At 33.2% G+C, this 144,179-nt stretch overlaps 1 protein-coding gene and 1 long non-coding RNA gene across 4 annotated transcripts; both read left to right on the plus strand.

The window, feature by feature from the left end:
* Positions 1-30,240: 30,240 nt before the first annotated feature.
* Positions 30,241-40,621, plus strand: LOC143234979 (uncharacterized). 2 transcript variants are annotated; one of them, XR_013018877.1, is made up of 4 exons: positions 30,241-30,575; positions 30,705-30,910; positions 39,163-39,287; positions 39,894-40,621. It is a non-coding gene; the product is annotated as an uncharacterized LOC143234979 (long non-coding RNA). The 2 variants fall into 2 exon arrangements; XR_013018876.1 differs by having other exon boundaries at positions 30,241-30,910.
* A 26,161-nt stretch (positions 40,622-66,782) lies between these two features.
* On the plus strand, positions 66,783-119,372 carry LOC143233140 (uncharacterized). Of its 2 annotated transcripts, none has more exons than XM_076469080.1 (6): positions 66,783-67,504; positions 85,869-86,162; positions 99,822-99,919; positions 110,324-110,799; positions 115,485-115,913; positions 117,915-119,372. In XM_076469080.1, the coding sequence occupies exons 1-6, from the start codon at positions 67,451-67,453 to the stop codon at positions 118,004-118,006; spliced, it is 1,443 nt and encodes a 480-aa protein (XP_076325195.1). In that variant the 5' UTR covers positions 66,783-67,450; the 3' UTR covers positions 118,007-119,372. The 2 variants fall into 2 exon arrangements, with proteins under 2 accessions (XP_076325195.1, XP_076325194.1); XM_076469079.1 differs by having other exon boundaries at positions 66,784-67,504; positions 115,485-116,261.
* The last annotated feature ends 24,807 nt before the right edge of the window (positions 119,373-144,179 follow it).

Raw genomic sequence — 144,179 nt, forward strand, 5'->3', positions numbered from 1 at the left:
ATGTCTGAACAGCAGTTACTTTGTATCACCAGTGCCTGTAAAATGGCAGGTGTAACAAACACATTGGCATATTCTGTCAGGAGCATACTATGTTTCACTTTCAGTTTCATAAACGGATTACACACGTTTGTGAATGTGAGCTTCATAATATTTATTTTGGTTTTAATGACGGGTTTTCCATAATTCGGATACGTAGAATTTGAAACTAGTATTCATTTTTTTTTCTATCACGTAAGGACTTTTTGAATATCGGGAAGGAAAACTCATGCTTTGATCAAACTACTATTTTGTTTACCACGACGAACATTTTTGTTATTAATTTTGGGTTCTAGAGTGATTAATAAGATTCTCACGTCGCAATTAATCTACAGAAGCTGACATCCAGTAGTTGTCAACATTTAAAACATTACAAAATTTGACCAGTTTTCAATGAAATGATTTGCTTATGAAAAAGTACATTTGACGTTTTGTGAAAAACCTGTACGTGATGAAAAAATGGATATCATTTTTAGATTCAGCGTACAGGAATCACTGTACAAGACAATAAAACCATCGCAGGCCTATGTTATCAGCATGTTTTATCAGCAACTTCAGAAGCTCTGGAAGCAGTGAGTTCACACGTGGACAGAATGAAGTAACACTAACTAAACAGTAAGGCTTAGTTAATTCTTAATGTTTACCATTATGCTAACAGTCCCAGTGCACTAATAATGCTGTTAGTTTATAGTTAAGCACGAAACTATACGATGGCCTATCTATGCATCAATGTTAACTGAAGCACAGGATGATGACCACATTGCATGATAAAATCTGTATTCAACTTCAGACTCTAAAGAATGCAACTTCACCAGAATGAACACGTTCCTAGTTTTTACCCATCGTATCCTGAGAGTACGGTGAATCCTACCCGTTTAGAAACACCATTGCCGTAGATTTATCTACACTTTGGTCACAAGACACTCAATCAGTTTGATTATGAAAACGTTTTGATTGCTAGAACTCATCTACCACCTTATCCCTTTGGCATGTGACTTAGAAGTGCCTTCCAGCTAATGAATTTCAGACGCGCTAAACACAATGTCAGCACACTTCTCGTCCCTATATATCTTGCTCGACAGCATAAAATGTGAGTTATCGCCAACATTTTGTCTCCACTTTGAGTAATAAAGGCTGACAAATAATTTCAGTAGCTAAAGAAACTTTAACCTTGTAAAAAGACCAGGTAGCTTTACCTGATGAGAAAGAACTATACATCGAAAAGTAGCAATCTCTGACCACAAGCCAGCACCAAGACATGTCTCTTTCTCTATACTATAGATTCTCCTTCACAATAAATATGAGTGTTAATAAAGAAAAGCGACATGCGTTTAGAATACATATAAAAAATTCCTGCCTTATAAATTCTTACATGGCACCATAATTAGTTTATTTGTTTTTGTTAATTTCGCACAAAGTTACACAAGAGCTATCTGCGCTAGCCGTCCCTAGTTTAGTAGTGTAAGATTAGAGGGAAGGCAGCTAATCATCACTACCCACCGTCAGCTCTTTGGTTACTCTTTTACCAATGAATGATAGGATTGATCGTCACATAATAACACCCCTACGGCTGAAAGGGTGAGCATGTTTATTGTGACGGGGACTCGAACCCGTGATCCTCAGATTAAGGGGCGACTGCCTTAACCACCTGGCCATGCCGAGCCTAATCAGTTTGTAACAGTTTCATTGGTATATATATATATTTATTTTGATATCGATGTTTATTTCAGTTAAATACAAATTTAGAAACGAATATATGTTATAGTGTTAAATGTGTACTGCAAAACTCCAGCCTATTCCCTAAATTTTTAGAAGATTGCCGTGTGTAAGAATTAACAATGTATGTTTAACGAAAGCACTAGCTAATTGCTGGGTCAGCTGAACTTTCTAGAATCTTGCCTTAACGTTTATAAACCGACGCACCGAGAAATATAGTATATTGTTGGTTTGCTGTAGTTGGTATAATATAATCCTCGGAAGATACAACTGTGATTAACGATTGTTAATTGGAAAATTACAGATATGTTATCAAGAATATTTATAGATTTTGAACATTACAAACAATTTAATTCCAGTTGATTACCATTAGTCTTTAGATTTCTGCAAAGACGTATAACTTCGGCTGTAAAAAACTCACGTGCGATCAGTGAGCAATAACTAGCTAGCTATTTACCCGTTAAGTGAACTGTATCAGTATTAACTCGAAAGAAATTTGCTCTTCGTGAAACGTCTATAAAATATTTAGTTCCAGACCAGGTAGAAGAGTCAATATTGTTTGTAAGTTTGTAAAACTTTTGCAAATAAATCATTACATGTAACAACCGTTATTATAAACTGTATTGTTAAGGAGGAAAATTGTGTGTATTAATGTTGTTGGCAAACATCACAAATTTGATTTTTTTTTCATTTAGTTAACTAATAAATTAAAATTAAAATCTAACTCAGTTTTATACTATTTGAAATAGTGATACGTGACATAATAAGTTGGTGGCTCGTCCGAGATATATTATAATAAATAACATACTAAATTGTGGCTCAGTTGAAATATATTATGATACATAACAAGTTATATCTAATCAACATCGTTAGTGGATGTTGACTCAAAAAAGATAGTTCGAGCCCAATAATAACAAGATAATCGTAGAACTTGCTCTTTGTTTATTTGTTTATAGTTAACCATAAAACTACACAATGGGCTATCTGTGCTCTGCCCACAACGGGTATCAAAACCCTTTTTTCTAGTATTGTAAGTCCACAGACATGCCTTGTGCCATTTGTTAGTATGAATGTATGTTAAATTACCTGTAACAAAAACACAAGAGGAAGGTTTTGTACAGAAAAACTATAGGAATATTTGTTTATAAAATATAATGTATCTCAGGATCTCAAAAGAACAAACCATACATAAATTTCATGTTAATTTAGGTAAAACAAATGTACTTAAATTGAATGCAGCCTTACATAAATTAGAATGAAAACAGATAAATCAGGCTACATCTAACATGTTGGTGTTTCATTTAAGAAACTTGCTAACACCACCTAATCGAAAGAATATTTGCTTGCTGATATTCAAAGCAAGTTTTCAAACAAAGTTAACTTTAATCATTCTTCACTTCATCTAGATAAGCTAGGACACATCAGAGCTTTGTCAGTTACACTCAAGGAGTGTTGTAATGTGGATATTTCTTCATCTACTTGTGCACTTTATAACGGCAACGTTATAAGGTTGATAAGTTTGGTTTAGTTTGGTTTAGTTTGAATTTCGCGCAAAGCTACTCGACGGTTATCTGCGTTAGCCATCCCTAATTTAGCAGTGTAAGACTAGAGGAAAGGTACCAGTCATCACCACCCACCGCCATCTCTTGGGCTACTCTTTTACCAACGAATAATTGGATTGACCGTCACATTATAAGGGTGATAAACTAGCTTGGATTGTACTTATCGTAAATCTACTATCTTAGACTTTAGTTTCACACGCCCGTAATTGGATTGTGTTAAATATAGTAGTGTAAGGCTCGAAAGAAGGCAGCTAGTCATCTCCACTCATTTTACTCTTAAAAGTTACTCTTTTACTAGCAAATAGTGGAATTGACCGTGACATTATAACGTCCCCGCGTTTGAAAGGGCGAGTATACTTGTTGAAACGGAGATTCGAAACCATGATCCATAGTTATTGAGTCGAGCATCCTAACCGCTTAGTCATTCCAGGTCCCAAGCCTGTAATAACTACTGATGTTCCACTTGTGTTGTGAATGAGATGAAGTTTGACTGTTTTGTACAAGGCGTAGTGAGTAAAGCACAGATATCCCATTCTGTAACTTTGCGATGAAAGAAAAGAATAAACCCACATGACGGTAGAGCTACGTTAGGAACCGACCACACTTATAATAACATATATTATTGTTTGTAAGTTTTCACTCTAACGTTCTCATATCTCTTGAATTATTTGAACAACAGTATGTATACTTCACTTGATTAACGTGTTACAGAATTTTGCTTATTTTTTAGTTACATCTTACGATGACAGTAAAAGTGATGGTTTATAATGCTAAAATCAAGGGTTCAACCCCAGTAGTGAACACAGCAGAGACAGCTCATTGTGCAGTTTTATGCCTAATAATATACAATCAAACAATTTATTTTACCTGCAATAATTGGCTAGAAACGTTTTAATTGAAACCAAATATAAATTAATTTATATGTGTATTATACAACATGTGGTACATTTGATTAATTTATTTGATGTGAGAAACATGGTAAAGTTTTGTCGAAGAACCCGACAGAGATTGTTTTGTGAATCCAAACAGAAAAGACAGTAGTATTTTATCGTACGTAAGGAAAATATATTCTACCACTTTAAATATTTAAATCGTATATTAATCCATGTAGCTAATTTATTTTTCGAAATTCGTTTTGTGTGTGTATATATTGTTTGAAAAACTAGAAAACCGATAAAGCCGATTCGCGTAGGCCTTCCTTCGGTCGAATATTTTCTCTATTGGTGATAACCCGTGAAATTTAACTCGGAGTTCGTCATTCACGAAACTGGATGAAAAACCAGATAAAGGAAATAACAGTTTGGTTATCATAGAATGGGGAGGAATGAAAACACACGTGGGAAACAGAGTAGCACAGTAATGTGAGTTGAGACCCAAAAGAAAGGTCTGGTGTTTGATCCTACTGCTGAGTGACAAGCAGAGGTGGTCGTTTACAATGTGCACATACATGCGCGTGTGTTCGTGTGTGAATGCTAGAATAACATGGCATACCTTGAACCAGTGCTACATCTGCTAATGTTGATACTTAATCCATTGCACAGGAGTTTTCTAGGTATTTCGGTTGTATCTTTTAGCTGGATATATTTCACTTTTGTATCATGCTTATATGTGAAAATCTTAATATAGACGCACTTAGTGGACAGAGTGGAGGTTGAACGTAGAAACAGATTTTAAAAAATTTATATTTAGGAACAATGGACTCGAGCGGGTGCTCAGAAAAAAAAAAGTTTTATCATACACTTGTATGTGTGAAAAGATAGCATTTATACACTGTAGACATTAAAATAAGCCTTAAAAATACATACTGTGCACATCATTTCGAAATATGTTTGGACTGTTTGATTTTAGTATATCTTTTGACTGTTTTAACTTTAAAAACTTAAAAGGCGAAAGTACCTGTTTTTTGTTATTGTGTAAGAATGTATGCTGATAATTAGATTTTGTTTTCATTATTAGAATACAATATGTTAATAAAAATCTCAGTGATCATACATATTTTCAAATATTTAAGTAATTATGTTAATAGAATGATCGATTTTACAATGTATAACATATTGTTAGTGAAGCTATATGATTTTAACAAAAACACATTCATTCAACAACAAAATATCAAAATATCAACTACCGTTATTGTGTTGTTGTTTTTTTCGTGTTTACCCTCATTTAACCTTCTCCTCATGTTGAGCGGCTTACAGGTAAGTCTGAGGGCTTATAACGCTAAAAACTGGGTTTCGATACATGTAATGGCCAGAGCACAAATAATTTTGTGCTCAAATACAAACAATCTGCTCATTACAGTTGCAAATAAAATGTTTAAGTACTTTTTCACATTTAGCTGTCAATTTTTCCGGCTTTTCCAAATAAGTGTTTTTATTCTATTAATTTCTGACCATCTCTTTGTTGTTCATTGTACTTCTCTTTTTTTTGCCTGATGTAATGTATTATGCCTTTATTTTAAAGTAATGAACCATAAAATACAACTTCACGAACTTATTTTGGTCAGATCATTCTCGAAAACCTTTATTATTAAACTGGCAAGAACATTTGCTGAATACTAGATTCAGTTCGAAGTCGAATTGTGTAATTATACCTGCGGTTTTTATTTAAACCTAAATAGTTGACATTGTAATTTAATAATAGACATTAAAATTCCTTATCTATTCCTGTATATGAAACGTATAGTGAAATCAATATCTCAGTGAACATTTAATATTCCCTGCTTAAATCCCAGGAGGTAAATCAATACTGATAAAGTGTAGTTTTCTTCCTACTGTTCCACACTTATTTATAGTTTTATTCACTACACATACGTTCGTTTTTGAGATACCATTTTCAAAATTCTGGTAACTAAATATTGTTTAGAAATTAATTTGAGCTATAAAATACACAGGAAAGCAGTTATGTGTTAATAGATCTAGTGTATGTGTGTCTAACTTACCTGAACAAAATACACGAATGTATGGAACGTAACTTACTGAGGCTTTTGTATTTTTCATTACACTTGAAAAAGAACTTAAAATAATTTTAAATATTGCTTTCAAAAATTTCTGCTCAACTTGTAATCACAACAAGACAAATAAAACTGACAATTTTATATATATACTAGCGAAATTACCCGGGTTCGCTCGAGTTATCAGGCTGATTTATTCTACGTGACTATGTTAGTATGTGTGTGTGTAAAAAACAACAAATATTTTTTTTTTCAATTTTGTAGTTTATACATGTCATCTTATGTTTCCAGAACATAGACAAACAAAATGTAAGGTTGTATGTTTGTTTCTAAGCAACATAACATTAAAGCCATCATTGGAACGCTTTGTTACTAAAACGTGGCCCGGCATGACCAAATATGTTAAGGCGTGCGACTCGTAATCCATGGGTCGCGGGTTCGCATCCCCGTCGCACCAAACATGCTCGACTTTCCAGCCGTGGGGGCGTTATAATGTCACGGTCAATCCCACTATTCGTTGGTAAAAGAGTAGCCCAAGAATTGGCGGTGGGTGGTGATGACTAGCTGCCTTCCCTCTAGTCTTACACTGCTAAATTAGGGACGGCTAGCACAGATAGCCCTCGAGTAGCTTTGTGCGAAATTAAAAAAAAAACAAAAACTAAAACGTAACGATTTTTTCTATGTATCAGAGGTTGTTATATGAGGAACAAATGTAGTTTCTATTCTCTGCATGTCTGTAACTTCTATTTGTAATATAAGGAAATACACCATTAACTGATGTTTGATATAATTTTTGTGATAGTGTAAATTCTAAATGACCGACTTATGCATTCCATCGCGATGTTGAAAAAAAAAACAGTGTTCATTGATTTATTGACCAAACAAAAAAACTATTGATTAAACCAAATTCCATATTGAATGCCATTAGAAAAAATCTCTAGCTATTATTAGATAGTTAAAAATGGTCACTGATGCACCAAAAACTTAGAACCGATATTGTTAAAAGAAATAATACAATGATAATTTAAAAAAACAACGATAGAAAACTGTCAATGTTACACACACAAAAAAAGTCGATTTTACTATAGTTGAGAGAATTAATATTCATTGTCTTGCAACTAAGAAAATATTGTTGGTTCACTGAAAATGTGAATCTCCGTGAATTTGGTCCATATACCAAAATTTTAATAACAATATTAACACTTTTTTTATATGTATTTATAACTTCACAAAAAAATGCGCGTGTTAATCTGATTTTCTCTTTTTCTGTTTCTAGTATAAGGAATCAGCTTATTTTTTGTCTCTGTTTTTTTGTGTAGTTTTTCTCTGGCTTGCCTCATAATGCACACACGTGGATAAGTGATAATACCAAGCGCAAACTCTCATGGTCCTATTAGTACAGATACAAAATTTTAGATTTATAGGTTTTCTCTTCTTGGAACTACAGAAATAATATATTCTTTTCTGTATGGTTTTTCTCTAGTTTGCTTCATTAAAAAGATAAAATGCGCCTGCGCAAACGTATGAATAAATTATAGTAACAAGGTGCACACTCTCATGGTTCACTTTATACATATGCAGTATTTCATGTTTCCAGGTTCTTTTCTCTTGGAGCTTCGGATGCACACTGCGCACATGCGCAGGTGGGTGTCTGTCTATATGTGATTTCTATTTGTAATATAAAGAACCATTTCTCTTCTATATGTTTCATTTTTGCTAGCTCTACTCATTAACGAGATGCGCATGAGGATGCACGAACACATATGAATAGATAATACATAGGTTTGGTTTGGTTGAATTTCGCGCAAAGCTACACGAAGGCTATCTGCGCTACCCGTCCCTAATTTTGCTGTGTAAGACTAGAGGGTAGGCAGCTAGTCATCACCACCCACCGCCAACTCTTGGGCTACTCTTTTACCAACGAATAGTGGGATTGACCGTCACATTATAATGCCCCCACGGCTGAAAGGGCAAGCATGTTTGGTGCGACGGGGATTCGAACCCGCGATCCTCATATTACGAGACGAACGCCTTAACCCGCGTGGCTATGTTCTGCTAAACCAGCAAACAACGGATGATAGGTGAACTGAAAGTGTTGATACAACATCCTGCCCGACATGGTCAGGTGGTTGTCATTCGACTCGTAATCTGAGGGTCGTAGGTTCGAATCCCTGTCACACCAAACATGCTCGTCCTTTCAGCCGTGGGGACGTTATAATGGTACGATCAATCCCACTATTCCTTGGTAAAAGAGTAGCCCAAGAGTTGGCGGTGGGTGGTGATGACTAGCTGCCTTCCCTCTAGTCTTACACTGCTAAATTTGGAATAGCTAGCACAGATAACCCTCGAGTAGCTTTGTGCGAAATTCCAAAAACAAAAACAAAATTTGCTATGGGTGCAAAATTTCGGGTGTTTAGGTTCTTTCTTCGTGGACTTATGGTGGACACACTTTTTTTGTATGTGGTTTTTCGCAAACTTTGTTCGTTAAAAAGATGTGCGTACTTATGTGGATAAGATGAGTAATATCCAGGTGCAAATCTTCAGTATCAGGTTTCAAGATTCTTTTCTCTTGGAAATATGGCGTCACATATACTTTTCTGCGTGGTATTCCCTAACTTGCCTCATAAAGAGATGCACATATGCACGTACACAGGTACACACTTTCACTTAGTATGTTTGCAAAATTTCAGATTTTTAGGCTCTTTCCTTTTGGAGTTATGGCTGTCACACACACATACAGACACGTCCTTTTATTATTATAGATATAATATTTCGTTCTGCGGCGAAACAAAGGGTCTGAAGGGCCTATGCTCTTTTATGTGCATGAACTTCTCTATTCCCTACATCTTTTTCCTCAAATTTATATATACAATTACTTTCTTTTTTTTATCCCGCAACTCTTTTCTCTGCCATTCATTCATCAAAATATATGAAAAATATATACAAAAATTAAAACTGTTACAGTTTAAAAATCATTAGAATAGCCATTCCTTAAAACTTCTCTTGCGTGGGTCTGGCGTCGATTTTATGAGCTCTCTTCTTCAGTGACCAGTCTTTATTTACAAAACAAACTTAGTGGAAGTTTTCTATGATTTTCAGTTTGGAAAATAACCAATGTTTGCACGCAATTTACCTGAAATTTTAAAACTCTCACACAAGTTGTTAGACAAGCTTAGGAATCTCGATAGTAAGAAACTATTATCAGGAACAAGAAAGTGAAACAAGACTATTACGTCATATACTTTAAAGAATCAGCTTCTTTATTGGTGACCGCGAAGTAAACACTTCGCTGAACAAAAAGTAACTTCGGGGAGAATTCCTCCTAAAACTTTGCTTAATATTACATTTTCAATTTATAAGATGATAAATCAATATTAAAATATTAATAACACATTTTGATTTCTATCTTCATGCTCTATGTTTATTAAGCGAAAAGCCATCAGTATTGTGGTCATCGTAGGAGTCTAATCCCGGATTTTACGTTATAAGACCTCAAGCTCACCGCTAAATCCACTGGAAAAGGGTGATGTGTTAGACGAGGTATTAACTCCTTTTAAAATTGGTTTGATTATACAATAATGTTGGAAACAAAAGTTATTATAGATGCTTCTCAGTTCTTGTATTCTGTATAATACGAGTTGAGTGCAGCTCAGTGGTTAGCATATCGGACTGCGGATCCAAGGAAATTTTGCTAGCGCCCATACAGCAGACAAGAAACCACACTCCTCACTTAGAGACCGTGGATACTTAATAAAAGTGACGATCAATCCCACTGTTTCATTAGAGTAACCCGTGAGTTGGAGGTGTGTGGTGCTGACCAGCTGCCTTTTATTTCGTCACCAGTTCAAAACTAGGGATGTTTAGCGCAGGTAGCCATTGGTAGTTTTACACAAAATTTAGCAAATGTCTTTAAAAGAGGCCTGGCATGACCAAGTTGTTATTGCGCTCGATTTGTAATCTGAGAGTTGCGGATTCAGATTCCCGTCACACCAAACATGCTCGTCCTTTCAGCCGTTGGGGCGTTCTAATGTTACGGTCAATCCCACTATTCGTTGGTAAAAGAGTAGCCCATGAGTGGGGGGTGGGTGGTAATGACTAGTTGCCTTCCCTCTAGTCTTACACTGCTAAATTAGGGACGGCTAGCACAGATAGCCCTCGACTAGCTTTGTGCGAAATTCAAAAATCATTCAAAAACATTAAACCCTCGTGCAGCTTTAAGTGAAGTTCTAAAAAGTAAAAGAATAAACGTATTTTAGTGCATTGCATCACGGTGTTATTTTAATCATACATGACGTATTGCTATTTCTATTAACACGTTGTCCGTGCGCATTCGTAAAAGTATTATTAAAATTTGGTCGTTACTGTAATTCCTAGAAAGAATTTGAAAGTAATGAACGTGGCACAAAAACAAACAAGTGAATAATCAGTATTTCTTACAATAGCTAGGTTTTATTTAATCGTTTTAATTTTTAATTCATAATATAAGAACTTTCGTTTTTACAAGAACAATTTTCGATAACTCTTTTAAGTCCATGAATGTTTGGACTCTAGAGAAACTGCTTCATTTTTTTTCCTACCTTTTCAGTGCCAGTTGAAAGTTCAGTTGCCCTTTCAAACAAGTAACAGCGAAATGTTGACAACTGGTTTTGATAACAGATATTTTTATTACAGATATTCGCTTATAGCAACAGGATTATCTGTAGTCTCTCATTTTTAAATAGATGCACCAGAGAGACAGCAGATAGTCGACGATACCTAGATCCGAATCTTGGACTTCTATAATCGAATAGTGAAATTTAATCGTCATTCTCATAATGCACCCTCCCGTCAGTGGCACAACGGTATATCTGAGAATTTACAACGCTAGAAACTGGGTTTCGTTATCCGTGGTGGACAGAGCACAAATAACCCACAGTGTAGCTTTGCGCTTAATTACAAACAAACAAGCCTAACATACCCAGGTCATCAAAGTGCATTGACCCACTGTTTTGCGGATAAACAGCTAAGCACGCTAATTACATTTTCGCACCCAATAGCCTCTTGAAAAAAGATGATATGATTAATAAATCATAGGCGTTGTTAAATATATAGAGGAATTGTCAATGTGAAAAATATGATATTTGGAGTAAAGCAGAATAGGAAACATGCGGAATGCACATTGTCGATATCTGTGTTGCTGCAACATTTTCTGCCTCATGTGTTACAAATGACTGGCCAGCTGTTTCCATCTTTCAGTATCACCTGTAAAGGCCAGTTATTGCTAGTTATTGTTAAAAGTAATTGGTACAAAATTCAACTCGTATGCCCATTTTAATTGGTTTTCGCTTTCAGCTATGATTTAATTGATATTGTTTCCCTCAGAAATAAAAAACGAACTGATGTTAAACTACAAGTAAACGACAGAAACCTGAAATCACAAAGACACTATTAAAGTAAAAAAAAAACAAAACAATTCTTAGGTGGAAAACTTTCCTTTTGTTTCAAAAGATCTTGATAGTGGATGTATGTAAAATCAAATAGAAGCATATGAATATTTATTTATTCGACAGATTTACAAATAATAAAAATACTTTCAAAAATTTACAATCTTGGTACACGTTTTATTAGTTTCAAACAGAGTGATCATATTTTTCTTACAGGTCAGTTCATGATGTATTTTTATTTTAATTCTGAATATAACTAATTCTGAAGATTATATCTTTTGATAGAATTATATGAGGATTTTTTATGATAATTAGCGGATAGTATAAAACATTCACCATCCATTGAGTACTTTTGTGTTGGAAAGATATTATTGTAAAATATATCTCAATAGCCAGTTATGCTGTGTGAATAAACATGTGTTTAGAGTTCAGATATTGATAAAACCGAGTGCTCCATAACCGCAGAAGTGCACTTATAATTCACTTTCCTTTGTCGAAAAGCTGCTATTATCATAACAAAAAAGGAATTAACATAGCTTAGGATCTTGCCAATCATGTTCTGGTAAATAGTGTGAAAGAGCAAACAGATAGAGGCAACAGTATTCTGTTGGGAAAAGGCGTGTTTTCTCTCAATTCGTCTCACGTCCGGATTTACTTGCTCTTTCGGTGAGAATGATTTCGATACGGTTGTCACAAACAGTTCAGCGCTTAAAACTGACAGGAGTTTGGAAACTCCCTCCAGAATCAGCAGTGAAGTTTTATCAAGAAAACTGACAAAACAAAGAGAAAAAACATATCTAAACCCAGGTGGCCTTTTATCCCTAGTTTGGGGATCTATAAAACATGTATACCATTGCATCTTGTTCATCAAGTGGATTTAAACGGGTAACATGTTGCTGACACGAGTCTTTACGCTTTTATATCCAAACCTTCCACTATAATGGCGTTCGTGTTGTGTACCTTTTTTAAAGAAGAGATTTAACACACAATGCTGACAGACTTAGAAACGTTTTGTTTGGACGTGTCAATCAAAGTTTAACATGATGTTCCGATCAGAAAGTAGGTAAAACGTTTTGAAAATTCTAGCGATATGAAATAAAACCGTGTCTTATCAGGAATAGGGCGTGCACAGAAGTTAAGCTTCTTTTAGTAACCGGAAACATCTTTATTTTAGTGCATACCTGGTTGAAAGCCAGCATCAGTCATGTTTTACACAGCACTTTCTTTGTTCGGATACTGTGTTGAATACGCGTAATCTTTGCGCTTCAAAAACTTGTCATGCTTTTTATTTTTTCAGTTAAAGCACGTACTTACTATTTCATAGATTTAAATAGATTTTGTATGCAAAACGTAATATGACTTACAAATAGACACAAAGAAAAAATAAAGTTTTAAGAGAAAGGCATTTTAAAATTGTTCATTAGAAGCACATTAATGTAATGTGGTTTTCACCTACGCTTGTGAAACGTTTCATGAGTTTTCAAATAATAAATACAATCTGATTAATAGTTTCAATTAAATGTAAAATACTTAAATTTGTTGGTAATGCTGGATTTATAAAACAAATGGATTTCTGTTAAATCAACTTCATCCTGCTATTTACATTTTTATTTTTCATGATGTTGCATTAAACCGCGCCACGTCGCCACTACATTTTTTTATGTTTATAACTGTTTAAATAAGTGCTTATTTGCGACACCAAGTATTGATTTTTTTAATATCCTATGTCGAACAATAGCTTCAAGTATTGATAAACTTTGAGCTTAAAATACGAGTTTATCAAATTATAAATTTCACCCAACTTATAAAATAATAATAATTTATTTTCAAACGCAAGACCCCCCCCTCAAAGAATCACACGGTTCACAAGTTCGTGAAATCAAAATGTTTTTTATGCGACAACAATAAATTTATTTCGATACCCGTACATATATTTCCATTTAATAGCAATCCTTTCTCAAATCTATGAAGTCCAATAGATCACTTGCTAGATATAAGTTAAACATATTTTCAACAGACTTTAACTCAGCTTCGTCATTCTATAACATAAAAGTTATTAGCTCTATCAGAAACATATTTGTTCACTCAAAAACAACATACACACAAAAAAATCATGTTAAAAATTTAACATTAAAGATTGTGATTCCTTCATGATAATTATGTTGCTTGCGATTAAACGTTTGTCAAACTTGTCATCTTGGAATGTGGTGTTATTTAATTTGCACAGTGCATCGTGGAGTTCTTTCTGGTAATTATTGTGTTTTTTGTTTGTTTAAATTTATCATCACGTGTAACATAATCGTGTCAAATTTGTCAAATTTTAATTTGTAAGGAACAAAACAAAAGAATCCGAAAGGCAATATTTTAATCATGCCTGAGTACAGTATCTTGGTAAGACCTTAAATATAACCTAAACAGGATTCCTTTTATTTGTCTCGTGAAGCAGAATGAGTATAAGTCAGTTGACAACCACGTAGAACCTTTTACCCTGTCTACATATTTGTGTCGCCGTTCAGAGATGAATGAACAGATAAAAGATTTTAAGAAAAGGAAAAAAAAAAGTTTTGTAACATGGATTAGTGAAGCAACTATGTGAAGTGAGAGTGATAAGAGATTGTTGGTGCTTAGAAAGGGATTAGGAATTCGAATACTCGTGGTATTTTTCAGGCTGAACACTTTGTGAGTGCAATTAATATGGAGAGTTGTGTATGATTCTAAAAGATACGATCAAAGAACAATTTTTCGATTTTTCCCATTACTACGGATTAACACAAGGAAACATGGAGATTAGATGTGAGACAAGCATGCTCAAGAGAGTTAACACCACGAGGTACAATAGCATGACTTGTTTGATACACGATGCTCTGACATTTTTTTGCCAATAGAGGCGCCAAGCTCGACAGTATCCTTGTATGGATCACATTAGCAATGATATGGAGTCGTGTACTAAATTGTTTATCGTAACGCTTTAATAATACTTATTGTGAGATCAAAATTAACAATAATTTTAACATAGGTATTGTGAATTATTTAACTTATATAAAACTATGTTTAATACATTCAGGGTATGATTGATCAAATTCTCTTTAACTGAAACTGCTATTGACAATAAGGTGTTCCTGTAGGTTGTACAGTGCAACACCTCGTATACCTTCAAACACTTAGTTGCATTTTAATGCAAATTAGAAATTTTCAAAAGAAAGAAGTATAACACTTCGAATTTTCTATCAAATTAAAACAAATTATTAAATGAGATATGTTATCACAAAAAAGTTGTTTGGATATATATCTCACGACTAAATAGTTTTCCGAGATTATGTTAAGCAGAAATTAAATAATAAAATCGTAGTATTATTTGCACCTAACTAAAAAATCACAAGGAAGAATATGAAAATCCTATTTTTGTTCAAATTAATGCTAAGAATAATTTAAAATATAACAATATTTCAGTATATCGGTTTTCTATTACAGATACTGTAAAATAAAGAAAACGCACTCAATGAGGTATTATCATAAATTATAACAACGTGAGTGTTTTCTTGTAGCAAAGCCACACCAGGCTATCTGCTGAGTCTGTCGAGGGGAATCGAACCCCTGATTTTAGGGATGTAAATCAGTAGGCTTACCGCTCTACCAGTGGAGGACTTATAATAATAATAATAACCAACGAGTGTGGATCTACAACAACAACAAAAATCAAAAAATAACTTATATTTCAGAGAGGAACGAATGAATACACTGGAGAATATAGCTACGATAGACAGATATACACAATTATATAAAAATTTGCTGGATATTATATTGTTCATCCACACTTTGATTTTGGTCGCGTGCCTCAAATACTATTTTTGAATAAATGTTGCATTTTATTAATACTGAAGTTTCCCATTAACTTTCTGACTCGTGTTAGTGGATTGAAGGTTGAAACTTCGACTTGTGTATAAGTTATAACATGATTTTACTTTCATTAACAAATGCAGTATTTACGGCATCTCTTAATAGCAGTAAAATCATTTTATAGCTGATAGTTATAATTAATATATCATTGTATCAGTTTCATCATTATGACTTCAGTTGTCATTTAAAATTTTGACCAATAACGAGTGAATTACACCTTATTTCTTTGGTGTGGAACTGGTTAAAAGACCGTATTTTGATACCTGAAGCAACTCTTTGACCCGTATTATAACTATTTATATACTTGACGAAACCCGATAACACTGATTTGATTTTAGTTGAGTTGTCTGGAATTAAACACAAAACGACATAATGGGCTATCTGTGCTCTGCCCACTACGGGTATCGAAACCCGGCTTCTAGCGGTGTGAGTCCACAGACATACCGCTGTGTCACAAGGGGGGAATTAATTTGAGAACACTGACAGTGACAGAAGTCACACGAAAGATATGTGATGCCAAGAAGCTATTTTTTTCAAATTATGATGTATACCTTGATAAATTACGTGTTTTACGGACGTCTGTTCACTCAGTATGGAGTCTGAAGAAAATCTCGTAAGAACACTTACTAGAAAATAGTTATGGGTCTCGGTCACTTATTGAATCTTTAACGACAATTGGTTTGCTTCCCTCTTATTACTCCCAACAATTTATATATATTTTTATCTTAATGAAACCAGGCGACGAGTAGAAATCAACTAATATCTGGCTGGAAATTAAAAAAACAAACAAATGAAGAGTCCAGCTTTAATAGTGACGATAGGTTTCTATGTTATTAATAATGACAACTTTTTCTTTTTCCAACCAGTATAAGAGTTGAGTATCAGAAAAATCGGTTTCTATTATCTCCGTATCAACCTATTTGTGAATTTTAGTGATTTTTTTATGTTGATTCGTAAATGCCTTAAATAAAATTGCTAATAATTACGATTCATTTATCTAATACAACAATAACAGTCGTTATTCGTGAAATTGACAAAATAAATATCATCTCAACCATTTTTGGGCCTGTATTGCTCTGCTGGTATTGTGCGAAAGGCCTCGTCGGTTTTGAATGTGACAGTTTCAGTGTAAGAGATATATTTTTACATATTTATTTTTTGCTTTCATTCGTAAGTTTCTAGAGCTTCTGTGAGAGCAATGATTGGAATTTCATACAAATTTGTAAAAGATCAAAAATAATTTTATTGACCTTATAACTTACTACCATTTGTATTTATATATTTACACGAAACCAGTCTTGGCATGAAGTTTGCATCAGGTGACAGTTAAGTGAAGAGTTGTTTTTTTTTTGGGGGGGGGGAGGATTTCGCGGAAAGCTACACGAGGGCTATCTGCGCCAGCCATCCCTAATTTAGCAGTGTTAGACTAGAGGGAAGGCAGTTAATCATCACCATCCAAGGCCAATTCTTGGGCTACTTTTTTACCAACGAATAGTGGGATTGATCGTTACATTATAACGACCCCACTGCTGAAAAGACGAGCATGTTTGGTATGACCGAGATTCGAAACCGCGATCCTCGGATTACGAGTCGAATTCCTTATCCACCTGGCCATGCCGGGCCTTTGTTTGATTGAAGTCATAAGACAAAACTTAGCCGTATAATTTATATATTTACAGATTTTATTAATAATAAACCTCTCCGTTGCTTGCAAAATTTGTACGAATGATCTCTACTTTTTCAACATCTCTTATTCTTACGTTTACTGTAACAATTTTTGTAATTGTTTATTTTTACCTGGTTCTATGCTTCACAGGTTTACTTGTTACGTTTCATATTCTGTTTTCCTTTTTCATTTATACTTTGTATTTTACGTTCAGTAATGTCTGTCATACCGAAAATACTCTTCGTATATCTTCTCCCTTTCTCACTTATTTTTCTATTTGTTTGCAACTTGATCTTAACTTCCCTGAAATTAAACCCCTACTGTTTTCAATTAGCAGCATCATTCAAACATTTCATTCGTCACAGAGTCAGAAGATCAAGCAGTGGTCGTTGCCTCAAACTGTCAGCCGTCCAGCCCACTGGTCCCGGCTTCTCCCTGTACTGTCGTGACTTGATGAATGCAGCCGTGCAGTGGGATGGCACTAAACGGATCTTCATTAGTTCTGCCTCCACTCTCAGAGAATATTGATTTACTGCTAATAATGCGAAAGATAAAGTCCACGCCGTGCATTCGTAGATTAAATAACGGAACATTTCTTCCAAATTCCAAAAATTATAACTAAAATTCAGAAAAAAGGAAAGGAGCAACATTTATTATACGTTAACAATTTCCTATCCCTCTAGTGCAGTATCATATTAACCTTAATGAGAGCATGAGTTTTTGTTGTTTTTTTCAAATAACGTTTTTTCAAGATAATTTATATTCGTGCCATATTGTTTTTTTTTTCAACTCACTTTTTATAAAAAAAAACACTTTACAAATAAAATTCATAAATGTAATCATTATAACGTTCGCAAAGTGCTTTTCTTGTGACAGTTTGATTTATCTATTTCCGACATGCAATCTAATGACATTAATTTTTTGTCAACCGAGTATAATGACGTTAATATTGTTACGATCACTTTTTTTTTTTTTTGGTACATCTATTCTTGTGTAATTGTGGTTAAGGCACTTGACTCGTAATCCAAGGAGCGTTTGTTCGAATTCCCATCACACCGAATGTGCTCGCCCTTTCAGCCGTGGGGGCGTTATAATGTACGGTCAATCACACTATTCGTTGGTAAAAGAATAGCCCAAATGTGGGCAGTGGATGGTGATGAATAGCTACCTTCCCTGTAATATTACACTGCTAAATTAGGGACGGCTATTGCAGATAGTTCTCGTGTAGCTTAGCGCGAAATTCAAAAACAAATCTTCTGCAATTTCTCGTAATAGAAGTTTGTTTTTATTCATGACCAAGTGTGTTAAGGCGTTCGATTCGTAATCAGTGGATCGCGGGTTCGAATCCCGGTCGCACCCAACATGCTCGCCCTTTTAGCCATATGGGCGTTATAATGTGACGGTCAGTCCCACTATGCGTTGGTAAAAGAGTAGCCCAAGAGTTGGCGGTGTGTGGTGATAACTAACTGTCTTCCCTCTAGTCTTACACTGCCAAATTAGGGACGGCTAGCACAGATAGCCCTCAAGTAGCTTTGCACGAAATTCCAAAATTTTGTGTTGTTGTTATTCAATTCTTGTTTTCATCTGTGCTAGCCGTCCCTAATTTAGCAGTGTAAAGCTAGAGGGAAGGCAGCTAGCCATCACCACCCACCGCCAACTCTTGGGCTTCTCTTTTACCAGCGAATAGTGGGATTGACCGTCACATTATAACGCCCTCACTGGCTGGGAGGGCGAGCATGTTTGGCGAGACGGGGATGCGAACCAGCGACTCTCAGATTACGACTCGCATGCCTTAACACGTTTGGCCATGTCGGGCCGCTATTCATTTCTTACCTATGCATTTTCCCCTTCCAAATTTATCAATTTCATAAATTTGTTACTGTTTTTATTAAACCTCGGTGGACTCAGCCCGATGTGGCTTAGCTATAAGAAAAATACTCAAAATGCACACACTTTTTTAAACTTTTCGCACTAAGCTACACGAAGAGAAACTGACAGACTGAAGGAAAAAAAACTAATCAACAGAAGCACCCAAAAAAAAATTTGATCTATTCTGATCGAATAATGAGGACTGAGCGTCACTCAAAAAAGCAGCCTTAACACCAAAACACGATTATTTTGGCAGTAATGAGACGCGAGCCGTAAATTCTATTATGGTATTCTGATACACTAACAACTAGGCCACGCCCAGCACTCATTTAATAAGAATGTGCGTCTTATTATTGGTTGTAAGAAAACGTAAGTTATTTTAAAATAATCAAGTACAAGCATATTTCTTTTCCTTGAAAAAAAAACAATAACAAAACATGTCATACTAAACCGAAGGAATTATCCTCAATCTGTACTCAAACAAAGCATAGTAGATAGTTATTATTCAATTATTGTTAATATCCGGCTGTTGTGTTGAAGTACGTTGGTACACAACGCTTTACATTAAAAATAATAAGTTCTCAAACAAGATTTCGCTTCACTATTATAATAAAGAAAAAACAACAATATTGCAGACTAAACATTTATTGTTCAACAAAGCGATTATAGTAGCCTTGACTTTTGAACTTCATTGTTTCAAATACCTAAATTTCTGAATGACGAATCTCGCAAATTAACTAACAACAATTATTTGTCGTTGAAGAACTTTATTGAAACTTTCACTATGTGTTCAGAATATTCTCACAAAACCTTTATACAACGCTGGTTTCCTTGATAAATATATATCATTCACAACTTTGGTTTCTGAGATGGTTGTTTGTTTTTGGCAGCCTCGAAGACCCTTTGCCAAAAAACAAGTTCTGCCGTTACTTATTGGGACAGGTCGTGCGAGAGCGTAAGAGGTCCGCGCAGAACTGCAGGGTTCAGGCAACTTCTTTTAGCCTCAACTGAGTGGGTTGGCGCCAGACCCTTGGAAGCCATCAAGTTAAGACAAAGAAATGAAATTCGAGGCACATAACCTGTCTTAGTGATACATGACTATGGTGTTCCTACCGTCACCTTGGGAGCGGCTGATCTTGTCAGTCGGGGACCTGACAACGGGTGGTGCACTGGATCCTCTAATGAAATTGCTTGAAATTACTTATCAAAACAAATTTTAATGTGATTAATGCATTGTCAGACTTAATGTCGTGTTTATTTCTATCCTACCCATACAGCCGATTTACCTATTCATCAAAAATTTAGTTGCATAAGAATGTCTCTGAGTAACAATTTTAAACATTCTAGAAAACCTCAATAAGTTTTATTTCTTTTTCATACCTGCTTAACTTATGACTAAAGTCTGTTTTCATTTTCTGCTAAAGCAATACATACTAAATTAATTAAGGTATAGAAGCCAGGGAATTACTGTAAAACGCATTTCTAATGAATATAAATAAAACAATACACTTAGCTGAGACTATACCTATATCTAGTGTTATGATTAAAAATAAAAAATAACTGTTAGATTTTTAACAGAAAATAACAAGTTAAGGTAAATTGTTTTGGTTTGGTTTGTTTTGAATTTCGCACAGAGCTACACAACTCGCCGTCCCTAATTTAGCAGTGTAAGACTAGAGGGAAGGCAAGCTAGTCACCACCACCTACCGCCAAGTCTTGGGTTAGTTAAGATAAATGAAATAAGATAAATGTCAGATTTTTTCAACTATTTGGTTTAAATGCATGATTTCACTCTTGGTACTTTAAATATAATTTTGTTAGTTGCGTCAGTGAAAATGTTGTTAATGTTATTGCATGATAATTGAAAAAAATTACATCTATTTGGAAGATCGAACTTTTTTTAAAATACATTTCAATGTTTATGCAAAAATATACTAAAATAGTGCATAGTTTTCACTTTATCGTGGGTTTGTTTGTCTTGTACTATTTTTTGTCTGCATAAACAGCTATCAGCAAAATGCATAAGACAAAAAAAGATAATACTATTGTCTTAGCGATATCATAACAGCATAAACATTTTAGGCCAAAAGTAGCTTTTACGACTAACAAGACATCCAAAAACGTAACCAGCAAAACCGGTGTTGTTTCATTCGGCAGAAATCAACTATTTTAGAATATTTCTACCTATTTGCCCAGATTCTTTTTTATTCATACATATATATGTAATATATTGGTGATATACAAAAAAGAAATATTGATTTTTTTTTCATTATATACGACACTAGAATGTTTTCTCGGTTGAAAATACTGAAGATGTTTTATACATATGGGTCTTTCAATCTTTAATCTCTGAATGTTAGTGAAAAAAAAATAATTAAACTTACGTAACTCTGATCAGGGTGTGTGTGCTTTCATATAGCAAAGCCATATTGGGCTATCCGTTAAGTCCACCGAGGGAAATCGAACCCTTGATTTTAACGTTGTAAATCCAATAGACTTACCTCCGTACCAGCGGGGTACGTTATTCTGATCAATACATATTTATCAGAAGAAAAAATCTAAATATCGTTTATAAATTCCTTTACAAATAGTATTTTAAATTAATTGAAATTTTTCATCGAAAAAGGAAGAAAATAAAGAAATGAAATCTATATAAAATAAAGTTTATATTTTACTTTTAGACAATAATAGAACCTAAGAATCTCTGTGGAGTATTATCGATAAATATAAGAATTATTCCCTTTCACCATATACAAGTAGAGCACAAAGACTTAGTATGATTCTCAATAAATTTATTTTCTAGGGTGTTGAGAACAGAGCACCAGCCTTTTTGTACCATTTATTTCCCACACAAAATTATTCCTTCCCGTTCTAAAAAAAAAAGTATTCATTTTGGTAATATCCCTGTGGCTGATGTTCCTTTATAGACAGCATGGTACCACTCTTAATGATGGCGCTGTGTGAAGTCTTAACAATTTTTGCAGATACCTTTTTCTTGTAAATAAATGTTTTCCTGTATTTTATATTTAAAACTAGAACGAGAAATAAGTGTGACTGATTTCCTTTGGATATTAGCAGGTGATGGTAAAGTGCAAATGGACCAGATAGGGACTAACATAAGGCTGATATATCCGTTCTATAGTACAGCGCCATATCATAAGCAGTCATTGAACACCCCTTACTGTTATGTTTCTTGACAGACTTTCTCAGCCATTACGTTTCTGCATTATGTAGGGTATTTGACTACCTTTAAATAGATGTATAACTACTATAGAAACAGAAAGATTATTAACCATAAAGTTCACGTTATTAGTATGAAGAATACTTCAAAGATATAAGTTTGATAATGAATACCTTATATATCTTGAAACTAGACTTATAAGTTATATATATATATATAAGAGACATGGAATCGAAAAGCAAAGCATTATAATATGTTAAAGTCATATACATTAGCCACACAGGAATTTTCGGTAAAGTTAAACACTTTTTTTTTTAAATATAACATTGGTTTAACATGCAAATATTAGTGCACAAACAGACACCATTCCAAAATTCGTGAATGTTTGTTATGATAAGGGCTGATTTTTTTTGGCAGTGTTGAAGGGTTTTTAAAATCTATATATGTTCACAGGTATAATTTATTAATATAACTGCACAGTTAAAGAGCATATCGTCTCAGTGATACATTATTATACCTGAATGCTTGTCAGGATAAATCTCACTTTTTCACAGTAACTATTTACTCTAATTTAACAAAGGCTATTCAACATGCACATAATGCGAAATGAATACTTTTGGCATGCTTATTTTCGTACACATATATCTAAACAGATGCCAGGGATGCAGGTATTAAAAAGTAATGCAATTAATAAGGTTGTGGGCCGCCTTCATCCGTACTTCAAGTCGTAGCACGCGAACAATTCGTTTGTTGAAAAGTAACCCGTACTAGTGCGTCATTAAATGCCACTTTCGTTTTACGTCTGCTCTAAGAATTTTTTATTAACTTATTTTCTAACTACGTGCCTTCTCGCTCAGTTCAGTGCTTGTTCGCAGCGTAGAGACGATAACATCGAAATGGCTGTCAAACCTGAATCGTTCATCCGTTGTTATCCACATAGATTCAACCTTTGAGGATCCACCTTAGTTCCTTTTCCCATTTTCATCGAAGCTGGTTCTGGTTCAACCAGTTTATTTCAACTTGTGGAATTACACAGTAAAATAGATGGAAAATCCTGCTTTATTTATATATATATATGTCACATTCCACATAAATCGAGTCTTTGGAAACATTTAAAAGGAAATAAGAACATCAAAAACAATGTAGCAAGTAAAATAAATATTTAATATTTTCATGTGAGGATGTATGATACAAAAGCAATAGATTGATTACACTAAGAAACCGGAGAGGTTCCTCTGTAAGTGAGATAGTAAGATACTGGCGATTTATATCTTCTGTTACAACTGTAGCTCAATTAAAGACATTATAAATTCAAGATTTCCACTAATGATAACTATATCACTTGAAATTATTTAGGCCCGACATGGTCAAGTGTGCTAAGGCGTTCGACTCGCAATTCGAGGATCGCGGGTTCGAATCCCGGTCATACCAAACATGCTCGCCTTTTCAGCCGTGGGGGCGTTACAATGTGACGTTCAATCCCACTATTCGTTTGTAAAAGAATAGCCCAAGAGTTGGCGGTGGGTGGTGATGACTAACTGCTTTCCCTCTAGTCTTACACTGCTAAATTATGGACGGCGAAATTAACAAAACAAACTATTTAAAAATGTGATGTTTTTCAAAGAGAAAGCCGTTGTTTAGAAATAGTCAGTTTAATTATTCTAGATATCAGATTTTTTCAAACGAGGTACAAAAATTATGAATTCGTTTTTGTATGCTTTCGCTAAAGAACCTATCTTTTGATGTCAGTTTGATCTTAATGTTTCCAAGGTATCAATCCAACACATATATGGCCAACATAGATACATAAGTTATGAATACCTCTTCGTTATTGTTTCACATATGTCGATATGTTTTTAAGACATATTTTATGATATGGGGAAAGCAGAGTCTAATAATTAATTTTTAATTGAGTAATTAATATAAAATGCTAGATAGAAATGTATCCATATCAGTAAAACAATACCTAAATGCAAAATATTTAACTATAAAATCATATCGATAATCAAGTAACCAAACACTGAAATCAACATATTTTTAGAATAATAACAGACCCTTAAAAATACTGATTTTAAATGTTTCATTTAATACACAGCTAAGATAAAAGTTTATATTGACTAAGTAATTTTATTTGCTATTTAAGTAAATGGTTCCTTCATATAAAAATATGTAGATTTGTCGTAATTTTTCTTTTTTTGAATTTCGCGCAAAGCAATTCGAGGACTACCTGCGCTAGCAGTCCCTAATTTAGCAGTGTAAGATTAGAGGGAAGGCAGCTAGTCATCCCCACCCACCACCAACTCTTGGGATACTCTTTTACCAACGAATAGTGAGATTAACCGTCACATTATAACGCTCCCACGGCTAGAAAGGGTAAGCATGTTTGGTGCGACAGAGATTCGAACCCCGGACCCTCAGATTACGAGTCGAACGCCTTAACACGCTTGGCTATGCCAGGCCGTTTTATATACATAAGTTCAACACTAACAAGTCTCAGGTTTGGTGTCGTAATTACGCAAAATAATCTAGGAATACAATTACGAGTTTTTTTTTCAAAAAATAGAACTCAAATGTATATAATGTTTGTTAATCTTCTTACTTTCATTGCGGCCCTCCATGGCCAGGTAGTTAGGGCACCCGACTCGTAATTCGGGGGTTCGAATCCCATCACACCAAACATGCTCGCCCTTTCATTAGTGAGAGCGTTATATGTGAGGTCAATCCTACTATTCATTGGTAAAAGAGTATCACAAGAGTTGGTGGTGGGCGGCGATGACTAGCTTGCTTCCCTCTAGTCTTACAATGTTAAATTAGGGATGGCTAGCTCAGAAATTCCTCGTGTAGATTTGCGCGAAATTCAAAAAACAAACTTTCATTGCAACTTCTTTTCATATAAAATAAGCTCAGATGGTTAATTATTGCCCATAAATAATTTACAATTATTCTAGAGGAACATATTGTGAAATAACGTCATTCAAGTTTTATTTTGGTAACAGAGCTGACGAAAGAGTGAGTATCATATGGTTAAAATCGTAAGGATTACACCAGCCTACAAGACGGTCCATTGGTGAAACAACAGCAAGTCTTCAGATTTATGACACTACGATCAAGCGTTCGATTCCTATGGCAAATACAGCAAATAGCCTGATATGTCTTTGTTATAAGAAACACACATTTTCTTATACGAATTTCCTAATCAAAATCTAATTACCTGCGTTGTTATTTTTCAGAAACTTAATAAAATTTCAGACCTAAATTCTGTAAGCAGTCATAATTAATAAATAATACATAACATATTTTATCCTTGGCAATGAAAGTCAATGTCTTTATTACTGTGTGTGTGTATACTGTTTGTTTGCTCTAATGCTAAGTAGAAATTTACACAATGAGGTATCTGTGCTATGCCTACCACGGGTATTGAAAACAGGTTTTAACGTTATAAGCTTTCAGACTAACTGCTTAGCCACTAAAAGGCACTTTTATTTTTGGTGAGTTGACACAGTTTCGGACTCTACAAACATAAAATTCTTTTAAGCAGGATTAGCGTAAATTAATCAATAATATTTCTTTCTTTATTTGCTATATTCACCAGCAATATGAAGTGTGGAGGATATTTACTAGACTACCCTCAAATTGAAATTCTTTAAAGCAGGATAGAGGGTTCGTTGTTTCTCTAGTAGAATTATTTTTGTCTATTCCCATTTAAATTTATTCCATATCTAAAATAATGACACCAGACATTTTAGGCAGTTCAACATGCGTATACATGACATTTTAAAATTCATTTATGTAACTAAGTGGAAGTCCTCAATACCCACGGCACTTGAAATTTGTTTTGGCAGGATTAGAGAGAATTAATTTCTGATACCTATATTTTCCATTTTATTAGTCATATTTTTGTGACCCAGCACCATCAAGCATGGGGCACGCATATATCCGATTAAATTTTATTACTGATCATGTCCTTTACCAGTATAGGTACGACATAGTCATATGTTAAGGCACTCGACTCCTAAGCCGAGGGTCGCGAGTTCGAATCCCTGTAGCACCAACATGCCCGCCTTTTCAATCGTGGGGACGTTATAATGTAATGGTCAATCCGACTATTCGTTGGTGAAAGAGTATTCCAAGAGTTGGCGGTGAGTGGTGATGATTAACTACCTTTCCTCTAGTCTTGCACTGCTAGCGCAGATAGCCCTCATTTAGCTTTGCGCGAAACTCATAAGAAACTAAACCTTTACCCTTAAATTAAAATTCGTTTCGGTAGGATTATAGCAAATTAACATATGAGACACTGACCGTGGTCAAAATACATCAATCGAAACGGTTTGACCTTTTCAGTCCAGAAGTGTATTTATATATCGGATTGGTCAAAAGATCACGAAGGTATGGAAAAAATTCGGCGACATTCAATGAGCCGCAATGCTGCGGCGAACAATCATGTCTACAGAAAATGTATATATTAGAGATAATATTTTCACTTTAATGTAAGTAATACGTATTTACTTTTTAGATCATTTAACCTTCACTTGCTTAATAAAACAAATGTCGTGAATACATTCAACTATTAATTTATTCGATTAATACCGTAAATTTATAAAGAACTATGGTATAGCTTAAACCTGCAACCACCTTTGTTGTGAAAAATGAAATTAATTTATAAAAGTATAGAAAATGGAATGTTTAGATTGTTTTCCAGGATTCACATTTGTATTTACAGAAATCTCTGAATGTAAGTATAAAGATACATCGTCATATATACATTTAAAGATAGTTAAAACAAGTGAAGACATTGTAAGTTCTGTTTATGTTTTAAGCAATAACTTGTCATTAGCTGTTTTTCAATTACACGCTATGGAGCTACTAATAGAGTTTGTTTTAGAATTTCGTGCATAGCTACTTAAGGGCTATCTGGTGTAGCCGTCCCTCGTTTAGCAATGTAAGACTAGAGGGAAGACAGTTAGTCATCACTACCCACCGCCAACTCTTGGGCTACTCTTCTCCCAACAAATAGTGTGATTAACCGTAAGTTTATAACGCCCCTACGGCTGAAAGAACGAGCATGTTTGGTACGACGGCGATTCGAGCCTGCGACGCTCAGATTACGAGTCGAACGCCTTAACCCACCTGGCCATTGCTAATAGAGAATAAATGTTGTAACAATTTTCGAGATAACTTAAAATTAGAGAGACTGGTTAAACTTCCATGACTTAGTTTTTCTCTTTAGAATAAATGTTACTATTTTTATGTGACATTTACTACAACTGATTATTTACTTAATGTTTACAAGAATACAACTTAGTGATAGTTATGCGACTTCATTTTATTGAGTAAAGTGCAGCCTAATTTTTTAATATACTTGTTACTTATAATTTTATGTCAGTTATATGTAATTCTAAGATTATTGAACCCAATCATGAAATATTTTGTTGGTTTGAAATCTAGACTTTTGCAACTTTGTCTTCAGATCTTGTTTCTTTCTACTGTGTTTAGTGTTTGAAACAAATTGTACTGTGTTTAGTGTTAAACATGTTTGAAACAATTTCTGTTCTATGAATTTGAATTTACTCTTTTGTTTATGGCTTTATAACTAGGACTTAAGATCATTTTTTTTATCGTTTAATCCTAAAACAGGACCACACACACATGTTTTCTGAGGTTTCATTGAACTTGTTATAAGATTAAATGTGACTGGCTTTACGAAACCAGTTTGTCAACTTGTTTCCCAGAATGGAACACATTAAATCTTTAATAGCTGAAAAATAACGGAAACACCTAGGATTGTTCTTTAGCTTACAACTATATCTTTCCTTAACAATAAACCCATCTACATGTAACATAACATTCAGCGAACACATGTTGTTGGGACGCGCTGAAGCTGGCAGAAGTCATGAATTTATGAAGACTAATAGAAGCAAAACTTAATTGTTTTTACTATAATTTTAACTTTGAAAAATATCTACGGAATATAATATTACCTAGCTGTAAGGCTGAAAATAATTTTTTCATCATATTTACTGATATAACATGAGTTTTCAGGAAGCTTTTTTATCTCCACTGGAGACTCGCACTGCGGCAGAAAAGCTATTACCACCTTGCCATATGATGTAATTTTACATCAATTACAAATTTAGGCATCACTTTTGTCAGCTTATAAGCAGTTAATAGGTATTTTCTGTTACGTGCCTTTTTCAATATTGGAAGATAAATGAACTACAAAAAAACAACCTTTGATTCCCTGTAAGTACCAAATAACTGTAACGATTGATAATTATTATATTGTTTGTTTTGAATTTCGCGCAAAGCTACTCGAGGGCTATCTGCGCTAACCGTCCCTAATTTAGCAGTGTAATACTAGAGAGAAGGCAGCTAGTCATCACCACCCACCGCCAACTCTTAAGCTACTCTTTTATCAACGAATAGTGGGATGGACCGCACATTATAACGTCCCCACGGCTGAAAGGGTGAGCATGTTTGGTGCGACACTCGGATTACGACTCGAACGCCTTAACACGCTTGGTCATGCCGGGCCTAGTTATCATACACGTATAGCAAATTACAGAAAGTTAACATTGATGTATTAAAGCGCTTAGTTTTTGTTATCTCACAGGTTTGAAATTTGTTTACTTGAGAATTTTATAAAAAAAGAAAAGAAAAATAATTTTACTTATGTCTTTATCGTAAGCACGAGATTAAAAAGTAGGGACAACACCATAGTAACCACAATCTGTACACGTGTGTAAAGCCTGATTTGTGAAACATGTTGATGAGCACATTCCTATGATATTTCACTTGAAAAGGGTTATGTCAAATGCAGAGTTCAGCATAACTAAAGCACATTAATTGTTAGAGAAACGATCGCGTATTAGACAAAAACATTGTAATCTGAAGAAAAATGACTGCTTTCACACACAGTTAAGAGCTAATAAATCAGAATAATAAGATACAAGTGATGTAACTTTTGTACAAAGGTAAAAGCATTGGGATATGTTAATATATAATGCTACATACACATACGACGTCCATTAATGTTTCAATTTCATTAAATCTGCTTTACAGTTAAAACGTTACAGTGTAACGACAAGTTAATTATTAATTTGGGTGCACTATATTTCAGTTTTGTTTGCTCTTGTATTTTATAATGAATATTTGTTACGGTGAATTTCTCAGCTAAATGCAACATTGATTAGTTGAATTTATCTCGTATAATATTAGTATTACTACTGTAGTCACCATTTAAAAAAAAATCATAAAATAAGTTTAACAGGACTTTGGAGTTATCATTTATGATGTGATGGGCTTAATCTGTATGCTTTTGTCATGATAAATGGGCGATATTGTACCTTACGTCATTGTTCAGATATGAGTAGGTGTGTTGCGCGGAATTGCTTTTCAGTCTCATTGTTCAAACTTATTCAATACCAGCAGCTGAAGTGAATACGTTCCACTTCTGTTTCAGTTGTCATCTCGGTTACTGACTTATTAACATTAACACTTTATATACAATTCGAGTTACCTACGAAATGAAAGTATATATTAATAAATATATACATCATTATACACGAATATAAGCTATATTTAAATAACTATATGCATTTATATGTGTGTGTTTAATTATAACTACCAGCATCCATGTCATAGATAACAACTCATCTTAGAAATCAGACTCGTACTGTAAATATTATCAAAATTTGTTGCATTGAATAGATAAAGGAGAAACAAGGCCGTTTGGTGAAATCGAATGGAAGATATATTACGTTTCAAAGTCTATACACCCCTGACTCTTACCACGATATCAAATACGTATGTAGGTGTGTCAATATCAATCAAGGGTGTCAAGAGGGGGAACTAACCCCCTGCTGAGGGCAAAACAAATGAGCTTCTGCCCTTGACAGTTCCTCTGTGCTTGTGTACGCCTGTGTATTTAGATCCGAAACTCTTTACTTGTAGTGTCAGTCACTAGGTGGTTTCGAGAGAACACGCTAGACTCGATCTAGCTTCACAGAATACAACAAAGCTTTAATTGCCTATGTTAACAAATACAAAAGGACAGAAGTGTGTGGTAAACAGTTTGTGATACGTCCTTAAAGATGAAGCCACACACAATGTTGACTGTGTTGACTATTATATAAACTTAGTTTTCTAAGAAAGGCTTACCACATAAAGTAAACACTAAAATATTTATAGGATCGTTACTGCAGAGAAAATTAATCAGATTTTCAACGAGTGCTACGTGTATCTGACTTCAAATTATATTGGAATTTGCTTGAAGAGAGTATGTGAATGAGGTTTAGAAGTGTAATTTTCTCTATAGACATTTTGTATTGACCAATAACTTACCACATAAGCACAACGACTATCTTGTGTTTAGTTTTGGCTTACGTTCATTTTGATTTTATTTCAGAACCACCACGTGCAAATAAAATCAATACTAATACTGGCGAGAATTTCAACTACAGCCTGAAGTTCCTTCAGTGTAAACAAAATTAATCTATAAATCCTGAGATTTAGGTATGTAACAACTCACTCTGAATCTGCTGTTATTATTACTCAAACCATATGGATTTGTGGAATACATTACAAATAATGCAAAAGAAGCAACAGCTAAAGGTTAGTTACTTTTATAGATATATACCTACGTACATATAGTGCCTGAATCATACTGAGTGTGCTTGGAAAACTATACAAATTACAGCTTTGCTTTTTGTCGTAAGTATTTAAAACTCGTATGGAACACTTTCTGTATTTAAAAAGAAAATTATAGATGGTGATTCAGGGTGACTAACAACAAATTTTAATTTTTCAATCAAATTTATTTTTGTTTAATTATTAACTGATATTATTAACTACAGTTTGTAACGACGTCACATGACACGAGAAACGATTTCATAATAATCTTGCAGTATCAGTTATATATATTCATAAATATATTCCACGCATTTGGAACTGTAAATTATACAGTTCTTTCACTATATATGTTTTATACTCAAACGTATTTTCAAATTTCTGTACATGAAAAATCAAGATTCACTAATACAAACAACTTAACTTACCCACTATCATTCTTATTTACATAATTCTCTCTTTTGAAAGGGAGGAAATGGTTTATGAAACTAACTGAATCTTATGTATGTTTACATATTTTAGCTTTCATTTTTATTTAATGAAAAAAGTATTTATTCCTACCAACTCTGTTGTTTTCTAATCTATTGTGTATCAGTTAACATTATAGACAGTTCATGCGATCACATAAAAGTTTTCAGAAAAGTAATTTTTGTATGTGTTACCAGAATAGCAATCGTAATAACGTGAGGAGAACAAGGAATGAGTAATCATAGTATCATGAGAACAAAGAAGGAGTAATCGTAGTAGCATGAGAACAAGGAAGGAGTAATCGTAGTAACGTGAGAACAAGGAAGGAGTAGTCGTAGTATCATGAGAACAAGGAAGAAGTAATCGTAGTAACGTGAGAACAAGGAAGGAGTAGTCATAGTAACGTGAGAACAAGGAAAGAGTAATCGTAGTAGCATGAGAACAAGGAAGGGGTAATCGTAGTAGCATGAGAACAAGGAAGGAGTAGTCGTAGTATCATGAGAACAAGGAAAGAGTAATCGTAGTATCATGAGAACAAGAAAGGAGTAATCGTAGTAGCATGAGAACAAGGAAGGAGTAGTCGTAGTATCATGAGAACAAGGAAAGAGTAATCGTAGTATCATGAGAACAAGAAAGGAGTAATCGTAGTAGCATGAGAACAAGGAAGGAGTAATCGTAGTAACATGAAAACAAGGAAAGAGTAATTGTAGTATCATAAGAACAAGGAAGGAGTAATCGTAATATCATGAGAACAAGGAAAGAGTAATCATAGTATCACGAGAACGAGGAAGGAGTAATCGTACTGTCACGAGAACAAGGAAGGAGTAATCGTAAAAGTATGAGAACAAGGAATAAAAACACTTCTCAAGGATATTGTTTAAATTTATTCACTTATTGTTATGTTTGTTTATTTGCTTTATCAACAAACATCTAATACAACAACAAAAATCTAACAAACAAACAAACTAGAAAACAAGAATCCAAAAAAAGATTGAGAGGGAAGGGAAAGGGTTGACCACGCCTCAACCCCTCTCCCCACAGACACAAAATTCAGCTTCTGAGCTTCCCGAGCAGTCACCCCTGTCGGCCCCTTAAGTGAAAGCATAAAAAAGCATGAATTTTTACTTTTCACATATATATTTAAAACAAGAACTTTAAGAAGAAAGAACGGGTTAAATTTTAGATTGATCATAGATAGATCTCTAACAAAAACACTACCCATAAAGAGCTCACAAGTTAAATTTTAGATTGATCATGTATAAATTTCTAACAAACCACTACCCATAACGAGTTAACGGGTTAAATTTTAGATTTATCATATATAGATCTCTAACAAAACCACTACCTATAACGAGTTAACAAGTTAAATTTTAGATTTATCATATATAGATCTCTAACAAAACCACTACCTATAACGAGTTCTGTAGTTACACGAAAGCATCCCAATTACTTCGAGGCTCTTTTACTGAAAAACGAGAAACAACTGATATCGATTTTATTCAATCGAATAAAATCAAACTGACTTCAATAGCAACTTTACAAATGAATAAATTTTCATTGCCATTTGGATGTGTCCAGTTAAAACACAAAATCTAAATTAGTCGATACTCAAATGACGTAATTTGTGTTCGACAATTATAGAAAAATACTGTAAATGAACAGGACCAGGGTTAATACATATTTTTCATGATAGCAAATTCAATAGTTGCTTCATATCCCTCCCAGTGATAAATGAACATTTATGAGGTTAAAAAACCGGGTTAAGATGCTTGTGGTGGTCGCAGCATAGATATCCCGTCATTTAGCTTTATACTTAGCAACAAACGAAATTTTCTTCTTAACTGCCCTGGCATGGCCAGGTGGTTAGGGCGGTCAACTCATAATCTGAGGGTCGCGGGTTCGAATCCCCGTCGCACTAAACATTTTTGCCATTTCAGCCGTGGGAGCGTTATAATATGATAGTCAATCCCACTATTCGTTGGTAAAAGAGTAGCCCACGAGTTGGCGGTGGGTTGTGATGACTACCTACCTCCCCTATAGTCTTACACTGCTAAATTAGGGACGGGTAGTGCAGAAAGCCCTCGTGTAGCTTTGGGCGAAATTCAAAAACAAACAAACAAAATAAATTATTCTTAAATTGTTTGTTTGGAATTAATTACAAAACTAAGCAATGAACTATTATTATCTGCGCTCTGCTCACCAAGGATATCGAAACCTACTTTCTAGTTCTGTGAGTTCCCAGACATACCACTGCACCAGTGAGGGAGACTTCATAAATAGTCGAAATGTTATGTTTCTATGATATCTCTATCCATTTGAGCTGGTTGATACTTTAGGTATACAAAATATTGTGCACGATATAATTTGGTATTCAGTGGCTGACATTTCTGTACTTCTCCAGCGTTTTCGAACATTGTTGAAACTTCGAGGAACTCGCTTGAATCGTATAAAAGAAGCTTATTAGCCTACAGACAATTGAAAAAAAAAATGACAGAACAGCTACAGTCAGTGTGCTATAAGACTCGAAAGCTATAACTGTGATTAATGTCTATTAATCAGAAAACTACATAATTGGACCAGGAATGTTTATACATTTCGAACATTACAAATTTGTCACCAGTGAAAACTTACAAGTGCTTCAAGTTTAGCAAATAATTAAAGGAAATGTACAGGTACATCAACAAATAATTAATTTGTTCTCCGTAAACGTCGATAAAGTATTCAGTTCTAGACAGGATATAAGGACTCAGTATTGTTTTTTGTTTTTTTTTGTAGAATTAAACACAAAGCTACACGATAGATTATTCTTGCTCTGCCCACCACGGGTATTAAATCCCGGCTTCTAGCGGGTGAGTCCACAGACATACCGCTGTGCCACTAGGGGCTTGTAACTTTGAAAAATCTCGTATATCAATTATCATTTGTTATAACTAATAGTAATAACCGTTATTATAAATTGTATTTTTTGTTTGTATATTAAAATATATTTGTGTTAACACAGAAAATTCTGTGTATCAATCATGTTAGCAAATAATATAAATTTGATACATATTAACAATTAATTAACTTCTAAATTGAATTTTCCTATTATTGAATAGTTATGCGTTAACATACGTAACGTAATAAATTGGAAACTCGTCCGAGATGACTTATAATGCATAACACTGATAGTGAAGTAACTACATGTAAGTGTATCGTGAACGACTACACCAAGTTTAGAAAGTACAAACGAGTAATAACGTTAAAACTTTTTCCTCGACTAATGTTTTATTTGTTTAGTTACCGGTTTGTTTTACTTTCGCGCAAAGCTAAACGAGAGCAATTAGCGCTAACCGACCCTAATTTAGTAGTACATTACCAGAGGTAAAGCAGATAGTCATTACCACCCACCTCAACTCTTGGGCTACTTCTTTACCTCATATAAGGGGATTGACTGAAATATTATAATGCCCCACACTGCTGAAAAGACGACCATCTTTGGTGAGATGGGCAGTCCAACCAGTGACTTTCGGATTGCGAATCAAGAGCCCTAATCATTAATTACCGGAACGATACTTAATGCACATAGTGGGCTAAATGTCCAGCGAAACCGCCATGTATAAGACAGAGAGTATATATAGACGTTCATGGTTTTAATGTACGAAATAAATGGAAGGTAGACAGTTGACAGCGTTTGCCGCCTGAAGCATCTGCTCTTAGCCAAATAGTGAGATTGACTGTAACCCTTAAAAGATTCCCACACCTGAACTTACAAAGCTGGTTTTGGGCAGCACTGAATGAGGAGCACGTGACCCTCGTAAAACTGTCTGGTATTCTTTCAACAAGTGCATGTTCCGGCCTCAACACTGACTGGATTCTAAATTTAAGAAGAACATCTGTCAGTAACTTTTTGTTGAAATGATAGTTAGTTTCTCTTCTTAATAGGCAATAATAACGAGTACACCTAAAAAAAAAGATATCTTACCAGTTATTTATGTTTGTTTTTGGATATCGAGCAAAGCTACAAGTGGGATTACGTTTAACTTATACCCTAGGATCCCTTTTTAAAAACATGTGCAGCGTGTTTAAAAAAAATTAATTTAAAAAAGTTATGTTAATATGTTTTAGTTATGGCTTGAATATTTTATGGTTGTATTATAATCCCACGTCGTAGCTTGCACCCTAGGATCCCCTTTTTTGAAAACAAAATGTGCAGCGTATTAAAAAAAATACATGTTCATATGTTTTAGTTTATGGCCTGAGTATTTGTGGTTATATTATAATCCCACGTGGTAGCATGTACTCTAGACTCCCTTTTAAAAATAGCGTATTTTTAAAATTTTAAAAACAAATTTTTTCCTTAATATCACGTCAGTGAGTTTTGGTTTATGGTTTGAATATTTTATAATTATAATATATATATTTCAACGTAGCAGTCCTATGTTTTAAAGTAACGAACTACAACGAAGTCTGTTAGTCAACATCACCTACCGTCAATTTTCGAATTAGGTATCCTTGTTTGACCGACCGTCAGTCACTTTTATATTGTACCCACAGCCTAAAATCGTGTTGCACGTTTTCTTTTGGAAATTCGACGAGTATCGGGAACTCTCGTATTAGGCGTAACGACATAACTACTAAATCACAACAATTTCGTACGTTTATGTACGTGTGTGTGTGTGTAAGCAAAATGGCAAAAATTATTTTTTTTTGCTGACCTTACTGAGAACTTAATTTTAGAACAATTTTCTGAATTTGATTGTAATATGTGATCACCGTGTATTAATCTAAGAGATGATTAGTTTTTTGTATTTTCTTTTTAATTCTTCGGATTACTTCAACTTTGTCCCTCATTATTTTTCAGTCTATTTGAAGTTGAAGGTGACTTTCATTTCACAGTGCTGACCATATCTGTAGAGAAGCTTTAGCTAAGATTAAGTTATAACAAAATATGTTACACAGTAACTTTATGACAACTTTTCAGGTTAGTTTTGACATCCAGTGGCACAATAGCATCTTTGTGACTTACACCACAAGAAACCTCTTTTCGTTTCGTTACTCGTGGTGGGTATTTTTGTGGCTAACTTAATTTCAACAATATTTGTTTGTTTGTTTGTTTGTTTTGAATTTCGCGCAAAGCTACTAGAGGGCTATCTGCGCTAGCCGTACATAATTTAGCAGTGTAGGACTAGAGGGAAGGCAGCGAGTCATCACCACTCACTGCCAACTCTTGGGCTAATCTTTTACCGACGAATAGTGGGATTGACCGTGAAATTATAACGCCTCCACGGCTGAAAGGGCGAGCATGTTTGGTGCGACCTGAATTCGAACCCGCGACCCTCGGATTACGAGTCGAACGCCTTAACAAACTTGGCCATGCCGGGCCATTCAACACTAAATGTCTTGGTTATGTGTTGCAACAACAACAAAAAAACATTAAATAAGAAATATTTAATTTAATATGTCAGAAGTAGAAAACGAGTGTAAAATAAATTTAATATACTTTAAACCCAGGTAGCTTTTAACATGATTAATAAATATGAGAAGTAGCATGTTTCTCTATAATGTTATCGCTGGAATGCATTTCATGTGTCCGAAATTTATAACAGTTTTACAAGGGAGTTTGCTGTTATATACAAAGCTCACAGTGAGCTAAATGTGTTACACAAACTGCGAGGATTGAACTCAAAAGCTTACCTCATAACCCGCAAGCTTGTCGTTGAACCATCTGGTTTAACGTTTGTTTGGTTTTTGAATTTCGCGCAAAGCTACTCGAGGGTTATCTGCGCTATCCGTCCCTAATTTAGCAGTTTAAGACTAGAGGGAAGGCAACTAGTCATTACCACCCACCCCCAACTCTTGGGCTACTCTTTTACCAACGAATAGAGGGATTGACCGTCACATTATAACGCCCCCACGGCTGAAAGGACGAGCATGTTTGGTGCGACCGGGATTCGAACCTGTGACCCTCAGATTACGAGTCGAACGCCTTAACCCATCTGGCCATGCCGGGCCCATCGGGTTCAAATTAATCACTTAATGTTTCTATTTTTAAATTCTATGATATCCTGTACGCTTAACCTGGTATAATAGTTAATAAGAATGTTTTTGTGTTTAAACATTACATTTTAATTTGGTATAACAATTAATAACGTTACTGTTTTAACATTACATATTCAGTGTTTCATTCTATTCAAAACAATGAGACGACTTTCGTAATATTATAAAATGATTTTTAACTTCATTAATATGTTTAAAAATTTACTTTATTTTAAATCAAATACTATCATAAAGGATTTATTAATAAAATTGTAAATTACATCCAATGGACAACTCATCAAATGCATTGTGATATCTAAACACATACTTGTTTTGTGGAAAAATTCAGGTTTTATTAAAGCCTGTACAGTTAAATTTGATGCACTATAACCATTGCGTGTGAAGACATTATCACTTCAAATTTCTTTTTTATATCCCTATGAATAACTTAGAAAATGGTCTTCAACCATGCTTCCTTGTGTAATGTTAGTAGACTCCTTTTGAGTAATAAATGACGGGTAATCTCTCAACAGTGAAAAGGAAAATCATATTATAATAAGAATGCACCAGATAAAATGAAAACAATGTACGCCTGTCATCCAGCCATCAAAAATAAACCTGCAAATCAGTGTTGGCTTACTTGGACCGCCCAAACCTCTCACCCATCCCACGTAAGCATCAGACTAGCGTCATGCCATCCATCATCGCCAAATACTCGAATACTCACAATTAACCTAATCTTGTTAGTTCCCCTATTTACAGAAGATAACAAACAAAACAATATTGATGTAGACGTGATGACTCTAAACTTTAGGCAGGGGAAAAATAAACCATGTGAAACTGCTTAGTTGAAAGAGCCCAAGGTCACGACGAGAATGCCCCTTTACGATCTTATCACAAGTTCTACGAGTCCCCTACCCCAACTTTATCTGTCGTATGAATTCATTCCCTTTCACGACTCAGAGACTGTCTGGACAGAGGCATCTGTAAAGTTGATATGCCAATGTGTGTTATTATTAAAAGTTTGGAATAAGAACTAATAGATAGTAAAGGGTGTTTTTCTTCTTTTTTTTTAGGCTGGACTCCCACAGTTTCACAAAAATCTTTTAAGAAATATTATCCGTCACCTTAAGTTAGTTAAAGTACTTAGATATGTTAAATGTAATGTAAAACCTGAGTACCTTTTTTATTTTTTAATATTTGTCATGTTTCGTCCTCTGTTTTGCTGAAAACATAGTTGCAATCTGTGATTTTTTTAACCTGATGTCATTAATCACATACCATTGAGCTGCACTTGACTCTTATCTCGAGTCTAGAAGTAAGTTACTTTCTGGTTCACTAGTTTAATATTGTAGAAATAAACATAACTAGGCTAGTGTATGATTTAAAATGATATAATGGTTTGTGCACAAAGAAAATATCCCATTGCCAGAACTCGCTTTAAAGAACACACTTTTTAAATTTATGTCGTCTGTGTGTTTGATTGGAGTAAGTGCATCGATGAAAACATATTTAATTTATAATTAATCTTCTGTTGTAATCAACTGGTAGAAGGGGTTAAAGTGAAAACCAATCTTTTATAAAGCCTAATACTGAGATGAATTTGGGTTTTATTACTCATGGGCTACTACTATGTTCTATATACAAAATATTAGGTATGCTTTTTGAAAATTGTTTAACCTTTAACTTTTTATAGGACATATCGAGAGTGCAGCCTGGAAATAAACTCGTGTGTATATGTTTTCTTATAGCACAGCCACATTGGGTTATCTGATGAGTCCACCGAGGGAAATCGAACTCCTGATTTTAGCGTTGTAAATCCATATACTTACCGTTGTACCAGGGGGGTAAATGAAAAAGTGGACTCAGATAATCTGTAAGCTATTATTTTGTGAATAATTTATAATTTCCAAAACAGTATATTAAAAAACTGATTTATAATACACATTATCAAGTTGAAACATATCATAAAATTAGTTCAAGCTTTCTACTATAAGATCAATGCACTAAAACTGCTTAAAATTGCACATGATTTTTTGAAACATTGTTTTATTTCTATCTCCAAATTAAATCTTTCGTCATATTGCTATATTTCGAATAAAAACACAAACCTATCGCTATTTACTCTCATACAATAGATGAAATTATGTTTTTTCCCAGAGACAAGGTTTAATAAGGACGTGTGATAAATTTTTCAATCAACAATTAAAGTCTGAAATCATCTTTCTGTTTCAGAAACACAATTTATAATAATCGTTATTGAAATTCGGAAGCCAAACCATAAGAATGAAGAACTCAATATCTTTTGGATTGTTTAAAAAAGACAGCAGTCAAAGTTGTAAACGAAATCAAGTTGTGTTCAATGTACATTTAATTGAAATACGTAGCATAGATAATTTGTTGTTCAGTTTTATATAGATTCAATAGATTTATTATCATCGACGCATCTTAGACAATAAAATTTGATGTTTGATATTTTCAGCCTGAAAGGCATTGCTTGCAACACTAGGGCTAAACGGCCATGACAGAGTCCTCAAGGCACAGACATAACCATACCAAATTTGGGATTACTAGCCGAAAAGCAAGAGATTCACCAGAAAGCATTATTGGCTTTTACGTCTGGTCTGGGAGAATAAAGAGTACAATCTATGTATGGAATCCCATAATTTATTCACTCAATGAAAAGTAAACTATAAATAGGCTTAAGTAAGTGAAACCAAGTTTTCGCAATGTACTTATAAAATCTTACACATTACATTAATGCACTATTTACTTGATCCGACCTAACAAAATGCACATATTCTTGTTTGTTTGTTTTCGAATTTCGCACAAAGCTACTCGAGGGCTATCTGTGCTAGCCGTCCCTAATTTAGTAGTGTAAGACTAGAGGGAAGGCAGCTAGTCATCACCACCCACCGCCAACTCTTGGGCTACTCTTTTACCAACGAATAGTGGGACTGACCGTCACATTATACACCCCCACGGCTGGGAGGGCGAGCATGTTTAGCGCGACGCGGGCGCGAACCCGCGACCCTCGGATTACGAGTCGCACGCCTTACGCGCTTGGCCATGCCAGGCCTGCACATATTCATACAATATATATTCATTCATATATTTGTTTCCATATCTATTAGATGCCATGGCCAGGAGACTGAAGCACTCGGCTCGTAATGCAAGGGTCGCGGGTTCGCATCCCCTTCACACCGAACATGTTCGCCCTTTCAACCATAGGGGTGTTATAATGTTACGGTCAATCCCACTGTTTGTTGGTAAAAGAGTAGCCCAAGAGTTGGTGGTGGGTAGTGATGACAAGCTGCTTTCCCTCTAATTTTTACACTGTTAAATTAGGGACGGCTAACGTAAACAACCCTCGAGTAACGTTTCGCAAAATTCAAAACAAACAAGATACCATGGAAAAAGGAAAAAAAAATCATCTTGGGTGGCAAGTTTTGTTTTTCTGGGAAGCACACACACTCACATATAATGCAGTAGTGACACCATTATTAAACACCACCTTTATTAAAGCATAGCCAGTAAAATCATACAATAAGTTGGCTAATAACTAACGTCGGGTAGTTACCCTTAAATTCGGTTATGTAATGTTTTTAAAAGTGTTAAACTATACAATGTATCTCGAAATAAAGTTAAGTATAAAAGTTTGGTAGATCACGCTTACTGCATTTATTTTTAATATAAGATACATTTTTCTTACTGTTAATAATTTTGACCCCATTTGTTTGTCTAAAAGTATTTTATTTAAACACTTTTATCGAGTTTAACTATTCAGTATCGCATATATTCTCCCTTGTTATTCTGATACCTTAGTAACAAAAAACAATGAATTTTCAATGGAATGTTACTGGTGTGATAATTCACTATATTCACATTTTATCCTTTCATAAGTATTATTGAATAGGTTTTTAGTCAACTAAAAGATAATCTACACCTTATATGAACGATTTATTAAACTGTCCACTTTATTACCTCTTTGAGATTCACGAGAAACTTTAACCATTCAAACAGTGTAATGCTGCCATGTGTGCCCTACGACTGGAAGCTTATGAGGAAACACATGTATCATGACAAAATTTGTTAAACGATGTAGATCGAAAGGACGATGACATTCAAACAAAGGAACCGTTAATGTTCCGAGTGATGAACTACTAACAATAAAGTTTAAGACAGTATTAGACACAAAATGTCACCCTAAACCAATTCGAAATAAAGTTTTCATCTATAGGAAAAATACTGGTATGAAACTCGATATTCCTTCCGTTAGAGTTACAAGACAATAAATAATGATTTCAAGTGGACAAAATACCACTCGCTAAAAGTTCAAGCTTTCAATAATACCTCGCCTTCTTCGGCTATTGTCGTAAGATATATTTTATTTTTTGGCCATATATTTCAATTGACTTTAGAGATAGACTTAAATTTACATACAGTTGAGAGTCGTGTAAAATAGTCAAGATATGTATTTTAAGATTAACCTCTCTATCAGACTTATCCAGTTAAGCCTCAGCTTGAAAACAAATCAGAATTTTATCTGAAGAGGGCGTTTGTGGACCTTATTCAATATTCTTTTGATAATCGTGTTTATTTGAAAGAGAAATACTAATTTCAAATGCTCATTCTCTAACACTTGAAGACGTTAACTTTCAACTACTGATATATGACACACCTTTTTGAAGATAATTTTATAAAACTAACACTTGAAGACGTTAGCTTTCAACTACTGAAATATGATACACCTTTTTAAAACCAATTTTAATGAATTTAATTATTGTATCCAACCAAATAACATATAGAGATCGATTACGATCTATAAGACTTCAAACTGTGCATATTGAACAAATACAAAAATCATATAATATTGCAGAAAGAAGTATAATAAAAATATTTTGTACTAAGTATTGCACAAAACTTATATAAAACATACATGACAAATATTTTAGATTAAGTGTTCTGGAACGCCGTAAAATGTAAAATGTGATACTGAAACATATATATATATATACTGGAACTTACAGAATAATAATACCCGTTGTTTAAAAACTATATGTTTAAAATCTAGGAAGACAACTTCAATGTTACCAAAAAGGAGACTGAAACTGTTGCTAACCATACTAAGTGTTAAAACATACATCAACGATATCTCATAAAATTATTCTCATCACGTCCAACTTAATGTTAATATACACACAGCCAAGCCTTTAGTTTGGATGCAATAAATGCCAAAATGTTTATATTTGTATAAAACATTATACCATTTGAGTTGTTGGGGTATTTTTAACATAATAGATCACTGAGTGAGGTTATAATAGCAAGACGTTTTTGCTCCCTCAGTGGTATAGCATTATGTCTACGGACTTACGACAGTACCGTGTTTCTCCGAAAATAAGACAGGGCTTATATTAATTTTCACTCCAAAATATGACACTAGGGCTTATTTTCGGGGATGTCTTATTTTGATATATTAAAAAAATGAAGTTACAAAGTAAAACTGTTAAACTAACCATTTAAAATAAACTATTATTAAACTATTAAACTAACTGATTAATACTTAAACAAACTAATTAACTAACTATTAAACTAATTAATAAATTAATTTTTTTTTATTTGTTTCCTCTTCCTGCCACTCTTAACTAGGGCTTATTTTAAGGGTAGGGCTTATATTAAAACTATCCCCAAAAATCACACTAGGTCTTATTTTATGGGTAGGTCTTATTATCGGAGAAACACGGTAGAAACCAGGTTTCGATACCTGTAGGGGGCAGAACACAGATAGTTCATTGTGTAGTTTTACAATAAAAAAAACTCAAACAATAATAATTATCAGAAAAACATATACTTAGGCATATTAATCTAAATCATAATTCTTGAAATACCTTGCACGATAAAAAAAACAGAAACGCTTTGAAATATTGAAAGTAAAGCAAAAGTCATGAACAGTGTAGCAGATAACTTAGATAATGGGATGACATCTTTGAAATGAGACTTTTGTAATGAGCGCTAAATGTAATAAAATTTCAAAAGAGTCTTTAAAAATATTACAACGTTACCATAAAATTGGGAAATGCCGTAAGACCAATACTAAGCATATATCAGTTACACTTTTGTTAGCCTTCTGCGTGTCATTACTGTTATAAATTTTTAAACTCGGCACTTAGAAGTTCACATCCTAGTTTATACATTCAACTAGTAGCGACCTCTGAATATTTACAATGTCTAATTTTCTGAAATATAATTAAAAAATAAGTTGTTCGTTATTAATACTCCGTGGCTAAACCTTGAATCATATATCTTATACTAGCAGCTGGAAGTCAGGTTAAGAAAAAAACGACACTAAGCTACTGATGACTGACAAATGATGAATGAACTCAGTTGGAGTTGGAAACAGTTATATTATTCACAACCTACACTTCGCGTTGTAAAATCATTTAACCTTGCTTCAGTAGTCCGTGCGTCGCATAAAAATAACCATGCATGTACGAAAATACAAGAGTGAAAATGGCGACTTTGAAAATAAATGTTCTATGAGAAGAACATATGGCTTTCTTGTCAGATATGATTGCACTGCCCCGCAACTAAGTGTTCCAAAAGTTGTCCTCAGCCATATAAAACTGATCAAATGTTTGTGCAACAATTTTGTCAGTTTCACGGTTTGGAAATTTTATGTACCTGCATTATTCCTTGCAAGTATCACAATATTATTCATCCATACAGATTAATATAGAACTCCATATGTGTATTACTTTGTTCCAAACATATCGTTATTGGGAGTTGGCATGTGCTATCCGGAAAATGCTATTGTTATCTTTATTTAAAAAAAAATGGTGTTTTTTACTGTATTGTTTACGTGACAAAACGTTTTAGGATAGTGTGTAAGAAACTATTAAAATCATTCAGTTATCTAAACCTATACTTAATATAAATGGCAACAAGTCCTCAAGATATAATAACTTTTAAGGAAATAGTTTTGTCGTATAAACGTAAAATCAACAATATTCAATAACATTTAAGTACTACCAATATCACATTCAGCATCTACTCTATACCCATTATTTAGAAAAGAAAACCAGCTGATAAAGAGCACCATAACTGTAACCATATATCACCATTTCGTTATACAACCAGATAAATGTCAGAAAAAGTGCTATTAAGATTGTGTTTCAGCTATAGAAACATCACCGTTATCCATTATACTTTTATAAGAAATGACTTTAACTGCGGTTTCTGTTTGGTATTGTATGAAACAATGTTGACATTTTAAGCTCGTGATATCATTTATATTGTTTGAAAACAATGCTTGCATTACTTTGTTCATAAATGCAAATTGTTTAGAACATTTGTGAAAATTTAGTAGCACAGTTTTATAATAATATGTTCGCATTTTTATATTAAATTTTTTGTTTTTGAATTTTGCTCAAAGCTACACGAAGGCTATCTGCCCTAGCCGTCCTTAATTTTGCAGTGTAAGACTAGAGGGAAGGCAGCTAGTCATCACCACCCATCGAGAACCCTTGGGCTACCTTTTTACCAACGAATAGTGGAACTGACCCTCACATTATAACACCCCCACGGCTGAAAGGGAGAGCATGTTTAGTGTGACGAAGACTCAAACCCGCGACCCTCGGGTTACGTGTCGAGTACCTTAACCACCTGTCCATGCCGGGCCTTCAAAACCAGTTTTTCACTTTCTTAACACGATCTGAGGTTTAAAGTATTGTTCGTATCCTATACAGTTCAGTTTCACAGACGACATCACATTGTCTAATGAAGTTTTTTATTATTTTCTTCTTTGGAATAACATCACGACCACTTCCAGCTGATTCACCTCAGCATGTACATTATGCCACTTAAAGGGATGATTGAAGAGGTTAATGCCATCTTTGGATTTGCGACTCTCCTAAATGTCTCCCAGGTAAAACTCCCACGCTTCATACATCCATTATTATTCCATATAGGTATCCTTAGCTTCTGAGTTATTCCTTCTCTTAAAGTTCTAACGTTATTCAAAGGTGAATTAAACAAAGTTAACAAATAAATACGTAAAATAAATCACTTATATATCTCAAGTAGGGGTCCGGCATGGCCAAGTGTGTTAAGGCGTTCGACTCCTAATCCTAAGGTCGTGGGTTCGAACCCAGATCGCACCAAACATGCTTGCACTTTCAGCCGTGGAGGCGTTATAATGTGACGGTCAATCTCATTATTCGTTGGTAAAAGAATAGCCCAAGAGTTGGCGGTGGGTGGTGATGACTAGCTGCCTTCTCTCTAGTCTTACATTGCTAAATTAGGGACGGTTAGCGCAGATAGCCCTCGAGTAGCTTTGCGCGAAATTCAAAACAAAGAAACAAATCTCAAGTATAAATATCGTTATGCTTTATATAGCTTCTGATATCGGCCTGAGAGCAATTGTTTAGTTAATTTTGTGTGATTTATATATATACATATATATATTTACCACTAATAACTAAATTTGTGTTTTCAGTTAATATCTAAGTATTTTAAATTAATATTTACTTGTAATTTTTGTTCAGTCTGCCATTGAACAATGTAAATAAGCTACGTATTCAAGAATTCTCAATATGCAAAATAAAACTGTACATTTAAACTTTTCACTCTTCTTTAAAATGTAATTCTTTTATAAAAGGGTAGCTCGCAAGTCGTGGTGATTGAAGCGATATACTCGCAATGTATAGATTGCAGGTTTGAGTCCCAAGACCGACCATGCTCATTCTTTAAGCTGCAAGATCATTATAACCTTTGATTAATCTCTCTTTTTGTTGATGAAAAACTTCCAAGAATTGGCGGTACATGGTGTTCACTTCCCTCTTGTCTGTCATTTTTAAAGTAGAGGCGGTTAGAGCAGATAGCTCTCGATGTTTTATGTGAAATTCAACAAGCAAACCAATAACGTTTACTATCTCTGTTTTGTTATTATTTATTAAATATTGTTTCAATGCTTTAAAACTATATAGGTAAAACACTAACAATACCGCTTCTGCAAAATTAGGTCATTAATTGAGAATAATATTTATTGTAAATTCATTTAAGGTAATATTGGTAAATTTTAGTTTTTCATCATTCAAAAACTACCTGAATAATTACAAACATTGGCTAACACTATTACCATGCTTCATAGTAAAGATTAACTTTTAAACTTAAACTTACATAAATGTTTGGTCGACCAAACACGGCAAAATGTGATCGTAGCGTGGTCTATCTGCTTCAACTTGTATATTTTGTAAAGGTCTAAAATGAAAACGTCGCTACAGTTATGGTTCAACAACAATAAAAAAATTATTCACACAAGAACACACTTATAAATAAATTCAAAATATACCGAACACAGATAACAAACGGGTGTCTGGCCAGGACGTCACATCAATATTAGTAAACAATGTATCATATATATTAATAAATCAATAATAATGTAATCAGGAAAAGATAAACTTAATTCCTAAAAGTAAAAGCAAAACATATAGCAAATACAATAATCCAATAATACCTTTGAATGTCAATAACAATATTTATTGACAAACGGTAATAACTTCAATAATTATCTCGTGACTCTTTATCTCTGCTTTTGGCAGAATATTTTTCAGTTTCTCAATATTCCTTACATGTAACTCCATTGTAATAACCGTTTAGTTTGAAAATTGTTTTCTTTTTTTTACCGGACCCGGCATGGCCAGGTAGTTAAGGCACTCGACTCGTAATCTGAGGGTCACGGATTCGAATCCCTGTCACACAAACATGCCCCCCATTTCAGTCTTAGGGGCTTTATAATGTCACAGTCAATCCCATTATTCGTTAGTAAAATGGTAGCTCAAAACAACCAGTGGGTGGTGATGACTAGCTGTCTTCCCTCTAGTCTTACACTGCTAAATTAGGGACGGTTAGTGCAAATAGTCCTCGTGTAGCTCTGCGTGAAATTCAAAACAAACCAATCGTTGCTACCGTCAGATACTCTACATCTGTTTTATTTTGTTTTGCTTTAGTTTCTTTTCCGTGTGCTGTCTTTATCAAAATACATTTTCAAGATTTATTAAAGTTATGAACTAATTCGCTGAGTAATTCAAAATTTAATTCTCTTCAGTAAAGTAGGGACTTAGTCACTTATGTCAGATAAAATTAATTTATTTCTTCATGAATTTTCATTTTCTTGTGACAAGAAATATTGCATTTTTTGCTTTCTAGAATCTACCTCTCTCGTTATGTTTAAGAAAAACAGCTTAAAATAGTTTTCATTTGCTTTATATTCCAAAGTCAAACTGCTTATTATTTGTTAATATGATCTGTATTGTTAACAAGCATAATATGCATGATTTGTTTATGTTATACATTCACTTGATCAAAAGCACAAGGTTTGGTCTCATACATTATTTACTAAATTACCTTATTTATTAGTGTAAATTACCGGTTGACACCACTGTTTTGTTTTGTTTTATTTTATACTGGTGGCTAATTCAACTGTTGTTTTGAAAATTGGGCTTATGTAGTAATAAAACTTTGATTTTGAATTTCCAAGTTACAAAAAAAATGCGTAAAAGTTTGCAATTATAATATCTGCGACCAATCATTTTTGCGGGAATTTTTAAGCTTCTTTGTTAAAGTATATTTGGTTGGGGATTAGCAATAGAAGTAGCTACATCTGTATTATGCCTTTAAGTAAAATTACCTCAAATGCAAAGTAATTATAGGTATTAATTCTTTCCAACCGTAAGATTTTTGTAACGTTGGTATTGTTTATGTGCGTAAAAGTTTGATTATAAATTATGATACGTATGCATGTTATAAAGGTTTTACACATATTTGATATATATATCATTCAAGAATTTTTGTTCTAAATCGCATTCATATTTTTAGAAATACCTGGCATGTTTCCCACACTTTACCGGTCACGAAAAGTAAAGGAATTTAACTTTTTATAGGTAATAAAACACAAAAGAGAAGGAATTTCTTCTCATCATATTGTCATACCTGAGGTTAGCAGCAAAAAAAAAAGATATTTCTAAACACAAGTAATAATAAAGTCTAACCCAATATAACAATGAATTATTACACATACATATATATGTATATGTATTGCTTTTGTTTGAAAAACTGTAATTCAAAATTAATTTTGCTGCTGCGGTTCCTTGAAGATTGTAATTTCTTACAGACATTTTTTAAATGTTTTCTTTCATATTAACTTGGACTAACGTCTCCTCGTTGACTGGGATTTCAAATATACACTGTAAAATTATTAAAATGGCAACGCAATATTGTTGTTTTTTAAACAGTGTATGATTTTTTTCTTAAGATTATTAATTATTTGAAATACTCATTGATTAGTAGAGATATTTACAAATGAAACATTAAGTGAGCGAAAATTTGTAGCACGCTTTGGACTTACCGAATCAAAAATATTTGTTTCCAAACAATTTTTCATGAGTACAAATTTTATTTTTTATTTTTTGAATTTAGTGCTACATACATCCTGGTTAAATTCTTGTAATAGGTGTTAAAGCATGTTACACCTACAGGATACTCGGATATTCATCATACAAACAAGTACCAAACTATAAGTATTGCAACTAGTGTATTTAATATGTACAGAAGTATTAACGATGGCATAACATTTTCATTTTATGGAACAAGAATCACAATGTCTGTTTGTTTTTGTCAGAATCATCCTATCAGCCCAAACGAAATGACCAGATATTGCATTATATACAGAACAGTTTGTAGAATAACTGAAACCAAAGTTTATCACTGGTTAAGAAAGTTCATTTTCTTGACTAATAAGTTAATTTATTCTCATAAATATCACCAGATTGCATTAGTACACGTGAGCATGTAAAATTATTAGGTTTCATTCAAATGTATTTCGTGTTGGTAAATTTACCTGTTAAGAACGCACAATAGCAATACCTTTACACTATTTAAAGTCAACATATTACATGAACAATCTATTTCGGTTCATTTACAGCTTCGAATATTCCCTATTTTGAGACAGGAAGTTGAACAAACTTTATTTCTCGGTACATTCCTATTGGGATGGGCGTGGTTTAGTTTGCTTACATGCCGTATTATATATTCGGGGATCGGAGGCAAACAACCTATTGTCGTAAATAAATAAATAATAAAAAATAGTAATAATCGTGCTCCGCATTTTGAAGTCGTAGAATACGTTGCACGAGCGATGGTCAAATTTAATCCTACTATTAGAGTAGTTCAAGAGTTGGCGGTAAGTGCTGTTTGCTAAGTGCCTTATCTCTCTTCCTTAAGTTAAAAATTAGACACTATAAACACAAGTATTTCTGTAACAATACAAATTCCAGGAAAATTATAGAAGACAGGAAATAATTTAGGCATAATAAAATAACGTTTTCCAATTTTCAGGTATATCTGTTTCTATTTAGTCATTATGAATGTTACTTACAATGTTAGTTTTTAAAAATATTACATATAAATACAAGCAATATCACCGCCCTGCATAGTTTTTGCTTACTTGGAAATAACAGTTGTTTATATATGAAGAAAGTACGCTGAATCCGAAAGTGTTCAGTTGTTAATGTCAGGTCAGGTTTTCCCACAAAAGCCGGCAAACGAAATTATAAATTTCATTTAATTTTCTAATTAATTATACTATATTCATACTTTCAATATATTAATTATATTTTAATATTAATTATATTTTCACATTAATTATACTTTTAGTAATAACTAGTTTGGTTTGCTTTTTTCACTTTGAATTTTGAAATTTAACTGTAATAAGTATAGTTGTATAATGGATTGTAGGAAGTGCAGCTATAGTCTAAATATATTCTGCTATATCTGTGGCAGTTTTGTAACTGAAAAGCAATAAAGTTAATGACTTTGTGAAAAGCGCCCTCTATGCATATTTTGGGAATGAAAATGGGCGATCAAAACAAGGATTGAGCTCCTCGTGTTCTCTGCCGTTCTTGTGTTCAGAATTTGAGATATGTTTGTTTGTAAATTGTTTCATTTAAAAATATGCACATTTATTTCTTCATATTTTAATCATATATTCTAACTGGTTTTTAGCAGAGGTAATCAATCATCATACATTCAGGTACGATGGAAATTTACTATACTAAAGAATTTTTAAATGTAACTTGTGAAATACTCAGACCTGATAGAGAAGAAAGAAGGTCATTTCCGAATTCAAGGGCATCAAATTAACTATAATCAGGTCTTAAAACTAAATCAGCAGGAAAAAAAATTTCAGGTGCAGGCTAGTGTAATAAATAATTTACAGAAACTTCAGACGAAGTAACTGGTATAACTATACCCATTCTCTTTAGTTTGTTGAAATAAAACATACACTAAAGGGAACAACATTTGTACATGGTGTTTCTAGCCTGTTTATTTTGGAAAAATCTTTAATTTTTCAGCCTTATACTCTTTCTTCAAAACGTTTCGAATTGATCTTTTAGGATCACTATTCTATAAGAATCTGTAGACTGTCGTTTATTGGCAAGAACCAATCATTAAAAGGTTTATTTTATGGGAGAATGAAGATTTAAAATATATTTGGTAATTCAAGGATTTCGAGATTTAGTGCAAAATGAATTCAAAACACAAATTATGTGTTTAATTATATTTAAATTATACTTTTCATCACGCTTTCTAAGACTTATTATGTATTCATAAGATAAAAATAAAATATATGAAAAATATAAAATTTTACGAAAAATTATTGTTCTGAACGTTTACAATCGAAACCCAGTTGCACTGATGAAGTATATATATATATATATACACACACACACACATAAATATATATATATACATATGCATGTAGTTCAAAACTGTTTTCAGTCGAAAATGTAATAGATAACATATAAACCACTGGTCTTAATTCTAACTGGAAAGCCAGATAATGTTAATAACACTTCCTGTTTGAAAAAGTAGAAAGTTGAGTTTAGATACAATACGCACACAACTATTTCCCACATATAGTGACATTATTTATCGTGGACTTACCTGGACTGATAACAGCACATAAAAATCGTCCCTTTTGTTTTTAACTAGTCAAACTATTTTAACTATTTTAATAGTTTTTAACTATTAACTATCATGGTATGATAGATAATACCCACATTACTTTAAATGCACTTCATATTACTCTCCATATCAAATATATGAGAAGAGTAAAGAGTTAGGGCCCGGCATGGCGAAGTGTGTTAAGGCGTTCGACTGGTAATATACGCACCGTGGTTTCGAATCCCGGTCGCACTCAACATACTCGCTCTTTTATCGGAGGGGGCGTTATAATGTGACGGTCAATCCCACTATTCGTTGGTAAAAGAGTGTGCACTGAGTGGTGATGACTATCTACCTTCCTTCTAGTCTTACACTACTAAATTAGGGACGGCTAGCGCAGATAGCCCTCATGTAGCTTTGAGCGAAATTAAAAAAAATGAACTAAAGAGTCATATTTTAGTTTTTCCGATTTCAGAATAAATTGCGATGTATTTTCTAAAATAAAAGATGTACTGATATAATGAACGTATATATTCATATAGTTAATAAAATAAGTCTTATAATGCATTTTACATTGCCAATTTTCCTTTGGTCAAATGAAATACTGTAGTAATTAAAACCTGAATTTGTTAGAGACCGCGTAAGTTGTAAGATAGGTCATTCGACTTAGCATGATGATCGTGAAGTAAATAGTCATTTAGTTAATTTTATAACATTGATCTATAAATATGTTTTTATTCTTTCTACGCCTGAATGAATAAACTTCGTGTGAAATACAACTTTCCTCAAAAGAAATATATGAAAGAAAGATCCAATTTTATTAAAAGAGGCTTAAGTTGAAAAAAAAGATTATAAAGTATAGACATTTTGAAATGAAACATATATGTAATGAGTTTTTGTAAAACAGATGAAGACAAAATAAATCGGGAAGTTTACCAAAAAAACTAAGGAAAAACACTCGCTATATTAGTCTCATTGTGAAATGAATAATTAAGAAAGAAAAAATATGTAAAAATATTAACAGTGTTCTTCAAACATTAATTCTTGACGTTGCTGAGGTCCTGCCTTAAAAATGTAGCTAAAAGAACAGAAATTACTCAAGCAGTTGCTTTCCGTATTGTGTTCAAACGTATTACAGTGGACAAAACGCCCTGAGAAAGGTAGGAACAGAGAAGTTGCTTTTATTTAAAATATTTAGAGAGCTAACTAAAAGTAGAAAACTTAAAAAGCTCAATAATTGCAACCAGTTTATTATTATTATTGTTTATAAAGATTTCTAAAGTGTAATACTGATGAAAAATTATTTTTAAGTGTTCATAGCTATCAGAAAAACCCTCCATTGGTACAGAGCAGTAGATTTGCTAGAAACCGGGTTTCGATATCCGTGGTGGACAGAGCTCACACAGTCCTTTGTGTAGCTTTGTGTTTATCATCAAAAACGAGCAATTCGAAAAATATTTATTATTATATTCTATTTTCTACAAAAATAAATATCTGTAGAATACACAATGTTAATCACAATTAATAATTGTTATCTTGTGTTTTGTTTTCTAAATTCCAATACAAGTAAAAATTTACTGTGCAAAATAAAACAAAATGAAATATGTGCCTATAAATTTTTGTGTGTCTAAATATTGAAAACATAAACAAACGAAACAAAAACATTGGCAAGTTTTCGAAGTAGATGATGAAAATGAGGACCGCTATATCAATGAATTTACCCACGTTCATGAAAATTGTGAAAACTTTATTACTACAATATGTATTGCTTTGGTAAATATTTTAATCACACGCATGTTTATTTGTAAATTCGAATTTCAAAAATCAACTTCGTTATTCGAAATCAAATATGTACATTTTAGAGAAAATAATAAGCAAAACCTAAAACCTATTTATAGGCAATATTATAATTATTTCACTTTTTATCAACTAATTGTGTTCAATAGCGTATGTTATGTTTTTCGTATATTAGTATATATACGCTTTCTTTTTTTTTCAGACTAGTATTTTATCTGTAATCTGGTATTTAATTTCAGTTCAAAAAGTTAAATAATGTACTTACTGTAATCTAACTTAACGTTACTGTTTTTTATAGAAACCACAATAATTAAGATCTGAACATACAGTATATCTTTTGTAGCCTCTTATTATAAAGGATATATCGCCATTTTTTTGCTTGAATCGCAGGCTTATGCAAGCCATATTCCGAAGCATGTTATATAATTAGAAGTCTGAGCTATCCTTAAATTTATTTGTGATTTACATACTTTACTGCGAATTCGTACTTCGCGTCCCTTACTACCAAACAAAATTCACTCCGGACTTTGGAGAGATGAGTGAGTTATAAGAGTGACGGGCAAATCTCACTAATCGATTTAAGTAACTCATCAGTTGAGGTAGGTGATGTTGACTAGTTGCCTTAGCATGAGAAGCGTTGCGTGAAATACAAGAAAAACATATTTCTAATTACTGTTACCATTTAAATCTGTTCTTTCTAAACATCCGATTGAATTCGAAAACTCTCTAATGTTGCATTTTGTTATTTGAATATTACGAACTAATTTTTTGAAATATTAATGATGGAATTTAAGAAATTCCTAAATGTCCATGTCAAAGATTCTCTTCCTTTTTTTTAATACTTAATACTAAATAGGTATCTAAAACTTAGTGTTATCACAAATATAACACAATTTCATGTAATTACAAGAGAGTTTATTAAATTTTTTTCATAAAACAATCTTTAAATGCTGATTTAACTCTCTCAGTTCAGTGTAGAATTTAAATTATGTTTTTTAACATCATGAAATTAAAACTATATACCTACCATAGACCCCTCTGAATAAAACGAACAGAGTATATATGGTAAGTAGTTATAATTTTCTTAAATCATAAATACTGGGGGCTAATACTAATCATTGTTGAAGAAGATGTGTAGCATCACAACCACTGACACCAAATCAAGAAAATGAGTTTTTTTTTTGTCGTATCTAATCTGAATCTTATATTATATGTTTTTGACATTTATATAAATTAATGCTGAATTAAATAGCATACCGTTTAAAAATCCGTTTTTAGATCATGTTTTATCGAAGTAGTTGTAATAAATTAAAAACTTTTTTTGTTTGTTTGTTTTTTTGGAATTTCACACAAAGCTACTCGAGGGCTATCTGTGCTAGCCGTCCCTAATTTAGCAGTGTAAGACTAGAGGGAAGGCAGCTAGTCATCACCACCCACCGCCAACTCTTGGGCTACTCTTTTACCAACGAATAGTGGGATTGACCGTCACATTATAACGCCCCCACGGCTGGGAAGGCGAGCATGTTTAGCACGACGCGGGCGCGAACCCGCGACCCTCGGATTACGAGTCGCGTGCATTACGCGCTTGGTCATGCCAGGCCAAATTAAAATTACTTCCTAAAATAATTCTACTGGAATATTAAGTTTAATATAATACGTGTTTTGTAAATTCAAGAATCATTTCATCAAATTAAACGCATTTTTCATAACCAGTTTTTTTTAATATTTCGAAATGTATTCATAATGCTTTACTATGTAATCTATACTTATATGGAGGATTATATATATATATATATATAGTCCTGGGTATTTTAAAAATATTTTTCGATTAAAATTATTAACTTATTAAATGGAACTAAATTATTGAACTGAAACAAAGCTAAAATAATCATGCATTATTAGAACTTTAGTCTTGTTTGTTATAATGGTACATAATTTTTTCTTGCATACACCTGTAAAAAATAAACATTATTTTTAAATGAATTTTAATGAGTTATCGCAATGTATATTGATGATTAAACGTATTTTTGTTAAACTTATGAATGAAAGGTTCTTAAAATGTTCAACAAAGAACAAAGGTGGGAAGAGCTATAACTTGTTAACTGGACAGAAACCTTAACCCGTATTATTTTGTATCTAGTTGCTTTATCGCTCTTAAAGGTGAAATACAGATTTAAAGCATTTCTGATCAAAAATAAACTTGTATCAAAATAGGGAGAGTAAGAGACTGTATAGCAGGTAGTCCTGTTAATTACACTTTTATTTATGCAACTTCAATAGCAAAGATTTTGAGAGTTCTTGGGTCTTGCGTTCTTTCAGATGTCGATTTTTACGACATTTTTGCGAACGTGATTTCACCGTTTCATCTGATTACACTAATTAATTTCTTTCGTAGTACGAACTAACAGCTTCAACAACCAACTGAACTTTAATCTAGGAGACCAATATATAATTATGTCTATATATATATTAAAATGTGTTCCTATAGCTTTATTTATATATATTGGGTTGAGGAATAATTCCTGAGCGTTTTTTCAAGTTAAACACATATATTCATAAATGAAATGCTTTCGCAAAATATTTCATGTCATTTGGTGGATAATTTTTTGCTCTAATAGATGGTGTGTTTGATTTTCATATGTCTTTAATTTTTGCTTTCACTTTCAGCTCATTAAATGGAATGTCAAGTGGACAAAATCGAGCATTTTCGACACCATCTGCTTTTCGCATTTAATTTCTTGCAATTTCGTTTAAAACAATGCATACTATATACCTAGGTATTACATGAAATAAAGTATCATAATAAATGTTTTGAGTGTAATGTGTTCATGCATTGAAGTATTGTATAGTCTTGCATGTAATGCTTGAATGAAATTATTTAAAAACGCTCACGAATTATCCCTCAACCTAATATTACCCATAACGTAAGACAAACAAACAAATCAGAAACAAATGTCCTATTTTAACATTTGAATATGAAGAAAAATTGAGCTTTTAAAGTACAACTCTTTAAAACAAACAAAACAGACTAGAAGTCCTTGATAGAGCCTTTATCATATCCGTTGTTTTCTTTTTAAAAAATCTAAAGATATGACTTAATTTGTACATGTAAATAAATAAAGCTATAGGAACACGTTTTAATATATATATATTACCCATAACGTAATTAAACTTTTCACATAAATTTGAGTCGAATGGTTGAATATTTGGTATTTAAAATAACAGAAAACATACATAATGTATGTGTCAGTTGGGCAAAGGAGAATATTTAAACATTTTTGTTGGCTACGAAACGTACACAAGTTGATAGAAAGGAAGATCCGAATGAGAAGGGCTCTTATTTTAATGATATTACAAACACCATTTGCTTAGATATTTACATGTACAAATTAAGTAATATCTTTAGAGTTTTTAAAAAGAAAACAACGGATATGATAAAGACTCTATCAAGGACTTCTAGTCTGTTTTGTTTGTTTTAAAGAGTTGTACATTAAAAGCTCAATTTTTCTTCATATTCAAATGTTAAAATAGGACATTTGTTTCTGATTTGTTTGTTTGTCTTCTGAATTTCGCGCAAAGCTACAGGAGGGCTATCTGCACTAGCCGATCTTAATTTAGCAGTGTTAGACTAGAGAGAAAGTAGCTAGTCATCACCACCCATCGCCAACACTTGGGCTACTCGTTTACCAACGAATAGTCAGATTGACTATACATTATAACGTTTCTACGGCTGAAAGGTCGGGCATGTTTGGTGCGACTGGGATTCGATTACGGGTCGAACGCCTTAACTCACCTGGCCATGCCGGGTCATGTGTTTGGTGTGAAAGTTTTCTTTTATTCTGTTTTTATTACTTGTAAGGGATTTTTTTCTCTTATAACGCAACTTTAATTTTTATTATTTCAAAGGAAATAAAATAGATCGTTTTGATATTTTTTCGATAATTAAAGTGCGTAAAATAGGGAATAATTTGTATTTGAAAGAAGAATTAAATTATATAAAATTATTCCCTAATATTAGGGAAAGAAAAAACTTACATGTCATTCTGACGCTGATTAATGGGTTGAAACATTAACCATTTTTAGGACATTAGTAATAGAACCAGGACATGCCTTTAATAAACTATTCGTTTCTCCTCGGTGGACATAGCAGATAGCACGGTGTAGCTTTGGTATAACAAAAACACATACACACTTTAATAACTAAAACTAGGAATTTTTTAATTTACTTATTTTTTTACATTTATCAAAACAGTCATTAATTTTATTTAAACATTTTTTTTCGTTTTCCTAAAAAATAAATGAACTATTTCCTTGACATGAATGTTCAATGTTATGTTCTATTAAACGTGAATACTTGACAACTTTATTACGTTGTATGCTACCCAAAATTACTGAGTATTTGTCTAAGTCTGTAGATTTGATATTTGCTTCCAACTGACACTAGAATTCACAATGATCAAAACCATATGTCTACTGATGAGTTTGTATAACCCTAGCAAGAAGGAGGAAGTAGAAGGTTGTCCTTTCTGTCAGGTTATAAATCATAATTAGTTGGTTTCTCTTTACTTTTATATAGTGCACAACGTTTAGAGTCAATGAGCCATAACACCAGACAAATGACCTGGTAAGCGTACTTGTATAAAACGTAGTTCACTGGACCAATGTGAGTAAACCGAAATATGGACCAATATATTTACTATTACATTTTGAGTATACGGGTCACGTGTGCGTTTCTTATTAACTGATAAATTGTAAAGATCGTAAAATCGTTTCTTATCTTTCATCTAACATATAACTGAAGTATTACATTGCAAGGCCTTTTTGACAACTGCGTTTAAGAAACAAACATAGGCAAATTCATAAGAATTACAGTTAATATACCTAACTCTTAAGTTTTGTCTTCCTCACAAATGACTAGGTAGAATCTAGCTTGTTAGTTTTTAGATGATTTTGCTTACCAGATAAAATAAAATAATAAAATGCGTTGTTCAGAAACGAATGTTTAGAATTTTTTTTTAAATATATACAAACCTTTTTACTGTTTAAAAATCAACATTTAATCACGTATTGCTATCAAAGGGTTTATGCTGTGTGTAATGGACAAAATGGCTCAAATACGTTGCTACAAAGGCAATCAACGTGTCTAAGAACTTTAGTTCAAGATTAGAAGGCTGCAGTCGTATCTCTTTGGTATGTGGATTGGCCAAACAGAAACAGTTTATCAGTAGCTGCAGGGGACAAACAGAATGATGAATTTTATCTTAGGGCAAATGAAGATAAGATGTTATTTACTTTGGTTTCAGATAAGTTGTAATTTCAAAAGCTTGGAAAATACTGCAGCAATACGAAAGTGTTACATAGTAGTGTAATTTTTGCCGCTTAAAGTCAAGACTGTTTCCCTGTGCTTAAATAATACACGACAAGTTTCTCTGTGACTTCGTACTACATCCATAATGTGACGTGATTTCATTTATTTAAATTTGAAACAGATTCATGGAACGTCTCATAGAGAAACATAGTATTTAAGTATAATATACCAGACTTTTTTATTTTTTAATTGCCGGTCTGGACGTGGCTGAGTGGTTAGCGTGACGGACCATACGTGCGCGAGTCACTGGTTCGCGTCTTATGGATTCAAAACTCTCGTCATAGGATGACTACGTCTCTTCATACGATTAAAAATATCCAAGGGTTAGAGGTGGGGTCTCTCAGGCGGTTGCACTAGCTTTATTATAGAAAGTAGACTTTGTATGACTTTACGCTATTATTTAAAATGAATGAATAAAAACAACTTTTATTGCCCAACTTTCAGAATTTATATGATGTCGCATTACAGTACATAAAGCGTGAATTATATTCTAGAGAAATAAATAATAGACCTTCATAATTATCTCGACTTGAAATGAGAGAGAGATAAGGCAAAGCGTCTTTTTAACATAATATTCATGAGAAAATCTGAAATTTGTTTATAATGACTATTACTACTGTTACACAATTGAAAACCACAGAGGTTTCTTGGATCTTACGTACAATGCCTAGAACTGTGCGAGGAGAATAATCATTACACTAGTGTTTCTTACATAGTTGTTACAGAGGTTTATTATACCTTACGTGCAGTACCTTGAACTGTAAACAATATCAGTGTTTTGTATTGTAAAAAAAACACCTAATTCTCACTATACATACAAGTCTCTTGTATGGTAAACAAACAATTTTCGCTATATATAAAGTACAATACCGCATAACTACAAGATAGTATCGAAACTTGTAGACGATTTTCAGCCATTGGTTTCAACTGAGGGCTTAAAGCTTTATTTGTTAAGCAGTTCAACGAAAGGTTTAATGCTATTCACCCAGAAGTTTAATCGTTTGATATAAATTAAGCCACAGATATTGTAGGCAATGAAACGTGCTCAATTACAATCCGGTTTTCGTTGGACTGAACTAATTTTATATCATTTTTGTTGATATCCGCTATTTTCTAGGAAGTTGATTATTGAGAGTTTTGTTGTTTGTGTACTGGTCTGCTCACCATGAAAACTGGAAAAACTAATGCGCTGAAAACTTATTTCAAGCATTATGAAAACTGAAGCAGCTTTAAACAAAAACAAGTTTCTGACTAAACAGGATGTGTTTTAATTAAACCCTGACCACACCTAACTCCGAAACGGTGAAGCGTTATTATTGAGCTCAATCATTTTTAACACTATTCGTTCTGTCTTTTGAACAATACAAAGTGAAATATTTCTATAATATAGTTGCTCTTGAATATATATTCTAACAATTCACAACAGTAGGCAAGTATTGTTTATACGTTAACTGTTCTTCAAATTAGAAACTTACACATTTCAATTATTTTATGAATAAACAATATAAAGCTGGCCGGGCATGGCTAGGTCAGTTAAGGCGTTCGGCTCGTAATCCGAGGGTCGCGAGTTCGAATTCCCGTCGCACCAAACCTGCTCGCCCTTTCAGCTGTGGGAGCGTTATAATATGACGGTCAATCCCACTATTCGTAGGTAAAAGAGTAACCCAAAAGTTGGCGGTGGGCGGTGATAACTAGCTGCCTTCCCTCTAGTCTTATACTACAAAATTAGGGACGGCTAGTGGTGTAGCTTTGCGCGAAATTCAAAAACAAACAATAAATCTTTCAGAACTGTTATTAAACATGATGATGCTAATTTAGGTATGAAGGAACTCAGCTATGTCCCAAAGCATAATACTGAGGTATGAAATTAGAAACCGGAATAAATCGTTTTACTGAAAATTATCTATTCATCATTTTACAACAATATTCCAACCACTGAGGAACGACAAACTGATTATTTAGGGTAGTTTTACTTTTGAGAGATCATTATACGAGAAAAAGAGAAACCTGAGGAGGTTATTCTGTAAAAACAGGATTTAAAGTTTCATTATTATATAAATTAGTTGGATAGTAAGTCACAGCATTAATATGACGTATGTTTTACATAGATTGAAACTTTCTCGATAAAGAGTGTAAGTGACTACAGATTGAAGATACATATCAAATTATAACAACATTACACTCAAATGTGTGTTTAGACACAATATCAACTACATTTTGAAATGTACAAGATTGATTTGTACTTTGAAAGACCTAATCCTATCTGGTTTGAGCAAATATTAACTTCTAGGCTGGGCGTTGTTCTAAGTATAAATGAGACTAAAAGTGCTTTCAATTCGTGTTTGAATTTACTTTTTTGAAAATAAACATTTGAATTTGTAATTGTGCGTGTTTTTGTGGCACAGAAAAACATATTTTCTTTTCGCTATTGTAAGTGTTTTTTGTAACTCTTTTACATGCTTTAACGTATGAAGAAAGAAATATAGAAAACAGATTTTTACTATAAAAGTTGCATAACTTTAATAGAAAAGGTTTTCTATTGGACGAACGTTTCTTAAAATACGTAAACATTGCCTGAGGCATAAACTGATGTAATTCAGCAAAACATTTACACGAGTTTTTCTCAGCAGAATTCGAGGAAGTAATTATGTACAAGTTTCTTCTGTTACAATTTAGTAGCTTGTTTATACGACTTTACTTCAGTTTCAAACATAGTCACGTTTTTTCTTCCTCTTTCCTCACACCAATTAATCTTAATGAGACAGTGGTCCGTTGCTTTCGCGCTACTTTCTAGCCAATCTCTCAGTAGGCCCGGTATGACCAAGTGTGTTAAGGCGTTCGAAACCCCGTCACACCGAACATGATCGCCCCATCAGCCGTGAGGGGCGTTATAATGTGATGGTCAATCCCACTATTCGTTGCTAAAATAGTAGCCCAAGAGTTGGCGGTGGGTGGTGATGACTAGCTGCTTTCCCTCTAGTCTTACACTGCTAAATTAGAGACGGCTAGCGCAGATAGCTTTGCGCGAAATTCAAAAACAAACAAACAATCTCTCAGTGAGCCAGTAATAAACAGTATACGTTAGGAACGACAAACGTTGGAAGAAAAAGTGAATTAATATTGCGGGGTTGATTGTTAGACTCCCTGTATTCACATCCAATACGTCCGATGAGCGTATTCATTTGCTAAACATTTTTAGCAAACTTTTAGGATAGTTGAAGCTCAAGTAATGGTGCAACATCCACTAAACAATTATTTAAAAATAACATAACTCTATTACAATAGATTTCCGAACACAATAATTTCATTTCATTCTACTGTCCGATATATAATTTCCTTCAGACTAGTTTCAGGAAAAACAAAACTTTTACCTTTATTCAAGTATTATATTCTCAGATCAGTCTGTTGTTTTAAAATACCTTAAAATAGCAAAAATCGTTTACTTCGGGGTTGAATAGTCCTGCAAAAGAAAGAATCAACCATTTAAAAAAACGTTGGTTTTGATATATATACAAAGTACAACCATAAAATGGACATTCAGTTTCAAGTAGATATTCATAAAATTCTGTTTAAAATTAGTCAATAAAAGTTCTAAAGTTATTTAGGCTATGAATGGATTCCATCTCAAGATCTAGCATTAAACAATATAAACTTTCAGGTCAGCCTACGGTCACACACTATTTTAGCTGATAAATATCTTTCCATAATGAGCTTGTATTTTTCTATCAAACCGCAAGTTCGGACTCATAGAATTACCTGGTTATTTTAGATTGTTCTGAATTTCGCACAAAGCTACACGAGGACTATCTGCGCTAGTCGTCCCTGATTTAGCAGTGTAAGAATATAGAAAAGGCAGCTAGTCATCACCATCCACCGCCAAACTCTTTTACCGACGAGTAATAGGATTGAGCATAACATTATAACGCTCTCACGAGTGAAAGGGCGATCATGTTCGGTGTGACGGAGATTCGAACCCGCGACCTTCAGATTACGAGTCGGTTGCCTTAACCACCTCGCCATGCCAGGCCAGGCTCCCTAGTAATTACTACTATTCCTAATGTAATTAATGAGTTTAAAATGTTTTGATAAATTTTCGTATAAAAAAACAACAATACCACATTAACGTTGCTTGTTTTAATATTAAATTTAGTTATTATTGATCAAACGATAATATGGATAACATTTACTGACAGGTAAATGCTGAAAGTCTCATAATTTAAATTATTCCGTTCCAGTTTAGTTTTATCCAGTTGCCAAAAGTAACAGTGAATTTTGTTTTTGTATTAATTTTTATACAATGTTATTTTTATAGTTGTTAAAATTGCATCAGATTTTATTGTGCGTACAGTTACGGTCACATATATAGTAAAGTTTTATTGTTGTTTGTAACTGCACAGAGAATAACTAACATAACTATATTCCATATATGTGATTTTATCGAAATACACGTTCAGGCATGTTAAGTAAAGTTACATGAATATTACATTAATAGACGTCATTATCACGCGAATAAAAAATATTATGCAAGTATTTGAACTGATTTTCTTATACTTGTATTTACCATAACTTCAAGTTATTGCCGTAAATATTTTAATATTGGTGTCCTTAAAAGAGAAATTATACACAGAATGTCAGAGGTGTAACAAACATAATCGCTTATTCTGGACCAAAAAGCTGTTAATATTTCACGAACATCAAATTTAGTCTGTAGTTTGTCTAAAGAAAAAAATGCTAACAAGTTGGCAAAAACACTTCATGTGTTGCGGTGCAAAATCATATTGTTGTTTACTAAATCAATAACGTGGATATTAAATCTACCTAAATCTCTATTAGATATGTACTAAAGGTGTGGTATCACATTTCGATACGATACGTCAATTCGTGATACGATTGTATCGATACTTCGTTCGATACGATTCATGTATCCCCGCGAAACTTCAGTAAACATTATATAACTTTTGTACAGAAAAAGTCAGAATTCCTTATAATGTATCTTTGCTAAAAATGAATGATTTAACAAAGGAAGATGAATATTGAGTACAGCATGTTGTCTTCATTTGTGTTATAAAAATTTTACATGCAAAGTAACACAACAAATTAACAATAACAAAATAGGTAGGAAGATTTTAATTTATTACTATTCTACTTTGTTTGTCAGTTCTCATTTAAATGGTGGAACCTGATAATTTGAAAAATCACTGCAAATTGAAGTACTTAAATAAGACAGTGTTAGTAATATAGGTAATAAATTACAAACTGTCAAACTCTGGAACAAACCTTTGGTAGGACTTATGTATTTAGATATGTATCGTATCGACTACTCTGAAGAGTTACACCCTCTGTTATTTATCTTAAGGAATGTCTATGGACGAATGTAGCTGCAACACGAGATTTTTTTCTTTAATCGTTGTTTTTATGCTTGTCTGACAACAATAAAAAATAGCAAATACCCGTATATAATACAAATACATGATATGAGGTAAAACACGTTCGTATTTAATTCTATGTTTAGATGCAACTACATCTCTAAAACACCGAGAAGTTTGAGTTAAAATAGTTTTATTATTTCATTACACTTCGAAATACAACCAGATACAACTACTAACTATTCTATCAAATACAAGAAGAGATTCAAGGATTTTCATGTGGGTTCAAACTATATTTCATGATTATAGTTTATTAACTATTCCGCCAAATACAACAAGAGATTCAAGGGTGCTCATATGGGTTACGGTTGTGTGTTTATTTTAATTATTCTGCTAACTACAACAATAGGTGCAAAGGTGTTGATGTGGATTCAAGCTATATTTCCTGGTTGTTTATGTTTATTACTAATTACTCGGTCAAACACAACGGAAGGTTCAAGGATGCTCGTATGTGTTGAAGCTATATTTTGTGTTTGTATGTTAATTATTAACTATTTTGCCAAAAATAAAATTCAAGGGGGTTGAAACTGTATTTTATGACGGCCTTCGGAAAAGGTGGAACTATTATATTAATGCTTCATATTTTGGTAATTTGGCAAAATTCTGCTAGATTAAGTCAAATGTAAGAACTAATCTCCTTATAAGAGCCGTACAACTGATATAAAGATGTACTACCCATTCAGCAGAGATATTACTAAATGATAACAGTTGTTACATTATATATTATAATATCCTAAAAAATACTATTGCATGAGCATGTCTTATTTTAACTATTTATATTGAATTGTATTAACCCCTTCCCTAGGAAAGATGTATAATAATGCCTCTGGTAAGCAGTAGATGGTCTGGTTTGTTTATGTATCAAATTAGCGGCATACGAAGAGACACATTATATATGATAATATTTCAATTAAATCGTTATGACCTAATCACACTCAAATAAAAAAACAAAGAGCGAGAAAAAAATAAAAATGCCTTGACAACATTATTAAAAAAACAACTCTTCGCACCAATTCCCTCAAAGTTCGTAAAATACTGATAAGAAAATTACGCCGGTAAAAAAAGAAAAACAACTCACGGTTTTAGAGTATATCTCTATAATCCCTGCCCAGAACGAACCGTATGAAGTGGGTTTTAATACGAATTGACTTGTATATAATTGTGCAATTTGTTGCAAGCTAAAAGGATTACATAAAGAAACCTTTACCAGTCAATAGAAAGTCAGTTTAATGGCTTCATTTCTCGTGGCTAATACAGTTGTGGCTTTGGAACTACGTTATGTCTAACTTTGCTGCTTCTCTTGAGTGAACATTGTTCTTTACCAAACAGGAGTTTCAAAACATCATTCTTGATCACATTCAAGAGAAGAACAATATACAATGGATTCAGGTTACTCCTACCTATTGTTAGAGCTTTTTATTTTGTTGTATTCTTCGCGTAGCTAAAGTTTTCAAAACTGAGAGAAATATTATGGTACAAAGTTAAATTACAGTCGCGAATCATTATGTTAATGAAAACAAGCACATGGCTTCCGGTAAAAATATTATACACATGTATTGTAAACCAGTTTAAACGTAGCGAATTCACTAATAGCAACCAGATTCATGTACAAACCTATAACTTCGAATTGTTAATGATTTCAAATAGAAACATCTTCCAAACCTGAATTAAAATAATTCTATTTTAGGTAATGTCTGATTAGTGAATGACGTATTTTGTTGCTTTTCTGATGAGAAGCGATGTTGCTTAGAATAATTCCTTACTTAAAAGAAAGAAAGGTTCACGGTCTGATATCAAAAGAAATAACCATTCTTTTTCACCTATGACTGTAAATTTTGTATATACTGAAGATGAAACGTGTACCAGTTAAACCAAGTTGCAGTCCTACGTTTCTGAAACATGGGAATGAAAAATACTTGTATAAGAAATTTGTTTTTCTCGTCGAAGAGCATCGTAAGAGACTAAAATATGTATACATACATTTAACTAGTGAATAAAATTAACCTAAGTGCTTCTAGACTTTGAATAAATTCTGACTATTCGCACACAAACAGAGATACTGTACATACGTTAACATACGTAAGTGTTCCCTGTTAAATATACCATTTTAGTTTGGGTTGGAACTAACATCTCCTTCTGTTACTGAAATATAAATAACTTAATATTCTAAACTAGTTCCAAACAGAAAAGGAGATGTCTGTTTTTAACAATTAAATAAATCCAGTTTGTATTGGAACCAACTGTTCTTCCAGTTAATACAACAAAAATATCTCGTTAATTCAAAATTACCTCTGAACAAAGATTGAGATACATTTTTTTTAATTAAAAGACTCAATTTAATTTTCACTAGAACCATTATTTCCTTCAGTTAATAAATTAAAAAGAACTTGATATGTTATACTGGTTTTAAACTCGGTCCGAGATTTATAACAGCTACAGAAAAAAAAAAGATCAAAACGAAGTTGTTTTTTTTTTAATAGGGAAATAATAAGTAACTTTTTCAATCAATAACTATTCATTGATATTTATAGAAATGTCCATCATTAAACAACAAATGTTGATTTTCGATTAATAAGTAGTCTTCACTTCGAATTTCGCATGGAGACGACAGAGGCCACACTAGAAAGTTTGTAAATTTGCCATCTGCAGCCGTTCATCTAGTCTAGAACTGAGCACCGCATAAACCTCGCTCGAGCCAAGTCAATCATTTGGAGAGGTAGGCGGAGCTCTGCGGTAGCCAAGGGCTGGCGTGGGAAGTCGAAGTTACCGTAACGGCCTCTAAATCTGTCAATCAGTGCTGCTGTTACGTCCGAACGTACGCCGTGGTACAACTGAAAGGCCAGTCGAAGCTTTAGGAGCTAGTTTGTAATGTGGGCCATCTGGCGATTGAACTAAACGTAGCGAACAGGATTTGTCCATGCTTGTTATGCTGCATAGACTGAACAGTTCAACAAATGCTTTGTCTTAGATGTCATTTTTCTTCTTGTAAATAATCCTATAGAAGTTCATGAATCAGACGTTCTTTGCGATGGTGCCAGCTTCAAACCTGTGTCCAACGTGTTTCTGTGCTTCGAAGTCAACAAGGCTCTGACACTGTGCGTTAACAGTCCTCGTTGAATCAGAATTTCGCATTTTACAATACAGTGACTTTCTTTAAACTGCATCTGTTCACGTTGTGGTGTGACTAATCAAGATCAGTCACTCTGTCACCCCCGATATAGGTGGCACCTAGCTCAAGGCAGGTGATCACCAAACATTCTATTTACTGTTGTTTCATATATAACTGTTATAGAGAATTTGTAAATTATCCAAGCATACTTGTCACAGATTGCTCATAAATAATGAATTACAATTAATAGGTGTTGCGAAGCTTTCTAGAATTGTGATATCAATTATTGAAGTTATTAGGTGTTTTATTTGTAAACATTCAGACTACCTTATTCTGATATGTCCTTCGCACATCAATTAGGATATACCACTTACCCAGGCAATAATCCACAGGTATGTGATTCAGAATTTGAACTTTATGTATTTATTATTTTGTCTGCTAACTCATTATAATAATTCTTGTTTGAGCGTTCGGGTGTCTTTATCTATAGAAAAAAATGTTATGTATATATATATTTTTATATGTATGTAAGTAGAAAACAAACCAAAAACTAGTGATTAATAACCTCTCACTGTGAATCTGTCTGTTTACGGTTCGGGTCCCTTTACCGCAAAAAAATAAATAAATAATCACTTCACATTTTGGTACCTTGAGTCATTCATGGTCAAATACAACCATTCCCTCAGATAAAGGTAACCTAAAATTGGAGTTGGTTGCTGTTGTCTAACTAACTTCCTCAAAACTATTAATTCACATGTTGAGATAACTATGCGCAAATAACCCTTGTGCTCTTTCTGCGAAGCGCTTAAAACAAAACGTACTTACATACAAAATGTTTAAGCTATTAAATGAAATAGAAAAAGTGAAAAAAAATTCATTGAATCTCATATTTTATATTTTATTAAAGGTATAAGGTGATGGTTTTTCACTAGAATATAAAATATTCTAGAAGGAGAATATAATTTTTATCTACGTAACTTATGATTTACCATAAAATAAAACATTAATATCGGCCTAAGTTTGAAACTACAGTTAAAGATTTTGAGTAAATCACTGAATTAATGACTTATCATTGTTTTGTATAAAAGAACCACATTTGTTTCTTTATCCCTGGGATTCTATACTGACCGTTTTGTTATTATTCTTGTCACTTATTCTGATATGCTTGTTAGTCATGTCTTGTTCTCGGTGTATGGCATGCTAAGCATATCTTAATAATATGATAATTCTTCTAAAGTAAACGTTTGTAATGCATGCTACGCATAACTGAAAAAAAATTAAGTAGTTGTAATAAAACAATCTTTTCACAGATTAATAAAAAAAACGTATTAAGTAGTTACAATGTCGTCCACAGTTCACTATCAATTGATTGCGACCAAAATTGTAATTTTTTAATTCAGATTTTTAAGAAATGAGGACATGATTTACAGAGGACATAGATTATTACAGTTTAGAAGGTAATGTCTTTCCTGTATGGAAGAATGACTATTCGTGTTTAATACCTACAAAACTGTATGCACACATTTGTTTTTTACATTTAAGGATTGCTGTTTAGAACGGGACATACATATGAATTAGGCTATTTAATATATAGTTGTTAAGATAAGTCAACCAAAAGTCACGTTAAGAGTCTCAAAGAAAAATTATTGGAGGAAACATGATGACAGTCACCACGTTATACTGACGAAAAAAATCCACATCAAATTAAAATATAACACATTGCATTGTATTATATTATGCCCGCCTGCAAATTATATGTTATTCAGAACTATTAACATAGCTTACAGAGTGGATCAAAGAAAAGTAGCTGTATTCTGTTTGTTCAAAATATACATAAATAACATAGAAAGTCATTCCCTTTACTATCTTTCATGTCTAGTATAATGAGAAATATATAAATAAAATCTAACCCTAGAAACTTTTATTTATTGTACAGCTAATCTGAAATAAATAGCTATATCTAACTAATTGTGATTCGTTTTCTCTGTTTAAGAGTTTTTGATTAATGTTACACAAGGGATCTGCACTCGGAAATACCTTATATTGACTAAATATACAAAAGGGAAGGCAACTGGTCAATATAATTATTTTTGTTAGTGTTATTAGTGTCAATATACGCAAAGGAACGTCTGAACTCTATCTACTCGCTGAGAATCAACCCCCGCGAATTTCAGCATTATAGTTACGTAGCCTATCGCTGACCTACTGGCATAAATCAGTAGCATGCACCGCCAACTCTTGTTTAATCCAATAATAGAGTACTAATATAACTCTTATAACGCACCCTTGACCCCAAAATGCGGAGTATGATTTTACAACAACGTAGACCATGACCCTTCGGATTCATAATTGGGAACACTAACCACTAAACCATGCCTGGACCTATAATCGAACAAGAAAAAAACAAAAAAGCAATATATTACTATAAAGTATAACGGTTTTATAACCCACTCTAGTTTTTTTTTCATGAAATTATGTTATGATACTTATTTAGCCGATATTTTCTGTAATTTTACTTTAAAATTTATGATTTTTCGACATGCGCTGAACAGCCAATGTGTGAATATTCACTTACAAATGTCGGAATATATACCAGAATTTTTTATAATATTATACAAAGAGCACGCTTGTTAATTAACCATATTAATAAACGTATATGAATTGTGATTACGTGTTTGTCAAAACTATAAACATTGGTCCAGTTTTAATAAAATGTTCTGAATTGCCTCCTCTCAAGGTAGATGAAGAAAATACAGATAATAAATATGACTGTTTACACCATACTCTATCAACAGGTTTTGAAAATTACCTTGAATTTACAACTATGCTCTAGTCACAGACAATCTGGAAATTAGAACAGTAAAAGTGTGTAATCTGCAAGTTTTACAATACATCAAAGAAAACAGAAAATTATACATAAAATATATATCTTATATATATATATGAATGTGTACTTCTGAAATATGATTTTTGAAACACAAACCTTTGCTTTGAGATGATATATTTTATAATTTACGTGTCATATGTAATGGATTTCAAACAAATTTGCAGTAGCTTTAGTGAGTATATTCTATTTTCTCGCTAGGATTATTTTCGATGTTTACTTTTCTTTTGTACTTGCACTCGAAAAATAAACTTACTGTTAAAATTAATAATAAGTGAAGACTCTCACTTGTTTGAAAAAAAAATAATAGCAAGAGAAAATAAACTGTGTAAGCAGTGGCAATACTGACCACTCTCCACTCATAACCTTTCAATACATTTAATGAAAAACGCTCAAATTCAGGTAGAAAACAAATCTGTAACATACTCTAACGGTGGTTTATTATGGGGCAAATGAAAGAAACTACTTTTCTAAACATGAATTGATTGGCGTAAAACTCTACTCATAGAAATATAATTTCTCGAATTACTATGTAATTGAAATAATTTTATAAGTACGTTAATTATACTTCGTAATAAATCGGTTTTGATTGTTTTAGTTTTAAGCTTAACATGGATTTTTATTATTATTTCTTGTATTGCTCCCATGAAACTAAGAATGAAATAATAATGTACGTTGATGTGTTCCCAGATTGTTTGTTCGAAACAAAAATAATCAAGGTTTTTGATAGATAAATGTAAACGAATTACCAAAACAAAATAATAAAACTATATAAGCTGTATCGTTTATGTACAACGCTAAAATCGGATTTCGTCTTCCTGCGTTGGACAAAGCAGGTAGCCAAATGTGGCTTTGCTCAAGCACATATTACACCATATTGAATATTTAGAGCAGTGGTTCCCAACCTTTTTTATGCCCCGCACCCATAAAAATTTTTAATATGTTCTCGCACCCCTCACAGTAATTATTTATTTAAAAATAAAGGTAAAGGTGGCCAAAACAAATGTTATCTCGTACCTCCAAAGGGTGCGAGCAACCCTGGTTGGGAACCAGTGATTTAGAGGTTCGTACTCATTCGATGTAAATAAACTAAGCAAAATCAACCGTTTTTTCAAGTAAAATATAGAGTTAACCGTGAAGTAAACAAGTGGGATAAATAACAAGGTTAACATTATTTGTACTTATATTTCTTTCTCTATATGTATCTCATAGATGATTGGGAACCAGTGATTTAGAGGTTCGTACTCATTCGATGTAAATAAACTAAGCAAAATCAACCGTTTTTTTTTCAAGTAAAATATAGAGTCAACCGTGAAGTAAACAAGTGGGATAAATAACAAGGTTAACATTATTTGTACTTATATTTCTTTCTCTATATGTATCTCATAGATGATTGGGAACCAGTGATTTAGAGGTTCGTACTCATTCGATGTAAATAAACTAAGCAAAATCAACCGTTTTTTTCAAGTAAAATATAGAGTCAACCGTGAAGTAAACAAGTGGGATAAATAACAAGGTTAACATTATTTGTACTTATATTTCTTTCTCTATATGTATCTCATAGATGAATATTAGGGACTCTGAAATGAGGTAAGGACCCACATGTAATTTGATGAGTAAGAAGTTTAATATTTGGAATGCTAGTAGGTTTAATAGAATCTACTATTATACTTATAACAACGAAAATATAATTTTTAAAAGCTAACAAAAAGACGACAAACTGTTAAAACCGTGTTATATAAAAGATGAAGTAATTTTTACTGATGCTAGTGAATGAAATTTTGCATCGAGCAGTTTCTTAGTTTGTCCTTTTATGTGCTAACAATATACAAAGTTACTTCTTAGTTTCTTACACAAATATAAGGTTAATGTAAGGATCCTATCTATATCACTAAATTTCGTACTTTACCTTCTTAAAGTAAACGTTTTGATCTTACTTAATTCAGTTAAAAAAATCATTGACTGCGCCACCTTTAGTTACAAAAATGTATTTGTGAAAGAAATGAATAATACCTTACACAAAAAAGTAGATTGTAGTCGATAGAAAAACCTACGTGTAGTGTAAATAATTATAGAATATCTTGCCTTAGCTCATTCAGTGCCTTTTATGCACTGCAAGTACACAAATATACACACACACGTACTCGTATATGCATACTTTCTTAGAAAACGTAAAGCTCATAGTAATGCACAGCGAAGCACTGGATACGATGGACATTATTTCTTAGTGAAAACTTATAGTAATTACAGAACAGTAATTCATGCTAATTCATTTTTTCGTATAAGTTTAAAACAACTTCTAAAAATGTACAAGTTATATACATTTTAAAGAAATTTAACATTATAGAATAATAGCAACATTCCGAGAAAAAATGTATTAATTCCCAGGGGGAAAAGCAATAAATCTTCGGATTTACAATAATAAGGTCAGGAGTTTGTTTCTCCTCAATGGATACAGTAGATAGGCCTATGTGGCTTTCTTATGACCAAACACACACGTACACACTTAGAAATGTATACAATTTTTATATGATGATTTCAAAGAGTTATATTAATTTTGCAACACAAAATCGTATGTAAAATCATTTCTAGATTAACTAAACAGTAATAACAAACGTTTCAGTTATGTTCTAAAGTTTTGCGGCACTCAGTAAACATGTCTTAAACAAGATTAGTTTTTAGCGTTTTTCCAACAATTTATGGGTGTTTTACAAGTGTGTTATGAATATACATTTAATTGGACAATAATTAATGTCAAATTAACCTGTCCCTCACCGGTGACTCAGCGGTTATTAACTCTTAAGGCTATATTAACATAAAAATCGGTACTTGCTGTGGGCACAGTACAAACAGCTCATTTATATAGCTTTGTGATTAATAACAGACAAGAAAATTCACCTGTTACTGTATACACTTTACAACAAACAAATTTAGTGCTATTGTATATACGAAACAACAAACAAACAACCACACCTCTTACTGTATACACTTAATGACAAAAATCAAATTTATCTGGTACTGTATACCCTTAACGACAAACAAATTTACATGTAATCTTATATACTTAAAAATAAACAAACAAGTTTACATGTTACTGCATATACTTAACAATAAACAAAGTTACCTATCACTGTATTTTTACCTTGTCTAGAATAAATATTCTCGAATGTTTTCATATTTCAAACCCAGTGTGAGGTTCATAATTCCTTTAATAGAAAATTATTCTACTAATTATATTATTTGCAACATATCTCTCTATGCATTGCTACGTTTAATTATTCACGTGCCACCAGCTAAGGTATACATAATCAAACATATAAGAATGTATTTCAAGTTTAATTCATAGCCACACGAGGAGCCAAAAATAGCGTATCTGTGAAGAATTCGTATATGTTTAATCCTACTCCACTTAATTACCAATAACTTGCCCCCTGCAGAAGGGAATCCGTTTATTTGTTCAATTATATGTCTTTGAGACTTACACATGGCACGTGAGCACAGTTTTCCCCAGACCCAAATCAGAAAAACAACAACAGTGTTTTGGCAGTTTACAAAGCTAAGTGACCACAATATTAATCACAACATGCAGTTTTAATATTTTTAGAATACGTCGTGAGGCGTTACAGTTTATTCACACATTGAAAGTTTGTTTGCATAAAGATGATACACATATATATATTTGATTGTATAAAAATGATACACACCTATATATTTCTATGTTTATGCATTATAATTTTTATTTTAACGAGTTTACTTATTACTGGACAGGTTTAATTTTACTACAGATATTTATCAAATGATCTGCCAGGAAGCACGTATGAACTAAATAAAACCAATAGAATTCAGACAGTTAATACAAAAATCTTTATATACACGTCTATATCGCAGGTCGAGCATGGTCTGGTGGTTTGGGCGCTTGGCTCGCAATATGAGGATCGCGGAATGGAATCCCCGTCACACCAAACATTTTCACCCTTTCAGCCGTGTGGGCGTTAAAATGTGACAGTCAATCACACTATTCGTTGGTAAAAAAGTAGACCAAGAGTTGGCGATGGGTGGTGATGACTAGCTGCCTTCCCTCTAGTATTACAATGCTAAATTAGGAATGTCTAGCTCGTGTGGCTTTGCGCGAAATTTTAAAAAAATACACAAAATGTCTCCATAGCATCTGACGACTTATGCATGAGAATACATTGATTTATTAATAATATAAGAAATATTCCATGTATATACATATATACTTGCTACCGAAACATTCCAATTTTCCTTAAATGGCCTTATTGTGCTTTTCTCGGTCTAAAATATTAGACGAAATTTTATGCTTTCCAGGTAAGGCAAAATCAGCGCTACGTCGCATTGTTTGAATTACGACCTCATGAGACCTACAAGTTAAGCAAATATAGTTTATTTGGTTGAAATCATCGATAGGAAATATAATACCATCTGATCGAAGTATATTCGTATTGAAAATTCACATTCTGTTAACGTGTAAACTGGTTACGTATTGTTTTGACAAAATAAAATTAATTGCTTTAAAAACTAGTTTTATTTTAACGGCGTCTGAACTTGTCACAATTATTTATCATACAAAACCTTCATAAGTTGTTGAAACCCATTTATGTATTACTTATACAAATACCGAGTTAAACCAGTGATAACATCAGGTCTAACTGGCGAGGCGATTGGTCTCCCTACCTTGTTTTCATGTTGTTTTTTAAAATAGTTTTAGAAACTAGTCGAACTCATTAATCGAGGTTATTTTCGTATAGAAACCTGAAAAAAATGTACTGTGTCAAGTCATAAACTGTTATATTTGGTTAAGATATTTGAACGATTAACCCATGTGTGCTTAAATATCAAGCCACTTGTATAAACATTTTGTCAAAACATACATTCGTCTGTAAAACTGTAAGAATTTGACACCCATATATAAATAAAAGTTATACTTAGATAGCTCTTTATTCATCTATGATAGGTATTCGTTTAAGATAATACAATATTTTTTTTGCATAACGAGATTACTAAATGTAAGTCAGTATCTTTCATTTCTTGTATATATAACTATACATTCTTCTTACACGAATAATATAAATAAGCTTTAATGCGTATCAAACTAATAAACAACTAAAATAATGATATTTTTACAGGTCTAAGCACATACCGGGTGAGAATGTAAAATTACTTCTCTTACTTCCCGTGTTATGAATTGTGTGTGCACTACCATCCCTGTTTAGCACTTCTGTCTGTTATCATTCTTTTGCAAACTGTGTTTCAACGATCATGACTTTACATAGAGGGCGATCCATACAAACATACAATAGTTAGGCCTAAAAATTTCAAAATTTCCCTGTAAGTTTCTATTACAAACAAAATACAGTCAGTCTTTCACCAGTTTTTGATAGTTCTCAATAGGTAATTTCTCTAGTCAGTCCTGCTAGAGTAAATATTTCAATATTCACAACCCTCGCTCATGTATTCCACTACAAACTTTGGTTTATCTCAGATACATACGGAGTTGTAATTTTGATCCATTGCTTAATGTAAAAAAGAAATATATATATATATACATATATTTATTGCTAGCAACAATTTGCACATATAGTTACAAAGCATGTGTATTTTGTCCACATAACATATAGTTTATATTATGTGTGTTTTATACTAAAACGTCATCATATATGCAGGTATGTATATATGAAAGCTAGAAGTTACATGAATACAGAGCTGCTAGAAGCTTAACGAAAAAAAAAAAAAAAGATTTTCAATATCTGTCACCCTTATTTCACTAGTGCCTATATCAGGTAGTATTTTACTGTACATGTGAAAAGTGTTATCTGGTATGATCATTCTTTAATTTACCTGTATAGATAAATGAAACTAACTTGAACTAGCGAAAAATGACCCTGGAAATATTTGTTAAAACAAGTACAAGTTACGTTGTATGATCATTCTTTAGTTTACCTGTATGTATAAATGAAACTAACTTGAACTAGTGAAAAATGACACTGGAAATATTCGTTAAAATAAATACAAGTTTGATAAACGATGTGCAAAGATTACAATACCTCATGCAGTATTTGAGATACAAGGAAACTACAGTATTTAACCGTCTATTATAAGAATATATTTTAACTACGAACAACGAAATAAAATAGATTAGGCCTTAATGATATTTAAAAACGCAACATTTTCCACCGTATCCTTAGAAAATCAAAGGTTAATAGATAACTTGATTTTATTGTCTTTGACTTTGAATTCATTGTGAAATTTAAATTTCAGTTTTAACTTATTTGCCGTTTTCTCAGGTGTATGTTTAATTGAATAAAGTAATTTTGTGACTGAAAAGTAGTGTTTTTAAGATGAAACATGTCTCACTGGCATGGCCAAATGGTTAGAGCGCACAACCCGTAATCTCATCGTCACGGGTTCGAATTCCAGTCACATCAAACATAATTACCCTTTCATCCATGGGGGTATAAGTTACGGTCAATCCCACTATGCGTTGGTAAAAGACTAGCCCCAGAGTTGACAGTAGGCGGTAATGACTAGCTGCCTTCCCTCTAGTCTTACACTGCTAAATTAGGAAAGGCTAACGCAGATAACCTTCGTGTAGCTTTGCATGAAATTCAAAACAAATACTCTAGGTAACAAAACCTATACCTTTTCTACATCAGTATTACTCTTCAGAAGGTATCAGAACTCGTTATTTGAGGCGCGTCACAGATAGGGAATGAATTTCAATAATTGTTGACTGAAAAATATGTTCAGTAAAAGTTTTAACATTTTGATCTCTTTCCTTCTTAAAGTGAGTTTTAAACTACAATTTCTTTTCATGCACATTGTAGGCCTATATTCAGAGTAAAAAAACATAAAACGACTTTTTCTATGGTACAATGAAAGATAAAATCTTTGCCATTAGTTACAGCGACTAGTTTCAGTAACACTAACCCTGATGATGGTACCTGTGTAACCGAAACTAGTCAGCTGTGACTAATGATATAGATTTTACTTTTCATTGTATCAACAAATTCGTTGTTTTATATATTTTCACTATTCATAGAATATTAAACTACTCAAGTCTCTAGCTTGTATATTCTTTACCATTGCCTTTTGTATTGGTTTCAAAATGAAGCATATTATTAATTCATGTAACATAACATATTCCATGACTAGTTAGGTTTAGTTCTTTAGGTAATCTCAGTACTAACCATGCAGCTCTCTTAAATTTAAACTAATTAACTACATCTGTTTGAAGGAGGCAATACGACATTAACCTCTGCCCATATCTTGTCAACATGAACTGAGACTTTTAGACTACTGATAAATTCTTCTTCTCCTCAGAACTCTGAACATGAACTGAGACTTTTAGACTACTGATCAATTCTTCTTCTCCTCAGAACTCTGAACATGAACTGAAACTTTTAGACTACTGATCAATTCTTCTTCTTCTCAGAACTCTGAAAATGAACTGAGACTTTTAGACTACTGACCAATTCTTCTTCTCCTCAGAGCTCTGAATTTTATATCCAAAACTGTAAGCTCTCCAAATGTACAGAGCTCTGAGGAGAAGAAGAATTGATCAGTAGTCTAAAAGTTTCAGTTCATGTTGACAAGATATGGGCAGAGGTTAATATCGTATTGCATCCTTCAAATATATGCTCTCTACGAACTTAGATGAAATGTTTGATAGAAAGTATAAAATATACTGTAAAATCTTACAAACTTGTTAGCTTTAGAAACTACGTCAAAAACAAAGGACGTGGCACGTAGGTCAAAGTCTGTCTATAGAACTAATTTTGTCATAGGCCTGTACCAAAGGTTCCACAATCAGGAGATTTATATAACTATATATATTTGAAAAGTTTTTAGAGTTTGAATACGATCGTTACATCGTAGCATTGAAATAATTTACCCCACCAAAAAATGTTCGAATACATTAGAGAGTTTGTACTGCAGGTCAAAGGAATTTCCTTAATGTGTCCTCAGATTAATTTTGTAATTCTTGAGAATGGTGCATTCTGCTGGTATCTATCTGATGCTGATATTTACACTTTTTGAATTTGTTTTATGTACATATGGGTGAAATGTAGTGGATACAATTACACCTGTCTCCACCTGTCTACGCACATGAGAATGATTCAATATGGTCTCAGTATTCTAGTATTTAATTAAATAGATATATGATTATTTTAGGCTCTTTTAGATGTTACAGTTATTCTAATGGCAAGTGACTTTTGTTGCGCACATGCCTTTAGTTCTTCAAAAAATTAATACAAATAATAGCAATGTGTGTTATGTCTTTCATAATCAAATGCTAACAATTATTGAGTGCATTTAGATGAAGCAAAAGAAAATAAATATGCACTTTCATTTTACAACATAATTAGCTGTTGTGAAACAAAAAGAAGAGTTAGAAACTGACTTTAATTTCCACATTTTGTACATGCGAGGAGTTCATTGTAATAACAACCATAAAAAAACGAAGTTTATGAACTAAAAATAATTTTATTTCATCTAGAGAAATAAGAACTACTTTTCAAAAAGAAATGTCTGTGAAAAATTTAATGATTTTATTTCCAAACTTTTTCCATTAGCTTTATTACGAGTCACTTTTGTTGTTTGCTTTCGTTAAGTTGTAAATGTATAAAAGTATATGATAAAAATCACTTTTTGCAACACCTTCTGCTATATATGTAAATTAGGTTTAATTGATTTCAAAATTTCCCATTGTAGTTGCTTTATACAATATTAACCTCTGCCCATATCTGCAGATATTGTAGTTGCTTTATACAAATTTAAATCTTAAGAAATATATTTAGACGGTAATCCCGTTTTTGACTGTAACTGTAAACAAAACTCCGTGTACCACGGAAGTTTGTATATCTTAGATTTTCTATTTAATTTATTTATCCACTGTTATTTCCATAGATATATATCACGTACTAGTGAGTTTAGCTCATTATATCAAATTAAGTGACTTGCCCTATACGTACAGCTATTACCTTGTCTTTGATCCAACCTCTACTTGGATATGTTTTCTCGGTTTGTTATTACAATCGATGTTATCATAATTATTTAAGTATTAATATTTGCTACGAGAAATACTTACCTTTGGACATTCACGTTATATGAAAATCAGTATTGATTTTAGCCAAAAAAAACAAAAAACCTTTTGCGGAACTTATTCTTCCAATTGTGGATTTTAGGTCTGTAAGAATCCATATTGAAATCAAATTTATGTTAAACAGACAGAATATACACACAAAGTTTGTTTGAACTTAAGCATAAAACTACACAATAGGTTATCTGTGCTCTGCCCACCACGGGTATCAAATCCCGGTTCGTAGCATTGTAAGTTTACAGACCTACCACTATGCTACTAGGGGGTTACACACAAAGTACTAATGGATATTGTCCACTTTAGATGAAAAGTCCTTTTTCATGTGTATTATACAAAACATTTCCAAATTATTGAGAAGTTTATGTTGCCTAAAAATTTATAGAAGTTGGATTTTACTATTTGAATGACTATATTAAACCAAGTATACGACGTATTAGTGTGTATTTCTGTATACAAACGACTGGCCTTGGATCAACATTAATCAAGCTCTATCTATAATTTCATGGTAGAATCTATTTTCGCTAATTGTTTTACAGGGCGGGGTAAAAGTGACTATACACTAGTTTAATTTATAATGTAGTTTTTCTGAAACAAACAATAAGTACATTGATTTCAATTACACTAGTAATATTTTTTAACACCAACTGTACTAACCGTAAAACGCCAGCTGATATTAACTTTTGCCTCACTTGTAGTGTATAATTGTTGGTGTCAATATGTTTTTTACGTGGTTCCCTGTTACATCCTGGTACTTTGTATTACAAAAGCATAAAAATCGTGATTAAGCTAAAGTCATAATATGCATATTTCAGTCCAACCTTGATTAAACATCGTTCATTCGTGTAACAGACAGAGGGCGGATTAATCCTAAAAACGTGCTTTGCGTTGACCTCAGAAATATGCCACGACACTAGCAAACACGAGCAACACCCGGAATGTATACTCTGAATCACTAATCCTCTAATCTGTTTCATAAAACCTCTGCATTAATCCTATTTCTTACTGTGGCTAAAATTGCTCAGCTTTCCTGTTCCTTGAGAAGCAATATATTTTTGTCGTTAAGTGTGTTTTGAATTTGAACTCGAAGATAACGACCAATTTTTCCAGCTGAGTTCAATTACCAAGAAACGTTAGCAATAAATTGACTAGTCTCGTTAACATTGTGGGTTTGAAGTTTTGCCGCCTGCTGTACTGAAACATGCTTTTCTGTACAAATCAAGTAGTCCTAGAAATAGACCTATGCTGGAATTCATAGCCCAGAGCTATTATTGTTAGATGCCTTCTTTTATGACGGGGATTCGACAACAGTCTGATCCAAAAGCCGTCCATGTTTTATAAATTTAAGTTTTTTTTATGGTTTATTGAACCGATTTAGATCCTGAACTATGCTGTTAGAAAACTATTATGTAAAACAATACATATATTAAAATATGTTTGTTTTGTTTTAATTACAATTGTATAACAATACTAAACTATGGAAGAACTTTAATGCAGTTTCTAGGACTGTTTTCCTTGCTATCAAAAACGTAATACTACTTAGAAGTAAATTTTTATTTTGCAGGAAACTTGCCATTCTTTTCTCACAATAAGCTAAAAACTTAAAGTATAGCTTAACTATTATCTCTTTTTTGGAACTCGTTTACGATGTAGTTAGAGCAAAGATAACAAGCAATAGATATTAAGACAATACTTTGCTGCTATATTATAACGGCAGCTTTTGTTTAAATTACAGTGATGACTAGTTGGCGGTGAGCGTTAATGAGTAGCTGCCTTCTCTCTTGTCTTCCATTGTTAAATTAGAGACGGCTAGCTTAAATAATACCCCTCGTGTAGCTTTGCGCAAAATTCAAAACAAACGATAAAATATCAGCTTTAGTTTGTTTATATTTTGAATCGAACATACAATTATTTCATTCAGTAGAGATATTAGAAGGGCAATACACCACATAAAAACAGCGTGATCACGCCCGTACTATGATGCAGAGCATTCATGTTTCGTTTCGATTGAAGCAAAAATACGTTCTGTACTGTCCGGTCTCAGTAGGCTCAGCCAACTCTTCCCTTGTCTATAGATACTGTTAACTAGTTCGTTTTCTTTCGCCTATCAGCTTAAAATGAAGCTGAGCATGTTCGATCAAAGATGAGTAGACCCCAGGGAATGGCTTGTTGATAACTAAGCAAAAAACTACATAATGGGCTATTTGTGCTCTGCACATCACAGGTATCGAAACCCTGTTTCTTGCTCGTTAAGTCCGCAGACATGCCGCTATGTCACTGGGGAGCATAGGCCAAGTGTTGACGGTGGGGTCTATAGACTAAGTACTTTCTCTCTAATCCATCAGTTTGTTTGTTTGTTTGTTTTGGAATTTCACACAAAGCTACTCAAGGGCTATCTGTGCTAGCCGTCCCTAATTTTGCAGTGTAAGACCAGAGAGACCCATCAGTTCAAAATTAGGAACGGCTAGCGCATGTAGTTATTTATATAGTTTTACATGAAAATCATAAAATGAACAAAACAATTACAATTAATTTAAATTAAATTTAACTAATTATTTCACATTTTTAATCATTGATATTTCAAAACAACGTAAGCATTTTCTCTTCTTCAAAAGTGTTGTAAGCCGTTATGATTCATAAGTTCTTGTTTTAACATTCAAAACATAGTTAGAGGGCAAAATCTTGTTTTGTAAATCTTTCTAAGTATGAAGTTAAGCACAAATATATAATAACAACAAACGGTATATTCTTGTATTTTAAATGTATGCTAGGAGGATGTCTTGTTCAAATACATTGTTTTACACTTGTAAACAAACATGTCCTACGAGAGAACAGCATAGCAACCTATGGACAGTTTTAATGCATCTAATAACACCTGTTTCGTTAATCGTATTTTAGCCATCAGGGATAGCAGCGTAACACCAAAAGCATGTAGCTTATAAACTAAACACATTTAATACGAAATCAAAAAATATGTATACAATATTAAGGTACGTTTTTATGAGAAAGAATGTCTTCTAAAGGTTGAATATAGTACATTCAATGATAATATTTGAGTCTTTGGAAAGTAAAAAACCCGTGCATGAAATAGTTAATTTAGTGAAAATAAATCAACAAAATATCAAACACAAAATGAATTGAATGTTCTGAATACCTATGTTTATAATTGCGGTTACTATAATACACAACTGTATATTAATTACAGCCATGGGTAGTAGCTTATACTGGCGCCGAAGTCTAATTATTAACCATACTTAAGCAACTGTATAGGGCAATTAACTATGATAGCGATTGTTACCCGATCGTAACTCTCTGTACAAATTACTTACATAAAATAACAAGTCTCACTCTTTAAACCACTATTTGCATATGTTAGTCCATATATTCTGGAGACAAATAATATCCAGAAATACAATTTTTAACGGTATATTTTAATGATACAATGACACAGAATGTTAAGAAAAGTTATTAGTATTTTTTATGTAAAGAGTGAAAAAAGTAAAACTTTTCAATTACTCAAAATCAAATAAATTTCTTTTGACTTTAAGAAACAGAATTTTTATGTGTCAGTTTTAAAATAAAAATGTCTTCTGAGAGAAGACAAAATTGAGTCGTTTGCTGATACATAGGTAATATGTGTTGTGTTTGTATGTATTTGTTTAGATATACGGCTCTAAATAGTACGATCAAAAGAATAAACTGAAATGTGAAGATTCAGGAGTTAAAATGTAGTTTCATGTATTTAACAAATTCAAATACTTCTTTCTTTCTTCTTGATGTTCAGTTTGTCTGATTTTTTAAAATTAAATAATACTGTTTCAGTTTCATCAGAAACAAATTAGAACGGTTACCCTGATAATCACAAGAACTATGGCGTCAGTCCAGTGTCCACACTGCCCTTGGGGAACGATTTTCTTGATGTTTTTCTACAAACGCGTCCTCATTAGGCCTATTGTCTCCAAATGAGTATTATATTACCCACAACCAAAAATTAGTTTCTGGAAGTACCTCTTATAAAAACATTTGGATAACATTTTGACGTAAATCTAATCTGAAAGACTAGAAAGATGAAAAAGGAAGTGTGATGAAATGGCTTTAAACAATGACTAATGGAAGGTATATGTTTCTGAAAATCTAAAATCAGACAGTTTATTTAGTTCTTAGCATATGACCGAAACTGTTGACGTAGTAAGAGGTTCAATTTACAGAACATTCTTTCGGTTCCTCTATTAAACGGTGAAATTAAGGTTGGTTTAGTTTGTTTAGAATTTCGTGCAAAGTTGTACAAAGGCTATGTGCGCTAGCCGTCCCTAATTTAATAGTATATGACTAGAGGAAAAGCAGCTAGTCATTACCACCTACCGCCAACTCTTTGGCTACTCTTTTACAAGTGACGAGCGTCATTGACTAACACGTTACAAAAGTTGGAAGGGGATTTGAAACCACGATCCTAGATTGCTAGTCGAGTGCGTTAGCCACCTGAGACATCTTGAAGTTGAGAAAACGTGTACTGTAGTCGCTTGCCACATCATTATACAATGTTATTTTAGCACTTGCCTAAAGCATTTGTTCACTAAATCAAAATTATTTATCGCCACGTGACTTTATATTTTCGTATAGTTAACATACGAAGAATACATTTGAGGATACAGTTTATAGCATTAACTTATAACTTCACTATATCCCGCATTAAGTTATTAACAAACATTTTCCAAATATATCAAAACCATGCAGAAAAGACTTCTTTATAGAGAATATTTTTGTATACTTATGCGGCTGTTTCTTATTTGATCGCCCACCAGTGGCACTGCAGTATTTCTGCAAACTTATACTGCTAGAAACCGGGTCTTGATACCCGTAGTGGACAGACCACAGATAGCTCTTTCTACTTTGTGCTTAGTAACAAACAACAACATACTGGGAGCAGTTTTTCAAAAGAACTGGTTGGAGCCGTAATGACATTACAGCCTCTTAACTGTTAACATTTCTACGATAAGAAATTACGAGGTAATTCTTGACTGTTTTTAACCAATGTCTACGTTTAACTTTAAATTTCACTAAAATTTGATGCAGATGGTGGAAAAACATTGGTGTAATCGGTCTGAAGATTTTATGATTTTAGAAGAAGATGTGAAAGATTTAGGTTTTTATATGTTCCCGGCATGGCCAGGTTGTTAAGACGCTCAACTCGTAATCTGAGGGTCACGGGTTCGAATCTCCGTCTCACTAAACATGCTCGCTCTTTCAGCCATGGGAGTTTTATAATACGACGGTCAATCCCCTCATTCTTTGATAAAAGAGTAGTGTAAGAGTTGGCGGTAGGTGGTGATGACTAGCTGCCTTCTCTCTAGTCTTACACTGCTAAATTAGGAACGGCTAGCTCACACAGTCCACATGTATCTTGCGCGAAATTCAAAACAATCTTAAAACTGCTTTTAACTCAAAGTAATAAATAATTAAAAGTGTCACGCTAAAACAATTCATTTGTATGCTGAGAATATTTCTATGAAGTAAAAGAAAACAAACTATAATCACGTGTAGTTTGTCCGAAATGAACAAAAACAATGCTTTTATAAAAGTTTAGAATTTGAATATTTTGTAACTTTGCATTCAGGTATCTGAACATGTTTTAACATCCACTGATCAATGCAACTGTGTGAAGTAAGAGTATTATTTGTCTAAATTTAGAGTTTTGATACTTTTATTTCTTGAAAATATTAAGTTTATAGAAACTATTAGTGTCAAAACATACCCAAAACGATGGTTGGAAAACCTGATGTCTCAAAAAATCGTTGCAATAACACAGTAAAATTCAGAAATTTGTTGTTTTAATTCATCACCGATTCTGGTGTTTCAAAGTGGTATTATTAGCATAATCATCTCTCTCAAAATGTGCCAACCCTTTTATGAATCTTACATGGTAAAGGATGACAAACAACGGTAAAGACAAAATAAAGTTACGATTATATACCTCATTATGTTAACGGTATATGTGCGATTTGCATCTCATTGAAAATCGTTGTTTGAAAGTTGAGATCTACTCGATATCCGAAAGTCTGGAACAATAGATGATTTGATGCTCTGGAGTCCAAATCTGGTCCAATGACACCTTCTCAGGATATTGGACTGGCAGACGTGGTCACTACAAATGGGCTACCAAGAATTTCGGACTTGACTCCCATGGATTTCTTTTTCAAAGCGCGTGCGGACGAAGAGAAGAGCAAGAAAAGATGTACAGTCTCTAAATTTGTTTCAAATTATAAGGACAGCTTTGAAGTTCCTATGGTGTCTGTCTTTGACAATGACACGTACGTTCTTCGCACTGTCTAAAGAGAATAGAAATACCATCTTTAAACTTGTTTGGAATTACAAGGACAGCGTATGAAACACCCGTAAAATTTATTGAGGCTCCTTTTATTATATAAATATATATTAATATAATTTGTTTGGTTGAACATTTACGGTTTTAGTGCATAAAGGTAAAATGATGATAGCTTAGAAAATATTAAAATATATGTGCTGACATAGTGTTTATTTATAGGCTGACGCTAAGTTTACATGTTAAAATGAAAAGTCACTTTATAATGGTTTAAACTTACATGGATTTATGCACGCTAAGTGTTTATGTTACAATAACCACTGTTATTTCCTCTTTTATAGTCACTAAGCTAGGTGTTGATAGTTTAATCCCATAATAAAAATGGTTGCTGGTCATAAATATTGTGATACAATAGTCCGTGTTTTATTTTTACAGCTTCTAAGAAGTACTGGGCAGGCTGGACCCTCGGGGACGTCTTGCTGCGATACACCACGTTCACTGCTCGAGACCGATCCACACGCGGTACAGCAACAGCTGCCAACATCGCCGGCTGCTGGATGTCCATTGCCTCCAGCTTACGACTCTCGCCTGCTGTCAGCTTACCCTCAACTTGCAACGAACCTAACCGGCTCCTCACGGTTCTATAACGGAGCTAGCTATACGGCAGATCAAGCAAACTTCCACGGTTTTACCGGCGTGGACTCTTCTGCTTTTTATCCCACAGCGTTGGTAAGCAAACACACGAAGAGCACTATATCAAAATTCGCATCGATACTTGTGATAGTATAACGGAAATTAGCATATGTTTGGTTGAGTGCAGAGCATACAAACTTTGAATTATGGGAAATAGAATGCAGAATGAAGACCACATTCTTAAAATTATGATCAAGTTTACAGTAAGAAGGAGCTATGTACGTATGTTGGTATAACACCTCTTCTAACACGTAACTAAGGGGCTCAGCTATAATTAACCTTAGTAAACATAATTTTAATATACTTAATATTCTATTTAACCTTCAGAGAAAGAGACAGAGAAACTAGCTTTACCAAAGCAAAGGAATTTCAGTAGAGTAAATAATTTGACAAACATCCTTAACTGTGTAAATAAACAGTCCAAAACAAATAAACGTTTGCTTAATTTCTGTAACTTACTAAAAAAAATGAAAAAAATCATGATTTATATTTCCAACGAGCCCATTACTAATTGTGACCATTTGGCTGGCGTACAGAGGTTTAGATTCGATGCTCCCAACTTCTCGTTCAATTACAAAAAAAAAACAACATAATCCTGGGGGTGTGGGGACGTTATATTCGCAGCCCAATAGATGATGATGTTAATTCGATTTTAGTTTATTTATTCAGAAGTAAATATAGCCCTTATAAAGGTATGTGCGAAAGTACGAATTACTATAATGTCCAGTCTTCTGTAAGAAATCTTAGTTGATAATTGTACTTTATCCACTGAGATAGGTAGGTATCTGATGTTGAAGCCAATCTGGAAAATAAAGTTACGATAAGAACTGCAGGATAAATCACATATTTTAATTTACATTTAATTTAATGTAAATTAAATACCATTGAAATTTCAGGGAAATTCTTTTATTGCATTTAAAATATTTTCTAAAAGTAAATTAAAATGGTAAAATTGTAACCACTTGCAGTTGACGAGAAGTTATCTAAAATGAATTAACTATAAAACATAAAACATAAATCACGTACTTTCTATTACGAACAAAGCTGAACAATTGATTGTGTGTACTCTGCCCACTACTGGTATCTAGCATTATTGGTCCATAGACATACCGTTGCGGAAATGATCAGTGAAAGGTGATAAATTTATGTAAACAACCAACTAGAAACACTGAGCAACATGCATCCAAAAAACAAGAAAAAACAACAGCAAAACAAAGAAGGAACTTATAATGTGTAAAATGCGTTAATTATTAGTTGTGTATCTTTGTTGTTAATGATATATTTTACCGTAAACTTAGCACGAGATTTGTTGAGTTAGAGATTCAGAATATTGATGACAAATAATCTGATTCTAAATCAAAACGATAAAAAAAATCATCGAAAAGTCGAATACAATTTTTTTTATACTGTGTACAGAATTAGGTGTTGAATCCATCAGCTTAGCTGTGTCTGGAGGATAGGTCATTTTTAAAAGTCATGTGTAAATGTAAACCATACACATCACGAATAATTGACAGAACGTGTTTTTTAAGCTTTCTTTTCAATCGAGCAAATTGTAATAAACACCTACTCTTTTTTTCTTTTGCTATTACCTTACTGAGAAACAAATAGAAGTTTGGTCTCCATGTTGGAAACACACATAAATGTTGTTCGCACTTATATTATTTATTATATACGTTAATTAAATATGTTATTCGTCCCTAATAAATAAATTTACAGACACTGAACAGCCCTAGAATAAACGTAACAAAATGTAATGAAGGCTTAGGATTGCATATTTTATTTACACTGAGGTAATAAACCATCAAACGTAGTCCTGTTGTACAGGATTTATTTGAGAAACTGATGTGATAGGTGGATGCTGCGTCGCTCGTCATCTGCCATGCGCTATTTTATCAAACGCAGTATGTACAAAACAGCTGTCACACCTCTTCCCTCATATTTTCAACCTGTAGGTATTCATATACTCGAGACCACAATAAAAAATATTGTTAGATTCAGAGGCAGATAACTGTCATCACGTGATGTTGAAACAATTATAATAATTACCACAGAGTTCTATGAATATCTTTATAACAATGAATTCTTAGAATAACATCTTTCACGCCGAAGAATATAAATAATTTGATGTCAAATGTGCTCAGTATGTATAATATATATAAATTTATGTGTGTATATGCGGATAACAAAACGTTGAAAAAAACAGCACAGTTGATGACAAATACATAAACAAGACATCGGTAGGTTGAAGGAAATACTAAATTTAAGAAACTAAGGAGCATTCGAATGACACTACGAGAAACTCATTCGTTTTCCATTTTCAAACATGAATAAAACAGGAAAATTTGAAATAACGTCTTTCTAATTTATTTATAAATATGTCACATGTCTGTACATGTAGATTGATATTAGGCCTGGTGAATAGAGGAATGGTTGACTTGTGAACCATATTTGCAAAATACATTAGATGCATTCAAGTAACACCATTATTTTTTACAAATGTATCTATGATCTCTATTGTATGTAAAAATATTGTTGACATTTCGTTGTTTCTTTTTTTAAATTTCGCGCAAATCTACACGAGGGCTAGCAGTGTAAGACTAGAGGGAAGTCATCTAGTCATCACCACCCACCGACAACTCTTGGTCTACTCTTTTACCAATGAAAAGTGGGATTGATCGTCACATTATAACATACCCACATCTGAAAGGGCGTGCATGTTTGGTGTGACGGGAATTCGAACTCTCAGTCTGGGAGACGAACTCCATAACCACCTGGTCATACGTTATTGACGCGTCACCTCCTAAAGAATTCAGCAGGATCCTATTCCATTAAAAAAACATTATTTTTACTGAAGAAATTTGTTTTTCTCTCGTATTATTCCCCGTCACACAAAACATGCTCGCCCTTTCAGCCATGGGGGCGTTATGATGTTACGATCAGTCTCACTATTCGTTGGTAAAAGAGTAGCCCAAGAGTTGGCGATGGGTGGTGATAACTAGCTGCCTTCCCTCTAGTCTTAAACTAGGTCGGCTAGCCCTCGTGTAGTTTTACGCAAAATTAAAAAAACAAACAAAGGAAAAACAAGAACAAACTCTCGCATTACAGATGTATACATACCTTTACAATCGGCCCGGCATGACCAGGTGGTTAATGCACTCGACTCATAATCCAAGGGTCGCGGGTTCGAATCCCTGTCACACCAAACATTTTTGCCTTTTCAGCCGTGGGGGCGTTATTATGTGACTATCAATCCCACTATTCTTTGGTAAAAGAGTAGCCCAAGAGTTGGCGGTGGGTGGTGATGAATAGCTACCTTCCCTCTAGCTTTACTCTGCTAAATTAGGGATGGCTAGTGCAGATAACTCTCATGTAGCTTTGCTCGAAGTTCCAAACAAACATTTAGAATTACACTGGCATACACACATTCGGTAGACATGTACAGTCATGTGAAAAAGTTAGGACACCCTATGAAAGCCTGTGTATTTTTGTAACATTTTTGGATATACAGGTATTTAATCTCAATTTTAACAATACTACGATATTATAGGAATATAACTAAACAATTACAACTGAAGAAAAGACTTTTCAAGATCTTCTGTAAATGTAATTCTAGGAAAATGCATATTCTAACTGATGAAAAAGTTAGGACACCCTACCCCCTAATAGTTAGTGTTACCCCCTTTGGCTGAAATAATTGCAGTGAGACGCTTCTTGTAGCCATCTACCAGTCTCTGACAACGGTCTGAAGAAAGTTTGCCCCACTCCTCAATGCAGAATTCTTTCAGCTGTGAAATGTTTGAGGGGTTTCTTGCATGTACAGCCCGTTTCAAGTCACCCCACAGCATCTCAATGGGATTAGTATCTGGCTTTGGCTCGGCCATTATAGGACTCTCCATTTCTTAGTTTTCAGTCAGTCCTTGGTGGATTTACTGGTATGTTTTGGGTCATTGTCGTGTTGCAGGGTCCAGTTTCGTTTCAGCTTTAATTTTTGTACAGATGGTCTCACATGATCCTCAAGCACCCTCTGATACACAGTAGAATTCATGGCGAATTCTATGATTGTTAGATGTCCAGATCCTGCTGCAGCAAAGCAGCCTCAAACCATGACACTTCCACCTCCGTGCTTTACAGTTGGCATGAGGTTCTTTTCCTGGAATGCTGTATTTGGTTTACGCTAAACATGTCTTCTGTTCTGGTGACCAAATAATTCAATTTTGGACTCATCTGTCCAAAGAACATAATTCCAGAAGTCCTGGTCTTTGTCTACATTCTCTCTGGCAAACTTAAGTCTGGCCTTGATGTTTCTGTTAGAGAGCAAAGGTTTCCTCCTTGCACACTTCCCATGCAAGTTAAACCTGTGCAGTCTCTTTCTGATTGTAGAAGCATGCACTTTCACATCAACAGTAGCTAGGGCCTGCTGTAGGTCCCGTGATGACATGTTAGGGTGTTTGGAGACCTCTTTTAGCATCTTGCGGTCTGCTCTCGGTGTGAACTTGCTTGGACGACCAGACCTGGGCATGTTGGCAGTTGTTTTGAAAGCCCTCCACTTGTTGACTATTTCCGGACAGTGGAATGGCTGATTTCAAAATCTTTTGAGATCTTTTTAACTTCCTTACCAGACTCATAAGCTGTTACAATTTTCTTTCTGAAGGCCTCAGACAGCTCTTTTGCTCTCACCATGGTGCTCACTCTCACTTCAACAGTCAGGAGCACACCAAACTAAATATCTGAGGTTTAAATAAGGCAAGCCTCATTCAAAATGCTGAGTAACGATCTTCTAATCATTTGCACCTGGTGTGATACACCTGTGTGTGAGTTGAGCGTGGGAATAAATGTGGGGGTGTCCTAACTTTTTCCTCAGTTAGAATATGTATTTTTGTAGAATTACATTTACAGAAGATCTTGAAAAGTTTTTTTTTCAGTTTTAATTGTTTAGTTATATTCATATAATCTCTCAATGTTGTTGAAATTGAGATTAAATATCTATGTATCCAAAAATGTCACAAAAATACAGTCTTTCATAAGGTGTTCTAACTTTTTCACATGACTGTATTTCTATACCGTACTTTCAGATATGTGTCAATATCTACAACGAGCATTTTGAAAGAACTAAAAAAAAATATGTAAAGAATCGAAACCTCAATCGTGAGTTCCTTGAAGAAATATTTTTACATTGATGGATCACATAGGTTGAGTATGGAATTTTATGGAAAATATATAAATCTAATTTACCTTATAACCTTTAAATATTATGGTTTCGTGAAACTTTTGATATATGATATAGACATGTATGTATAAAGTATTTCAGTTGAAAACAAAATGTCAAATTCAGTTATAAACGAACGATTATACCGACATAAAATCCTATGATTTTTAGAATTCTCTTAACTTGAGGAAATGCTGGGCAATAAACCTAAAAAAATAACATGTTTCCAGAAGTAAATGGATACATTTTATATTTATATTACTTCAGTGAGTAATCAGTCACTGAAGGAAAGACGTTGATCGTAACGTTACTTTTAAAAAAGAAAAGACGAACTTCAAATGTACATTAAACTCAGTAATTACTGGAACAACCTGTATACTTTGAGATAAGTATAAATTTCTGGAAATCACTCATTCTGTGATGATCAAATATGAAACTGTTGTTTAATTAACTGCAACTACATTGTTTTCAAATTGGAGTCACGTATATAAGAATGAACAAACATTAACTGGTCCTTATAAAAAAACACAACATCTGTGAGTGGATCCGCACGTTACATTAACGTAGAAACGCTTATTTTTATGGCTAAATTACTTTCTCCGGCTGTTTAACTAAGCAAGACTTGTTTTCCTGCGTGTTATGTTGATCAGTTTCGTGAGAGACCTGATATATGTGATACTGAGGAAAATATAACAGCAGCTTTGAAGCACATGTTGTAAAATACCCAAGAAAATATGCAAGTTATATTACTGCATGTTCCAATGCAGTGACTTCGTATGTGTTTGATTTATGTCCATTTAAATGTCTCTATAGAAGTAAAAATATGGTTTATATTAATACAACAAAAGCGATCACTATCATACAAATTTTTGAAACATTCCTCGAACCTTAGTAATAATAATAATAATAGAAAGTTTAAAGTAAGGCTTATCAACAACAGTTCACTCGATCGGATAATTCCCGAGTCTAAGCTGTTTAGGCTGCTATGTTTTACTGTTTAGTTCGTATCACTCTTCTGTAGGTTTATGAACTTCTACATGTGCTATAGTCACGCAATTATGCACGCGCTCACGCATAGTATATATCATTGAGCCGAACATACTTCTCCGGCCACGTATGTACAATATGTAAGTAATCTTTTTGCAGCTTTTGTTTCTAAGTTATCAGTGAATCTACATTTCGTTGAAAAACAAAACAATGGAAAATTGACTTGTATCTCTATAGTCGGCAATTATACATGATGCTAAAACAATAGAAACCGATATTTGAAAGCTTGCTAAATACATGTTAAGAACCTATGGTTCAGCGAAATTCTAATAAATATCGTGAATTATTATCTGAAGAGCTACATCAACTGAAACAGTTATATAGATATCGATAACGTTTGTATTGTGTTCAAGGTATAAGGACGGAATAGTGAGTGCATAGCCAGACCAATGGTAAAATAATTAAAACATCTCTGATAGACATTCGTGAAGATGTTTATTAGAGAGTAGATGACATACGTATTAAACACCTTTCAGTATTGTGGTAAATTGCACAACTCGTGTCGTACACTACATAGTACTGCACAGAAGTGTTAGGACAATACAATATTTTGCATTCTTTCCATTTTATGGGGTTAATCTTTCCATGCTATTACATAATGTAAACGTCAACACTATGGTAATGCTTCATTGATCCTTGTTGACAACTGAATGAGCCAGGGTGAGAATATTTATCATTCTTTAGAATTCCCATATACTTGTATCAACGGCATGTCATATGAGTTCTTGAATGAACATACTGACCAAATTTACGGTGTGAATTAACTGTCACGGTGCCTCCCCATGAGCCCCCCAGTGGCTCAGCGGTATGTCTGCGGACTTACAACACTAAAAACCGGGTTTCGATACCCGTGGTGGGCAGAGCACAGATAGTCCATTGCGTAGCTTTGTGCTTATATCAAAAACAACAACAACAACAGCCTACCCCATGCAATGTCTTAACTATATAGAAAGAATCAAGTATATATGGTATCAGTATACGTTAGAATAAATCAATTTAATAGCACTTCTCAAATAAACCTTCATAAAAACATTGTTTCGCATTATAAACATATTAAGTCTGGTAGTTCTGTCACGGCCCCAGAAAAACAGAAAATTGTCACACAAAAACTTTACATGACGATGGCTGGACTCTCAGACAAATTGCTACAGACTTGAGATGCTCCTCAAACACTGTTAAAACAGACTAGATCGTGAGATTGAGACAGGTACATTTGAAAGTAGAGAAGGCAGAACATAAACTCAATAATACTGACGTTAAGTATCTTTGTTTGTGCAGCATTCTGGACAAAAAAAAACTGTTACTGATCTCAAACAAGAGATAACTGACCGTGTACCAAATGATAGAAAATAAGTTTTGCACAGTATTGTGTATACATTAATACGTTTAGATAAATACTCATATTTGTTAAGTTAATGGCAAGAAAAGAAAAGCTAATATTTTTCATCCAGATAGTAAATACCACTCTTATATGAAAAAATATATACACTTATAAAAATTATATAGAAATAAGCTGTTTTGCTAGAGAAAAATTCCATTAATATGAGCATAGAAGCTTACTTATATTTATAGGCTTACTATAAGCCAAACCAGAATGACAGGATACAGTTAAGTAAGTAGAAAATCCGATCAACATGCCTTCGTAGAATTTAGTTATGAAAGCGCATGGAATATTCATTTAAATACCTTCTACCGTGTAAAACGAATACACAGATACTTGGTTTGTTCTTGGCCTCATTTTGGTATATGTAAGACTAACTTACTCAAATTACATTCAGATCTGAATTCTGGGCAGGCTAAGGCAAAAGCTCTAACGTTACAGTCTTTTGTTTTCTCTCCAGTGAAGCTTTTATCACATTAGTCATATAATTAGGAACTTTATTCTACTGGAACGTAATAGTGTATATTTGTTTGTATTTCTCTACAAATGACGTGGTAGATCGAGTTTGTTTCATCACAAAGCTACACAGTGGATTGTTTGCCCTTTGTTTATTTACCTCGGGAATTCGAACGCCAGGCTATGTAGTTTTAAGACTGTAAACTTATGATAACCTTGCGGATAGATTGTGACAGGTAAATCTACATCAGATGCACTAGTGGTGAGAATTTCACATAAGCTGGAATACAGCTCCGTGGACACTAGTTGGAAATTACCACATACTAAATAAGACATACGCTTGCATGCGTTTCTGTAACTTATAATAGTTTACTGTTTTTATTTTAAATAATTCAATGCATTCTAGTTAATTGTATTTTCTTAATAAATCTCTGGCTTGTTTTAATACGAGTGTAACGAAGTTTGATATATTGCAATGCTATACTAAACACTAACACTTGTAAATGATTATGTATAGACATAATAAACACAAAAAACAGTTTTAAAACACGTTCAATCTAAATAAATTCATTACCAAAGACTCTACAATAACCTTTAGACGCACTTACAATATTAATAACTTTTATTTTTTGGAGTTAATTTCAAATTTCAAACATCAAGAGCTACGATTTGTCTCTTTTTATTTTCTTCTTACAATGCGTAATTATTACAGGACTTATTTTTATTCTGGAGCAAAAATATTAAAACAGAATAGCCCATGTACCCATTATGGAGTTTGTTTAGTTTCTATTTTCAATTTGGTGCAAAGATACAAAAAGGTCATTCTTAATTTAGCAGTGAAAGAGTAGATGGAAGGGATCACCACCACCGCTAACCCTTAGGATACTCTTTTACCAATAAATAATGGAATTTGACGTCATATTATAAGCCCCTCTCCCCCACGGATGAACGGGCGAGCATGTTTGGTGATGGTGGAGATTCGAGCCGCAACCCTCAGATTACGAGTCGAGCACCCTAACCACCTGGTCACGCCGGGCCCCTGTTATGGGGGTTGCCAGTTCTAGATGAAAGACACTGATACACAGGCATAATGATTTGTCTTTACCAATCATGTTTAAAAAGTATTTGCATAATTTATCCGAATAATTTGTGACACTAAATAATAGGTTTTTAAAGTTGATAAAACTGAAATGGACGCTGTTCTACGTGAAGATGTTTGGGAATCAGTTCTTGTGGGTAATTTGCACAAAATTAGCCTGGCTTATGCCAGTTGGTCTACATTGCATAAATGAACAAGAATAAGGAATGTAAGGGTACAGACATAATAGACTTCCACGAAGGAGAGTGCTAAAGTTACCTTCAAGTAAGCCGAGAGCCTGTCTGGTGTTTTGTTGTAACACTGACAACTTTAAGTGGTTGTTAAATCTTAAGAGCGACGTAACATAGTAAACATGTTTTATTTTTGTTATAATGAACCAGTTATTGTGTAGTTAGGCTCGGTGTTCGTTTTGTTCAAGAAATGTTCAAATAACTTTATTTCTAGGTATTATTGATGGAAAAACAACAACAACTATATCGCGTTGTTTTCAAGTAGAATTAGCATAAGAAAATAATAACCCTAAGAACCTAAACTTCTAGTTCCGTATAAAATGTAGTACTTATTAAATGCTAAAAACGCAAAGTATCAACTACTTTGTTTTCCTTCGGATCAACAGCTTTGTTTTCATAGCTCCATTTTTTTTTTTTTTGGGGTAATATTTAAACACTATACAATCCCCAAACAAATAAGTTTCCATGACTAGGATAAACAACTAATTGATTGATGTCTGTTTAAGTATAATTTTGCTCTCAGTCTACGGACTTATATCGCTAGAAAGTGGTTTCGATACCCGTCGTGGTCAGAACACACATAGCCATATTCGTAGATCTATGCTTAATAGCATACAATAACAGCTCTCATTACAAAAAATATCAAAAGCTGGGATCTGAATTTCTGTGTATCTTACAGTAATGTTAAGTCACATGTAAATTTCCTTTTAAAGAGCAAAATATAATATAGGTTTTTGGGAGAGAAAATGTGATGGTATAAAAATTAGCAGAATACTAACTAATAAAAGGTTTCAGATACCCCTAATTAGTCTAAGCATTTATTAACTTTTACCCAATCTGTAGGATTTATATATGTTGCATTGTTTAAAATAGCAGCGAAACCGGAAACTATTTAACTGGTGAATGTTATTGCTTTTATTTAAGCTTTAATTTTTAATTTATTAAGATATTAATATAGCAGACCTAATTTCTAAACTAATAAGAATTAGATTATCTGTCTTTGAGTTTCTATTTGACGCTGGGTAACAAAAGGAAAAATAAATAGACTCGATTATTTATTTTACACCTTAAAGGTATATTCTCAGATACCGACGACAGTTTTTACATTTTCTGTTAGCAACTATTCATACAAAAGTATCTGATCGTTCAGTTTTAAACAGCAGAATTAATACGAAGTTTTGATAGAGGTGTGAAAAACATGTTTAGAAAACAACATGTTTCAAGTTTTTTTGGTATTTTTTCTCTAAGTAATGTATAATTTTTAATTAATTTGAATCACTAGAGAAGGAAGAAGCAATTTATTGTTAGGTTAGTTTTATACTTGGATATTTATTTGAGAAGGCAACCTTTACATTAATACTTTGGTATTCTTATGTTTATTTCGTTTTTCAATTTAAATCATTTCTAATTAAATGAAAGTCAATTCATTATATTTATATCGACTATAGATTTTCGAAGCTGACATTTCAACAAAGCTTCAAGTGTGTAGGGTCGCGCCTTTACAAATGGTTTGCGTGCAGAACTATGAATCTCTGAGTCTAGATTTCGCATTCCGATAACGGAAACATATTTCCGATTATTCTACACAGCTTATATATATATATACTTTTTAGATTTTAAGCTTATTTTAACGTTTCTGATTTAAGTGACGTTAAATACAAATTTTAACTGGTAGAGGGTAGTTAGTCCAAGAGTTGGCGGTGGGTGTTGTTGAATAGTTGCCTTATGTCTAACTTAGAAATAGCTAGTGCAGATAACTCTGAAGTAGCTTCACGAGAATCTACCAAACAAACAAGCCAACGGTTAGCCTGAATGGACTGTGAACCTGAGAGTTCATGGTTTGTATCTCGTTGCTACTGAACTGCACTTTACACTTTTGTTCATGAATTCGCTGTAAGAATGACGATGGAATTCTACTATTGATCCAGATACAAGTAGTTCAAGAGTTGAAGATAGGTATTCTAAATCGTTCTCTTTTCTCTAGCGTATCAGTTAAGCATTGAACACAACTATCTCAGCTAACCCTTTACCGAGTCTAGTCAAACGTTTTGTGTTCCGCACTATGTTTCGGTGGTTTCAAAGCTTGCGTTCTGCCAACCATATCAAAATATCACGCTTCACATACTTTGGGACAACAGTCAAATTCACAATATTCTTTCAGATGGGTGTAATCCAAGAATTGCGATGGATTTTGCTGGCTATGTATTTATAGTGCATTATTTCAAATTTGCAACGGCTAATGTCAAAAATAAATAAAAAACAAATGGCCTTTTTGTACCTTGCGCGAACATTCAAAAATAAACAAACAAGCTAAAATATATATATACTACAGTACAATGAACATTCCAAAACAGACAAACAAGATGACAAGTATGTATTGCCTTAATTATTTCAATTTAAAATTGTTTCATTCTACAAACATAAAACCGTAAAATTTTATTTACTAAAGCCTTACAGTGTGTTCCCTATGTTGGCAACATGTTATGTTGACGCTGTTGGAAACTTAAATTTGAAGCATTTTTTTTCCACAAGTGTTAAGAATGAGATAATTTGAGTTTTACACAGACATTTTTAAATTTCTGAATTTCAATTTGTTTAGCTACTTGATTTTAACCTTACTGTAACTTTTAACTCCATGTGAATTTCAATAAAATTCCCACAGTCTTTTACTTTAGGCTGTGATATGTGTAATTAATTAAATTATTCTTCCAAGTATGTAAGACTGTATACAAATTTTAGCATTCTCATGCTAGCTTTGAAGTCCTTTGTTTTAAATAAAATAAGACATTTTTAATATTTTGCTATTCAATCAATAAATTAACTTTTAAAATATTTCTGAGAGTACTGCATAGATTTATCTTGAATTTTGTGTCAAGCTGCACGAGGGCTATTTGCCCTAGCCGTCCCATTTTAGCAGTGAATTACTAAAAGGAAGGCGTCTAATCATCACTATCTACCGCCAACTCTTCAACTACTTTTCACCAACTAGTATGTAACTGATCATTACATTATAAAGTCCCCACAGTTGAAAGAGCGAAGGTGTTTAGTGAAGAGAAATTCGAACCCACGATCCTCAGACTGCGAGACAAGCAGGCCTGATAGAACTGCACTTTGCCAGCAAGTAAATATTTGGTCGCTTATTATTAAAACTCCTTCCACTTGTTTTCTTTCACATTGTTGAACCTTTGATCAAACAGATAACGTTGTTGTGGCATGTCTTATTTATTAAGTAAACGGAAGTAGATTTTGTTTGTTTGGTTTAAAGCAAAACCATACTGGGCTATCTGTTGTGACTGGCAAATTATCCCAGAATTTTAGCATTGTAAGCTAGTAGTGTGTCGCTGTTTTATTTGCGGGGGATAAAAAGATAAGAAATATATTTTGAAAAAAAAAATCCATTGGCTAGAATTATTGTCGATTAGGCCTACTTTCTGGTATAATAATATTTCGCTTTGGTGTTTTGTTAGTAATACTCATTAGTATTTTTCTTTGCATTTTACTTTATTTCTAGCTATATTAAATATAATTATTACCGTTTTAATATCCTTTGTACTGTATTTGAAATTATAAAAATAAAAAACATGTAACAGTTATAATAAAAACATTACTAATTTATCCTTTGCACAGAGTCTTAAAATTTCGAAGGTTTCGTAGGTATGTGTTGTTGTTGTTTTATACGTTCTACAATGTTTTCAAATAGTAAAGCTGTTCCCTATATATGAATGGTTAGCATGTATGCTAAGACATTATACGCAAATAGTTGTGGTAAAATTTTAAGAGACCAAGTGTTAAACGTTAACTTTAGATAATCTTGACGAAGTTTAAATTATGCTTAATCATAGTTTGTGTTTTACATTATGCGTTTACATAATTCAAATGGTTTAATGTGGACCTAAAATGACTTGAATCTTGTTGAAAAGGTATTTATGATATATTGCTCATATTTTATTTTATTTTATCAAGAACAAAAAAAGGTAAAAATAACATAAAATATACTTTATACAAGTACTGTAACCAAAAAATATTATTATTACTGAATTTAAGAGCTGAAATCAAATGAAAAGTGACTGTGTAACTCAAATTTTCCGTGGATGAACATTTTCATATTGTGAAAAGTAAATTTGAAAACAGTTAATGAAAAGCAAAACTGGTGCTCTTAGGCACTTGTGTAAATAGCTCTATAAAATCATTTTATTCAAGTTTAAATCATTCTTAAGTAATATAGTTTCTTTTAAAAATCATTGTAAAACAAAAAATTATTGTCTATTTTTAGAATTCTGCTTACACAATGAAAGAAAGCGTAGACAGCCCCTGGAGATCCATACCCCAACCTGCTTCGTATTACTATGATTCAGCCTTGGCTAGTTATGGGTAAGTAAATATTATAAGCAGCATATCATAATAACAACAAACTGTTCCATTAATTAGCAAAATATTCGAAAAGAATTTGCCATAATATTTATTTCTAGAATGTATGAACCGATTATTTTAATATTCCTACAAACAATGTAACTTTAAAATTGAATCATTTGAGTACATAAAAAATTAGATTACTCAAACAAGAAAGTATATTTATCAAGTGATCGTATTTTGAATCTTTGTTGTAGTTTGAGCAGATTCATATTGCTAGAAACATGTTTCGATACCGTGGTCAGTAGAGCACAGATAGCCCTTAGTGTAGTTTTGTACTTTATTACAAACAAGAACAGTTTTTATTTTCAAGTATGATTGCCACACGTAAACTACATCTGTGTTAATTGTTAATTCACAACAATTATTTGAAAGCAACTGTAAAATATTTGATATTTTTAAACAGATGTCTATTACACATTCAGCTAATGGCCTGATGTGATTTCCGACTCGAAAATTAAATTTGCTTTATTAACTACAATATAGCGTGTTTTTTTTAATTAGAATTTAATGTAAGTAATAAAATAATAATAATAATAATCTGCTTACTTTAGCTTACTTTTATATAACTACGTTAAAAATGCATTTAGTGATTGATTTTTATTCGTATCAAATAAATAACTAATTTATATAATAGATTTAATATACCGGTATTGTTATTTCAATATTCGTGGTTAGTATACAAAACTACTGTCTTCTTGCGATGAACACATCAGATATCCCAATGTCGCTTTACGCTAATAAAAAGGAAACATACAAAAAATATTTCCATCAAATACATTTTAGTATTTATAATACAAAAATTGATTCGTTGTAATCCATTATCTTTACATAATAAAGGTTGCGTAACAGAACGGAATTTTATGGCATGTGATATGCAAAGAAATGCGAATTAAAAGAAATTGCTACTTACATATTTTACTAACGGCTGCTAGAGTCACAGCTATTTTTAAGAGTTGGCCTCGATATATAATAGTTTACCTTATGATGGCAGTATTGTCATAAATTATATAAAGAAGTGACCAAACTGTGTTATGTAATGCCACACCAGATTTTTTACGACAATGGTCATAGATTATAAAAAAACAAACTTTTATGATATTTACAATTTGATTAGAAGTATAAATACAGATAACACGAGAGAACCCTCAGTAGCCGCAGCATTAGAAATAATTTTAGGAAGAATTAAAAAAATTAATCTTTGAGGTTTATTTTTCTTTTTATTATTTCGCTATATTATAATATTAATTATATTTTTGTGCGCCAACAATATCAATCACAGGGCGCACGTACACCTAAATATTTTTATAACTTATCAGGACCTTTACCAGCCTATCCTCAAAGTGAAATTCTTTTAAGTTGGAATAGAATATATTAAACTATGAGACACTGGGCTTGATCAATACATCAATCAAAAGGGTTTGACACCCTGAGTCCAAAACTGTAATTAGATCTTAAATCAGTTAAGAGATGACGGAGTTATGGGCTGAAAGTTTGTATTTGAAAACTAGCAGCAACAAAAAACTCAGTACCGTTTTATGAGCCGTTCAGCTGCGGCAGGAAAAATAAAATTAGACATTGCAATATCCCAAAAGTATTTTAACTTGCTATCACACAAGCAAATAACGAAACGTTCAAATGACTCCACGTTGCATTAACATCAAAATTAAATTGTATTTTATATTCAAGGCAAAATTTTATATCTCTTTCTGTTTAGTTTTATTTTATGCAAAAACAAATAACTTTAAAGTACTATGCTTTTATCATCTAATTTTAATACAAGTGCATTAAAAATGAAGTTTCAATCATGTTGCCATCTTGTTCTTCCTGACATCAATTTGTGAGTAGCCTTTGTATATTTGAACAAAATTCAGATCTTAAGTTTTACATTTGTCTAATTGAGGGGAAGAACACTTACGCTTTATGTTCACAGTAATTTGTTTTATAAAACGTTTCGTGTACATTTGTTATTAACGCAACATCTTTTCGTGTATCTCATGATAATGTGCAAAGCATTAGGCTTAACAGAATTTTCTCTTATTTCATATAATTGTATAGAATGTTCAAAGAAGACTATTAATGAAAACCTTTTATACACGATTGTCGATCATTTCATTTGCTTGCGTATATTGCTGCTTCATTTACAAAGTTGTGGTAAGACAGGCATAATGGATGACTAATACAAAATATCAGTACAGAAGCACTTTCAAGTACAAACATTGACAAGAACTCTGTAAACTTTAAAAATTTCATGAGTCAATAAATTTAATCTTTTTTATTTCGTTTTCTGAAATTGGTGAATCACGCGTTTCTTCATATAGGTATACTCACTTGCACCACATTTTGACAAGTGCTTAATACACTATTTAACTGAAGAAAAAAATCTTAATTATGTATATATACTTATGAAGGTGGAAGTTAATTAAACCTGTACGATATACTGGATTCTCAGTTTATTCTGTTTTGTATTTCGCGCAAAGCTACAAGAAGGCTAGCTGTCCTTAATTTAGCTGTGTAAGAATATACACAAGGCAGCTAGTCATCACCACCCGCTGCCAACTCTTGGGCTACTCTTTTACCAACGAATAATGGGACTGACCGTGACATTAAAACGTCCCCTCGGCTGAAAAGGCGAGCATGTTTAATATTACGGGAATTCGAACCCGCGATGCAAAACACAAAATGTGAAACTGCAAATTTGCATGTACATCTCCATGGAACCAGCAAACCTTCATGCCAAATGTAGCGGAGATTTAACGACAGGGGGATTAATAGTGGTAAAAACCCACAAAATCCGCAATACTGGAAATCTGTACATACTCTTGTATGACCTAATGAATCTTTGTACCAAATTTGGTCAAGATCCGTCCAAACCTTGCGAAGTAGTTGCATGGACATGTTGCAAGAGACAACATTCTTCACCATTATATTCACGTGGTTTCTTAGTAGTTCATATTAGAAGAGTTGGAAACACATATATTAGATAGTATTATTCTTTTAAAAGCCTTAATGAATTTGTTAACCTGCCTTTTAGATCTCTGTAGAATAGCAATATGTTCTTGATTAAAATGTTTGCAATTGTTTTGATATTATTGTAAACTTGCTTGCAATAGTTACTAAGTAAATTCTCGAGTAGTAACAAAAGACAAAGTTTATGATCGAACAAACATGTATTAGTTGTTTTGAGCATTTGTTCTCAAACAACACATAAACATGTGTTTTTTTTTAAATAAAAGGCGTGCTTTGGGTAAAATATTTTTGAAAATAGATCAACGCTTTGTTCAGACGAATTCTCTATAATTGGTTTGGAGTCATGTGTCAGAAATCACAGGACGTCAAATTGTTCGACTGCCCAGAAACGGTATAAAACCAACGGACATTGCCAGAATAGTAAGGCACCCACTGTATACTGTATCCAGAATCGTGAAATGTCATTGTACTACAGAAAACGTTAGTCCAGGAAAATGTACTGGTAGACTGCGATAATGTACTGCCCTAGATAACCTTGTTTTGATCAGGTTAAGATGTCAAGGTTGAAATACGTCTTTACGACGGAAATGGCCTTCATACATTCATTTCAGGGTGTCGAGAAGAACAGAGGATAGTAAACTGATAAATCAGTTTTTCAAGAAGGATTATCTGCAAACCAATATTAACTAGAATTCACCTCCGTCACAGTGTTACTTGAGCAAAACAGCACGCCATCTTACAGTTAAGATACTGGTGACACGTCAGCTTTTTAGATTGATCCTTTCTTTGGCTTTTTTAGAATTTGTGTTTGTCTTTCGACTTGAAAATAGATGAGAGAAGACTGTCTTTCCCACAGTTAACGCGCAAGAGCTGGTGAAGTGTATGTTTTGGCGGCTATTCATCATAGTGAGAAAAACTGTTCTTCATATCCTCCAAGGAAACATCAATGGTACCTCCTACAAACATCACATGGAGACGATATATCTGCCATACGCTAGAACAAGGTTTGGTAATAACTTTTTGTTCATTGATGGTAATGTTTCTGCCTACAGTGCACATATTGTATAGGATTATCTCAACTATGAAGACTACAAGATTATCATGACCTGTATTGTTTTAAGATCGTTATCTCATTCACAACTTATGTATGGAACTGAGTAGGAAAACTGTTAACTACGACCTAAACCAATTGCTGCAGCTGTATTGCAGCGCCTCGTAGTGACAAGTTGAGATGAAGACGAAACCATGTCCTGTCACCTTACGGAGGTTATTAGAGTACGAGAAGGCCCAACCAAGTACTGAATGCTTAATATGAGCTAATATAAGGATATAGACGTTATTTAAATAACTTTATGTTACATTTTGCCATTATACACGTTTCAGTAAGAATTAGTTGTGATGGTGAAATGCTGAATTATACATCTTTCTACAAGTTTCTGACAGAATTTGTTTATTGTTCTAATACATCGATCATGATTACCATATAATCTGTCTCATTATACAAATGAAGTATGTAGATATTTATTAACATAATATGTATTTTTCTGTTTGTCAGTGCTAAACGTATTTGTATTCCATGTTATTGATTATATCTTATATAACACAAAAGTCGAAACGTTCTGGCGAAAACTATATGTAACAAATGAAAAACCATGATAACACAGATGACATGAATTAAGCGCACTGCTTACCATATAATTTGACGAAAACCCTCGCACTGAGCTATTTCCGATAAGTATCAGTATCGATATTTCATTACGCATGACTATATGAAAATACAGCATAAATTTTCTTATTGCACAGTACCTGAACTTTTCTCAGCAGCATGATAGTCATAGGATTAACTTTTTAATAACTCATGTCTTTGTTAGCTTTCCAGCATCATGTGCTAAAGATGTCGTAATTTCCTAAGATGTATAGTTTCGTGAAATTAAATATGTACTTTCTGAATTCAGTCGATAGGAGCTTCTTCTGCCCATTTTAATACACAATATTTTTTTATAAGTATAGTTTTAACATGCGCTACTTCACAAACATTGAAAGAGCTTTTTTTATTACGTTTAATTCTGTTAAATATTTTAAGTATAAAGTGCACATAATATCGACGATGTCATTCGGTTGATCATTGTATTCTGCCGATTGCGTGCTAATATTACTTTATAAATTACACTCTCATAAAAGAGCATGTTGTACAGAAACTACAAAATGTAGATACACATTCACGTAGAAACATGAATAGACTATTATGAGAGAACAATATATGAATGAATAAGAGTTTCCATATTTTTATATACGAGTAAAACCCGTTTTCTAAAGTTTCTTGGTCACGCATCTCAACATTGCCACTTAGATATATTTTAATTGTTCGATTTCAAGTCTGATGTTTAACTATACGAAATAAATAGCCTTATGTACCTTAGAAAGATGTTCATTCGTTAATATATAAAGTTGTATTTAAGTTTTTTTGAGTTAAAACCTCTATAGTGACATCTTTTCTTATGGAATATTATTCCAAATTTCGTGAACAAGTCCGATGTAATCTCTTTTCAAATACATTGTTCTAATAAATTAAGAGGAAAAAAAAACACACACACGCACCACAAAACCAAGTTTTTTGACACAATGAAAGGAAAACATTTTATTATTACTTACAGCAGAGTGGTGTTGGTAATGAAAGAATTACTTTCACTATGGATTCCAATGACCGTGTTCTGGTCTTGTATTATCAAGATAGCTGGTATGGGTATCAGCACTTTAATTAAAATAAAGTGCTAATACCCATACCAGCCGTCTACAGAATACATTTTTGATACAAGTGGGTTTCTCGTTATTACAAATATTGGATCTTCTTAGACGTTCTCGTTTGAGACGTAATATGACTTAAAAATCAGTGTATTTCGAAAGCCTTTTGCCGTCAGCATACCACCATATAATAACTCTAATCACTCCTAAAGTAATATATTAAGCACGTTTTACATACATGCTTGGCATACCATCAATATATGTTCTAATAGTACAGATATCAACACCAATGATTAAAGTAATCTATGAGAACTATTTTCTGTAGAAGTTCTTAAAAGATATATCACTGAAGACATAAACTGAGACACCAACTCAAAAGTCGGCTTTTCTTAGGCCTGTGTATTTTTGTGAGCTCAGCAGAATTCCAAAAATAGAAAGGATGGCGTTTAATATATATGTTGAAATGTGATAGTTTTTATCAATTACATACTATAGTGATATGAAATAAGTATATTGTATATTTAGACTTGTTTTTGACAATATGATTACTTGATCTAACACTATAACGCAACCAGTACGTTGTCTGAAGTTTTTCACTTTTCTAAGACACCTGTGACATGTTTTTTACATTAATATTAGATTTAAAAACCGGGATTCCATACCCATGAGAAGCACATCATGGGTGACCCGTTGTGCAGGTTTATGCCAAAAAACAAAATATTAGATTTACAAAAGGTATTTAGTAGAAAAACAAAATATAGAAAGAAACAGTAGACGTAACTAATTTTAGATTACTGATGAAAGTTTAAACACGCTGCTTTGTGTTGTTCGTGTTTCCAAAAAAGAATCAAGCAGCATCTTGTTATTACTTCATACAGATGATCATCATTTCTGGTGTTGTTTTTTATATTGGTTGGAAATTAAGGTAGCGAAATTTCTTAAAGAAACGGGAAGGAAAAGGAAGAAGATAGGCCTTTCAATCTCTCAATACACTATGTAATTGTCTGTCACCATAGGTAAACTAGTATTTGTTGTAATGTGATGTAAATGAAGAAAGATATAAGCAGTGAGATAAATGGGTTTTTAGTTAATATATTTGAAAGCAGTTAAATGTATATATGGTTTACAATTATACTGTTTATAAGCATATAATTAGAACTTTTCCTCTAATTTATCTTGCATATTGCCTTTTTTTTCGCTGGCACAGCATATGTCTGTGAACTTACAGCACTAAAACCTGGTTTCGATACCCGAGATGAGCAGAGCTGGTAACCCATTGTGTAGCTTTGTGCTACAAATAAAATAATCATTAGGTTTGATGTTAATGTTGTATATGTTTGCAGAACTGTTTAAAAATATAATAATGTATACTACTGCATTTAATGAGCTTTTTTGACAAAGTTTGTGATTAACCATTTTTGAGGCTTTAGAAAAGTATATAGTGACAAGAACGTTTTTTTGTACTTCTATTTGTTTTGCAACAATTGAACCAATAAGAATGTGTGTTTCGGGGATAAAGGAGTGTTCAGACGGGTGTAACAAAATTTAACCTTACGTAAGTTTACATAGCTATAAGTTTGAAATTAACAATAACAACTTCATGAAACAAGAGTTACAAGGATGACCTTTAGATTTGTTTTTAGAAATATGATACTGAAAGAAAATGTTAATTTCTTGATGATATGCTTTCAGTATGCTAGGGACGTATTGATGTGTAAAGCGAATATGCACATTATTCTCTGTCGTTCCAGTTTCCAAGTGGCCAGCCTGATATTAGTGAAACGTCGTTAAAAGTTGATATTTTAGTAAAGTAACGTTTGGCTGCCTTTGCCATCATACTTAGAGTGGCGAAATAAGTGCTGTGACATTTTATCTTCCTGACTGCTGCTGACGATTCGAAAACAAACTTAGGCCTAAGGTAGAAATGTATGGAGTTCTTTCAGTTATCTACCTTAATTATTTTATTTTATTGCACAAAATTATTATCAATAAATTATCTAAGTTAAACTTTCAGTTAGACCAATACAGTTTGGAAATCCAACAGCGTAGCACGTGACATACCTTAAATCTAGGCCTAACGTTAACAGTAATTATCGTATTTTCATAATAGTATAAAACGTTTTAAAATCAATGGCATTACGACTGTGTAAGTACGCTACAAAATTTCATAAGCATGGTTCATAATTAATCATTTTGTCCTTATATATGCATTGTAATTTATTTTTTTTACTCAGTAAACTAAAATCACCTACAAGTTAAAATAGGAAAGGCGAAGAAACGTATTTATTACATTAGTTAAACCTAGGAATATGAATGACAGTATTCTGCAGATCCGCGAAGTCGCTTTTAAATATGACTGTAAAGGCAACAACGGAATGTTATTAGAGTAATGGTCGAGGGCTAGAAGACAAACTAATCGCGCAACGTTTCACTAGTGAGCCAAGGCTGAGGACGAATTCAGCAGGAGAAAGAAGCCAAATATGTGGTATGTCGTAAAACCTTAATGTTGGTTACATTTTGTAATAATATAAGCCAAAATTAAAAGCCAAACTTTATTTTAAGTTCAAGTTAAAAGTAAAAACCGTAAGATGGCCTTCAAAGTATATAATTTTTTTGCTTTGAGTAAACATTTCAAAGTGAAAAGTTTCCCTGCAAATATATCTCTTACTTAGCTTAAGTACTCGAAGAAAGTTTATTTGTCAAACACTAACGTACCTATATAAATATAATACTACTGTCTGTTGTCTGTTTTATGTTCACGTAACTACTTCGCCCATGTAGACAAATCTTCGCCATATTTGGTGTGATGTTAATGAGGTCTATGCTGACATACATACAAATTATCAATTTTGCGGTTTTTATGGGTGTTTTTGCGTTTTCGCGTTTTTTAACCCCTACTTTGCTTTCAGATGACGGACCTGCACTAAGTGTGGCATGAGGGTTTGGTGGGTCTATGGGGAAAAACATGGAAATTTCAGTTTTGCATTTTATGTTTTTTATGGACATTTTTATTTTTTTTACCATTACTTCACCCCTTATTGATGGATTTTTAACCAAATTTGGCAAGAAGGTTTGGTGGGTTCATGGTGAAACACATGCAGACTTGCGGTTTCACATTTTGTGTTTTGCAGTTTTTATGAGCGTTCTTTACAATAACCTATGGGCCCGGCATGGCCAGGTGGGTTAAGGCGTTCGACTCGTAATCTGATGGTCGCGGGTTTGAATTCCCGTCGCATCAAACATACTCGTTTTTTCAGCCGTGGAGGCATTATAATGTGACGGTTAATCCCACTATTCGTGGGTAAAAGAGTAGCCCAAGAGTTGGCGGTGGGTGGTGATGACTAGCTGCTTTTCCTCTACTCTTACACTGCTAAATTAGGGACGGTTAGCTCAGATAGCCCTGGTGTAGCTTTGCGTGAAATTCAAAACAAACCAAACAAACAATAACCAATACATAAAGGAACTTTCATGTTCTAAAATAGTCGTTCATTGATCATGAATTTATATAGCACTGGTTCAGGGGACGAGTGTTCCAGCTAGTTATATACATACATATATTAAACTCGTGATTCCTGATGTTTTCCAGTGAGGCATCGGTAAATCTTTATAATGCTAAAATCAGAGGTTAGATTCCCCTAGGTGGACACATCATACAGTCAGTGACTCTACCAAGGTACTTGAATACATTCAGGCAAAAAAAATATTAACTTTGTCTTTCTTTACATTCTTTGATAGCTCGTTATCATTAAATTATTTTTATGATTTCATACTGCAATTAATTTAAATAAATATTTACTTGAGATACAAGCCGTACAAACATGCCAATTAATTATCACGTGTGTTGCAATTTGAAAATTCTTTTCTGTGTTGATTGTGTTTTTCTTACCAACATCGTCTTTAGCATGATGTACAATTGATATATTTCATGTTTTCGTTGAGATTTAAAAATCAGTTTTATTGGTCCTAAAGTTATTACAGTCTCATGCATTCAAAAAAAAATATTTTCTTAGGTTAAGAAACACACTTCCATATGAATAGCCTCCCAGTGTCAAAACTGTATGCTTTCGGGCTTATAACACTAGAAACTGGGTTCGATATCCATGGTAGGCAGAACACAGATAGCCCATTATAAATAGATAAATTTTCCATTTGTACAGTTTGTAGGTACATTTCTTGAGTTGTTTAATCAATGGTGAACATATTACAATTTTTTGGCCTCTTGATACCGTCTTGTCTGTAGGAAACTATAATTTAGAAGGAAATGTCTTTCACGCATATCTATTTATGCATTACACGTTGTTGTTTCTTTTATATCGTAGCTATAATTATGTATTTGTAATGTTATCTTACTGCTTTTGCTGATGATTAAAATTTAGAATAAAACCATGTAATTTTAAAACTGAAACGAATACCAAGGATTTTATGACTTTATAACTTCCTGCTCGCGGCCTATCTCAACCTTCCATCTTTTTTCCATTTGATATTTTACAATATTTTCTAACATTACTTATTTTAGTTTTTCGAACTTGAATTTCAGCGTATATGTACATATACAAGTATAATATATTTCCACTCGTCATTTGACATCTAAACAATGAAAAGAAAAACATCGTTTTACAACAGGAAGTGAGACCTCATTTTATTTCTTTTTAGATATGGAGGATTAGAGTTGAACGTAGCACGCAGGAAAAACGTGACTCGCGATTCGACGAGCACTCTCAAAGCCTGGTTGAACGAGCATCGCAAGAACCCTTACCCAACCAAGGGAGAAAAAATAATGCTGGCGATCATTACGAAGATGACACTGACTCAAGTCTCCACGTGGTTTGCGAATGCTAGGAGACGATTAAAACGAGACAACAAAATGACTTGGGAACCGAGAAATAAAGCTGAAACTGACCCTGATGAGAATTTGGACGTTAAAAAGGTCATTGATATTGATGAGCAGGAAACTCGAGATGAAATAGATAAAGGTGGTGACAGCTGTGAAAACAGCGATGCCAGAAGATGCGACGTCAATATATGTAGTAATGCTGCTGCTAATGAGGAGACATTTATTTTAACAGATGATTGTAGTGAATCGAGCAGAACGGAACAGGACTGTAATATGAAGTCTAACACAATAACCGGTATGTTTGACAAAACGAAATTTCTATGAAACCTGGGAAAATAACACTATATTAGCTTGCGTGTGTGTGTGTGTGTGTGTGTGTGTATTTCAAAATATTTTTAAATATATGTTGACCACCTATTTTAAAATGTTTCATTATGTGCATTTTCACAACGATTATTTTAATTAAATATTCAAACTACGTATGTGAACGATTCTTCGAGTACTTTTCTTAAAGTAAGATTTGTTACAAAGTACTCTAGTGTTTAAATACTTGCTAATTATACTGACCTGCTGATTTATAAAATTATCACACTTTTGTTAAGTTTAACATCCAAAAGATCCAGGGATGGCTAAAGAATCATACTGCAAAATACGATATTTTTACTATTTTTTACAAAGGCAAAGGCTAACTGGTTATTTCGTTCATTACTTGTTTGTATTTTATTAAGAAAAAAAAACACATTGCCCTTTGAAACCTAAAGAGGCATACCTTTTCGGTTGTTTTTTTTTTCCTCATATTACGTAATACCCCAAACCAAATTTCGTACAGATAAGCAAAACATAAGGAACTAAAGCAGGACATCTAACATCTCACAAGTGTCTGTAAACTGTTTATAGTAATTTTAAATGTGAAAGGTTTCAGTGTGAACATCAATAACTGCTGATATACATATTGTAGTTCTAATTTTACTTTGAATTTGAGGCTTAAATAGAAATTAATTATGATAAACCGCGTGTATATTTTTTTCTGTCTGGGTCCTACACCCAAAATATACCTCTTTTACTTGAGTACATTTTACCTTTCCAACATTTCAGTTTTTACCGTAACTTTGTATCTCTGTACTTTTAGTGTAACGTTTCTAGTTTTCGACCTAGATGTTCTAAAATACAGTCAAACACATTTCAGTTACAAACAAATGTCTATAGAGTAACTGATATTTTATCTTAAATGGATAAATATTGTGATTTGAGCACGTGATTATTTCAGTTGTACTTAATAGATTGCGTAAATTACACCTCTGATATAAGATTGCTCAAAAGAAAACAAAATCATTTGCTGTTTCGTTTGTTTTACACGTTTAACTCTACTTTCACTTTGTTACAGTTTGATTAAAGTGAGATAATCTATTAAAAATTAACAATTTGTTTATAGCAACAACGATGGCTTATGCCTTTGATAACTAAATTACGTTAAAATGGCAAGTCAGTTAATATTATCTGTTGCATCGGAAATAATCAATAAACTACTATGCAATTAATTTTTATTCTCAAATATAAATTTGTTAATGAAATATCTTTACTTTCATCTTCATCGGAATTCGTTCTATGATTTGGACCAGGAAGAGTTAGGTTCAGCGAGAACATCTTCCTTCTAATAAAAGGGTTTGTTTGTGTGTTTTTAATTTCGCATAAAGCTACATGAGGACTATCTGCGCTAGCCGCCCCTAATTAAGTAGTGTAAGACTAGAGGTAAATAAGATAGTCATCGTCACCCATCGCCAACTTTTGGGTTACTCTTTTACCAACGAATAGTATGATTGACTGTCACTTTATAACGCCCCACGTTTGAAAGGGCAAACATATTTGGTGTGGCGGGAATTCAAACCTGCGACCCTCAGAATGCGCGTCGAGTACCCTAACTACTTTGCCATGCCCTTAACAAAACGGAACGATCTTTTTATCCTTTTGTCCCCGCATGGTCAGGTGGTTAGAACGATCGCCTTGCAATTTCAGGGTTGCGGAATGAAATTTCCATCTCACGAGCATGCTCACTCTTTAAAAATTATCAAATATATTTCATGTTAAGTTTCTACACCGAGTAATAACTTTACCTGATAGTAATCTGTTACCTGTCGTGCAGAATGTATTCTGTTAACTTTTAAATATCGTTTAAAGCCGAACAGTAAACTTTTAATAGTTAAATATCTTTCTTTTCTTCTTTACATTGAATAAGAACAGATATTAAAGTCTATTTTAATATGGCACGTTATTCCGTTTTACTGCAGAAGTCAACAATGTTTATATTGGTTACTTTTATTGTAGTTTATGGACTCGTAATGCATATATATATATATATTTCCTTTTTCGTTGTAAAGTTTAGATCACCAAATTTCCGGAGTTGAGCGTTGTCTTAGAACTGAATATGTTTGGGGTCTCTTTATACTATTCTTGCACGAGTTTTTTTTATGCATAACAAAAAAAGACGCTCAAACACAGACAAATTATTTCCTTTATAAAACAAGATAGTCCAAGGAACACGCTATCTCCAAAAGAATTATTTTGGTGTTCAATAATTCATTAAAACATGTTTGGTAAAACATTTGTCGTGCTGGCTTTAAGAAGCAGCAGCGTAGCTTTAAATATGAGAGACTGAATGACAAATAGTATGAGAAGATAACTTAGCAAATTTTTTTCTAGAAAATCACTTGTAATTTGGCCCATCTGTTTACTAACAATTATATATCCAGCAAACACCACTGTATATCCGAGACAGGAACTGGTATTAAGTGCTATTATTTTAAAGGCAGTTTATGTTTTGTATAGCATTAAGTTTATTTCTGAATGCTTTGTTTATTGCTTGCTGTCATGCTGTCAATTTTGCTATGCTATCTTAATGCTTTGCGTTTCTCGTATACGCATCAGGACTTATATATGAAGCTAAGTGCTTTACCATGTGTGTCTAAGCCTAAATATTATAACATGTAGCTGCTATTTTTCTCACATTCATGATTTATGCAAGTGATCCGAGAAAACAATTTTTTCGCTGTATTGATAATAAGGTTTGTTTTTTTGTTTGTTTTTGAATTTCGCACAAAGCTACTCGTGGGCTATCTGTGTTAGCCGTCCCTAATTTAGCAGTGTAAGACTAGAGGAAAGGCAGCTAGTCATCACCACCCACCGCCAACTCTTGGGTTACTCTTTTACCAACGTATAGTGGGATTGACCGTCACATTATACGCCCCCACGGCTGGGAGGGCGAGCATGTTTAGCGCGACGCGGGCACGAACCCGCGACCCTCGGATCACGAGTCGCACGCCTTACGCGCTTGGCCATGCCAGGCCTGATATTAAGGTAGTGAGTTATTGAATTCTGTACATAAAAAAAAAACATTTCCGCGTGCAGTTAGTTGTGTTGCATGTTTATTTTAAGCCACTTAAGAAATAGTTGCAATCAAAGATTAAAGTACGAATAATAGAAATCCGAAATATGAGTGAAATATTGTGGTAAATGTTTAAATGAAAACGGCAACAATAAGATATTTGGCTTTCAAATTTTGGTGTCTTTCAGGAACGCTTCTTTACACCAGCACTTTCTTGTTCAAAGATTTATTGAATGTTTCACGCTAACAAAATTTTGAGAGGATAAGAAATCTCTGAATTTTGTACTATAAAAAAGTATCGAGTTTAGCTCCGTTTTAAACTTTATAAGAATATTTTAACCCATAGTAAGAAGTGTGAAACTAATATCGCAAAATAAAAAATAAATAAACAAAAAAACGAGAGGTAGTTCCTGGCCGTAAGATGGCCTGAAAATTTGGTGTGACTTTCAATGTGTAAATATTAAATTGAAAATGGCACAAAATTACAAACAATCTTGAGAAAGTCAATAACGTAATGGACTTAGCTAAAACTTTGGGGTTAGTAAAAAGAACTGTTCAAAACTAAGATATTATAAACAATCAGGGTTAATCAATTCCCTTATGTTTTCTACAGTGGCTCAACTGTAAGTCTGCAGACGATAAAAATTAAATCGTCTTTTGATACCCATGGCAGGCAGAGCCCGGATAGCCAATTGTATAGTTTTGTGTTTAACCACAACCAAACCAATCTACAGTAAATCTAAAATTACACGCAAAGTACTATTCATATTTACCATATACAGAATTTTATCTTACTTTTTGAAAAAAAATAATTTCCACTAAAAGTTTGTTTAAAAAAAACAGAGTTTGAGCTTTGTCATTATACAAGCGAGTTGTGTGAGTGATTTTGTATAAGTCAACTATTGTCAGCCTTGTATAAATTTGGAAAAAGAAATTTAATTTCATGATGCATTTTTTGATGTATTTATTTTCTACCGGTTTCTCGTACAAGCAATAAATAATGGATTTTATAAACTTGCATTGATTAATTTGTAATTATATGTTGTTTATATGGTAAACTTCCACTGATAGTGTAATATTATTCCTATAATACTTTAATAACATGTTGAACATATTTTAAAATTCCTACATAAAAAGTGATTAAAACATTAATAGTTCAGATTAAAATGTATTAGTTTTTGTCATCTAACATAAGTGAATTTCAAATGTAATTTTACTGAAAATCTAGGATAATTTCAATAACATCTCACGAGTCTGTTTGCTTACATTGTACAAAAAGTGTCATGAGTACGAACTTGTAACTTACTTGTTTCACAGCACTTCTAAATTATTAAAACTATATATTATTTTAATTTATATTTTCTTTGCACTGTTATTATATTTCAGTTTTTCTAAAAAGCGCTTGTTTTAAGCTTCTTACCTTATTGTAGTATACCTGTTTTATTTAGAGAGCAAATACATTTATCATTTTTATGCTAAAGTAGGAAATTTCACTTTTAATGATTGAAAAATGTATACAGCCAAATTTCAGTGTATTATGTTGCATTAGTATTTTGAAGGTCTTTTGCAAGTAAATCGTGTTTACTTACCAATGTTCGTAGGTCCAGATGACGGTATTTACCATTATAACAAAACAAATGGAGAACAAAGTCTGACACATTTCAGAAATGCGTTAAGCTCTCAAAATACTTCATTTACCGGATCCAGAAATTACCATATATCCAGGAATTATCAGCATCAGTATGGCCTCTCTGCAAACGTTGCCAATTTCACTCCATCAGGATCTTCAGCCAGTCCTTCTCCCGACCTATCTGGAATTGGCCCTTTTATTTGCTCTCACCGGGACTTGTCGAGAGATTCTAAGGAAGATCCCGATACCAACTGTGAAATTCCAGAAGAGAATCCTTCCAAGCCAAAGATTTGGTCATTGGCAGACACTGCAACAAACAAAAGCCCTCAACCACATTTGCAAAGTCCATTCATACCAGGAGTCCAAGACTGTTCAGGACCTAGATCTTGGATTACTTCTGGTAGGTCTGGAGAGACCATCTCCAATCCCCATGATAAAATACCTGGTTTATTCCCAAACAGCGTTTATACTGATTGCATTACTTCTTCAAATACAATTTCACAGCCATCTTCAAAACCAGTAGTTTACAACGGAGGTGCTCCCACTTTCAGTCCGCTTCCTCCTCATGCTGACACTCCACCTGAGACACCACCAAATATCAGATTTTCATGTAATGTTCCACTGTACCTAGGGTATTCTGCTGCCAACAACTATATGGCAACTCAGCATGTTACTACCCAGTCCTACCTAACGAATGGATTAACATCGCCAGAAGGCACTAGTACAAATAACCTTTCGCACATTACAGGTGATTGGTACTTAATTACATTTTACACATACTTGTAAAATTATTCACTCGTAAGATTTACAATTAAACTCATATGACTACTTATTACTGAACCATAATATTTATGTGTGTCAAAGATATACAAGTGACTAACAAATATATTTTTAAATAATTCATTGTTTCAAATGTAACTGTCATTATTTATATATTGTTAAATATTCTTACGCGAAATAATACTTTAAATGGTACAATATTATATTCTTTACTATAGTATGAACACAGTGAACACAGAAATTTACGTAAATCATCAAAAGCTAATTTGGCTTATACTTATATTCTTTTTCTTTTATTTTTACATTATTCTCTTCCATACGAATGTCCTGTACATGCATGACATTGAAATATGTGTTTTGTAGATGCGGTTCCATTATATTGGAATGACCGGATTTAAGCTTCAGTTAAAGCAGTTTAACAACACAGAGAAAAATTAATCATAGTTTTTCAATGAAAACAAATTATTGATTTAACCTATGTATTTTTCTCGTATGTCTTCTTGTATTTCCTACATTCCAACATTATACTGTTCGATACAAATTTGTTTTGTATCAGAAGGTGATAGAGGTTGTTTAAACTTTGTATCTGCAAATGTATTTGCTTGTCTATCTGGCGTTTTCTGTTGCTATGCGACTATCAAGTGTTTGTAAAGAAAAGAATTATATATACCGCGGTGCTATTTTGAGCGAAATTATACATTTCATTACAATTAAACTAATTATGTTTTATTTCTAGTGCAAATATAATGTACATACCAATGCACGTATCTATGTATTATAAATATATGGGCTTTCTAATAATTCATTTCCGTATCTTGATAACATACATAAAAAAGTTTGTTGTCCTGTATGTATTATGCATATCAAATATGAAGATGTTCTAAGTTGCTAGGTGATTAGAGAGCTCGACTCGTAATATGAGGGTTGCGAGTTCGAATTTCCGTCGCATTAAATTTGCTAGCCCTTCTAGCGGAGGGGACGATATAATGTAATGATTAATCCCACTATTCGTTGGGAAAAGATTAGCCCGAGAGTTGGCGACAGGTGATGATGACAAGCTACCTCCCCTAGCGTAGATACCTCTCGCGTAGCTTTCTGCGAAATTCAAAAAAAAAAAAAAAAATCGTTTTTGGGTTCTAAAGGAACAAACAAAAATCTTTATTCGCATTAAAAATAATCTGAATGTAATCTGTAACATATTATGTTGAATTATAAAATACATTCAGAAATTAACGTCGTTGTTTCTGGGGAACATTTTAACAATAAAACAAATAAAGCCAATAGAACTTATAATTTAATCGTCTTTGATATATACTTGTTATTCAAAATATTACATGTGAAATTTTGAAATTTAATTGTTAAAATATTTTGAGCTATTTTATTTACAGGTTACTAATTATTTCGGTCAATGGATGAATGGCTGACGTGTTGAGTCCTTTCTACAGATCCTAATGGATGTAAGAGGACATGCATCCGTAAATTTACCTATTATACCAAAATAGTTTTTGTATATTTTAAGGTCATTTACATAATGCCAATTACTTCACTGTTACCACAATTATTTACTAATCATTGTTTACATACATAACTTTCTATGTATTTATTTTGTTTTTCTTTTCAGGTGATAAGCTGGGGAATGTTTACTCAGTGAACTACGTGGGGTCATCTTCCTATAGACCAGACTGTGTTATAAACGGCTATTACGATCATTGAAAGTCTGCTAAATCTTACATGAGCGTTTGTCAAATCAAGAGCTATATGAAAGACTGATATGAAGAACTATGTAATCAAGCTAGTTGCACTTACCAAAGCTTGTCAACAGATATTTGTCATCATTACACCTTTTCTTTTAAGCTTACACATTTGAGACTTAAACAACTCATCTTTTTTCCAGTGCAGTTGTATAGAATATGTATATATAACGTAACTGATAAACATATAGACAAAAATGTTGCAATGTTTGTTCTATTTCCGTATACTAGATGATTCAGATGACTTTGAATGATAATCGCTTTCCCAATTTTTATTAAATTAGTATATAATGTTTGGAACCCCTGTGTGTCACTCAATTAAGATTCTAAAGCATTTATTGAGCTGCATATTTAAATTAGATTTTAGAGACACGGATAAATACAGTAAATAATTTCATAAGTTAATTTATTTTACTGTATTTTCTGCTATTAATAGTCAAATAATGTATTGTATCACGTTTTATAAAATTTACTTCTAGAATAAACTTACAGTAAAAAAACGTTTTAATTGAAGCAAATCTTTCATTTCTGCAAATTATAATTCATTTCACATTTAATCACTCGGAGAGAGATTCGGAATTATAGTTAATAACTAAATATATATCTTAGAATTAACCCTGAGCTTCAAGTATTTTATATCATGGGAACCTTTTCCTTATTTGTTTTTCTGACTTTGTGAGCCGTCAGTAATTCACAAGTGTTGTTTTCCCAATCTTAAAACCTCAACACTGGTATTGTTTGAAACATACTTGACTGTGAGTACGTTCGAAAAATTTCATGAGAAAACTCAGGATGAATTGTGATTTATTTATTTCAATATGCAAAAAGAAGATGATAAAAATGTATCTAGCTTGAAATGGATGGTTCAGTGTGATGAACCGTTGTTCCAACTTCAAAATATCTTTTGCTTATGTTGTGTGGATAATCTTACAAGATTTCGCCACAAACGTTTTTTTTTATTTTGTTATTTACTGTTTCTTAACATTAGTTAACCTTTTCCGATATTTAAATAGTTTGTAGTCGTTATAGATTTAGGTCTGTTTACACCTGTGTTGTAATTTTTATCTACTAAAAGAATTTCAGTTTTTGACATATGGCTGTACAAACGTTAAACTCTGTGGTTGTAAGTGGCATTATAATATTCGTGTATATGTGTGTTTGCTTATTGAAATAATTACTTATAAAAGGAATTAAAGTTTTGAATTTTGGTAAGACTGTTTCTGCAGAACCCTGCAAATAAGAAAATTGCAGTGGGTGGAGAAATTCTATTCATAATAAGTTCTGCAAGTGAAAGTTAAATATAAACGTTAGATTTTCAAATTATTTATCCACACTATCTAAAGAACTTGAAAATTTAATATTTCATAATATTATTAACTTTTAAAATCACCACAAATAATGTTCTATTTAAATAAAAATCACGTTATTTATTTTTTGTATATTCGAACTACTATGCACAATGTGGCATCAAGTTTATTCAGACAATCTTTTTCGTTTGCAGATAAATGACACAACATATTAATTGTATAATTCAATTGTAAAAGACAGCTGCCTTTAAAGCAAGGTATTTTGTTTGAAGTATAAGATGCAAACCATTGTAAAAATGACGGTTTGATTGATATATGTTTTGTGTACTGTGAAATAATCATTAATTTCTCTGAGTTTAACTTTATAGAGTTAACAAGTTTCCTTCGATTTAAATAACTGGGCTCACTTTTGTAACGTTTTTAGTGTTTTCAGTGTTTAATTATTTTGAAACTGTTACTGCATTATTAATTAATTAATAGTGCAAGTGTGGCTAAATGTGTATGAGAACAAATTGTTTTTAAAGTATTAAAATAACATCTCATTTAGAAGTCACGTGCAATGTTATTACAGAACGAGTTATCTCAATTATAATAATTACAAAGACACTCCAGATCATCAGTGTATCAACTGTCGTCGGTGTATGTTTTTCAAATAATCTGTATATTATATTATAATATACCTTTTGAAATAGGCTAATTTGATTGCTTGCAAATGCAATTTTTAAAGACAAATAGAAAGTAGCTAAATATGAATTTAATTATAAACTATGTTTCAATTATTATTAGAAATTAATGATTCATAATACTAAAGAATCAAAGCTTTACGCCTGTTTTCTTTTTCGATCTCGTGTATCGTAAAGTTTATTGTATATTCGTATTATACTATTAAGCTTAGCATACACTTCAAACATGTACGTGAAACGTTTGGAAAACTGGTTTTATCTTTGAAATTGTAATAGTTAATAAAATGTTATTTATAAATAAACATACATTAAGAAACAAACCGTAACATATAGTTTAGCGTGACTTAATGATCTGCTCACTCTCTCCATATCAACAGATAAATATAAATTTATATATCTTCAGTTTTCCCTCTTTATATAATTAGGTAGATATGTAGATATATATATATACGTTTTGAAACGAAGCAGTACACTATTTATTCAGCCTAGTCTTAATCTCCTGTGTTATGGAAGCGAAAAAACGATTTAACAAATAAATATATCAAAATTTTAAAGAGTCCACTGTTTATTTAGAGAACACTAAATTTTGATCATCGGAAAATTCTTGGAAATCGGATTGACGAACGAATAGCAACAATACAAATAAAAGGTTCATTCTTGTAACAATTAGAATAATATCACCACCTTACACATTAACACTTTTTGTAATCAACATAATATAGCAACATATATATATATATATATATGTATAGATACATATATAAAGCATTAAAAAAAGAAATTTGAAATAAGATTAATATTGTTGTTAATAAGTTTGGTTTCGTAATCATCTAATCAACAGTTCTTTTATATCCAGATTTAACAATACTTTAACAATAATTGCTAAACTAATTTAGTTTTTTTCATATTTTTTTCATCTGTGAATGATTTACTTGATGGTTTTGTTATGCATGAATTGTTACTTTTTATGTTTAGAAATGTTTAGTGATGTGTGTAGTGTATGCCACGTTTTCCTTTATCACACTACAGTAAAGCTTAATTGGTTTTTACTTTATTAAGTGTTGACGTAGTTAGAAACATCATTCATCTTTCATGAAACTTTCGCATTCTTGATGGCTATTGAATTTAGTATAGCATTTTTTTTGCAAATTTCCACGAGTTTTGTGATGGTTATAAAATGTTAGTTCTAAAAATATATCTTCTAAGCTAATTCTTGAGGATCCCTATTCAGTCTGTGATAGCCCTGTTTAATACAGCTGAAGCACTGTCTTATTGAAACGTGCACTTTTCAGGAAGGTATCTTGAATTAATGTACATATTTTATGAAAATAGAGATAAGTATTCATATATATGTGTGTATATGTATATATACATATATCATAGATTGTATTCTGTGCATTTTTACTGTATATATTTTTCGTGATATTTAAATAAACATTCATTTACCTACTATATTAGTGTTCATTTTGTAATTTACGTGATTTAACTAACCTATTAAATCGCCTTTTTTTTCAGTACATATGTCTTAAGTATATGACAGAAGATTATTTCGTATTTTTTGAGTAATTTACGTCTTAAGAAATATCAAAAATGTAGAAAATAATCTATACATTAAGTATTAACTTTGAAGTAATTCTTTTAAAATGTCATATTCAAAAACATTTTCTAAGACATAAAATAAAAACTAACGAAAGACTTATTTCAAACAATAATCATGGAGCGCCCAATATCACGCAATAACTAATAAAAACATTTAAAATAAATTTTTATATCATTTCTTATAGTTATCAACATATCTTATACAAATTAATTTAGATTGATAGTGGAATGCTCTTTTTTTTAACATAAACCCAAAATGGGTTCCATCTTGCTAAATATGTCATTGGTGCAAATCTAGTAGATATTAACACTGAATACAGACTGACAGTGGATTTTTTCTTCGCAAACACAAATTGACATATTATTATTCGATACATTTTGAAAAATACCTTTTTTACTACGTATTTTGCAGTAAATAATAAAGTGATAAATCAGTCAGTGAAATACATAAGAAATATTAAATGTATACCCAAAGAGATTATTAAATTTTGAACTGTTATTATTGTACTTTTAGCGCAAAGCTACATGATGGACCATCTACAATCTGTCCAATGCAGATTTTAGTGTGCTAACTTATCAATTATCCACCAGCTGACTAATTTTGAACTAGAAAACGTGTGATATATATTATTTACGTTATCACTACATTAGTTGACATATTATTTACCTTAAAATGTAATTCAGTTTGCATACCCATGAAATAGATGTCACCAAACTTTTTAAATAGTCTCAACACGTTACATAAAAATTGTAAATAATCACTTTCAAGAAGTAATTTTTTTTTACTTATGCACGTGAAACAATACGTGTATGCAACACGACTTGTGAATAACCTGTTGAATGTCTTAAGAAATTTGAATTTTGTCATAGTTCTAAGATAAAGGCGTGTTCAAACAATTAACGTGATATTACGTCATACTCGACCTTTTAGCATCGGTTGTATTTTTACTTGAATACTTGTTCGTTGTTTGTAACCACAAAGTTACATCTCTGCTAAGCCTACCAGGAGTATCGAAACTTTATTTTAACTTTCTATTTGAACTTTATTTACTTTATGTTATTTTGTAATAATCTTTCGCAATTAAAATGTTTTAATTTAAACATTATATATAATTGATTCCTCGAAGGTACAGAGGTAAATGTTTGGATTTACACTGTCAATATGAGGGGAACAATTCCCCTTTGTGGACGCAGTAGATGTGACGCACACATATCATTTTGTAAACACATTTTTTTCCTTCTTGCAACAAGTGGAAACAATTCAATAAGATTCCTATTTCTTTTATAAAGGTATAATTTGAAATAAATTTCACTTGAACATAATATCAGTTTTCCTCACCACAGCTTCTATTTGTGTGATTATAACTGTATGTCGCTTAGCAGATATTTTCATTGGTAAGTTTACGAACGCACTATAACAAAATCAGATAGAGAGCGGAGATACTCTATTTTGTGGCTTTGTAGGACATAAAACCCACTATGATTCCAAACAAGAGGATAAATTTGAATAATGTTGCTCGTAGGACAAACAATGTAACTTGTAGATAACTCTAATTTTAAATATTTTTAATAGCCTTATAAAAGATAAGTACGGTTAAATGATTAATTGTGATTAATTAAACAGCTAAATGTGATGGTAACTCTGGTTTTCCTTTAAGATATAATTCTTAGAATTTTACAAAATCAACGTCAAACCCGAAAATGCTATTTCGAATAAAGTAAATTGAGAACTGTACCACAAGGGACATTAAAATTAAAATATTCTATGTTTCAAGCTGTAATTTGGTTTAGTGTAAGTAGCCTACCACCTTCATACACATTGAATCACAGGATATGGAAACTTCTCTTTGATGTGGTCCATAGTCAAATATTTTGACATCTGCTTTGGCATCGGTTTCTCGAGTTATATTGTCCAGAGTAAGTTAAGTAATCCATTTTGTTTACTGCCTCAACATACACATAATAAGAGGTCAATATCCTATAATTTTATTTTTTAAATATAGACATTCTTTTTTGTTGACGTCACTGGCATTGGATGCCACAATTTACGACCCTGTAGTGCTACCTGAATTATGAATTATTTCTTCAACTGTAATGTTTTGAAGTTGTGTCATATAGCTTCTGCTCATTGCATTCATTAAAAGCTTTTGCTCATACTGTATTGATTTAAAGCTCTTGACTAAAATGTTTACAATAACAAGCCTTGATTTGGTATATCTGAAGTGAATTGGCAATAAAAAAGGTTATGAACTTTACAAATCGACCAGGCATAGCTCAAGAAAGTTTTCAGAATTCTGACTTCACTATATCAATAAATGGGAGTTGCTGTTGAGTAATGGAAAAGTTTTAGCAGTTCGAATTACTCTAATTATCATAACATTAACCATATCTTCTTCTTCTACTGGTCATAAATAGGAGACACGCGATAGGCATCAGAAATCCAAGAATAAAATAAGTTTGTGTAAAGGAAGTTTTATATTTATGTTCATTACAATTAACCGTCAAACACAGTTTATAGCAGCTAACAGCGGTCAAAACAATGCATACCTTTTCCATTAAAACCTTTCATGGAAAAGTTTTTCATTATGCCAAATTTATTTCATAGCTCTAGACGGAAGTTGTATTTAAAAGTGTGTTCTTTTACAATGAGTTACCTGAAAGAATATCTTTTATAAATAAAGGTGAAAACAAAACCGCCTTCACTAAACTTTTATAGGTTAAAGAGAAGTTTGTTTTCAGCCTATAATAAAACAAATTTTGAAGAGGGTTCTTTTATCACAGTTAAACTTATTTCTAAATTAAAAGGGTGTCTTAATGTTTTATGGGCTTCGCTCTGCTCGTGTTGTTAATTTGAAATACAAACTTTTATGTTTGAGAAAAAATAAGTGCATCATGTAGGTACGAACTTTTAGGATAAACCTCAGCAATTTGTGATTGTCGTCAAATAGAATATATGTACATAGTTATATACTAGTTAAATAAAATAATATTAAGTTTTGTTATTATTCACATATTGACCTAGAAGTTTTAAGAAACTAGTTTTATATCTCTTAAAAAATTATGATAATATACAACGCTGTGTTTGAAAGCTGTCCTCCGGTGGGGCAACGGCAGGTCTACGGATTTACAACACCAAAATCAGGGGTTTGATTCTCCTCAGTGGACACAGCAAATGTCGCTTTGCTATGATAAAACACACACACACATGCTTCAAAGCTACCTTGGGAATACAAGCAAATGTTTATTGCCGCGTATATTTATTTAATGGGTTAAGTTTTCAGTGAACCAGTCAGCACCATACGGATATAAATTGTATTATAACTAGATACTGGTAATTTACTGAGAATAAGTTGCAACGTTAAATTACGTAGAATGGTGACATGTTCATTATATTAACGAAATTTATTATTCTGAGGTGTATATATGCGTGCAGGAACCTATTTTACGTTTTGCATGAAATATCAATCCGCCATGTGTTTTTCCGTTTGACTGCATCAGTTAGAATAATCTGTAATTGTAAAGAGACACACTTTCGCCTTGTCCTGTCTGCCGCAGTTGCATTTGACGAGGGTCGTTCTTCACATTTCTTCTCATAGCGCGAAGTGTGCGTGATGTTGATTGTGTACATCTTAAACGTGAGATGTGCATTTTCGCTCTGTTCTCCGGACACCAGTGATAGTTTTCAGTTGGCTAGTTCTCGCTGACTTTAACCACTCTCCATCGTATCACCATGTGACCTCATGAAAATACGGTAACTTCCCAACATCTTATCTTTTGTAGAATGGATGTTTTTATTTTGTAGTCTTCAGATGACATCATGTAGATAGCAGGTTTATATTCTGATAGGCTGTATTTTGTTTATGTTGCAACGTTTTCTGAGAAAGTGTATTTCTATAACGTGATTGAATTGTTGTTTTGAAGTTAAACAGCAAGCTGCACAATGGGTTTTCTGCGTTCTGTTCACTACGGGTATCACTGGTGATTGAGAGCCAAAGAACTTTAAAACAAAATGGAGGGGAGCCTTCAGTGTTATCAACGGTTTGAGAAACATTCGCAAAACTGGCTCTGTAAGACAGCAACATTCCAAGCCAATTCCAACCAACGCCCTCATGTGAGAAATAAAACCACGAGTATTAAAAAGAGCCTCCTTACTCAACTACGATTGTGATAAAGTTAGGCGTTAGTCCTGTTACTATTAGTGATATAATAAACAAGGATTTCCACCTATGTCTGAAAAAAATGACTGTAAAAAACTGTAATCACAGCAATTCTCTTCGACCGCGTATCTGTCGAGTCTCCAATTGTAACATAAATAGCCTTGTATATAGTGAAAGCTCTGTGGAAAGATTTATTTAAATATTTAAATAAATTAATTTCACGACATTGCCAAAATTTGGCGCAAGAGAAATCGCAGCGCTGCATAATAGTACATAATCATGGTCATCAGAATGGTTATAATCAAAGATAATGGAAATAGGTTCATGGCCAACAAGATACATGTAATAGTTTTTTTACAAGGTTTGATTCATCCTTAGAATATAAAGAGTAACTTTCAAGAAACCATTTTTAACATTTTTTTTCATAATGTATGGACCCAGCACATATTGAAGAATACCTAACATGTTTCGTGAAAAATAAGGTATCGAAAGGTTAAATTTAAATTATAGTAGAACATAGTTTGTTTCCTAAGAAAATGGTTTGTTTGTGTATATTTTTCTTAGAGCAGATCTATATTGGACTATCTGCTGTTTCACAGAAGGGAATCGAACCTCTCGTTTTGGTTTGGTTTGTTTTGAATTTCGCGCAAAACTACACGAGGTCTACCTGCGTTAACCGTCCCTAATTTAGCAGTGTAAGACTCATCACCACCCACCGCCAACTCTTGGGTTACTCTTTTACCAACGAATAATGGGATTTACCGTAACACTATAACGCCCACACGGCTGAAAGGGTAAACATTTTTGGTGTGATGGAAATTCGATCCTACGACCAGAGTCGAGCGCTCTGGTTAATTAGTCATGTCAGGCAATATTTTTAGTAAGTATATATTTTGTCATATAGCCTTCTTTGTTAACGATGTATTAAGCACAAACACTGTTAATTATATTTTTCAGTATCAAGGGCAGGTCTTTCGAAACCTAACCTCTAGCTTATGCAAGAGGGTAGCACAGCTACCTTTTATTTGTTTCCACAAGTTCATTATCCTTCATCAAACACCAGTGGTAATTGCCATGCATTTATAAAAAAACTTATGTACAACACGCTGTAACTATCTGTTGGAATGTTCATCTGAAATTAAAATTTTATTATCCATTACCTAGACACCTTGCCCGAGAACTATGACCTTGACTGAAGGTAAATGGAACCGCGAACTACAAGCCAATCGTTCAGTAGTGGCAGCAGCCCAAATATTTTTTTTTTATAATTTAACATAAATTATGCCCTAACTAGTGTTTGTAATATGCAAGCATTATATAGATAAACAAGCCAGAGGGCAAAGAAACGCGGTAGTTTGTTATATTGTTCTCTTACTATTCCCATTATTATCGTTTCATTTAAATTGTTACCTGACTAAAATAATAAATAATAAAGTAGATAAATTCGTTCATATTGTATTAGTTAAATGTTGAAAACATGGAGTACGCGCTTTTACCTTTTACGTATTTTGTAACATTTTATAACCATTTGTGTCTTTTGGGTAAAGACGATGTATAATTAGCTACTTTACTGTAGGCCTTCTACTGTTCTAGACAAATAAACACAAGGAAGAGTAAAGGCTGTAACAATATTAGTCAGGGCAATAATTCTGTTTCTGAGTCACAATGCGATAACTACGTCATTGATGCTGTCAAAACTCTCAAGTATTGATAAAGGCAGTAGGGATTGACTTACATAATCAGTAAATATAATTAAAATTGTTCACATTTGACAGCTGGTTACATAAGTTTAAATCGTCCTTATTTATTATAATTGTGAGAAAAAAAAAGTATGTCGTCAACAGTTCATAATATAACGATCACGAGCGTCTATTTACTTACTCGTGAAAAACACGTGGAATTATAAGTTTATATTGCATTCTGATTTTCCCAAAAATATAAGATTTATATTAATTCATTCAGCAGTTGTTGTTGTTTTTTTATATTCGGGATGAACTTTTTAGTTAGTCTCATGATTACAAATTCAACGCCCTAATCACCTAGCCATACCGAGGCAATTAAGAGTGGAAAACAGGTTTCGGTGTAGACAGGCTCCAGTGCTATTACAGATGCTGTGCTATGTACACGTGAGTTTCAATTACAAACAACGTTGTTTTAAGATCAAAAGAATAAATATCGTCATGAAAACTAATATATTCCCATTCGTAAAATAACCGCATTAATCTAATTCATGAAGTTGTTGGTCTCACTTGATTCGCTTCCCGCTCACGGGTATTCCTTCATTAAATACAAGGGATAACATATTTGCATATTTTTTTTTATACTGCTATCTTACTTCTCAGACTGTTTGCGTACTTAAAAGTGTCTTATTTCAGTATCATTTTCTGTAACATATTTTGATCCTGCCTCTGTTGGGTTCGAATCCCCGTCACGAAATATTCTCGACCTTTCAGCCGTGGATGCATTATAATGTGACGATCAATCCCACTATACCTTGGCAGAATAATAGCCCTATAGTTGGCGGTGGGTGGTGTTGAATAACTACCCACCTCTAATTTATCGTTGCTAAATTAGGGACGGTTAGCGCAGATAGCCCTCGTGTACTTTTGTGCGAAATTGAATCTAAACTGTTTATACGTTAAGCTATCGAAACATCTTACTAACGAGTATCATATATGTTAAGCATAAATCACTACCTGATCTGCGGGTAATACTGGAACTGTTTGTTAGTCTTATTACCTTTCCGCTTCACTATTGTTGGTTCTATTTCCATCAATGTTACTAGATGCTGTTCATGTGCCGTATATTGTTTATTCTACATTCCTTTTTTTACACCTCCCCCTTTCAGGTTCGCAGTGAGTATATGAACTTACAGCGCTAAAATGTATCTCAAGACGGCTGGTGTGGGTATTAAAACTTTTATTAAAATAAAGTAGAGAACAACGTTCTGACCTTATTAGGTCATCTTCAAGTTAACATAGAGAGCGTTTGCAATTGACCGTTGTCAGGCACATGTCTTGTGGGTTTCTCGTCTTCATCGTTTTGTGGGTTTCAAATGGGTTTCTCGTCATCACGAATTACTACGCTAAAATATGGAATTACATAACCCGCGTGGACAGAGAAAAGACAGCAGGACAGTGTGTCGCCATGTACTGTAACAGTAACAATTTATTATTTTTAGCGAAAAAACAATTATAGCTGTGACAAGGAAACTAAAAACAACAGTCTTAATACATAAGATAGTATTTTATATAACGTTTATTTTATTAATTAAACTAACGTACCTTAGAAAGTGCTCAGTAATACGGATAGTTAATTTTTTTTTCTCAAAAACTTTTGTGTTAAACTAGTGTAAATTTGTATTTATGTAAACTTTAGTTAATTGGTTAAAATAACGTATTTTAGAAAGCACTCACTGATAAAGGTAGTCATGTCATTATTATATTTTCAACAATTTGTGGTAATCTAGTATAAATTTGTATTTATGTAAACTTTACCGGTTAAAATAACGCATTTTAGAAAGCGTTCACTAACACAGATGACTAATCCAGCTTTCTTTGAAAAACCATCACACCAAACATGCTCGCCCTTTCAGCCGTGGGGGAGTTATAATGTGACCGTCAATCCCACTATTCGTTGGTAAAAGAGTAGTCCAAGATTTGGCGTTGGGTGGCGATGACTAGCTGCTTTTCCTCTAGTCTTACACTGCTAAATTAGGGACGGTTAGCGCAGATAGCCCTCGTGCAGCTTTACGCGAAATTCAAAACAAACCAATCCTTGAAAAAACTCGTTTCTTAAGCCAGGGTGTGCTGCCACAGATGCGAAACATCGTTCAAAAGACGATGCGTTTGGTACCCACATATCTGTTTCAAGAAGAATTAGAATCATTTTATACTGCAAATTTCTCAGGTAGACTTATGGAAGCGAAAAATAAGTATATTTGGGGTCTTAGGGAAGCACGAATCCAAAATTAAACATAACCCATTCACATCAATAACATCATACTTAAAGTGGAGGTTATAGTTGAAAAACTAAATATTCCGACCCCTTTCCCCCCTAAAAGTGTGCAATAAAGCTCCGTTAAGTTAACAGGTTAATGAATAATTATTTTAAGCTGTTACGTTAACAGGTTAATAAACAATTTGAAGTTGAAGAATGGCCACAAGTTCACAGACTTCCCTTTACACATTGGAATCATTAGCCGTTTCCATGGTCAAGATGGTAAAAGAAACTGTCACTGGAACAACCACATCATACATACTAAACCCTATGCCAGCCAGGTCGTCCAATAAATTACAATGCAGTTTTGCAACATTGTTCTGCAGTGAAGAGTATTTGATATTTTCAACCTTAACTCAACTAATGTGACACGTAGGCTAAGGTCCCTAGCCAAAAGGCCCCCAGGTACAAGTTCATAGCTTAGAACTACTGACCAGAGGTGAGACAATAAATAAACTTTAATGTCTTAAATGCAAAGTGAGATCAGGGAAATATTGCGGCACGGATCTTAAACCAATCAACTGCTGCTCTGCACACCAACCAGTAACTCGCAACATAACGGAAGGTGTGTATGTGTAAAAAATATGTAAAGATGAGTGGGCAAACAGAGGAACTAGACGAAAATGGAAATAGTTCCATTGGAAATCTTGAGCGTTGTCGTTATAGCCTCATACATTTTATTTTACCATATGAGTAAAAATGACGATTAAATATATTCGCTAGAATTATATAAATTACATCCAGATGTGAAAAGTTTTATTTTATATATGTACGAACACCTTTTTTTGTCTTTTTGTAAAACTAAAACAGTAATAATTTCAGTTTCAGTATTGAAATATCTTTATAACGTCTTAAAATAAATAAATAAAAACTCTTGTATACAGGAAATATTTTAGGGTTAGATATTAAACTTGATATTGTACTTTTATGAACAACTTGCCATGACCCCATAGAGAGGAATATTTTGATGGAGCAATCAAAATAATTTTAGCTTTTGGTGATCAAAAGTGTACGCACGTTATATCGTAAAGCTCAAATATTGGGGTATTGCATTACTACTTAACCAAAACAAAGTTCATTATTATACATATATATGTAAAAGAAAATACTTGCAGTGACAAATCCGCGACATTCAATTGCACCAAACACTTGCAACAGCAATGCGTAAATGGACGTTTATGCTTCATGTATTACGAACAAACATAACATGCTATAGACTAACACTACTTTATGGACTCGTGTTTGTGCTTTGCCCATCTGTTAGTTTAAAGTATGAAGAGAAAACTTCCATGGTTCTTGCATTAAGGGCGAATGTACCGTATTTATGATCCCGTCTGGGGGTTCGATGGGACATGACGGTGACGTTGTTAACCTGTCTCCATGACTTATCAGCGATAACATCGAAAGACTCGTGGTGGGAGACAGTGGCAGCGAGGTGGACATTGATCATGATTACGGTCCCTAATGGATAATGCATAGCATGCGACAAAGTTAACTCGTGTGACACCCAGAAGATCCTTATCAGACAGCGGAAGAGTCTGTCACATGGTTTTTCTTTTTCCTGTTTTCCTAAGCCTAATGTTCCTCTAAAACTTCTCCTTGAACCAAATTTTCCCTTGCACTAAATGAACTAGTGGCTCTTACTTAACTAATACTGTGAGATATTTATTTGTCTCTACAGTGTTTAAATCACTTTCTGTTGTAGATGAAATATCAAACGCTTATAACGAAAGGTAAATATGCAGCTCGTTGCTTGCTAATCTGGATGAATCGTCAAACAGTTACAACGAAAGATAAAGGTTCAATACATTGCTTGTTGGTATTCTGGGTGAATTATCAAACAGTTATAACGAAAGGTGAATAAATGTACAATTTGTTGCAATTCTTTTCCAATCATAGAAAATTCAGATATTCCCGAAATTACCCATGTGGTGACATAATATATACACAAGAATGTAATATTTGGCCTTGGGCCATATTTTCAACCAGTTATATACCTTGTGCTTATCCCCAGAAAACAAACTTGTGTGATACTTTAACCTATTTTACATCACCTTTAGGCCTTTCGCCAAATTCTTAGTCTACTTACACAGGACATAACCCACAAATAAATAGTTTTAAAATGATTTCTCATTTTGTAAAAGTGAAAAACAAATCCCTCACAGACATTAAGTAACACCTATATCAAACATAAAGGATTGGTTTGTTTTGTTTTGAATTTCGCGCAAAGCTACTCGAGGGATATCAAATTTAGCAGTGTAAGACTAAAGAGAAGGCAGCTAGTCATCACAACCCACCGCCAACTCTTGGGCTACTCTTTTACGAACGAACAGTGGAATTGACCGAAACATTATAACGCTCCCACGGCTGAAAGGGCGAGCATGTTGGGTGCGACCGGGATTCGAACCCGCGACCCTCAGATTACGAGTCGAACGCCTTAACCCACTTGGCCATGCCGGGCTAATTTAGTAGTGTAAGACTAGAGGGAAGGAAACCAGTAATCATTGACTTTGTTTGTCTACTTTTAGAAACATTCCGGTTTCATTACTGACAACTACATCCCTTGTTTACAGTTAGTGTAAATCAAATTAGAGAAAAATCAAAGTCTTTTGTCTGAAATATTAGGTTGCAATTCATTTATTTAGGCTTCTGAAAAGTAATCTATTAGCTATATATATATATATATACACACACACATATATATACATATACATACACGTATGACCAGGTGGTTAAGGCAGGCGACCCTCAGATCGCGAGTCGAGTGAAACAAAGTTTCTTGTCTTGCGAGAAAAATTATAAATATATTTATATATATATAAAATATTATACTACTATATTATTATATTTTTGTTTTTCATACGTAACACGAAGGTATATAACTAGAATAAATACATCAATAACAAATTTTTCCACTTCATTCTAGTCATGATCTTTTCAAAGCACGGTATGGCCAAGTTTTTAAGGCACTCGACACGTGATCTAAGGGTCGCAGGTTCCAGTCCTCGTCACATGAAACATGCCCATCCTTTCAACCGTGGGGACGATATAATGGTACAGTCAATCTCACTAGTAGCTGGTAAAAGAGTGGCCCGAGAGTTGGCGGTGGGTGGTGATGACTAGCTGCTTTTCTTCTAGTCTTACACTGTTAAATTATGGATGGCTAGCGCAGATAGCCCTCGTGTAGCTTTGCATGAAATTCAAAAACAAACATATCATACCTTTTAAATGATAAATTTCTTAATATTTTGATGATACTTGAACTTTTTAAAATACAGCCAATAATCAACATCTCTTATTTTCAAATATCTAAAATTAACTGGCAAATTCCAGAAATTCTGCCTTCAAAACTTACATAAAACCGACCTAAAAAGAACTGTCATCATGCAGTTAAACATTAATGTGCTGATAGGTTTCTTGTCGTTAAACATCAATTCTCACACTTACGTTATTAGATGTCAAAAGCCTCACAGTGGCTCAGCAGTACGTGTGCGGACTTACAACGCTAAAAACCTGGTTTCGATATCCGTGAAGGGCAGAGCACAGATAGCCCATTGTGTAACTTTGTGCTTAATTTAAAACAACATGATATCAAAATTGTTGTTAAAGAATCAGAGTAGATAAACAAAATCATTCTTTTATGTTTGTTTTTTTTACTGCTATCTCATTCATAACAACAAATTAAATTATTTTACAGTATAAGAAGTTTGTCATGGGCACGAAAAATATTTATCTTTAAAAAATAACTAGATATTAATCAACTGAAATAATTATAAAGGCCGGATGTGAGTTGTTTAATAATGACCTAAAGACTGAAGTCAAAGAGAAAAGACCCCCACTAGCACAGCGGTATGTCCACAAATTTACAACGCTAAAAGCAGCGCTTCTATTCCCTTCCGTAGGCTCAGTATATAGCTCGATGTGGCTTTGCTGTAAGAAAAACACACACAAAGAGAAAAATAGAAACAAATAAGAATAATCTGAAAGATCCGTTAAAATAAAGTTCAAAGACCGGTTGCTGTTTCAGAACGTTCAGTTTTAAAACCAAGATTTAGCTCTTTATTAATTTCAAAACATAAGATATACATTCATATGAATGGATTTGGAATGTGCCAATTTCTTGCTTTCGTAAAATCTCATATCTTACTCTATTCGTCATTTTCTCACCTTTTATTGCGACCTTGTCCTTAGGTTCGATAGATAAGAACAAAGAGGTATGGAATACGCATTCTAACTCCACTGGATATATTTATTATAGAAAACCTCCGCTGCTAGCTTATGTCTGTTGGATCAGAACGGTCATGTTACTAAAATTATCTTCACGTGAAGCCTATAGATATACAGTGCGTTTCAAGGTATGTTTTTGTTTGTTTTTGAATTTCAGGCAAAGCTGCACGAGGGATCTCTGCGCTAGTCGTCACTAATTAGGAAGTGTGAGACCAGAGGGAAGGCAGATAGTTATCATCACCCACCGCCATCTCTTGGGCTACTCTTTCACCAACGAATAGTGATATTGACCGTTACACTATAACGCTCTCACGGCTGAAAGGGCGAGCATGTTCGGTGTGACGGGTATTCGATCTCACAACCCTCAAATTGCGAATCAAGCGCCCTAACCACCTGGCCATGCCTAGCCTTTCAAAGTATGAATGGGTTATTTGTTTGTTTTTTAAAAAATCTAGTATTTTGATAATAAAATTAGAAAGAAAAAGACATTTACTTCCAGGTAATAATAAACTTTTAATTACAGTCAAGATTTCGCTGCATCTGTCACATCAGGGCTAGTAGTACAACATCTGTTTAATGCAAATATATACGTTAAATTATTAAACTGCTTTGATTTTCTTTTACTTTAGCACGTTGTTGGATTTTATTACAGGCAGCTTGAGTTCGTACTTTTAACGATTTACTTGTATTACATTTAATCCATACTCCATTAGCTTATGGTCTGCGCACCTCGTCACACCAAAGATAATTGCCCTTTCAGCCGTGGGGGCGTTATATCATTACGGTCAATCCCACTATTCGTTGGTAAAAGAGAAGCCCAAGAGTTGGCGGTGGGTGGTATTGACTAGCTAGCTGCATTCTATCTAATCTATCACTTCAGAATTAGGAACGGCTATAGCGCAGATAGCCTCTAGGTAGATGTGCGCGAAATTCTACAAACAAAGATAACCTCATTGTGTAACGCTACTGCTCATGTTATTAAACTGATGCTAGATACAAAAACGCAATAAACTAAAAATATATGACGGTTGTAAATGTAAAGTCGTTAAACGAAAGAAATGCCGCAAAAAAAAAGTAATTGTATTCAATTAAGTGTTAAGTTAATAAAGTTTATCAGTTTTCCAACAGCTTATAGGCGTAGTACGTAAATAATTTAAGTAGTTTTTATTTATGTTAGATGTATTTGAACTCTCATACTGTTTTGTTTCTTCTTTACGAAATAACTAATTCGAATTCACGATAATTAAATTTAGTATGTATGTCGTATGTTTTGAATGCCTACACAATGGGCTAGCTGTGCTCTGCCAACTACGGGTATCGAAATTCGGTTTTTAGCGGTATGAGTCCAGAGACATGCTGCTGTGCCACTGGGAGGCAATTAACTTGAGAAGGCAGTGGTTTTACACGAAAAAAACTGGTTTAATAAATATATAGGCAAGGGGCAAAAACACACATATCAATTGTTAAATTACAAAATACAAAGTGTACCATTAATTAAACACATAAAAAGGTACCAGTTTAAATATTTTATGTGTAATAGTTTTAAGTTGTCGTAAAATTTTATATGGAAATAAAAGTAACAGCTGTTCCTGTTAATGAATTTAGCAGGATCTCTAGTGAGTGTTATTTTGAAAAACGAAAACCATTTTTCGTTTATTTTTGAGGTGTGACACATAAGAAGTCACTAAATTGATCAATTAAAACAAAAACAAAAATTCGAGATGTGACATGAGTTAAAAAACTCGGAAAACATAATTTAGTCCTATTAAAGTTAAAGCTCATAATTTAATTTTTGTTCGTTCATTTAACTCATCAACTGTAGTTTCTTAGAACTTCTTATTACAATTAGCCTACAAAATGATGAAACACGTTTCTCTGCAATAGCACAAACAAGTTTCAGAAGACAGCATTCCCTTGTATTTCAGTACTGCTTCACATTGACGTGATATGCTTTCAATAAGTTTTTTGCAGATATTTCTGAGTGATTGACTGCCATCCTTGTTTGAGAACTTCAAAAAGTTCATTTTCCGTGTTTGGCTTGCGAAATTTCGTTAATCGGTTTAACTCAGTCAATCAATTTTCAATCGGATTGATATCAAGTGGTTAACCTGGTCATTCCATACCATCAACTTATTTATTTCTAAGACATCTTTTAACGACTCCACAATTGCAGAGAAACTTCTTTGCTCATCTTGTAGACTAAGTGGTATAAGAAGATATAAATCTCCCACATGTGCTCAGCAATTTTTTATGGGAAAATATAACTAAAATAATGAAATGTTCAGGTACTTACGAAAGGCTGTTAAATTGGGATATGAAATCATATTTGAACAGATCACGTTGACTATGTTCTAAAAATTTACAGTTTTTACATATTTTTCTGTAATGAAATAAAAAATATAACAGATTAGCAACATTTTCAAAGGTAACTACATTTTTTGCCCACCTTCAGTATATATGTATATTATAATAATATACAATTTTATCTGTCCTGAAAGTGAGAGTGCATTTTATTAAACAAAAATAAAGGTGAGTGTAAATATTAGAAAATTATCAGTTATTTTAAAAGGCCCAACGTTAGGTCGTAGAATAACATCGTAACTTTATTTATTGGCAACATTAGCTACAGTAAAGTTTATCCATAACTAAACTAGAGCAAATAACGCACACAAGTTACAGTGATAAGTTATCTCCTTATTGAATATAGGCCTACTTAATCAAGACTTAACTAATGTTAGGCCTAAGGCTAGTGGACTTATAAATTTCAGTGTCTGCGATTATAATTTTTTTGTATTATTAATGTTTATCGAGTCTCTGCTAGTTTGTCGTAATACTTTTCTAGACGATTGCATATGTAAAATTTACATTTGGCCAAACAAGTGCAATTAATATGTCTCAAACTGAAACAGATCAAGAAACATAATATGTGTTTATAACAAAAAAAAAATACATATCGCAAGGTATTCTTAGTTTTGGCATATTAACTCTTCTAATTACACTGAATTAATTTTTATTTTATAACAATAAAACGATTTTACTCTTGGTGTTGGTGCTTAAGAAATACTAATACAATTGACCGATATAACTCTATATCTAACCTGTATTAATTTACTAGTTATCTTCCTTACTTAATACTTTTTTCCATAATTCGTGTTAAGTCTTTGAACATAATAAATGTTCTTTTTTCTCTCGGTTAACTGATGGAGAATTTAGAGTAAACACTAGATTCTAATTTGCTTTTATTGAAAGCTGTCTTTCAATGTGATTATGTTGGTAAAAACACATGCATAGTTTCTATTCTAAACATCAATAAGCGGTTTGTTGTGAGATTGTAGGAGCCACTTGTATTAGGAGAGAACATTCATTTAATATAAAAAAAAATGAAATTTTCATTTATTTTCGACATTTATGAGCCAAATAATCAACAGTACATAAAATTCTGTTCACTTTAAATTTAATAATTTCAGATTTTTAAATCATCAGAACGCAGATAAATAATTCCCGCAGTTGTGTTAACTTCTGTTATGATATTCTCAGATCATGTGAGAATTTGTTTGCTAATTACTTCCTCTAAGTCTTTGTATCCTCAGTGCAACACAGATATGATAATCAGTTATTATAACGTTAACGCTGTTTATGTGATAATTTTGAGCCAAGCGTGACCTGATGGTAAGAATAATTCCATGTTCGTGTATAATTTAAGCAAAATCGCACTCCGCGTTTTATGATCGTCGGTCCATTATAAGAATGATGATCAAGTACCACTATACTGTGAGATTTGTCGAAGAGCTGGGGACGAATTTTGTTGGCAGCTGTCTTCACTCTTGTCCAAAGGCAGCAAGCCAAATTATTTTTTGTAGTTTTGCCCAAGTGTCCAAAAGAACCAACTCACTTTTGCTGACTTTTATAGTTACGCACTACATGCGTTGTCACACACACACACATACAAAACAACCCTATAAGAGTTGAAATAAGTAATAAATGCTAGAAATATCTATAGAGGAATTGCTTTGGTGTTCCTAATCTTGTTGCAGAATCACCTACTTAATCACGTGAGAATAGAAATCCACTTCATACTGTAGAAACAAACTGTATAATCTCGTGTTATTTTTCATAGCATTTAGACACTCATGATATAGGGATAGTTGTTTACTTTTGATAACAACTGCACCTTCAACCATATTAACGTCGAATTTAGAGCCAATTGGAGTGGTGACGTATATGTTCTTTTCTTTTGCTATTTTAATCTCCCCTCTGGGAAGTTACTAAATGACCTTAGGCCTACGACTCGAGAACTAAATAGACCACTTTATAATGGTTACCGCTGCATTACAAACGGTTAACGGTACATTCGAACACTGATTTGCCTGGTGTCACGGGCGACATGTTTATCACATATATTAGTAGTGAGATATTGTAAAGAGGATTAAAACCCAAGGTCACAAATAAATACCATGTATAAGTAATGAAATAAGTGTTATTCTTCAGAAACCATGAACAGCCTATATAGGTAGAACTGGCACTGTCATTACAAAATTCCACAGACTGATTTATCAGGACCCGTACCAACTCAGAAAGTAATTAATAATTAGATTCACATATCCTAATCAATGGCGTACAAGATAAATACCTCAAGTTTTGTCCTTGTATAGAAGGATAAGTCACAGACCATAAGCTATTTCCTCGGAAACATTGGTGAGAGGAAGACAAAGAAAAAACAATGTTATTGATAATGCAATGTATTGTTACATCGAACAACTATGAAAAGAGGGAACTTGCTGCCGATTACGAAATAATGAGTACTTTCTTTCAACAGAGAAAATACAAAGAAATATCTTTGTTTGGCTATATGGTAATGCGAAATGTAAACCCTGCAAATGTACAGAGCAAAGAGGTCCGGCATGGCCAGGTGAGCTAAGGTGTGCGACTCGTAATCTGAGGATCGCGGGAATCATCCCCGTCGCACCAAACATGCTCGCCTTTTCAGCCGTGAGGGCGTTATAAGCGACGGTCAGTCCCACTATTTATTGGTAAAAGAGTAGCTCAAGAGTTGTCGGTGGGTGGTTATGACTAGCTGCCTTCCCTCTAGCCTTACACTGCTAAATTAGGGACGGCTAGTGCAAATAGCCCTCGAGTAGCTTTGCGCGAAATTCAAAAACAAACAAACAAGCAAAGCAAAGGTGAACACTAGTTATTATTAGTAAGCTACAGCGTTTCTAAGAACCATGAAAACCAGTGTTTATGATAACTTCCTCTCCCAGACGTTCATGACGTGACCTAATTGCGCACTCAAGCACTTCTGTGAATTTGATTTGCTTAAACACGGAATTGGAAACCATCGTCCACGAACACTGGAGGGTCTATGAAAAGTTTCTCGTGTAGTTTAAGAGTGACCTCGCTTTTATACCCAAAATCTTGTAAAAATAGAAATGCCTGTGTCGAACAGTATTGTGTGGTCGTGGCCATTAGATTTTGCAGATCGAAATTTCTCCAAAAATCGCACAGGACCTGGAAAAAAATGTCTTACAAGGTAGGATTAAGCCTTCTTCAAGCTGCGTACTGATCCATTAACCAATGAAAATTAAATGTTTGAAACATATAGATATGATTATTCAATTCATTATTTTTATAAGGCACATTATTCTACACTTAGTAGGAGTCTCCTCTAGATATTTACAGGCATCCTTTTGTTTGTTTGTTTGTTTGTTTTCATTCCTTTTTGAGTCCTAATGGCGCTTATGACCGTTGGACTGCTCTAAATGCTGACGTATTAGTGTATTCCACCACGCAAGTTAGGCCTGGTGGCGCCAATATCCTCTCCAGCTAGCTGTTCCTAATTTAGCAGCGAAAGACTAGAAGGAAGGAAGCTAAACAATATCACCACCACCAACATTTGGAATACTCTTCTACCAAGAGAAATAGTGGGATTAAACATAACATAATAACGCCTAATGGTTGAAAGGGTAAGCAAATTCGACGACAGGGATTCGAATTTGTGAACTATAGATTGAGAGTCAAGCAACCTAAATACGAGGCTATACTATACACACAAGCATTCTCTCCACTTACAAATAAGGAAGCGTGAAGTAATTTATCAGGATTGAATACTTATGAATACTTAACAAATAAGGAAGCGTGAAGTAATTTATCAGGATTGAATACTTATGAATACTTAACAAATAAGGAAGCGTGAAGTAATTTATCAGGATTGAATACTTAGGAATGCTTAACAAATAAGGAAGCGTGAAGTAATTTATCAGGATTGAATACTTAGGAATGCTTAACAAATGAGGAAGCGTGAAGTAATTTATCAGGATTGAATACTTATGCTTGAGAAGCATGTGTTCTATAATTAATATCACCTAACCATGGACAACAGATTTTACACGTTTGAATAACACTAACATGCATAAAAAATGAAAACTCTGTATATTGGAAAATCACGAAATTAGCTTTTGAAAATAAAATACAAGGAGATCCAGTGAGAGACATCTTATTGATATGATATATGATATACTAAAGACAGTTGTAGCACTTGGCTTAGAACAATAGCAGTTTAAAGCTTCCAAATATCTTGCAGGAAGAAAAATATGATTATTGAAAAGTTTCAGTGCATTATGCGTAATTTTCCGTAAGAAATAAGTGATGTCATCTCTAGTTATCTCTGCACGGTTAATTTAAAATTTAATTGTAATTTATTGTAATCTTATTTACTAGTTCAACGTATGTATCTTTCTGTTCATGTTGTCGTTAAACCATGAATCAACTGTTATTTTATTTTACGATTTGTGTTACTTTATCACGTGCTGTTGTTTGAACTGACCATTTCCACCAACTACTAGTATTTATAAAATGTTTTAATATTCTAAATTCCATGTTTTGTATAGGTTGGGCTGTCAACATTTTTAACTACTACTTGGAACATAGATATTTCCTTCTTAAATGTAATTTTCACTTGTTATGAAGGATAATGTTTGCACAATAAGTACAAACAATGTGATTTTCGTTTTAGTGGTTAAATGCATGTTGTTTTTATCTTATAGATAACTGAAATGGAAAAACCATGTAAGATTGCCACCGTTTGAATAGAGTTACTATGTGGGTCGTTGAGTTTCAGTTAATCAAACCAACGAAAAAACAACAAAAACATTCTTAATCATAAGTGTGATTTTGTTATCGGTATCAGAACTAGGACATTTCCTATACAGTTTCTTAAAATCTATAGGTGTGAGTTTAATCTCTTCTTTTGTAAAAATCTGTTTGGTTTTAGAACTTTTGCACAAAAGTGCACAAGTGCTATGTTAGTTTCTTGCTTCCCCTGATTTAAAAAGAAAAAGACTAGAGAGAAAGTAACTCCTATATTTCAACTCTTGGACTATTCTTGTCTGAGGGAATATTTGCCGTCCTTATAAATGCATACCCACTGCTGCACGAACTCACAGCTCGTGCACGATAACCACTAATCCCTATTACGGGCATCTACTTTAGATTTTAATCGTGCATTCCATTAATTGATTTCAAAACAACATTTTAACGAGTCCACATAAAGAGCTTTGAGACTCTTGGTAGAGTAACTCACGAATTTTCAGTAATTATTCATCAAATTGCTTGTCACCGTTTTAACAAAGCTTTACATATAGAAAACAGTGTCTCGTAAGTTAAGGAGTTATAAACATTAGAAGCTACGAGCAGCTTTTTCCAATAGATTAACATGAAACTATTTCCGAATATTGCAAGAAAATATATGAACCATTTCTGTTTGTTGTTGTTTTTGGCAACTTTCATGAAATGTGTCAAAAATGCCCTCACAAATAAATTCAATCTTTGCAAGTATCGACAAAACTAAAAATGAAAACGATGAACATACTTTTGCAATAAAAGAGAGAAAAACATAATAAAGCAATTGTATTGTTGGAACTGGTTCAGGTAACGTGATATTAAATATCTGAATTTGCTATTATTAATATATAATAAATAAATCACATGAGAGTAAATTTCAGTCTATTAAATAAAAGTCCTCAGTGATTCCCTCCTCACTGATAACAAATTTGTGCCCACTCGCTAAAATTTGGGTTTCAATACTCTTGGTGGGAAGAGTCAAAGTAGTTCGTTGTGTAGCTTTGTACTTAACACCAACCAAATGAAATCATAATTTTAATTATTTGTAACTACGTATTTCAAATATCGTAAAATAAGTGACCAAAATAAATATTATATTGCACTTTGCTTGGAAAAAATTAGTTTAAATATAAATGCAGTGTTTACATACTCGACACTTAAAAAAAAAAAAAACATAAAAAAAATATCCAGTATGTTGTATGTTACATCTGCGTAAGCTAAGTAAATAGACTACGCTTAATAAGAGTTTTTAATTGCTCTATTGAGTTTAAATTTTTACTGAAACCAAATCTGAACAAACAGCTCCGCAAAATGAGCAAGTTATAATTCGTTTTGTCAAATGGGGATTTTGTGTGGCCCAGTTTTCAGATCTGTTAATCCAAGAATTAACGGTTCATTACGCTGTTTAAAGAAAGCGAACATCTCTTTGGAGAATTGTAAAACTGATGATCAAATGTCACTATTCGGTCAAATCAGACTAGCTCATAAGTTTGCAAAATTGTAATTGACTAGAAGTTTTCTCTCAACCGTAGCAACTTAAAATTATTAACTAATATGTACAGTTAGCTTTGAAAGTAGTTCGAATGAGAGTTATAAATACATATTTAGCTATACTGTTTGTTTCTTTTGCTTTTTAGTCCCGATGTCGCTTACAACTATTGGGGCGCCTCTGATGCAGATAGGCCATCTGTGATTCATGATTTAGCAGTGAAAGAGAGAGGGAAGATAACTGGTCAACATCACCCACCGCCACTACTTTAGCGATAGTAGTAACGTTATAACACCCACACAGTCGAAAGGTAGCATGTTCGGAGATGGGGATTCAAACCCGCTACCGTAGATTACGAGTCAATCGCCCTGACCACCAGCCGTACTTAGCTTTATACCTCCATGAAATTTTTGTTTTTGGAATTTCGCACAAAGAATGTGATGCCGTTCGGTATGTTGTGTACTTTCAGATGTGAACATGTTATAAAAGGGATAGCCAATTCCATTATTGAGTTCAAAGTGTCGGATAAAGCTGTTGTGACGGTGGGAACTACTGACTAGTAACAATTTTATCTTTTTTGTCAGTAGTCTCAAACTGGGGACTATTATGGCTGTTTCGTTTAGTGGGATTGACCGACACATTATAACGCCCCCACGGCTGGGAGGGCGAGCACGTTTAGCGCGACGCGGGCCCGAACCCGCGACCCTCGGATTATGAGTCGCACGCCTTACGCGCTCGGCCATGCCAGGCCCCATGAAATTTATAGAAGTAACCTTAATACGTCTCATAGTAGAGGTATGATATGATTCAGGAATTGTTTATTATATAATTATGTTATACTGAAAGCAAATTATGTAAAAAAATCGCTAATTCTAAAAACTGGAGTTTAAAACAATCGCATAGCAAACAACAGTAAATTCCAAAATGACAGTTTTAATTTTTTTTTCGGAATGTCTGATTAAGTTGTTGTTTTGAATTAAGAACAAAGCTACAAAATGGACTATCTCTGCTTACCACGGATATCGAAACCCGGATTTTAGCGTTGTAAGTCCGCAGACATACCGCTGAGCCACTGGGAGGCATCTGATTAAACACATATATATGTAGTTTTGTTTGTTTTGAATTTTGCGCAAAGCTACTCGAGGGCAATTTGCACTAGCCGCCTCCAATTTACCAGTGTAAGACTAGAGGGAAGGCAGCTAGTCATCACCACCCATCCCCAACTGTTGGGCTACTCTTTAACCAACGAATAGTAGGATTAAGCGTCACATTATAACGCTCCCACAGCTGAAAGGGCAAGCATGTTTGGTGCAACGGGAATTCGAAACTGCGACCTTCAGATTAAGAGTCAAGCGCCTTCACCACCTGGCCATGCCGAAACTTGGAATGAAAGCAAATGGTGAAGATGTGTAAGATAGTTATGGATGTATAATTTTCTATAAAACGTAAGCAGCTTAAATATTCCTTCCCTCGTTTCTCCAACCAGATATGGAATAACACTAGCTAATTCTTGTTTGAAATCTTTCTTCTGTGACATAAAAACGCGTTCTGTAAA

This window comes from Tachypleus tridentatus, chromosome 12 (assembly GCF_004210375.1).
Source record: "Tachypleus tridentatus isolate NWPU-2018 chromosome 12, ASM421037v1, whole genome shotgun sequence".
Classification (NCBI taxonomy): Eukaryota; Metazoa; Arthropoda; class Merostomata; order Xiphosura; family Limulidae; genus Tachypleus; species Tachypleus tridentatus.

Bases quoted from the DNA above. Each gene is read 5' to 3' on its own strand.
- LOC143233140 (XM_076469079.1), top strand. From the start codon at position 67,451: ATGTCCTTCGCACATCAATTAGGATATACCACTTACCCAGGCAATAAT. The intron at 67,505-85,868 runs GTATGTGATTCA...TTATTTTTACAG, and splicing joins ACCCAGGCAATAATCCACAG to CTTCTAAGAAGTACTGGGCA. The intron at 116,262-117,914 runs GTGATTGGTACT...TTTTCTTTTCAG, and splicing joins TAACCTTTCGCACATTACAG to GTGATAAGCTGGGGAATGTT.